The sequence below is a fragment of the Mytilus edulis genome, chromosome 1, assembly GCF_963676685.1.
Source record: "Mytilus edulis chromosome 1, xbMytEdul2.2, whole genome shotgun sequence".
NCBI lineage: Eukaryota > Metazoa > Mollusca > Bivalvia > Mytilida > Mytilidae > Mytilus > Mytilus edulis.
The window spans coordinates 88906903-89051081 of NC_092344.1; the positions used below are offsets into that span (position 1 = coordinate 88906903).

Genomic DNA, 144179 nt, shown 5'->3' on the forward strand with positions numbered 1-144179 from the left:
CTACATTTTATCACTCATAGAAAATGTTTTGTCAGATGCCCTGAAAATATTGTCAGTTATTATTTCTAATTTAGAATGAGGTTACTGTGGATTCATAATTATTTGTTGCATACAAATTTTTCGAAGTTTTTGTGGATAAAGGGAAACCATGAATTGTAATGTCTACCCAAGAACATGTTTTCTAAAAGCTTGTTGGAAAACTTTGGTAAACCATGAAATCAAATATGCACAAAGTTGGTCATCAGGTACAAAAAAACATCAATTTTGAAGATTTTCCATCCTTTATTTTGACCTTAATAAGACTAAGGTATACGTATCCAGCATGTAGAGAAGACCCCAGTTAACACATTTACCCCAGCAGTTGTTAGGTGGGAGTGAATCTGATCTTGGTTCAGCAGTCTAAAGAAGGTCATTTGAACACAAAATACGAAATTTCAAAGTTTTATCTGTTTTTGACTTCAAATGGACCTGAAACAGGAAGTAGTCGTTTCTTATGCGTATTTCAATAATAATTACGATAGGTAGTTATGAGCCTGCGCGTTAGCACTATTTTTGCAAGTTTTAGCCTCTGAACTTCCTGTGTAAGAGACAGAAGGGAAGCCCATCCCTCCAGAAAACCGAGTTTCATCCGATTTCAATATTCCAAGTCAGTATTTGTGCTCAAAATTTATACAGGAGAAACATGACAATAGATAGCCTCAGGTTGACGAAACATGCATAACTTTCGAAATAAGTATCATAAAGCTGACTTCTAAAAGTATGGAACACCAATAGAGCCAAATAACAGTGGTTTGGGTATGCCCATCATATGACGGGCACAGCATTGTAAGGGTTAAAGCAATTTGAAATGCATGTAAAACGTTATTCATAAACAGACTAATGTCAAAATGATTTGCAATAGTTTATATAGTTTCCACTTAGAGTATAGATAGCTACATCAAGTAAGTAGCTGCTACAACCTACTTAAGAGAGCATAAGAAGTGAGATTCAGGGTAAAAACTTAAATTTTATAATATTTTCCCAAGCTAAAGAGACTTTCTTCAGTACTAGGCTTAGGTAAAAATACAACAGAGATAAATGAACAAACTTTGAGGCTTTGAGTCATTAACTTTATTCATTTCAAGAACACAGAGAAATTGACAATATCTGCTATTCACAAATTCTATTTTTGTTTCATTTTTTCCCATTTTCGTATTTAGAATCATATTCAAAACAGTGTAGCTGTGGCCATTGATTGACGACCTTAAATTATCCCATTGACTGGGACAGATTAGGTGAACGTGTGTCTGTAACAACAACTGCTCACTACTTACTTATTATAGAATTTAAACTGTGGGGTCACCAAAGGTTCTTAACTCCTTTGATATTAAAATATTCGAAAAGTTAATTAGGAATAACTCTATGTTTTGATTTATATTATTGATATAAATCAAAACATCATGTTATTCCTGATTAGTTTTTCTAATTTCTTCATTTAGGTATTGAGAACCTTTTGTGACCCAACAGTTTAAGTGTCTTTAACAAGTACATAGTGAGCAGCGGTCGTTACAGACAAACGTTCACATAATCTGCCCCAGTCAATGGGATAATTTAAGGTCGTCAATCAATGGCCACAGCTACACTGTTTTGAATATGATTCTATTTATATGCACGAAATATTCAACTTTTACCAACTAGAAATCAAACATGTACAATGATTTTCCAAATTAGTTGTAAATTATACTATTATGAAGCCATCAGATTTCAAGAACCATCTCTTTTTATTTTTGCTCAGAGACTAGAATACAACTTAGTTAGATAACAAGGTCTGTAAAACTAAGCTACATTGTTTAACTGTGTAGCTCAAATTGAGGACAAATAAATTTGTTATCTAATTTGTAATAATTATTTTAACCAAAATAATTCATGAGTTAGTAAAACTTTAAAACTGAGGCAAAGATAAAACTGAAATTATGTCTAGTTTGCTACATAAGATCTGAGAAGTAAGAGTCTATAAACATAACATTTAAAATGTCTATTCAAAAACATAACAAAATATTTCATTGCAACAATAGCACCCATATAAGTCCCAAGCTTAGGTAATAATTTCAAATCATCAAATTCAATCATGACTGTATCCTTGTCCTGCTTTGATTTGTTTTATATTCTTCTGGTTATTTGTCACTGATCCCTCTTTTTCATCACTGCTGATTGGTTGGTTTTCTGTTTTGTGTGTCCTTTGACACCGAGTTTCACGGAGAGTCTTGTCAAAGGGCTTTACTCAGCGTTTTCTGAAAGAAAACATTCAATATGATATTGATCAGTTCCAAGAACATCAAACTGGGCCTTTATGGCACCCTTTATGGCACTAAATTATCTAAAATAAAAAATAAAAACATGTTTTGACAGATTATTAGAAATTTATAACACAATATTAATTTAATTCATATGCTCAAAACTTATAATATTATTTTTGTTTACAATTTTAGGCAATTAATATCCTTTAAAACCCTAACCTGTTTAGCAACTTTAAAAACTTACTTAAATAAAAATTACATATTTAGAAAGCCATTCCCATTGTTTTTTGAGGCAACTTCACAAAAGTCCAAAGTCAAATACATACACCTAATTAATGAATACTAGCTAATTGCATGCAAAGAGTGCAAAGATAGAATAGAAATATGTAAATTTCATGCAACTGGCAGTAATCAGGTCAAAATAAAAATTTAACAAATACCATACATAAAATATAACTCAATATACAATCATAGGGTAAAATAATATGAGCAGATGGTTGAAACATTATATTTTTTGGAGACTAACTTCAGAATAACTTGTAACAATGGTGTAAACCACAGCAAGACTTGTGTAACTTCTAACAATACATTGTTCATGCAACAGTCCATTACTATAACTAAAGTAGGTAATCAATCATAAATCCAACATTTTGTTTGATACAAATCATTATACAATCATAAATCAAACTGCATGTGTAAAAGCGACATGAATGGCCCTGTCTCAAAAAATTGAAAAATTTGCAATTTCAATAACACATGTGGAAACATGATGGTAGTCTCCCATATCAAAAATCAGCTCAAAATCTGGAGGCTTATAGAAAAGAAGTCACTGTAACTGTGATTTTCAACAATTTTCAAAGGTGTATACCCTTAATTTTGGCAAAATTAGGGTAGCGGAAAGAAAATTAAACTTGATCTGTAACTAATCATGGTTAACTCACATGCCAAAAATCATTCCAATATCTGAAAGCGTTTAGAAAAAAGTCTATATAACTGTGATTTTCAACAAGAGTGCACACGCTGAAATGTCTCGCCTTCTATACTAATCATTGATGTTGATAGTTCTAAGTATAAAGCTAAGCTTTAATACAACTGTCACATAAACTTAACATTAACCAAGATAACTAAACAAAGACCAATGAACCTTGAAAATGAGGTCAAGGTCAGATGAACCATGCCAGGCAGACATGTACAGCTAACAATGCTTCTATACAACATATATAGTTGACCTATTACTTATATTTTAAGAAAAATAGACCAAAACACAAAAACTCAACACTGTGCAATGAACCGTGAAAATGAGGTCACGGTCAAATAAAACCTGCGCGACTGACATAAAGATCATAAAATATTTCCATACACCAAATATAGATGACCTATGGCATATAGTATTAGATAAAAAGACCAAAGCTCAAAAATTGAACTTTGACCACTGAACCATGAAAATGAGGTCAAGGTCAGATGACACCTGCCAGTTGGACATGTACACCTTACAGTCCTTCCATACACTGAATATACTATCCCTATTGCTTGTAGTATCTGAGATATGGACTTGACCACCAAAACTTAACCTTGTTCACTGATCCATGAAATGAGGTCGAGGTCAAGTGAAAACTGTCTGACAGACATGAGGACCTTTCAAGGTACGCACATATCAAATATAGTTATCCTATTACTTATAATAAGAGAGAATTCAACATTACAAAAAATCTGAACTTTTTTCCAAGTGGTCACTGAACCATGAAAATGAGGTCAAGGACATTGGACATGTGACTGACGGAAACTTCGTAACATGAGGCATCTATATACAAAGTATGCAGCATCCAGGTCTTCCACCTTCTAAAATATAAAGCTTTTAAGAAGTTAGCTAACACCGCCGCCGACGCCGTAGCCGACGCTGCTGGATCACTATCCCTATGTCGAGCTTTCTACAACAAAAGTTGTAGGCTCGACAAAAATTATTAAAGTCCAAAGCCTGAAATTACAGCCAAAATTAGCCTAACGGTACGAAACTTAAACTTGATCTATAACTCATCATGGTTAACTCACTAAAAATCAGCCCAATATCTGAAAGCGTTTAGAAAAAAAACTCTGTATAATGGTTTGTTGCGTAATGACAGAATGAAGGGTAAAACTATATGGCACCAACAACTTCGTTGCTGGGCCATAATAAAAAATAAAGATCTGCAAAGAGATCAAAAAAAGGGAGAAGAAAGTTTATTTCAATGAAATTTTGTAATTGCAAGGATTGTAATGAGAACAGAATTGGCCAACTAGAACAATATTTAAAGCTTATCAGTATCTTATAGCCAAGGATATGTTTCATTTTTAGTAACAGCCACTGTATTGGTTGATTTTCAGATATCCCAAAAGCTTAAATTAAACAGACAACAGACAAAAACTGTTAGCAATATTAAAGCCCCCACTAGCCCCAAGGTTTAGGTGACCTAACAAATATAGTTATTAGTCATGTAAAGTCACTCATGAACTACTAAAATTCAACAACAGTGGATATACAGAAATTTTTCCATTAAATTACTCTTGGAGATCAAAAACAACCAACATGTATACATATAAAACATTAAAAACATAAAAACATTTAATTCATACATGAGACATAATAGATCTAAGGACTGTTCCATAAAAACATACAAGGTCCCCAGGGAAGGCAACTTGAATTTGCAAATATGTGTGGGTGTGAAATATTGAGGTGTGCAAGGTTAAATAGTATACAGGACTCTAAGGGTTTCTGTCTGTTTTCAAAGTGCCTTCCCTGGGTACCATGTATGTTTTAATGAAACAGCTCTACCATAAATAGTAATGAGTTAACTGACATATCAAAACCTTAATGTTAATCACTGAACCTTATTCTTAAACTTATAAGGATTTTGCATGTAATACTCACTTCATCCCAAACATAACTTCACTACAGGGCTTCTTTATGTTTGTCCTTTTGAGTATAATACTTCAGTTTTTTTATTCACAAATCAGGTCAACATCAGGTAATTACTTTATGCAAAAAAATCTCTAACATAGTTATAAGGATGAGGACTGAAACCAACAGCGCATAAGTTTTACGATTACAATCAGGGATTTCAATACAATATGTCAGTGACTCAATTCACTAGCGACATGATTAGTCAGTCTTAGATATATAGATTTCAGAATATTTGTCCAATCTGTAATTTTACCAATATTATCCTATTCCAGATTGTGAAATTTGAATTGAGAGTGGATTTGCATGGTGAAAGATGCATGCATAGCAGGTGACGCTGTCAATTCACATGGGTTTGCTTCTTTTGGAATTAATGCAATTTCCTCAAATTTTGTTACAGTGACTTGACTGTTAGTGTTGCTATTCACCAATTGCAACTCATTCAAAATTTTGACCCAATTGCAATTTGTTTTATTAAATCAAATTGTTCAACTGGTCAAAAATTTGAACAAACTGTTCAGCCAAAATGTGAAAGTGCAAAGTGATAAAATAAATCATACTTACAATCCTATAAGTCTGTAACTCCACTGTATTGATGTAATTCCTAAATCAGTCTATCAATCTGTATAGTTATATTACAGCCATTACCATACTAAAGGTGAACTGTTTTATTTTGAATTGCTATAAAAATGTCAAAACTAAGCTTTTATAGAGTTTTTCTTTCGAAAAGTATTCTATATTTATAAGTATCACACATTATGTGAATAAAAACATTTCATATTCAGTAAAATATGTATGAAATAACAATATGCTTCCTTGGGGAGATAAGCTAAAATACTATTCTTTTGAATAAAGACTTTTTGAAACCAAAAAGCGATTATCTCCCCTTTCTACAAACATATTGCAATTTCAAATATTTTACTGAATAATGAAATGTTTTTATTCACATAGTGTGTGATTCTTATAAATATAAAATACTTTTCGAAAGAAAAACTCTATAAAAGCTTAGTTTTGACATTTTTATAGCAATTCAAAATAAAACAGTTCACCTTTAGTATGGTAATGGCAAAAATATAACTATACAGATTGATAAACTGATTTAGGAAATACATTAATACAGTGGAGTTACAGACTTATAGGATTGTAAGTATGATTTATTTTATCACTTTGCACTTTCACATTTTGGCTGAACAGTTTGTTCAAATTTTTGACCAGTTGAACAATTTGATTTAATAAAACAAATTGCAATTGGGTCAAAATTTTGAATGAGTTGCAAGTGGTGAATAGCAACACTAACAGTCAAGTCACTGTAGTTACTTTTATTTGTCTCCTTAATCAATTTATGTGATTTGAACAACGGTAAATAACTGTTGCATACATTATAAAGGTGTTAGTATCAAATACATACTTATTAACTTTCATAAAAAATACAAAGTCAGATTCCAGGGTTCACTTCATCAAGTTTCACAGTCACTATCAGGAATTGGTTGACTGATACAATATGTCAGTGACTCAATTCACTAGCGACATGATTAGTCAGTCTTAGATATATAGATTTCAGAATATTTGTCCAATCTGGAATTTTACCAATATTATCCTATTTATGATTGTTAAATTTCAACTAAGTGTGGATTCACATGGCGGGTGATGCATGCATAGCAGGGAGACTGTGGCAATTGCCTCAGTTTTTTTGTGTTACTTTGTTTTATCTTCTTAACCGATTTATGAGATTTGAACATCAATAAACTACTGTTGCATATATTAAGGTGTTAGTATCAAATATAAACTTATTTACTTTCATAAAAAAATCAAAGCAGTATACTTACTTTGATCCAAAGATCAGGTCAGCATCAGGGCTCCCTTGGGGTGTTGTATAGAATACTTACTTTGATCCAAAGATCAGGTCAGCATCAAGGGCTCCCTTGGGGTGTTGTATAGGATACTTACTTTGATCCAAAGATCAGGTCAGCATCAGGGCTCCCTTAGGGTGTTGTATAGAATACTTACTTTGATCCAAAGATCAGGTCAGCATCAGGGCTCCCTTGGGGTGTTGTATAGAATACTTACTTTGATCCAAAGATCAGGTCAGCATCAAGGGCTCCCTTGGGGTGTTGTATAGGATACTTACTTTGATCCAAAGATCAGGTCAGCATCAGGGGCTCCCTTAGGGTGTTGTATAGAATACTTACTTTGATCCAAAGATCAGGTCAGCATCAGGGCTCCCTTGGGGTGTTGTATAAAATACTTACTTTGATCCAAAGATCAGGTCAGCATCAAGGGCTCCCTTGGGGTGTTGTATAGGATACTTACTTTGATCCAAAGATCAGGTCAGCATCAGGGGCTCCCTTAGGGTGTTGTATAGAATACTTACTTTGATCCAAAGATCAGGTCAGCATCAAGGGCTCCCTTGGGGTGTTGTATAGGATACTTACTTTGATCCAAAGATCAGGTCAGCATCAGGGGCTCCCTTATGGTGTTGTATAGAATACTTACTTTGATCCAAAGATCAGGTCAGCATCAGGGGCTCCCTTATGGTGTTGTATAGAATACTTACTTTGATCCAAAGATCAGGTCAGCATCAGGGGCTCCCTTAGGGTGTTGTATAGAATACTTACTTTGATCCAAAGATCAGGTCAGCATCAGGGGCTCCCTTAGGGTGTTGGTACCTTACTCTCCTCTCTCTATTGGCATTCACAGTAGGTAACTGTCTATTCATTGAAGCAATCATCTCTGTAAAATACAAATATCAATTAAAAAATCTGTCATTTAATATTAAGTTATTCTATTACCGTAAAATTATTGCAACTTTTTTTAATGATTGAAAAATGTGGTTGTATCAGATGCTCAATAACAAAACCGTTTATAATTTTAGAAGCGATTTTCCTTTTGAAAATTTTGCAATCACATAAATTAGATCTAACAAGACCAAATTGAGGATGCTCATAAAGTGTTATGAAGAAAAACCATGTATTAGTATGAATAGTAATTGGTGAGAAATATATGAGGAAAACTAAACATATATGTGCATAATACTTTCAAAATATTAGTTTTAACAAACAGGATATAGAATATTGAAGGACTTTAATAAAATATTTGCTGCATGGTATGGCATAACAAGATAAAATTTGGAGCCATATATCATGAAGTTATGAATGTAATTGCTTAAAAAAATGCAACAGAACTGTTTTATTTACAAACTTCCTGGAGCAGGGCTATAAACGGAACATTTCCTACTATCATAACTTTGAAATGACTTTGACTGTTGATCTTTGAAGTTTCTTTGAAGTTCAAACATTCCTTACACAAATAGACTGTGTCAAATTAAATAGATGTAATTACATACAGACGGTTAACATGTGTGTTACTTCTATAATTTAGTTGCATAAAGATATTTTTTTTGAAAATGACCTTGATAATCCTCTTCTTCCTGTCGTTCATGGATACCAAGTACAACCTGCTTCATCTTTTCTTTTTCTGCCTTCTCAGCCTGCATAAAGAAATCAACAAAAATAAAACATCTTGTTGTAGGTAAGAAAAAATAGACAAATAAATGAAGTTTCCTAAATAGAAATAGTATTTATTGGTGTACTAATAAATGCCTACCAGAACATGCAGCTTTAGTACAGACTGCACATGATATTTTTCTCTCCTTAACAATCCCTGGCATATCAAGGCATGTATGAAGTTAAACACAGAAAATCTATTCAATTTGCATGAAACATCTCATCTTTATAAATCTCTCATCACTTTTTTATTTGTTTTTTGGCTAGTGAAGTAGGTGCATACATCCTTCCAAACCTAATTCAAAATAATCTTTTTAGGGATTTTGATAAACTTTACCTGTGTCCTTTCTTTGAACTTTGTTGCAAATTCTGCTGAGATTGGTACATTAATATTGGTAAACTGAAATATTTAAAACAAAAATATTATTAAATGTTGATTATTTGTAATAAACAATATATACAATATATATGTTGTTTAGTTTTAAGGTATAATAAAAGTTTTGGTACCACAAGTGTTGAAATATTACACCATGTATTTTCAGTGGAGAAAATGAATTAAAAAAAAGTCCAATCAGAATTAAAGATTCTGTACCAGCGATATTTTTATACAGTATGAACCAAGTACAGATCACCTTTAGAAAACCTTATATATATATCATTCCTTCAAACTTTGTTTAAAACTGGATAAGTGGTGTTAGAGCTGGTATGAAAATATCAAAGTTTACACAAGGAACTCTCTTTCATAATAAAACGAAAATATTTTGTGTGTAAATTTTATATTAAAAATTATCTTCCCTTGATTGGTTATCTTAATTCTTATAAATACCTTTCATGATACTAAACTTATATACACAGACTCAAATAAACCTAACCTGTTGTTTGTTTCCTCTACGAGTCATCAACATAAACTCAATGGAGGCTTTTTCCTCTTTTGGTTCATCATCTGTTATAAAGAGTATGAATCATTACATTCATCAAAAACATGATGTCTAAGAGAAAATAATCCCTAGGAAAAAAATCCATTTTGATCCCATTTCTTGACCTCCAGACAAAGAAATCATTTCAAATGGAACCTACACTGCTAAAGGCCAATAGCTGTGTTTAAAATCTGTCAATAAAATTTCATTTAATCTAGTTCTAATATTTTTCAAGAAATTGACAAATAAAAAATTAAAGCACTGCAACAGGTTTGTGAATAGTCATCAGAGTTTAAATATAAATACGATATATATTGTTAGACTGGCTTATAAAACTGATTTAACAATGTTTATATTCTGTCTCTACATTTTTCAATAGCTTTATGGCTCTCCTACAAAAAAGAGAAGAATATGTGCTTGTATTGATGTCAGGGTTCATTTAGTTAGCAAGATAAACAAACATCCTGTTTTCTAACACACAAGTCTATGCCATGAAATAGTTATTTTACTTTTTGGCTTGTGTTGGAACAGCGATGTCCATCTGTGGTACTTTTAATGATTTCTGACTTACAATTAAATTTATTTTTATTTTTGGCTTGTGTAGGAACAGCGATGTCCATCTGTGGTACTTTTAATGATTTCTGACTTACAATTATATTTATTTTTATTTTTGGCTTGTGTAGGAACAGCGATGTCCATCTGTGGTACTTTTAAGGATTCCTGAGATCTAGCCTGAAAGTAAAAGAAGCAGAAACATATTAATTTTATCAAATAGTATGTTCGATTTTAAAACTGTTTGAAACATTATGTACTGAACTGAAATCCTCTCCCACTTAATGTGTTAGCATTCATAAGTCACCATTGGTTTATAAATGGCTAGTTTGTGCTGTAATGATAACTTATATAATTGGACATCAAGTAATGAAAGGAAAACAGTGACTTAAAATTCCTAAAATTATTTAAAAATTTATCTGATACATTATTTCTGTTCATTATTTCATACAATGTATTTCATCTATTTTTTTTTTTATATCATAAATGAAGTAAAATATCAAAAGAAAATTTAATTATTTGCAGTTATGCATAATATTAATGCTTTTTTGAAAACAATGGCAATACAAAGCACTATCTCTTTTTTCATTAAATTAATATATCACAATTTATTGTCAATCTGTGATTAGATATCTAAAATAAACCAATGATCAATTAAGGAATTCTTTTTTTTCCTCTTTTTTTTTTAATTGTTTTTTTTTCTTTATAAAATTTCTTTATTTCCATCAGTTGCTTGTTACATTGTCTTCAACAAGTCCAAGCTCCTTGTGAAGAATAAATATAAGTTTCAATTCTATTATATATAAATAAAACATCAATCTGATAAATGTCTCTTAACATTATTACTAAAAATTTATCTTCTTTTAACTTCTTTGAATAATACATTCGTTTTGTAAATTCTCTAATGAATAGACAAAAAACATCTAGTATTTTCATTTTCTGATTAGATAAATAGTAGGATTTTAAATTGAAAACCCACTAATATTAATAAGATAGTTCTTAATATTCCCATCACTAACAGTGTTCCAGCTAGGTTTTCAAAAGGGCAGGGTGCCAATCCTGAAAAAGGGCATTTAACGCGCGATATGATAATATGAAAAGGGCATATTTTAATAAAAGATGTTAATCAAACATTTGTATTTATTCGTTGAATCACAGGTTATACAAGAACAACATCTTTAGCCCATATAGAACTCTATCTTTCTACTTTTAAGGCTGAAAAACTTGTCAAGCAGCTTGTCACACAAGTTTTTTTATCATTGCTTGGCACAGTTGAACTTTATATGCAGTATGTTTTGAAAGGAGATCTGTTTCATACTGTTTCTATGGTCTACCACATTTTACTAGTTTCACCTTTCTACCCCTGCTGTGCTTGATGGCAATACAGCACAAAACAGCTGTGCTCAGTAAATTCACAATTTTAGGATATAAAGCAACAGTGAAAAATAGTATCAAAAATAAAGAATACAGAAAAAGATGACCAAGGCACCCTACCAACACTGCTACTAAGACCCTCTTTAACTTTTCCCATAACTCAAAATAAATACCTAAACATAAATATTCTTAAGCAAGAAGTATGGAGACACATTTTAGAATATGTAAATGGGTTACTCAATGCTAGGAAAAAAATCAGATTGAGTTATCTTTCTTTATTCGGGTGTGCTCCTTCTTTGGAGGATTATAAACAGTACGTAAATATGATGTAAATATGATCACAATATGGCGACCGATTTTGTTATTTTTGTATCAAAAATGAAGGCAGTCAATGACAAATACATCTGAATTTTCTGATTTTACAAAAAACAAGTAAAACAATGTCTTCAACGAGTTTATAATGGTTTTCCAACTTTCTGTCATTACGTTTCTTCCATGAAACTACGGTAAACATCGCAAATTGTGCCCAAGTTGTTGTATGCACATTTCTTCAAAGATAATTGCCGACTGACCGATTCTATTTGAACGAATTAATGTTGATGATCATTAATGACCCATCCGATAAACGGATTACCTATAACAACAGATTATGACACCAGTTGTAACCATTGATTAGCTTGGGGTGGTAAACAAAGTCATAATCTTTTCCCCAGGTAAAATTTAGTAATTAGCGTATCATATCAATACGCAAATTAATATGCAATCAATCTTCAAAAAAGGCAGGGCGCCCTGGAAACTGTAAAAAGGGCACAGGGCGCCACTCGGAAAAGGGCGGGCGCCGCGCCCTCTGAAAACGGCCTAGCTGGAACACTGACTAAATTTTACTAAATATACAATTTCTAGCAGACAAGGGAGTTGTATAACGCAATGAACTTTTCTCATCTGTGTCACTCCTCGCAATAAAATATTTAAACAAGATTGTTTAATATAATATTTTTGAATTTTGTCACCGATCTTGTTGATTATATGTTGCTGTTTTTCAAATTTACCTGAATATTGTCAGCCATCATTTTGTCAAAAGCAGACAGGAAGTCATCATCTTCTTGACATTTGATATTCTTTGATGCACCAGTTATAACATTCACCTGAAATGAGACAATGGCAAATAAAAAAAAGTTTCAAGTTTTCTTAAACATTATAAAAAAAAATCTAATTTTTTTGGGGGGATAAATAATTCCCATTGACAAGTCCAAAGCAACATATATTTGTATATCAATGTAGCAATTGCATTTAAAAATTTAAATGTAATTAATCATTTTTTTATTTCTTATTAGCGTACAAACAAGGAAAGTCACAAGAGAAGTCACATTTTGATATTTAAAACTAGAGACTCCAAGAGCCTGTATTGCTAATCTAGATCATTAGGTGATAGCATTAAAACTGAATACATGGTGATCACAAAATCTACCTCTGGATCAAAATCTTCTCCAGCACTCTCTGACATGTAATCTTCGTTACTTTCATCTGCATACTGGGCCTGAAATAGTTAACATATTAACAAATACAGGTTTGGAATAGTTTACCAGAAATTAATGAAACAATTTACCATTAATAATTTCTTAACAGTATTATAATTTTCTTGCATAATTTGTTTCAGACTTACTTGTCTACCCCATTTTTATTTAAATAGTATTTATATTGTGTCAGATTTATTCATTCAGTGTTATTAGTCTATATATTTGTTAATGTTTATTTTATAGTGTGTCTTTCTATGCGGTAATGTTGATCAACTTCTACCTACAGGACCCAAACATTTATTGCAGGACTATTCCTTTTTTGACAGAATTTTAGGACTATCATTTGTCACCTACAAACCAGTAGGTTTTTCATGAACTACAGATTTTTAAACTTCTAGGTGAATAGAACCACAGAGAGGTAAATACAAAATCAATCTGCTGAATTTATCTCTTCATAAAAGCAAGGAAAGTAACAGTAATTGTATATCTGGATAGCTTTCTTTAACTATAGGCAAGTAATTTTATACAGGTTTTATTTTTCAGTGAGGGAAGAGCAAAGCTTCAGCAAATTATTTATTCAACAAGCTGTTCTAGCAAAATAGATGATGACGGTGATAGAGTCCACTAGAAGGCATGTCACACTAACAAGATAATTTATTCTGTTTTCAAGAAAACCAGTATTTGCTCATACTCCTTAAAACCATGTGTTTAGCAGAAAGGCAAATAAGCATTGTCAAGTTTTTTTTGGATTGACACTGCCTGGGATCAAACCCATAACCTCCAATACTCAAGGCAAGCAAATTATAAACCACTGAGGTTGTTCAACAAAGCATAAATACGTTTTAACCTCTTATATCAGCCTGACCCTGTAATGTACTTAAGAAATCTCATGTTGTCTGATGTGATCTTCCAATATCATCAGTACCTACCTGAGCCGTATAATCAAGATAATTTTATAAGCATATCTCTGAAACTTACTTCAATATCCTGACTGTACTGTCTCAAGCCGTCTTCCTGGCTTGTTCCACTATCATCCATCTCTAACTGTGATAAAGACTGACTTAATTCATCTACAATCAAAACAAATTTATCTTTAAAATAAAGACCTTAATTCAATCATACACTATCTATAAATTTCAAGTCGATTAAAACTCATATGCATTTTTATAATCTATTATTGATAGTTAATCAAATTTTATCAAAACATGCTGTAAACAAGTTTTCAAATCTAACTGTTGTTTATTTATTTATTTTCTAAACCTTCACTGATCAGAATGTTAATCACATGTTAAACTTGGTCTCTTGGCTTGTCATCATTGAAGAGGGTGCTATCTTCTATTCCTATGAGAACTTCTACCTCTGTGTTAGGGCTATTCCAGTAAAATGTATGTGGGAGGGTATGAAGGGAAGTTTAATTATTGAATGTGGGTCATGGATATTTTTCCAGTATTTGCCTATTACCATTATGAAAAATTATCTAAAAATTAGCTCTTGATTGTAAGGTATTTTGAAAGTCCCTTCCTACACTCCCACATACATTCTAATGGAATAGCCCTTACTTGTAGGTCTAAAACTTACCATTTTCTTCTGATTCCTGGATTGTACATAATCCATCATCAGGCTCACTGTTATTTCCTTCATCTGTCATGTCTGTATCCAATAGTGTTAATACAGAAGCTACAAAAAATTAAAATTTCATAATAAAATAAGTATATTCATACTGCTCAATATGCCATATTTTGAATGGTTAATACGAGGGAGACCATTTACTCTAGCCCAATGGCAAATACTCTATTACCCTTCACAGAGATACTTGATCAAGTGCACGGTTTATCAAATATGATTAATTGTTATGAACAAGACCTCATAGTTTATACTTTAAATTCAAAAGTTAATACATGGTAATAATAGAACATTCAGTATAATAAATTAAATATCACATATATATCTGAGTAGGTGATAGAGCAGATTGTTACCTATCAAAAAGACTTCACCTCAATTGACAATGTATTCTTGGGTAGCAATCTGCTCTATCAATCTCTCAGCTATTTGTTATTTATATAGAGTCCATTAAACACTGCCAAACTCACACTATCATACTTCCATATTCAGTGAACCATGAGTTTTAACAGACCATACTTTTTTTGGGTTAAATCTAATTTACCAAATATTTAATAACTTTCAGTGTCAGATATTTATCACACTATACCTATCTTCAGCTTAAAATAATTTACTTATTCCAACTCTCCATCAAATTTTTTCACAGGTGACCATACCCAGTTTTTCCTTGTTGTCCTAAAATACCTTTCAACATGAATAATTATTTTCACTAGAACTTGTTTTTCAAATTTCCAGAAGCATTTAATACTGATTTAAGATAAAACATACCTAATTTTGGTTTAACCTCCTTTTCTAAGTCTTCAATAGCTTTCAATGCCTCTTCATGATCCTTTATGAGTTTTGTTTTTGGTCTGATTGTTTCCATGGTATCCTGAAATAAGTTCTTAACATCTATTGGGAAAGGCCTGTCATCATTGTATATAGGGTTCATCTTCTTGTACAAATAGTATTTCTGTAGAAAAAAATATCACAGAAAAATAAAGAAATATGTTTCAGAACTATGTGAAAATTTATGGGTCAATGATTCTTATATCATTTGCATATCTATAAATATTTTCTCTAGGTTTACACTTCGATAAACCATTTTTCCGAAACTACTTTCGTAATCTATTCATGCGCGATACACATTCTTAACAGTTGTTTCTATTCTAATGCATATACATGTATAACCAAAAAAAAAAGAATTAAAATAAATGCATTAAAGCTTCGAAAATGTATAAAAATAAAATTTAAATAAAATTCCGGGAAATTTCATGGAGGATTTGGCAAATTTAAATCATGGCAAAACACGACGTCATACGAATAAAAATTTTCAAGGGAAAGATTATTTCGTTACGTGTATGCTTCAAATTTGGATAATATTCAATTAAAATGAAGTTTTTGAGGTAGGTGCTATTTCATTTTAGATTCTGTTGCATTTATTGAACATTTCAGTTATGGTTTTTAGAAAGTCAAGATGGCGGCGTACTCCTTAGTTACGACATGCCATTGTGCTTTTGATGGTAAATATAGCAGCCATCAAAACAAATAATGTAAATAAATAATAGCGTATGTTTGGCTGAAGAATTATAAGGATTAAACACATTTTTTCTAGAGGTTATTGATGTGTAAACCGGGTCTCTTACTCACAAACTTGACATAAAAGTCCTTCAGACTTTTATTCAGTTTGTGAGTTAATCGCCCCGATTTACACATCAATAACCTCTAGAAAAAATGTGTTTAATCCTATAATGTACCATACCAAAAGTATCAGGAAATTACCATAAGTGTTTTATCACTAACTGATATATTCACAAACTTCATATGCAAACTAAGAAAAATTTTCAAAGTCAATGGACCATAACTGACTTGGCATTACCAAATTATCTCATTAACCAAAAAATCCACATCCACATGAAGTGCTTTCCCTTAATTTGACCTAAACACCAACTAAAACATGTAACATGTGAAAAAAGTCCAAAGTCAATGAACCATGATATACCATAAACTGTTAGACAATATTTCTTGAAAAACACTATTCTTTATCTCATTGATTGTATTCATGTCATCGGTCTTACCTGGAAATAAAGTAAGAAACAATCCAGCTTCTTTTTACTGGATCCTTTGTCAAAGTATTGCCCACAGGTCTCCAGTATAACACAGGTCAATCTGACTCTAAACAGATGTTCTGGGGGGTCTAATGGTGAAGGAGTATTGTCTGGAATTATACAAAACAAAGTAGCATTAATTAATTCTGATCAGGAAAGTACTCTGAGAGTTAGGATATTTACCGTCAAATGTACTTGCTCTAACATCTTCTTAGTTTGCATGAATATTTATTCACATGAGGTTGAATTAATGACTTGCAAGGTAAATATACATTCAGTGCTTTCTTGTTCAAAACTGAACCAAACATTGCAGATAGCCAAAAAAACGTTTCACAATTCTGCTTTTATAGATGTTTGTAAAAAACTGTTATCTAATATCCCTTTAAAGCAAAGTTAAAGTCCATTAAATCAGTATTTTCTGCTATCTCTTGTACAAAGATCACAAAAAGAACCTTTAGGTTATCCCACATACCATCATATGATACTCCAAATGTAATGAATGAGTAGAGAGTTTTGAAAATGACTGATGATTCCACTAGTCTATAGTTGTACAACTCTCCCAGGTATTTAGCACAGCTCACTCTTCTCTGATTAAATTTAGGATGGTTCACCTACAACGTAACAAAAGTAAAAAATACTGGTTATATATGATGTATACTGCTTTTCTTTAATTTCGAACAAGTTTTCGTTTGTCAAGCTTTACAGTTAAAATTAAACTGTCAATTGTTCTTAAACAATTGAGAGGTCTTTCCTTTTTTAATGTAAAATACATGTTCCAACAGACGTAGAATGTATTGAAAAGGTCAAGGTCAACCTTAAAAAGCTTGAAAACACACTAAAAATCCTTTAAATAAGGTTAAAAACACTAAATTCGCTATCTGGGACATGACCTTGACCTTTGACCTTTTGACCTTTGTCAAGGTCATTGGTCCCCAATGCCATTACTGAAGACCCCAAGGGTCTAGGACCTTTGGTTATACAGTAAAAGCTGATTTTGTCTTTTCAAAAACCTAAAACAGGGGTTATGCCCCTTATAGAAAGGTCAAATCTCTTTGGTCAAAATGTAACAAAGTTGCGCCATAATGACCCAAACATTTTCCACCATTTAAAACTTCTGTAAGTATAATGGTTTCTGAGATTATCCCATAACAAGGTGTTAGGTCAAAGGTCAAGGTCAACATACAAATTTGACCTTGAGGTATTTTTTAAAGATACATGAAATGATGATGATTGGTGAAGATCCTATGTGTCTACGACTTACGGTTTTTGAGTTTTGGTGGCCAACCGACACCGGTTAATTTTCATAGGGGCATAACCCTACCAATGAGTCGTTGAATCTTTTCGATCCAAATGTAACGAAGAACCGGGGTCTGGTCCTGAACAAATTTCACCCTTCATTTTTTTTCTACCTATTACGGTTACGGTGTTGGAACGATAACAAGGTTTTTGGGTTTCGGAGGGATTACTCCGAACCGACAAAATATTTCGACTCACAGGGTGAGTTCCGGATAGGTATTCATGACACCGATACAAAGTGTGAACATGAAAGCGACACGTCTTACGGTTACGGAGGGAAATTTTGTCAAAGTTTGGCGGAACAAGAAGAATAATAATAATAATAATAATAATCAGAAGAAATACAGTAAGGTCTTTCCCTTTAGTAAAAGGAAAGACCTTAATAATCAGAAGAAATACAGTAAGGTCTTTCCCTTTAGTAAAAGGAAAGACCTTAATAATAATAATAATAATAATTAAACTGTCAATTGTTCTTGAACAATTGAGAGGTCTTTCCTTTTGTAATGTAAAATAAATGTTCAAATAGACATAGAATGTATTGAAAAGCTTTAAAACACACTGAAAATCCTTTAAATAAGGTTAAAAACACTAAATTCGCTATATGGGATATGACCTTGACCTTTGACCTTTTGACCTTTGTCAAGGTCATTAGTCCCCAATGTCATATCCGAAGAGCCCATGGGTCTAGGACCTTTGGTTATATAGTAAAAGCTGATTTTGTCTTTCCAAAAACCTAAAACAGGTATAATGCCCCTTAAAAAAAGGTCAAATCTCTTCGGTCAAAATGTAACAAAGTTGCGCCGTAATGACCCAAACATTTTCCACTATTCAAAACTTCTGTAAGTATTATGGTTTCTGAGATTATCCCATAACAAGGTGATAGGTCAAAGGTCAAGGTCAACATACAAATTTGACCTTGAGATATTTTTCAAAGATACATGAATTGATGATGAATGGTGAAGATCCTAGGTGTCTACGACTTATGGTTTCTGAGTTTTGGTGGTCAACCGACACCGGTTAATTTTCATAGGGGCATAACCCTACCAATGAGTCGTTGAATCTTTTCGATCCAAATGTAACGAAGAACCGGGGTCTGGTCCTGAACAAATTTCATCCTTTGTTTTTTCTCTACCTTTTACGGTTACGGTGTTGGAACGATAACAAGGTTTTTGGGTTTCGGAGGGATTACTCCGAACCGACAAAATATTTCGACTCACAGGGTGAGTTCCGGATAGGTATTCATGACATCAATACAAAGTGTGAACATGAAAGCGACACGTCTTACGGTTACGGAGGGAAATTTTGTCAAAGTTTGGCGGAACAAGAAGAATAATAATAATAATCAGAAGAAATACAGTAAGGTCTTTCCCTTTAGTAAAAGGAAAGACCTTAATAAACAGAAGAAATACAGTAAGGTCTTTCCTTATAGAAAAAGGAAAGACCTTAATAATAAAGCATGCAAACCAAGAGTTTAAATGCCTTGCTTGCCAACTTTGTTTTTTGTTGTTTGCTCAGACATTGTAATTAAGATTGACACCTAAATTCAATGGGTAGGTGGAGTATAACAGTCTGTTTACTATACACAAGGATTTGATTAGTCAATGAATATCAAAATTGATTCCAATATAATATCCATTGACCAATCAACTCTTTTTTATATAGTAAACAGTTACTCTGCCTCTCCTTTGAATTAAGATGTCAATCTTAATTGCAAATAAAATTGAGAATGGAAATGGGGAATGTGTCAAAGAGACAACAACCCGACCAAATAAAAAACAACAGCAGAGGGTCACCAACAGGTCTTCAATGTAGCGAGAAATTCCCGCACCCGGAGGCGTCCTTCAGCTGGCCCCTAAACAAATATATACTAGTCCAGTGATAATGAACGCCATACTAATTTCCAAATTGTACACAAGAAACTAAAATTAAAATAATACAAGACTAACAAAGGCCAGAGGCTCCTGACTTGGGACAGGCGCAAAAATGCGGCGGGGTTAAACATGTTTGTGAGATCTCAACCCTCCCCCTATACCTCTAACCAATGTAGTAAAGTAAACGCATAACAATACGCACATTAAAATTCAGTTCAAGAGAAATCCGAGTCTGATGTCAGAAGATGTAACCAAAGAAAATAAACAAAATGACAAAAATACATAAATAACAACAGACTACTAGCAGTTAACTGACATGCCTGGGCAAACAACCAAACAAAGTTTGCAAGCAAGTCATTTAAACTCTTGGTTTACATGTTTTATTATTTTAACTGTAAAACCCATTTTGTGTTGCATATTATGAAAGATCATTAAATCAACTCTGAATATGCAAAATTTAGCTAAAACCATTATATCCCCATCATAACAGATTTGAGTTAAATAATAATAGAAGATTGTTTATACAACTTTCTCTAATTCTTAGCCGATTTATCGTTTTTATAACCTGTTGATTATTTTTATTTAATCAACATGTGGTTCGTTTGATCTCAGCTATTCATTGGTTGAAATTCGATAATGACGTCAAATTTTCTTGCTTTTCTTCTGAATTTCCTATTGTGACGTCATGAAAAAAGGCGACCATGCCTGATGACGTCACATAAAAAGAACATATCTTTTCAAAGAAGGAATAAGTTTGCCTGTATACTGCATAAAAATCATTAGAGAAACCTATTCTACCACCAAATCTCGTGTAATACGATATTTATTCAATCTCGACATTTAAATTTTAAATATTTAAAACCCTCAGGCAAGCCTCACATTTTAAATTTGAAAATTTATCTGTCTCGAGTGGATAAATATCGTATCACACTTGATGCAGTGGTAGAATCTATATTTTTTTGCAAATTAAAATCTGCAACAACCCAAATCATCAAACCATATTTATATGCCCATATCATCAAGTATCAAACTTACCTCCATCCCTAACCTGATGTCCTCCAACACACCATCTACAACCTGAATAGCGACATGCTCCTGTAAAAAAATAATTAAAAGATAATCCTCCAGTTAATTCAGTAAGAAGATGTTTTTAAACAATAAGATCTACTTGAACATATTATCAATAAACCACAAGAGTGCACACGCTGAAATGTCTCGCCTTCTATACTAATCATTGATATTATATTGATAGTCCTAAGTATAAAGCTAAGCTTTATTACAACTGTCACATAAACTTAACATTAACCAAGATAACGAAACAAAGACCAATGAACCTTGAAAATGAGGTCAAGGTCAGATGAACCATGCCAGGCAGACAAGTACAGCTAACAATGCTTCTATACAACATATATAGTTGACCCATTACTGATAGTTTAAGAACAAGAGTGCACACTCTGAAATGTTTCGCCTTCTTTACTAATCATTGATATTATGTTGATAGTCCTAAGTATAAAGCTTTATTAAAAACTGTCACATAAACTTAACATTAACCAAGATAACTAAACAAAGACCAATGAACCATGAAAATGAGGTCAAGGTCAGATGAACCATGCCAGGCAGACATGTACAGCTAACAATGCTTCCATACAACAAATATAGTTGACCTATTACTTATAGTTTAAGAAAAATAGACCAAAACACAAAAACTTAACACTGAGCAATGAACCGTGAAAATGAGGTCGAGGTCAAATAAAACCTGCGCGACTGACATATAGATCATAAAATATTTCCATACACCAAATATAGACTTCTTACCTGCCAACTGTCACTATTTGCGGGGGATTTCCCCCATGGAGGCTCCCAAGTCGAAATTTTGTAAGAGCAATTTTGTCCACTATTTAAAAAAAACCAATTAATTTAACAATGGCTATGAGCTTGTTAAAGCACGAAGAAACCAAAAAGCCACATTACAATATATTTGAAGGCCCCCTTGAAGGTTTTGTAGGACTATAAAAACCATCTTTCACGTAAAACCCCCATGGGCATTTTGAAAAGTTGGCAGGTATGTATAGTTGACCTATGGCATATAGTATTAGATAAAAAGACCAAAACTCAAAAACTGAACTTTGACCACTGAACCATGAAATGAGGTCAAGGTCAGATGACACCTGCCAGTTGGACATATACATCTTACAGTCCTTCCACACACCGAATATACTAGACCTATTGCTTACAGTATCTGAGATATGGACTTGACCACCAAAACTTAACCTTATTCACTGATCCATGAAATGAGGTCGAGGTCAAGTGAAAACTGTCTGACAGACATGAGGACCTTGCAAGGTACGCACATAGCAAATATAGTTATCCTATTACTTATAATAAGAGAGAATTCAACATTACAAAAATTTTGAACTTTTTTTTTCAGGTAGTCACTGAACCATGAAAATGAGGTCAAGATTATTGGACAGGTGACTGACGGAAACTTCATAACATGAAGCATCTATATACAAAGTATGAAGCATCCAGGTCTTCCACCTTCTAAAATATAAAGCTTTTAAGAAGTGAGCTAACACCGCCGCCGCCGGATCACTATCCCTATGTCGAGCTTTCTGCAACAAAAGTTGCAGGCTCGACAAAAATTACAAAATATCAACAAGTCTCATGTTTTAGTCAGCAGGCATATTCTAATTCAATCTTTATGTGAAGAAAACCCTATTTTTCATGTACTTTTTTCAAATCAAATACAAATCTTTATCCACAGAGTTTATCATGCGGCTAATTCAAATTGTTCTTAGAAAAATAAATAATCATCTACATCAAAATAAAAGGTTAAAAAGATATTCATTGCTTCAAAAACTTAAATTAAATATTCAAGTTATGAGTTTACCTTAAATATGACCCAATAATTTAATAGTCTACCTACTTGATAAAAGTTCATAGAAATTATAAATAATAATAGAATTATTCCATAAATCTTACATAATATGGGGCCAAACCAGCCAAAAGGTTAGATGAACAGTGTATAGAGTTGTATCTTAAATTCCAAACTGCTATCAAACATTTAGTAGCATAGAAAGCAATCTGAAAGAAAAAAATTATTATATAAGTTTTGGTAATAATAATATCATGTAATATTATACTTTGGAAAAAGTAGTTCAGTAATCTACCACTATTTCTAAATTGGAATTAAATAAATTAAACTTGTACAAATTCTGTACCCAAAAATTTAGAACATTTATTTGCCAAAATTCTATATAAGAAACAGAGTACAGAAAGATCACATTGTTCCAGAGCTTGAAAAACTTATGTGTTTAGTTCTGAGTTTATTTCTTTATTTTCTCAATATAACCATGTTTCTGACAGAGATGTCACTCACTCATGTTCAATTCTTGACTTGTTTAAATGAAGTTATATCATTCAGTAATCAACTATATTTATATCTAATCATTAAAATATATTTACATTTATATGGGTTAATATCCCTAATGTGCCTCAAAAATGAAGAACTCAAAAGTTGTGTGTAAACAAAAAATCTCTGTGTAGTGATATTGGACATGTTCCTATTTTTAACAAGTGACTGAGCTGAACCATTTGTGTTGACTTGGAAAGTAGAGGAACATAGAATAAATGTGTAAAAACTATGGAGCTATAAAATGTGTTCAAAGTATTAAATTGTAAAAGAACTTATTGTGTTAAAAAAAAGATTTTTTACCACGAGGAGCCGCATAACAAAAGGATTTGTGTGGTATGCTATTTTACAGAATATGAATCTCACTTCATACCCAGAAAATTTAACCACATATGTGAAATGTCTTAGCTTGGAAACGAACCATCATACAAATATATAAGTTTGGATTGAGCTAAAGGAAAAAACCATTATTGCCTGCAGGAAATCGATTAATGCTATTGACCGATATGAAGAAAAAAATACAGTATAAGGAGGTAAAGAAGGGGAAATAACTCCTACAATAAGACATTACCTCTGGATCATCCCATTTCAACTTTCTCAACTGTCTCAATACCTGCAAATAAAATGATTGTATACATTATATACCTTACAATGTAATACAATGTTTAGAAAAATTCAACTGATGATAAATGTTCTATAACAAAAATACAATTGCAATCCTAAATTCATTATGTTTAAAGCCCTGGTCACAACGAAACCCACGACACATCTATGCAGCGCCACAACAGTATTTTTGTCAAATCCTGGGTCATCTGCTATCGTCGTACGACAGTCGCACGATATTTTGAGCATCGTGGCACTGACATGTGTCGTGGGACTAAAATTGGACATGCGCCTTTTTTGCTCTACCATTTTTTGTCATGTCACTGTCTTGTGGCTGTCGTGAGAGTCTTACCACAGCCATGCAACTGTCGCGCGATAAACACATTGTCGTGGGTACCAAATAAACCTTTTTAATATTCAACATTCGTATGACTGTCGCAAGACACTCGAGATACAGTCGCACGATTGTCTCACGAATAGCAAATTTTGTACGATGCTCGCACAACATTGATTGACAGTTGTACGTTTGTTGTGCAACATATTTATGTAAACATAAATGCTTCGGCTTTTATTAGGGGTCCTCCGTCTGGTCAACATCATTCACGTTTACTGCTACCACCTTTCTTTTGTTAATTATTCATTTCGGGGGCATCCTGGTTTAAATTCGCTGAACATTTATAATATTAACTAATACGAAAAACGTTGTTTACTTGGACCGAACTTATAATAACACTGAACAATATTGAAAGCAAATGGCAAATTGCACGCAATAAATCGTGCCTTTTTTATATACCAGTAGGTTGGAGTCAAACGCGCGAGTGACCCACGACTGTTGTGTGACAGGCGTATGACAGTGACAAGACAGTAAAACTCACATTCCATGACATGAAAACCTGAGAAATAGCCCCAAACAACTCACGATTGTCGTAGGACTGTCTTAAGACCAACTTGCGACAGTACTAAAACAATTATTTTTTTTCATCGTAGTTGATGTGACCACTTGAAATATTTTTTTGACATTTTGCAATACAGTGCCACAACAACTATTTTATAGATCTTCCACGACAAAAAATCAAACCATCTGTTGTGACCAGGGTTTAAAATGCAACTGTGGTATTCTATTAAATAAAATGTTATATGTTCTAAGCACTCAAAAGGAATCTTAAACAAAATAAATCGCCAATGAAAGAAAAAAGACAATTGATAAAACCTCCCAAGCCACTGAAAAATCCTAGAATATGGTGTGTTCATTCCTAGATAATCAAACTTTACCTTCTCTGTGGTAGTTTTAGATAAGTCTTTGTATAGAAGTTTTCTAATGTATTCATGCATTGGAGGTCTAACTTTTCTGGCCATCTGTTGAACCTCTGGTGGATTACTATAGTAAAATGCATTCTCTATCATAGTAGTGTACCGATTCTCTAAATGTAAGGCTGACTTTTTACGCATCATCACATCCTGAATTAAATAATAAATCAGTAAAGAGTTATCATACTAAGTTTAACATCTCATCAAATTTATAGCCAAAGTGTAGTGACTATATAAATATCATATAGTGAAATAAAGGGACATAACTAGAGATACTGAAGTGAAGCCAATAAAATCTTAACACTACCATCTTGACAAAGGAATTTCAAATAATTAGCTGAAGAAAATATTCTCCCTTGATGAAGTGGTAGAATGTTGGTTAGAGCCTATATTTCAATATTTAAACATCATTGATTCACTATTATATTTTATTTGTACAATGTTCATTTCAAAAACTTTTAAAATATCTGTAAGCAATAAATAGATCCAAAGAATTATCTGAAGACATATTTTATAGGATGCTGTCTTATATTTTTTAATTCTTACCAAATATATTTTGGTTCTATGATGAGAATCTTGTGATCTGTATAAAAATCTTCCACAATTATCCAACAAAGCACAAGCCATTTCTATATTGTGATGGAAAAAGTCAAACATCAACATCTACAAAATAAACATTATATTTTATATATTATCTTCATTATAAACTATGATGATATATGAGCAACAGAAAATTCAGACAAGAATGCATGTACATGTATTGTAAGTTTGGCTTCTATAAATTTGTAAACAAAAATTTGTGAAAAGAAGTTGGATTTTGTTTTGAAGCATTGGTTATTTGAAACAAATGTTGAACTTTAGAAGGCAGTTAGTACATATGGAATCAATGTAATCTAATGTATTACTTTTTTTGACCTACCACATTCAGTGCCTAGTTTTCAATCTATAAAGCATTGGCTTAACATTTATCAATATTGCAATGAAACTGTTGGCAGCTGCCCACCAAACTTCACCATTTTAATACTTGATACTTCATTCTGAAAACCCATTACAAACCCTTACATTAAGTATATTTACCTTTATGCAATGTAAAGCTTCAGATTTTGGAAACAGGTTAAACTTTACTAGCTCTCCTGTGAATGAAAACATATACTTCCATATTATTTCAAAAATCACAACAGGTTCCTCTGAACTATTGTCAATAACAGAAAATCTTTTAAATATGAAGTTGTACTATTTTAAGTTTCAGATTGACAGAGTGTTCAAACACATGTATTATGCTGTATTCAAAATTAATCAGGGCTTCCAAAAAATATTTGAGCCAGTCGGACATTTAATCCCTAAAAATAAGTCACAAAAGGCAATTATGGTAATCAGATGGCCATCCAAATGATTGACATTAGATTAAATAAAAAACGATATTAAACTTTACTTTGATATGAATTTGATGTTCTGACGTAAACTGTTAAAATGGCAGTGCATCATTCAAAGTGTGCACATCAGCATGTTCATATTTGCCTTAGATTCTTTATTCAAATCTCTTTACTGGATTACTTGATTAGAAAAACTAAGAGCAAACTTCTGAAAAGTCAATGATGTATAAATATAAGGTGAGAGATATTTTCAAGAGTTGTCCTACTTTTGAAGGAAAGCACTAGAATAAGTTGTTACAAGACTATAGCCAATAATTTCAAAGAACTGAAATTGAATCGAAGTGGAACATTCAGTTACAGTCGACTCTAGTTATCTTGAGATCAGCCAGGCCAGATATATATTTCGGGTTACCCGTACCCCTAGTTCAATTCAAAACGAATACTGGATGTTTGAAAGACAATATTTTGATTTAAGATCAATGTTTCTGTGTGTAATGGTCTTTTATCATTATAATACAATCATTTTTGTCTCTTATTTCTTTGTAAAGTTACAATTTTCCCAATGTTGTTCAACCCAGATTTAATTTCCAATGAATTTTAGTGAGATTTTAAAGCTGACAAAGTTGTCAATTTTCATAAACAAGAGATTTCTTTTCATTTTCTTTTGTGTCAATCTTTTTTCACAAGAGAGAATGCAAAAGATTAAAGATGCTGATTGAGTATTTTTGATCACTTACCGGTATTCATCACTTTATGCACAACCAAGCTTGTAATGTACGATTACAGTCAATTGATTATTAAACATTATAACAATGTAAATGTATGGTTAATTTTTCAATTTGGTGATCAAAGATAATCTTAGGTAAACACTTGTTGGAAAAGATGTCATAAATCAATACAGTGGTCAGTGATTGAAAATTTAATTTCAGTATTGTCAAACAAACTTGTCAATCTTTAATAGTTATCCCACAAGGACGCGGTGTGTCAGTGTAAGATCACCCCGATCTAACACTGACACACCAAGTCCGACTGGGATACTTATTTTACATCCCAGCTGTTTTAGATAGACGAAAAACCATTTACAATTCATAAAATCTAGTTTAGAACGCCACACAACCATAACAATATACTTTATAGATTACTATATGATGTATACCCTTTTGACCCCCAAACACGATGAGTAGATATCAGACAATGTCAACTCGCCCCACTTGCCAATGGGCCCAAACTACATCGCCACTTTATAAAAATATCGTCCCACTCTTGTTTACCGACTTGCCCCACTTTTAAAGAGTGTAAAATCAAATTGAACAATCAGTCTGAAAACTCACTATTTAACGAAAAAGGTTAAAACCCCACTGAATAAAGGTCTGACAACTTGCCCCACTTATAAAAGGATCTTGCTTCCTTTAAGTATGTCAAATTACTATTATTTCGTATCCAGTCGACCTGGTGTAGTGGTATGTGTCGTGGCTTGATATGCTAAAGATCTTGAGTTCGAATCCCAGCATATACACAGGATTTTTTCTAAGTGAATTTTGATAGATAATAGTCTTTTCCGTATAATTAATTGTAAGTTTTATAGTGGATTTGACATTCCCGCCAAAATGTTACAGAACAAAGGAAAGCATGCATAACAAAGAAACTCAAACTGGGGTGATCTGGTAGGGGTGATCCGGCTCAGATCACCCCTGTTAGAACAAAGGAGCTGGGATGTAAACTTAAAAAATCAGTCACCAAGGTCATGTTTTGACATATGTGTTATGGTTCCAGATAGAAAATGTAATTTAAATGCATTTGATAACCATGGAACCATAAATTTGGTTAGAGTAGAAATACATATATTTATTTGGAACAAAGTTCAGTACCACATGGAAATTTAAACTCATTTGAAATCTGAAGACAACAAAAATTAACTGTATGTCAATATTGCATTATGGGGAGGTAGTCCAGTTTCTCAAAAGAAAAGTTCAATGTGATATTAAATGATTTTTCCTTAATCTAAGTTATTAGCATAACTCACATTGACCGCCATCCCTGATTAAGTAAATGTTAGTATCTAGTGATTCAATCTTAATTTCGGCACCTTTTGGTAAGAAAATATTTAGGACTTAGATTTTCCTAAAGCTTTATAGTCTGAAAAGTGCACAACATCACAAAATATTTTCACAACATCTTAACTAGAGGCTCTCAAGAGCCTGTGTCGCTCACCTTGGTCTATGTGCATATCAAACAATGGACACAGATAAATTTATGACAAAATTGTGTTTTGGTGATTATGTTGTGTTTGTAGATCTTACTTTACTGGACATTCTTCTTGCTACAATTGTCTCTATCTATAATGAACTTGGCCCAGTAATTACAGTGGAAAATATATTCTAAAAATTTACAACAATTTACAAAAATTTATGAAAACTGTTAAAAAATGACTATAAAGGGCAATAACTCCTTAATGGGTCAACTGACAATTTTGGTCATGTTGATTATTTGTAGATCTTACTTTGCTGAACATTATTGCTGTTTACAGTTTATCTCTATCTATAATAATATTCAAGATAATAAGCAAAAACTGCAAAATTTCCTTAAAATTACTAATTCAGGGGCAGCAACCCAACAACGAGTTGTCCGATTTCTCAGAAAATTTCAGGGCAGATAGATCTGCACCTAACAGATTATTTGACCCCATGTCAGATTTGCTCTAAATGCTTTGGTTTTAGAGTTATAAGCCAAAATCTACATTTTACCCCTATGTTCTATTTTTAGCCATGGCGGCCATCTTGGTTGGTTGGCTGGGTCACTGGACACATTTTTTAAACTAGATACCCCAATGATGATTGTGGCCAAGTTTGGATTAATTTGGCTCAGTAGTTTCAGAGGAGAAGATTTTTGTAAAAGATAACTAAGATCTACAAAAAATGGTTAAAAATTGACTATAAAGGGCCTCCTAAAGGGGTCAACTGACCATTTCAGTCATGTTGACTTATTTGTAAATCTTACTTTGCTGAACATTATTGCTGTTTACAGTTGATCTCTGTCTATAATAATATTGAAGATAATAACCAAAAACTGCAAAATTTCCTTAAAATTACCAATTCAGGGGCAGCAACCTAACAACAGGTTGTAGGATTCGTCTGAAAATTTCAGGTCAGATAGATGTTGACCTAATACACAATTTTACCTCTTGTCAGATTTGCTCTAAATGCTTTGGTTTTTGAGTTATAAGCCAAAAACTGCATTTTACCCCTATGTTCTATTTTTAGCCATGGTGGCCATCTTGGTTGGTTGGCCGGGTCACCGGACACATTTTTTAAACAAGATACCCCAATAATGATTGTGGCCAAGTTCGGTTTAATTTGGCCCAGTAGTTTCAGAGGAGAAGATTTTTGTAAAAGTTAACAGACGATGCCGGACGACGACGATGACGACGACGACAGGTGCAAAGTGATGAGAAAAGCTCACTTGGCCCTTGGGGCCAGGTAAGCTAAAAATTTGCTGACTTTGGAGTCTATGATGTACTATTAAGAAGAAATTTCGTTTACCTAATTTAAAGCTTTTAAAATAGATCCATTTCGAAATTGAACCAAATTGTGGTGTATTTGATATTTTATGATTTAAATTGAAATTCCAAGGCAATATTTTGCCAAAAAAAAACCTTGCCCTTTGTTTTTTTAAACTGCATTTGAAATGTTAAGATGACTTTGTCTGAGGTCTGGTTTGATTGGGAAAGGTTGAAAGAAGACACAAAGCATGATAGTAATAACAGTTACCAGCAAAATATATCTTTACCAATAAAACAAAGCTTTTGGAAATGAAATTTTTCTTATTTTTTTTTTAAATATACATCATAAAGGCATGTCATAAAAAAAAAATATCTGAAAGAAATTTTAAAGTAAAAATAGGTTATTTAATTTTCTGAATAATGTTTTCCATGAACAAGTAAGACATGAACAGGATCAAAGCTAATGAAAGCTTTTAAGAATCTACTAATGTATTGTCAACACAGATGCTAATTAATATTGGCTTTATAAATCCATTATGTCAGTTTTATATTAATCAATAACATTATTATATCTTTATCTTATATTAAATGTCATCCTGTAAAAGTTTGCATGTTAAGATTTCATCGTTAAAATGACAGGACAGAGCTATGTATTAATGACTATATAAAGAAATGTTATATTAAGAAGACGAGGGGAAAATGTTTTATGGGTGCAATGAATAAAAAATTACACCAGATGATATTCTAGTTAACATCATTATCAATGCTGACATTATGTCTTTACATACGACAAATTGGCCATTAAATGCGAAATTGTCAGAAGTCTTTTGGTTTCTTCAAAATCATTCATTTCAAAGCCATTTAAAGCTATATTGGTTTAATCACGAGATTATAACTGCTTTGAGAAAATCCATACAATTATTAATTAAGCATACTTATATGTATTTAACAGTTGCAGGGAATATACCAAACAGAGTTTTTCCAATATATATCTCTACTGAATACTAGAATATATATGGTGTTGTCAAAAAAGAGAACATCATCTTTAACGAACATAAGAATATGCCTGCAATTGATGACATAAGCAGGATTTAAAAAATAACAACCGTCATCAACATGAATTCTTCGGACACTGAACTGGATACCAATGTTGGAGCAGGATATACAATCATACTAGTATTAACATCATTCATTATTCTTACACTGAATGTACCAATTGTTGTACTACTTGTAGCAGGGAAATTTCTTGGAAAGTCTATTCGAAACATACATATACTAAGCTTGAGCATATCAGACATGCTGGTTGGAATCAATGTAATTCCTATATCTATTATTCTCAAGTCTATCGTACAAGGAAACCCACCATCTTACCAAGAATGTTGGTCAAGGATGTGCCTATACCTTACATGTTTAATTGCATCATTTCTTCATGTACTATTCATTTGCTTAGACAGATGTGGAACTATATTACGTAAAAGTTTATCGTCTAAACGAAACACCCGACTCAGATTCTGTGCAATGGTTTTACTTTCATGGATCTGTGCAATCACAATTATTGTTGTTCCGTTCTTGGTCCTTAAAAATGACAGGGAGATTCCATACTGCTCCATATCTACCGTTTTTAATCCCGAACAAGGTGCCATAGTTTTACAAGTATGGTCTCTACTTTTTCTTCATGGTTTTATTTTAGCATTTGCAGCCTGTGTATGGATGGCAACCAAAATAATATCTATAGGAGTTGAAGTGGTTCAGCCACCGGACAACACTACAGAATTTACACAGACAACTTCAAACATTCATATCATTCAAGTAGCACCAATGAATGACATCCATGGAGAAAGAAGGGGGTCAAGTCCAACTCAGAAAAGTACTAGCACCACTAGTAATCCAAGACAGATCAAAATATCACGATCGCAAAAAAGCGCCATAAAAACAATTTCATTACTGGCATTAAGTATGATGGTATGTTTGGTACCAATGAATATCATGATCTTAGTAGAGGGATTTTATGGATTCTCCATTTTTTCTTCAAATCAAAGACATATAATTATCTATATTGCAAGTGTGAATTCTGCAATCAATCCTATAATCTACGCATTTAGAATTCATGAAGTTAGACAAACCATACGATTACTCAAACAGAAGATCAGCTGTTGTCATATTTATTGTGTTTATGAGGATTAACAATAATAATTCACTAGAGAAAATTCAGAAAGAGATATTGACATTCACACTTATTCTTCATGGGAAAAATTCTGTAGATATGATTTCTCACATATTCTTCATGGAAAAAATACTGTGGGAGTGATTTCTTATCATTAATTCTGAGGAATTATTGTTTACTTAAATGGTTTAACTACCAAGTGTCAAAAATACAATGAATGAACACACAAACCATTGTGAAAAATTATCTTATAGTTATAACTTAACAATACTAAGTGAGAACTCCTACTTAGGTCCTAACTCAATCAAATGCTGAAAACAGTTTTGAAGTCTATCCATTGGAGTCATTTTGTTTGAAATTTTGTGTGGTAGATTATATTTTTCTTATTCAACAATGTATCATAGCATGTCTGCATAATACAAAATATTGTTTTTGTTGTGGAACATTTCAGTATCATACTTAAATGTGTATTGAACAACAATATTAAAGGAGCACTAGCTGTCAAATTCAGGTTCACCGATTTTAATAAAATTCTCACATTTGCTTTATAATAAAGTAAAACATTTATCCAAACTATAAAAATCCAGAACAACGATTAACAGGGTGCAGACATAAAAATATGTAGCTTCATTTCGTAAGTATTTTAGTCTAGACGCCATCTAATTAATGCCTCATTATAATAAAGAAATAATAAATAAGCTTTATTTAGAGTCGGCAAGGTATACAAACATAGACAAACATAAGCTCTAATGAGCTTTTAACCGACATGATATTCATTCACACGTACATTTAGTTCGAATTGAATTCAAATCGAATGCGAATCGAATTCGCTAATCGCATTCACACACTCTTCTTTTTTAATTTGAATTGATTTGAATTAACCAATTCATATTAGAAATACGTTTTTGTAAATACAAATTAAAAGTTAACGTCGTTAGGACAGTAAAGCTAATTTGATGCACATTGCAATTCGAAATTAGAGTTGACGTTAGGATGTAAATGTTTGGAATGCGAGTTAAACTTATTCGAATTAGTTGATGCGAATCAAATTCTCATTACATGTGAACTCAGCATAACTATCAAGTTGACCTCTAAAGTCATCGGCTGACCATATAAGCGATGTAAACATAAATATAGACATAAATAGATTAAGCAAACTCGCGCTGTTGGATTTTTCTAGGTCTATTTAATTTCATATTATAAATGAAAAATAAATGTTTATCATCGTTTTTCCCTGTATAAGAATGATTTTTTTGTGGATCGAATCAGTCATTCAAATGATTTACCTTTGTTTCACTTTCAAAGTACCCCCCCCCCCCCCCAAAAAAAAAAAATCAAAGAGCTGAAAGCTCTGAAGAAAAATGACGCCACTGTCTCTAATATTGGGATAGTTTTTATGCAAGTCTTGATTTTCACATACCGTAATTAGTTTAACAATGCAACATGTCTCGTAAGCATATAATTGATATTCGTATATGTGTGTGTGTGTGTGAAGTGAAGGTGACAACTGGCTGTTTTTTTAAGACAAATGAATAGGTCAAGACTACCTGAATTGTACAAATAAATACCGTAGAAAGGCTTGTATATTTCTCACTGGTACATAGTCTGAATCCGGGTCCGTTCGCGCCCACTCATGTTCGCCCCTTTCCCTTTCACACCCTACATGTTCGCACCCAATCTTAATTGGTTTTGTGTTTAATAACTCTGTAAGCAAGTGTTTTCTTATAAGTATAATTGTTGTCATTGTCTCAAAATAAAGTGAGACAGCATTTTTTTTTGTGTTGAATAAATCTTAATCATGTTTTAGATAGCGTATTGTTAAAAATTATAATAATCCTTTCTAAATAAAGTGGTATTTTGTCAACGTTTTATTTTGTGTTGAATAACTCTTAATCATGTTTTGTTAGTGTATTGCTATAACTTTGTTTCATTGACTTCTTTCAAAATGAAGTGAGATTCTGACTATGTTTTTTTCTGTGTGTTGAATAGATTTTATCATGTTTTGGTTATAATAGTGGATTGCTATATTTTGGTTCCTATATTTTATTGTTTTGTTGTTTCAGATCAAAGGGACCAAGCTGTTAAAAACAATTATCTTTTGTGTTTTTCCTTAAAAATCTTCAATGTTTTACTCATACCAAGCTATAAATACATTCAGTATTTACACCAAAGCAATTTAAAACCAGGTGCTCCGCAGGGCGCAGCTTTATACGACCGCAGAGGTCGAACCCTGAACAGTTGGGGCAAGTATGGACAAAACATTCTAGCGTGATACAGCTCTGAATTTGGATTGTGATCAAATTTTTGACATTACATGGTTTTTTTTTACACAAAACAAATGTCAAGATTTTACAAATTTTACAATTAAAGTTTTCTTCTTCAAACTTTTTAAATCTAAAATTAAATAGTTGACACAGCATAGGTTTCTGACACAGAATGAATGTGGTCTAATGAACTTAAAAGTTTGTTTTTGCCTTTTAGCAATTCACTATGCTGTTGAATATTAATCCTCTCAAAAAAATGTTTTAAGAAATTTTCTTTTTATTTATGAAATCTGAAATGAGAAAAATTTAACCCCCCCCCTTTTTTCACATCCCCGTTTCCCTTTCTCCAAAACTGATATCAATTCAAATTTCTAATGGAGTTTGCAACAATAACTACTCTTTTAAATACATCATAAAATATTAAAATGTAAAATAAAGTGCTTGTTATCACTGAATGGTAAAGATTGGTTGGTAGTAAAAGTGAATATACATTGTGTATTGTATAAAACAATAAAAAAAACTTCATCAGCAACATTTTATATTGGCAAATTTCCAATGAAGTTATTTACATAAAGTTATTGGCAAATAAAAATAGAAAATGACATCATAGTCATGTCTGGCAAATGTCCAACATACATTATCTAAAAACATTTTAGAAAAGATAAGGAAATAAGATGTAAAAAAACTGCTTGTTATCACTGAATGGTAAAGATTATTTTAATTTATCAGTTGGTAGTAAAAAGTGAATATACATTGTATATTGTATATAACAAAGATTTAAGTTGATTCTGGACCAAGAAAGATAACTCCAATTAAAAAAAAATCTTGCTATTGCACAATATTTTGCAATTAGATATTTCTTGCTTACTATTCTGGACAAAGAAAGATAACTCTAATTAAAAAAAAAATTGCTATTTCACAATATTGTGCAATTAGATATTTCTTGCCATTGCGCAATACTGTGCAATTGAAAAGACTTGCTATTGCACAATACTTAATATAATAATTTTAGATCCTGATTTGGACCAACTTGAAAACTGGGCCCATAATAAAAAATCTAAGTACATTTTTGGATTCAGCATATCAAAGAACCCCAAGATTTCAATTTTTGTTAAAATCAGACTAAGTTTAATTTTGGACCCTTTGGACTTTAGTGTAGACCAATTTGAAAACAGGACCAAAAATGAAGAATCTACATACACGGTTAGATTTGGTATATCAAAGAACCCCATTTATTCAATTTTTGATGAAATCAAACAAAGTTTAATTTTGGACCCCGATTTGGACCAACTTGAAAACTGGGCCAATAATCAAGAATCTAAGTACATTTTTAGATTCAGCATATCAAAGAACCTAACTGATTCATTTTTTGTCAAAATCAAACTAAGTTTAATTTTGGACCCTTTGGACCCCTTATTCTGTTGGGACCAAAACTCCCAAAATCAATACCAACCTTCCTTTTATGGTCATAAACCTTGTGTTTAAATTTCATAGATTTCTATTAACTTATACTAACGTTATGGTGCGAAAACCAAGAAAAATGCTTATTTGGGTCCCTTTTTGGCCCCTAATTCCTAAACTGTTGGGACCTAAACTCCCAAAATCAATACCAACCTTCCTTTTGTAGTCATTAACATTGTGTTTAAATTTCATTGATTTCTATTTACTTAAACTAAAGTTATTGTGCGAAAACCAAGAATAATGCTTATTTGGGCCCTTTTTTGGCCCCTAATTCCTAAACTGTTGAAACCAAAACTCCCAAAATCAATCCCAACCGTTCTTTTGTGGTCATAAACCTTGTGTCAAAATTTCATAGATTTCTATTAACTTAAACTAAAGTTATAGTGCGAAAACCAAGAAAATGCTTATTTGAGCCCTTTTTGGCCCCTAATTCCTAAAATGTTGGGACCAAAACTCCCAAAATCAATACCAACCTTCCTTTTGTGGTCATAAACCTTGTGTTAAAATTTCATAGATTTCCATTCACTTTTACTAAAGTTAGAGTGCGAAAACTAAAAGTATTCGGACGAAGACGACGACGCCAACGTGATAGCAATATACGACGAAAATTTTTTCAAATTTTGCGGTCGTATAACAACAATCATGATTTTCCAATTATTCAACTTGATATGAATTAAAATTGGGCGCGAATGAGTAGAGTGCAAACGGACCTTGGGTGCGAACGTGTAGGGTGCGAAAGTGTATTGGGCGCCAACAGACCTGATACCACATAGTCTGAACCCCCTTCTCCCACAAAATATTAAGTAAATAATCTTTTTGTTACTGTTATCAAAGGTCTAATGAAACTCAGGTAATTTCAAACATTTGTCAAAGAATTCTAGTCAAACCGGCACCTGGTTAAATTGGAACCTGGACAAATCAGCACCTGGTTAAATCGACACCTGATTTAGTCAATTCGTCACCCATGTTAAATATAAATTTTAACAGTATTTTAAGCAAAAAGAGTAAAAAATAAGTAAGGGGTTGCCAGAATTTTTTTCAGTATTTAAGCAAAAAGAGTTAAATACTAACTTTCACATTTTTGGGTGTTCAGGTACATTTTGTATATATTTATTTTTCTCAACTTAATGACTTTTTTGGTGTCTTTTTAATGATATATATATGAGTAGTCAAAATAATTATTACGTCTGGCAAGGCTTATTTAATTTTATTCTGGGACACCTTTCTATGACCGCAAGGCTATGTTAATTTTTTTTCTGGGACGCCTTCCTACGAACTTCATAGGAAGACATCAAAGAAAAATAATAAAATAGCCTTGCCAGACGTCATAATTATTTGGACTAATACATGAGATATTGGATATGTTTATGCATTATTTTAACCAGTTGAGCATTTTACAGGATTGTTTGTTTAATGCTTTTTAAACTTTACTGAAAAAAAACACCTTAAATTTGCTTATTATTTGGCATGAAAGTTTGATTTATTGAAAGGGACTCATAGTTTTCCATTTTATTTTAATAATTGTCTAATTGTTAAAACAACAGCTTGGGTAAGGGCTTCGTTGTTTACCTTTATACACAACAACATATTCACTATGTACTTGGTAACAGTTATTAATTAATTGAATAGAAAATATTATAACAAATATTATTGGATGCCGAATTGACGTCAAATAGGTGCCGATTTGACTAGATGCCAATTTCACCAGGTGTCGACTTGACTTGTACGTTTCAATTCCTCTGCGATCGTTTGCGGTATTTTCTTGAGAAAAACCTATTTTCCATCATCAAAGAGAAGAAGAAACTGCTTGAAAATGATTCTGGAACGCTTCATGATTGTTAAAATAAGTTAAATTCACTCAAAAAACAATTTTAAAACTTGCGATGTTTAAACAGGAAGTTTCAAAAGCACGTGTAAAAGAAGAAATTAACCGGTGAAAGTGGAAATCCGTACATAACAGATATCACTATAGTACGACCTTGAAAGCAAAACAGTTCCATCCTTTTGTAAAACAGTCTTTAATATACCTATCACATTAATGTTTGAAGGGTCTTAAGCTTATTCAAACCATAAAAGTCGGTATGAAACACCAAAACGGAATGAACAATAACCGATTACGTTTTGTAGTTTACAAATTCTAAACTGGTTCCCGTCAAACTACAACACTTTGTTCGAGTGTAGTGGAATACAAGCAGAAACCAGTTAGTTTGTAAACTGGTTCCTGGCTGATTACTACACAATGACCTCTCATGCATAATGATAACACAAGCAAATTCCAGTTTGTATAGAAAATAGTAAATACGAAACCAAGCGCGGTAGGCAGAGAAATGTAATGAAGTTCAGGTCGCCAGTAATGGAACAATGACTGCGTCATTTTCCAAAAAATTATTTAATTAATTAATGATTTACCCTGTTTTTTTTGCATTTGCGCACTTCACTATGCTGTTGAATATTAACCCCCCAAATCAACATTTGCTGAAATCCGAAATTAAAAAAATTGTCCCCCTCCAATTTTTTCACCTCCCCATTTCCCTCATTCCAAATAAAAATTCTTTCCCTCAAAGATATGGTCAGTATCTCAATTCAAATTTCTAATGGAGTTTGCAACCTTAATTACTCATTTAATGGCTAAAATTAATATCAATTAATAGTAACTGCTAAAAATTAATTGACAGCTAATCACCTCAAGACAATCCTCATTTCTTAATGCAAAAATTACAAGCAGTGTAAGGGAGGTAATCAAACATTGATTTTTAAATTGATTTGGATTACCTCCCTCACACTGCTTTTAAATTGTCTTAATTATCCTGTAACCAGAAAAACTGTTTTCCCCTTTTTTTGGCCCTAATTCCTTAATGGTATGAGCCATAACCCCTCAAAGTCAATCCAAACCATCTCTTTGTAGTATGGAAAAATGTGGTATAATTTCAGAGAGATTCATAAATTTTAACACAAGTTATTGTCTGGAAACTACAAAAGTGCTTATTTGGGCTGCTTGTTTTGGCCCTTTATTCCTTAACAGTAGGGACCATATCCCCCAAAATCAATCCAAACCTTACTTTAGTGGTTATAAACCTTGTGTTAAAATTTTATTGATTTCTATTTAATTTCTATTAACTAAAGTTATGTTTCCGAAACCATTTGAAAGCTCTCAATACCAAATTGCCCTTATGTCAAAACCATTGTTCTTGACAAAGTTTGGCGTTTTATTCAAATAAGCTTTTACAATGTGTAGTTCATTAACCATTCAAGAAAGACAATATTTAAGTCTAACTTTTTGGATTCAAATATATTTGCATTTTGAACTTGCAAACATTGGTCATTAATTCTTTGTTTAATAGACTTTAAATTACCTTTAACATAATTAAAGTTGTTGATGATATAAGACATTCCAAGTTCATTCAAAAGACTCTTGACCTTTATGACCCAAGGGTTTGAATCTACAGATTTAGTGAATATATCATATGCCAAAGAATTTTCCGAAGAAACTATATGGTTCAGGTAGTTGAATATTGAATATAATATTTTATTTTTCAAGGGAATTCTATTAAGTTCAGCTCGACATCCATCATTAGATGCCTTACAGTGAACCCCTAATATGTCTGCCAATTTTTTTGTGGTCGTATAAAAATCTTTTTAAAAATCAACATGCTAATAAATTGCTTCGCTGAGCACAGCTGGATACGACCGCAGAGGTCCAACCCTGAACAGTTGTGGCAAAAATGGACACAATATTCGCGCTTGGTACAGGTCTGAATTTGGATTGTAATAAAATATTTGACACATAATAGGTTTCTGTACAGAGTAACTGTAGTCAAAGAACTAAGAAATGGTTATATGATTTGAATTTATATTCAATTTTTTGTTTTTGTGCAATTTCTTTTTATACTGCCATTGCAACATTTTCATTGGCTATACATATGGTCAATGATGTCTTTCAAAGATAAAACAGACTACATTTTCCTCTTGGCAATGGAGATTTACAATTGTTTCAATAATATACAAAATATTCAAACACATTTCACCTGAAGAAAACTTTAGGACAACTTCAGTGATGAATTGATTTTCTGTTTGCATAATCTCGTATTAGTTTGAGTCCCAGCTGATAACTTGACAACAAAATAGGCTAAAAGTCTACACAAAGAAAATTTCTATCATGGAAGAATAATTTTGATAACTTGTTAGAATAGGATATTTCTTAATATCAACTTTCATTACTGGAATTTATTAATGATAATATATATAAAAGTTACTATTCTGTTATGTTCCCAGAAAAAAGTGTTCTTGGTACACTTTCAGCACTACACGTTCATAAGGGATTACCTTGATATTGAGTATATTTAAGTCACACATAGTGGTTCCAAAAATTTAAGACATTGAAAAATAACAAGTAAAAGCAGAAAATTCTGATATAAATAAGTTTGTAATCATATTCTACAGTAAAAACAGTTTTCAAATCAGAAACTTCTCTTTTGATGATCAATAGAAAGAATAGCCTTGCTAGTTTAAGCTTGAATACTACAGATATTTGAAATACAAGAATTCACTTTTTTTGTTAAGTTTACTACATCAACAGACCTTTTCTACATAAATCATCTTGATCTTACCATAGTCAATGCTAGCACCAAAAGTGTCTCATATGAAGCACTATACAGTTCATTAAATAAATAATTTATAAAGAAATTGTACATGTTGTCATGATTTTCATACCCTTACTCTTATCTAAGGTATCAGAAACCAGTACTAAGTTACTGACAGATCCAAAAAGTACGTAATAGTTACAAAACATCACTATCAAACTGTTGATTGATTAGGAAGTGGTATAATGTAATACACACCAATAACTCTGACAGTTTTAAAGCTGAGCTGGTCATTAAACTTTTAAATATACTTACCAATAAATCTGACTGTTTTCAGTTTGGATTCTATATTGATTTGATCTTTCTTCCTGACCTAAAATTTTAAATGGGTAAACAATAGTTCTGTGGCTCCAATTGATTTGATCTTACACTTTAGACATGCTCCTTTAGAATGAAGAAAGCATGATTTCTGTATTAGATTTTCAGTACTTTTTACTTGATTTAATCAGTATTGTATTGTATTATATTAATAGAACCCCTTTTTGTCATCAGTGATTAAGAGACGAAGCAGACCAGTGTATCCGTGCTCCTACGAATTTTAGCTACTCATAAAACCAACAGTTGGATAATAATTTGTGAACAAATCCATGTCATACTATAATTTCATGAAATCGCCTTTAAAAATCATTTCACCCCTAAGACTTTGTGAAACGTGTGAAAAAATCGGAATCTACAAAAAATGAAATAAAGCCAAATACACAATTATACTATAATTTCATGAAATCTCCTTTTAAAATCATTTCACCCCTAAGACTTTGTGAAATGTGTGAAAAAATCGAAATCCACAAAAAATGAAATAAAGCCAAAAAAATACACAATTATACTATAATTTCATGAAATCTCCTTTAAAAATCATTTCACCCCTAAGACTTTGTGAAACGTGTGAAAAAATCGGAATCTACAAAAAATGAAATAAAGCCAAATACACAATTATACTATAATTTCATGAAATCTCCTTTTAAAATCATTTCACCCCTAAGACTTTGTGAAATGTGTGAAAAAATCGAAATCCACAAAAAATGAAATAAAGCCAAAAAAATACACAATTATACTATAATTTCATGAAATCTCCTTTAAAAATCATTTCACCTTTAAGACTTTGTGAAACGTGTGAAAAAATCAGAATCTACAAAAAATGAAATAAAGCCAAATACACAATTATACTATAATTTCATGAAATCTCCTTTTAAAATCATTTCACCCCTAAGACTTTGTGAAATGTGTGAAAAAATCGAAATCCACAAAAAATGAAATAAAGCCAAAAAAATACACAATTATACTATAATTTCATGAAATCTCCTTTAAAAATCATTTCACCCCTAAGACTTGGTGAAATGTGTGAAAAAATCAGAATCTACAAAAAATGAAATAAAGCCAAATACACAATTATACATACATGCCATCTAAAATCTCCTTTAAGTAGCTGTACCAGATCATTGGCAACATCTGGCATACAGGGAAACAGAGTGGCAACCATTCTGGCATAAAAGGACAGTAGGTCATACCTGAAACAAGTATCATATAATGTATTACTCAAAGATGAAAGACTTTATTTAATCATAAATACTTAGGGTTACCAGAATGAGATACAAGGGAAAGACTTACACATAAAAGTATCGATAGACAAATGCACATGATCTCTTACTGTGTTAATTCATCTTTTCACAGTACAAATTGGCCAAATCTTTTTCAAGCTGAAATTGATTGCATCTCTTTAAATTTTAATAACATCTAGAACATGAAAATAATGTCAAGGTCAAATAGTACATGTCAGTTGAACATCAAATTCATATAAAAATGCACATGCCAAATATTGTTGACTGAGAACTTAACCTCACTACTCCAGCGAGAAAAAAGGTTAAGACCATTGTGCCAGTTTTATACAACTTATCGCTAATCCCGTCTGACCCGGCCGCTTGAACTTTTGACGCATACAACAATCACTTTTCCATTGTGGCATCAGATATTTTGTTTTGTGACGTCAAATTTTTACGGGAACCTGTGTAATATCCAGTAATGGGGTACAAATAGCGATAAGGTGTATTGTTTGTATTGTGTCAAAATTGATTGGTTTTAAGAAAAATTAGACACAATTTCCAAACAAGATTAATTGATTGATTGTTGTTAGCTTTATGTCCAGTGACAAATATTTTATGCATGGTCATGATGAGAACAAAGTAACAATAATTACAATAGGCAGATCCTGCCATGTTAACCTGAATGATGGGCAATAAATTTGGAAAATGAGGATATATCAAAAGAGGCAGAAATTAAGCCATGCAACAGGCCACCTATGAACTACACCAAGAGTTGTTGCACTGGTTCTTATAATGCAGATTTATTGCATTTTAGAGAGCCACGTGATTGTCCTATCTATATACTGCAGTCAACCCTTGAGGTTTATACCTAACAAGATAACCTAAGGATGCTATTATTGGTTATCATTTTAACACCAAGGGATTAAAAGGAAAACAGAAATAAAGACGATTGCAATCTAAATCAAAATTACAGCAGTAGCTCAAACTGTAAGACAGGTAGAATAAAATATGAAATAATCAACCAGTGTTAATCAATGAAATATCACTTATCTTACCTGGTTCTATGTACTGTAAATAGAGCTTTAACTAATTTCTTTCTATTCATCTTTGTGTTGAAATTCATACAAAATTCTATTGCAGCCTAGAAAAAAATATGCAAATGAAAAAAATATGTTAATGAAATTATTTCCAAACATGCTATTACAGATCCCTACTGTGGATTCATTATTAATAGTTGGGTAGCAATTTTCATGGACTTCGTAGGGTGAAGCAAACCACCATCTAGAATAATCAACAAAGTATAAATTAACTATAGATAGGCATGTAAATAAACTTTTGCAAACAATGAAAACATGTATCTAAAAATATACAATTTTTTTTCAATATCATGAAAGTAAATAAATCCAAAGTATTTGATTCCTTCAAAATTCTTAAAAAGATGAGATTTTTTTAAAAATTTTATACCTCCCTGTAAACAGGTATATGAGATACTATTTCCTAGACTGATGTCCTGTTAACAAATTTGCGAAGGGACTGATTCCCTGTTTACAGGCTTTTGAGGAACTGGAATTTCAAATTATCTGTTAACTCAAATAGGGCAAGACTGTATCCCAAACTTACTTTATCTATTAGCTCCCTGTTGACACAGTTGGGAAGGGATTGTACATAAGCATCAAACTGCATTTTCATCAAACTTCCTGTATCAGTGTCTTCCTCTGTAAAGAAAATTCAAAATTGACTTAGTGTCAAAGTGGTTACCCATATAGTGCTAATTCTAAAACTCGAAAGTACATGCAATAAAAGACTTATGATTTTAAAGTTTAATTATACTATTTCTAGGCCTATTTCAATTAAGACTAAGTTTACAATTATCATTATTTTACAGACACAAGGTAAAAAACAAATCATACTTTTTCAACCCCTAATTTGTTCACTTACCTTCTCCCTCCTGTAAAAGAAGATCTACATCTGTAGATTCTTCCTCCTTTCCTTCTTGTTCTTCCTTACTCTCTACTTCTGCAATCTGTTGTTCTGTCTCCATTTCTCTCTCTACATCTTCAATTTTTAGGTCAAACTCATCTGAGAAACAGAAAAAAAACTCATTAAATGCTTCATTTTATTATGAAGAACTAAATATTACAGATGTCAAGGAGTACTGGAGTATAGCACGTTAGTACAGAGTATTGAATACCAAATTGATAATCGACTAATCCTTTTCCTGTTTAAATATTGGTGCCTTCTTAAAGATAAAATTACTTTTATTAAAAGTGCCTCACTGGAAATGAAATATTAATCCAAATCAAAATACAGAGGTAGGCTATTGTTTAAGGCATCAGTAAGTACTAATCACATCACCCATTTGTTGATCATTTAATGTGTTTCTTTACAATTCCCAAATACTGTTGTTTAAGTAATCATTTTCTATCAATATTTTTTAATCAACTGATTACATTATCGCCAGTTTACGTAATCAGTAACATGTAGTAAATAAGCTATTAGTTATGGTATTAAATTCAGGGACTATTATCTAGTCTTATGTAATAATTTTGAGAGTTTTTACGTTAATTTTGTAGATGATTTTTCCGAGTGAGTACTCAAGTATTGCTTGGTATTATAACATGAGAACAAATCCAATTTATAAGTGTTCCTGCAGTATATTAAAGATTATTTACCAATGTTTTCTTCTTCTCCTGGTTCTTTAGTGGTCCCTTGTTCACTGTCTTTGAAACAAATCTGAAGAGTAAAATGACAATATTTATAACATGATGATTAGCATCACTCACTATAGATCCTACCAATAATATGAGAAGGACAAGTTTTATTAGTGGATAAAACCTAGGTTCCTGTAATAAACCACAGAACTTCAGTGAGTTGTTGCCAATCTCTATCACAAATTTAAACCAATATAAATGCATTTTATTTTTTTTTGCAAATGATTACAGCGAGACTCAAGACCTTTATCTTGGACGAAGTGATCATATATGGCCACATGTAAAGGCCCTCATCAATCACATCATCAGTAAGAGTTCTCACTTAATTTATCAATTGATATGCATAAGAAATGTAAAGACGCTTTAAACAGGTAATTTTAACATTTTGTAAGTGTCTATATGTTTCAAGTGTGTAAATGAAAAAGCTTTGAATGTGATTGCCACATATTCGTATATTCGTAAAGATTCATGTTTTTCAGAAGAAATATTAAACCTTTAGTTTTCTGACTTTCTAACTGTAAAATCAAACCAAATCAAGATAGTGTCCACCTGGAAATAAAGTACTTGATCATATTTTACATATGTATATATGGTATCAAAACTCACACCAGGAATAAATGCTTTCAAATCCGGTAGATTTTCATAGAATACTCTAGAGTCTTCATCTTCAAATAAAGTGGTATCACCAACATACTGAAACTAAAGTCAATGTCAAGATTATAAACTTCTGAACACAATTCATATTATATGTGAAATCAACTGCCTTGAAGTTTTAAAGTCTTTTTAGTGAAGGAAAAATTCTAACTTTTCGTAATCATTCATAGTAAAATCATAGAAATTGATGCAAATGGTCCTAGTCATTGGTTGAGAAACAATCGTATTAAACAGCTCTCTTCATCAAATGTGAAAAAAAACTTACAATAAAAGTGTGTGCAAGAGAACTGATAACTAATTCAACAATAACTCAATTGACTCAATAAGAACATTGTTTTGGTTTAAGTTGTTCAAAACACTAAACACTCCAATTCATAAATCTTGGAGTTAATTCCCTTTATAATTCCATATTTGTTTTCATTTTCTATTCAAATTACAGCTCATAAAAGTAGTGTTAAAAGATTAGCAGTAACATTTATGAACACATACACAATGACAAAACTTAACTTTAAACAAAAGAATACTAAGCCAACCTACAGTACCTCAGCATCTTTCTCTGGGTGAAAGATATCAAATCCACTTTCATCATCTCTCTTCATATCTGTACAGAAAAAAATACAGTTTTACATCTAAGACAAAGTATCCCACACACATGTCATATGCAAAGCTTGATTTTCATGTTTATATTTTTCAATTATCTTTTAAAGACATGATGCATTTGTAGTAATTACTTTCAACTTTTTAATGAAAACAATTAGCTATAAATATATAATATGTGATATAAACTATCTTCATAAAACAATATAGATAACACAGAAAAAAATATAAATTTAAGCAAATAATTGACTTATCTTTCAATAAAAAAAACAAATTTGACTAAATAGTTACCTTCTTCAGGTAAATCTGGCAAATCTTCATCCAACAAATCCTAAATAGAAAATAACATTTGTTATCACTCAATTAAAACTAAGCCCCTCCCCTCCATTCAAGACCTTAAAACTGCAGAAAAACTTGTATAATATCTATATTTTCTTGCAAATAGTCAGTTCAGTTTTAATATTTACCAATCATAGTTCATAATATCATTTGTAAATCAGGTATTTTAATGTGAGTTAATAGTTTCATGGGAGAAAACCATTAACATGACAAAGATCTTCCATTCTCCTGTTATTTAGTTTTGTTTATTACCAAAAAGGTTGAGGTCAGGCAAATCTCATTTGAGGAACATGTGACCTTGCAAGGATCCCATATTCCAATTAGTATTATCATATAACTCATAATACCGTATTTGGGCATGTATAGTCCGCACTTTTTTTCCTTAAATATGTAGTTTGTACAAGGGGTGCGGACTATACACACCTATAGACGGTTTTCGAAATTTATAAAAAAAAAAAAATTTTTTTTTTTTTTTTTTTTAATTTCGTTTTTTTCTGCACTAATAATGTATATTGGAGACGTTAATTATATTTATTTCAATTAATTCTTATTCTTTTTAAACTTTTCTCTTCAAAATTGATTAGTCAAAGTAAAGGTGTGACATCCTGTATAGGTAATCAAGAGGGGTAATTAAGGATTAAGTATGGGTGTGTAGCAATTAAATAATGATGTCAAGTTTTGACAGATGTTAAATATTATAATCCCCAGGCAATATAACAACATGATCAATGAAAAGATTATATAAGATTAAATAGTTTAAAAATTTTGATTACTGCTAATTAATTTTGATAAATGTTTGATCTCTTTTTTCTTTTGTTCCATAATATTCAAATTATTTCTGTTATATTATTCATCAGCTTGGACATACTTAGACAAATGTTGATTTTAAAAGGGATATTTTGATTAATAATTACTTTAATAAAATTATGAAATATTAATTACCTGATGAAAAGCTCTACCATTTCATTATTTTTCATGAAATAAATAAAACAAAATTTATTATTTTTATAAAAAACATGGAGAATAGATCACTTTCAGTGGATTTTAACAGTGAACTAGACTTTTAATTTTTTTTTTTTTTTTTTTTTTACAAAACTTTTTTTCTCGATTTTAAGGGGATGAAAAGGGGGTGCGGACTATACATAACTGCGTACTATACACGGCCGAATACGGTAAGTGAAAAATTCCCATAACAACAAAAAAATGCAGAATGTGAAAAAATAATTGAATAAAATGCACTGAATTTGGAAAACCTGTTTGAACTGAAGCAACAAAAAAACATTCTTCCTAAAGCTCTATCAAATACTTACAGCAAATACTGAAGTATTGGTAAACAGTTTCTGGTAACCAGTCAGTAATGCATCATAATGTTCCTTTCTATCCTGACTTATCTCCCCTTTTGTGTGAAGGATTTTCCTGTTTTGTCTTTCCACTGATTTAAGTTCTTTATGATCTTTAATCAGATGCTTACAGAGAGACTGGTAATAATCTCCAAACAAATTTCTACATGCTTTTTGTCTTTCTGGTGTCAGCATCTGAAATAAGAAGATTGTATAAAGTTATGCTAAACAACTTAATCCTTCTTGCTGGCTAAAGAAGAAATGTGATTTATAGGACTTAAAAATTAGAACCTGTCAATTCTAAACAAAGTAAAACTAATATGTTGTCTTCAAGATTTCAACACATACACAAGCATTCATTACAAACTTGACTGAAAATATTGAACCTTTAACTAGTTACTACACAAATCTTAAGTTACAAACTTTGATATATATATATATTCAGTACTTACAGATCTTTTGGGAATGTTTCCTCCATATTTCTCTGACAGAAGTCTGCAAGTATAAATTCCAAAGTTATAAATGATGTATGTGTGTCCATTCCTCTAGTATCCATATTTTAACTTATGTGTATCAAATTTACACTGTCTCAATAAACATGGTGTAATCTCTTGCTTACTATCTTCTCTGATAATAAATATAATTAAGTTATTTATTTCTCTAATAAAAGAGTTGATTTGGTAAGATTCGGATATTCTGTATAAAAAGAACTGTAACTTGCTCAAGTTTTTTTACTTCAGAGAACAAGAAGATGCAGAAATTTTGTGCAAGAGGTGAAACAATCTGTGGCAAATACTTAGAAATCATGTCCAAAGTTTCTGACTTAATTTTACCATTTTTATTGTCCATAGTTTAGTCTATTTAGAAGCATTTCTGTATCAACTTTGTATCAGATGTTTTTTTTATCATCTCAACAACTAAGATGAATAGGGATATTTACCTGAACTTCCTTGGTATCAGACCAGCATAATCTTCCCCACAATGTTTACAGAAGCTGGTCACTATAGACAGGTTATTATGCCCCTCTTTATCATTATTCATCAGAAGTCCTAGTTGATTTGCCAACAGTCCCAAACCTTCTCTGTGTTTGATTACACCAACAGAAACCAGCTCAGCGAAGAACCTCAGATCAACCCTGTATTTACTAGGATTACTGATCTGTAATGCAACATAAACATAAAATAAACCAACAGAAACCAGCTCAGCAAAGAACCTCAGATCAACCCTGTATTTACTAGGATTGCTGATCTGTAATGCAACATAAACATAAAATAAAGCCAAGAATATCATTTCAACTCTAATGACGTTGTACTAATCTGGTTTGCAAATTGTATGATACAAAAAACCTATTGATCCTTGTAAATTATGTTGGGCATTTTTTTCGGTTTCCTAAATGATATTTTGACCATTCAGAAAAAATAATAAAATCCATAAAGAATACAATTTGTGAATTGGTCTTATTAAAAACAAGACAAAGGCATATAATATATGGAATACTTTATCTATTTGTTTGTTTGCTTCATTCACTATTACAATATATCACAAGGCAATCCCATCATAATTGTTGTTCTTTGTGCAAGTCTTATATTTCATTTCTCAATCCATCACCAATTGGTAAATAATCCAACTCTAAACAACAAAGAACAAAGACTTTAAACTTTCAAAACTACAAAGAAATAGTTAAGGTGGTACCCAACACTTTCACTAAAATTAATTTGGCTCGTTTAATTTTCAAAAAATTTTGTCAAGTATTTACTTTGACCCTAAAACAAAAATTTAAAAATTTCACAAATTTTGAACCAACCGTTTTGTCAGAAAAAATACACTGGTTATATAGCAGTTTGACAAACACCAGTTTTGATCATTGAGAAGCTTAATATTCCATTTACAACACAACGTAATTAAAACGTTTAGCTGACTTTACAGAGTTATCTCCCTGTAGTGTTAGGTACCACCTTAAATTAAAAACTCGTAAGGGTTCCGCGGAACCCAGTGTCTCACCTACTTTTGCTGTAAATCGCAGGCTCAACAAAAATAAGGAAAAAAATCAATAAAAATATTCCTCTTGATACTATCTTTTGATTGGAAGAAGCTTCTGTCCAAGTTTGGTAAAAATCCAAAATAGTTTATGAATCTAATAAATGTTTTAAAAACTTAACTGCAGACTGTATGTAATGTTAACTGGAAGATTAATAAGTAAAATACAGATACACAGGTACAAAATATTAACAAAATTTCCTTCAAGATACTAACTTTTGATCATAAACAAGCTTCTGTCTAAGTTTGGTACAAATTAAAAATAGTATAAGAAAGTCATTAAAATTTTTAAAAATTTAACCACAGAGTGAATGTGTTGTTTCCTGGCAGATAATCTAAGTCCATTTAAAAGTAAAATACAGAAAAAAATGGTTTTTTTTTACAAAATTTACTTTTGGATACTATCTTATCATCATAAACAAGCTTAGGTCCAAGTTTGGTACAAACCAGGTTAGTTTAAGAAAGTTATTAAATTTTAAAAACTTTAACCCTGTTCAAAATTTACTTCTGGATACTATATTATGATCATAAACAAGCTTCTGTCCAAGTTTGGTACAAACTCAGGATAGTTTAAGAAAGTTATTAAAATTTTATAAAGTTTATCAACAGAGTGAATGTAATGTTTGCCCGCAGAAAAACTAAGTCCATTTATAAGTAAAATATGGAAAAAATGGAATTTTATTTTTACAAAATTTACTTCTGGAAACTAGCTTCTGATCATAAACAAGCTTCTGTCCACGTTTAGTAGAAATCCAGTATAGTTTAAGAAAGTTATTAAAATTTCAAAAACTTTACCCACAGAGTGAACATTTGTGGATGCCGCCGACGTAATTTAGGATCACTTAGTCTCGCTTTTTCTACTAAAGTCGAAGGCTCGACAAAAACTAAAGAGCCTGTGATTGCTCAACGATCTTTACTACAGACTTTCTTAATCAAACCACCATACTTTAGAATTGTGGAGAAATATAAACGGATTGTAACTACTGTAGTTCAAAATTCAATGAAACATGAAATTTTCAGTTGCTTGCAATATAAACTTATATTTTAGAATATTTCAACTTTAAATTATATTAAAAAATTCAAGAACCATTATTTGATAAAGCTAACTGCAAAAAAAATTAACATTCAAGGATGACGGTTATGAATATGACGCACACAAAGTTGTATAATAAAACAAAATGAATAAAATGAAAAAAATGATCAACATGCATGCTATATACTTACTTTACCATGTTTACGTTCAATAAGTACTATACCAAAAAGTATCTATTAAATTAAGGGCTTGAAATGTTAATATAGTAGCATAAAACACAAATAAAAAGATTGTAGCAAATTTTCTTACATTTTTATTTAAATACAAAGGAAAGAAATTATTATCAAGATTAACTTGAATTTACTAGGGATCTAAATACTATACTTATAGCTTTCATGTCAAAAAATCTTTGGATATATTAGAAATAAACCAAGCAGGAAGTAAATCTGGCAAATAATTATAGATCAGGATAATATGCTAGCATGCTCACATGGGGTTAAAGATACAAAATTGCAACATTTTCCTTTATCGAAGAGAATATTAAGAACTTTAAAGATTTTGTTATGAATGAATGCACCACTTTTTCACCATATGCAGTAAATGTAGTTCATCAAAAAAAGTTTCTAACTCCAATATGGCTTGCAGCGTTCTTTGTAAATAGCTTCATTAAGTTTCAGATATTATCAAAATGAACCACAATAAAAAGGGAAAGTTGAGTTTCAGCTAAGGACATAGGATACAGAAAAGATCACTTTGATTTCTCCATAAAATGTTGACACAAAGTCAATTTGAATATGCACTGGAAATATGCAAGGAAAGATATACCCTCATGACTTACTTTTCAAGATATTTCAGTAGTAAATTTGCATGTTTTGGAATTAACAAACCTTTTCGTCTTTTTTATGTAGTAAATATTTCTGCCAGTTTTCCATGAGAGCAATAGGAAAGTCTGCATATCTCTGATACATCAAACTACAGATCAAAACAGCACATGGAATGTCAGACATCTTTAATTTAGCTTCTGTAATAGCCGCTGCCTGTCAAACATCATCAGTATTATACCAAACATTTCATTGAACTTTATTATGACAAGAGATATAAGAACTGTACAAATTTTGAATTCTGTGGCACTAAAACTAGGGTTTTTTTTCAGTAAAAAATGAGATATTTTGAGCTTCATTTTAAGTTTTTTATTCAAAAACCAATTCTGCAAAATACTGTTTTTTGTAGGATAGGTTATTATTTTTTTTCAGTTAAATTTCAAAACATCAAAAATATATAATTTTTTCTTTGATCACTTTATTCAGGTATGCATTGTTTAAGCTTTTTAAAATCCATTCTTCTGTTTAAAAGTTTGTGTTTGTATTGTATGTTACCACATACACTCTGTATTGAAACTTACAACTTCACCAACATATTTACTCAAGTTCAATGCTTCAAAGTCTTTCACTAGACTGTCTTTCTGACCTTCAGTAAGATTTCTCTGTAAATATAAAGATCATATTATAACTTTTGATGGAAGAAATATGTAAATTGGTAAAATGGACAAGTCAAAAATTATCAGGTTTCTATTTTATATACTGTAATCCAAACAAAACTTCACCAGTGATTTATTTTTACTACTTTTACGAGTAGCAAAAAGCAAGTATAAATGGTTATTGGAAAGTACAAACACTTCAATCTTCCCTTATTTAAATACATGAGAAAATATATGATGCAAAAATAAATCAACAAAAAAGTTTATCAGCATAACAACACATGCACAGCTATGCTTGCCGTTCTCATCACAAAAACTGACTAAAATATTTGAGAATCTCCAATCAGCAACACTCATATATGAATAAATATTTTTAACCTCTACTTTAAGTATTTCTTATATCAAAGTACTTTTCAACCCTATTGAGATCTTTATAATTAATATAAACTATACAAACCAGTTTCTTGACAAATGCTGTATTCTTCTTTAAATTTGAATCAAGTTTCCTGAAGAAAGCTTCATCTGGTCGGTTTTCTATAATCATGATAATATGTCAAGAAATTTTTGATAATTTTTTTTTATAACTTTCTGAATGAGAATTTAAAAATAAGACATAATTATGTATCTTATGACTAAATTCTTTCTGTGATAGCTTTAAACATCAAAATTGAACTATTTTTATTTATTTCTTATATCAGCCATTCAGTACAAAGCATTTATCAATAATCACAATGGTCAACTATATGCTGCTATATTGTTTAGTAATCCTTGGTGAAGTGGTTGGTGCATCAGACTACTAACACAAAGGTTCCTGATTCGATCCCCGTTCCAGAGTGAAAATTTCCTTTTCAACTCTCCCTTGACACCATTTGTGATATTGTCTTCAGAAATGATGATAGTCAGTGAGAAGGGGGCAATAAATGGCTGACCCTTGTTAAGAGAAAGCCATATCTCTTGCACGTAAAAGACACCCTTGTAGAATTCGAAAAGGGCAGGCTATTACTGATACAAGGCAGCACTTACACCAGCAAAGTGGAAAGGGATTAATATAAGTTGCAATATCTTGTTTCCCAATCCACTATAAAAGAATATTTTCAAACTAAACAAACAATATATAATTTTTCATAACTAAAATATGATGTTCTTATCATTACAATATGGGACCAGGTGCTCCGCAGGGCGCAGCTTTATACGACCGCAGAGGTTGAACCCTGAACAGTTGGGGCAAGTATGGACAAAACATTAAAGCTTGATACAGCTCTGAATTTGGATTGTGATAAAATTTTTGACATCATATGGGTTTCTTACACAAAACAAATGTCAAGATCTTACAAATCAATTAAAGATTTCTTCTTCAAACTTTTCAAAAATTTGAAATTTGAGAAATTTAAAAAAAAAGACGGAAAACTACTAACACCCCACTTTTTTCAATTAGTCCATAACCTGACATTTCTCTAAACATAATTAACAAGTAATATAAGGGAGGTAAATCTGAACATACCAAACAGTGTATGTTAAATGTTTATGAATTACCTCCCTTACACTGCTTTTAAATTGTCTTAATTGTCCATTGACCAGAAAAACCTAGTTTTCCCCTTTTTTTGCCCCTAATTCCAAAATATTTTGAGCCATAACCCCCCAAAGTGAATGCTAACTATCCTTTCATGGTATGGAAACTTGTGGCATAATTTCAGAGAGATTCATACACTTAAACACAAGTAATTGCTTGAAAACTACAAAAATGCTTATTTTGGGCCCTCTTTTTGACCCCTAATTCCTAAACTATTGAGACCATAACCCCCAAAATCAATACTTATATCCCTCTATGGTATGGAAACTTGTGGTATAATTTCAGAGAGATTCCTACACTTATACTAAACCTGATGCTCTGCAGGGCGCAGCTTTATACGACCGCAGAGGTCGAACCCTGAACAGTTGGGGCTAGTATGGACACAGCATTCAAGCTGGATACAGATCTGAATTTGGATTGTGATTAAATAGTTGACACAGCTTTATAAGTATTATTTTTTTTTTTTGCTTTTGAGCAATTCACTATGCTGTTAAATATTAATTCCTCTCAAAAAAAAATAATTTAAAGAAATTTTCTTTTTATTTTCTGAAATCTGAAATGAGAAAAATTGACCCCCTCCCATTTTTTTTTTCACCTCCCCCTTTCCCTTATCCCAAAATGATCTCAATTCAAATTTCTAATTGAGTTTGCAACAATAACTTCTCATTTAAATATATCATAAAATATTAAAACATAAAATGTCTTACAGTCATGGTTAAAATTAATATTAATTAATAGTAACTTCTAAAAAAATAAATGAGGAATGTGTCCAAAGGGACACAGAGGATGCTAGCATATAACGTTATAAAGGGACATAACTTAAGAACTGTAAAAGTGAAGCTGTCAAAAATTGAACTTGAACTAAGTTTAGGTAATAAGCATTATATACACATTTCATTAAATTTAGTTGAGAGAAGAGAAACTAAAAATTCTTCAATTTTTCCATTTGTAAAGGGGCATAACTCTAGAATAGTAATCAAAGTGATTGTAATCACTGAATGGTAATACTGCTTTAATTTATCAGTTATTAGTGAAGTGAATATTGCATTGTATATTGCATTGATTTAAGTTTATTCAACCACTATTCTGGACTAAGAAAGATAACTCCAATTTTCAAAGAAATTAGATAAAGCATTGGTTTTTGGTGATTCAACAACCATTCTGAACAAAGAAAGATAACTCCAATTTATTGTCTTGAAACTACAAAAATGCCTCTTTTTGGCCCTTGATTCCTAGACTGTTTGCCCAATAACCCACAAAATATATCCAAACCTTCTACTTATGGTATTAAACATTGTGGTACAATTTCAGAACAATTGAAATACTTATACACAACTTTTTATACTGACACTAGATAAGTATTTGTATTGGGCCCCTTTGGGACCCTAATTCCTAAACCTTAGGGACCACAACCCCCAAAATCAATCCCAAGCTTCCTTTTGTGGTTATAAACATTGTGTTAAAATTTTAATGATTTCTATTTACTTATACTAAAGTTATTATCTGGAAACCATCCGTCTTCGGACAAAGACGACGACGTGATACCAATATACGACCGCAAAATTTTTTGCTGTCGTATAATAATTTATAATAGTGTTTCAGTCTATGAGTATTGCCTTACAATGACTAATAAGTGGTGTTGTTTAGGTTGGAATATATTAGAACACTTTTTACAGTCAAAACAAGACAAAATAAATACCTCCTATTGATGCATTTTTCTCTCTTAATTTGTCCTTCACATCTTGTTTCTCTTTGTTTTCTTTTATGAAGTCATTTAGAGATTTCTGAAAGAGAGAGCACAAACTTTGTATTATTTTTTCATGGTCAACCTTCAAATAACTTATAATTGACCTTGCAGTAAGATATCAAGGAAATTTATTTTCTCAAATAATCACTTTTCCAAGTCTATTTAAACCTCAAAATATGAACCATTGGAACAATCCGGAACAGTTGAAAATCATTGGAAATTTCTTATAATTGTTTGTTAGGTTCTAATATTTTCTGAACAGTAAAAAGCTCATCTATTTCATTTTATGACAGATAGACACCTTTTCATCTTCCAATAATTTCCTTGCATCTTCCTCTTCCTTTCTCTACAATAGATTCAAGATTCATACATGACATATGATATAAACATAGTTTGTAACTAAAGATGTATGCTGAACTTAAGATCACTTTTTTGCTTGCTTGAATAGTTAGAGTGTTGTGTCATTCAAATTTACCCCATACCTTCTTTTTCATACTTACTGCTCTTAAGTAAATATGAAGGTAATTGTGGTTGAGTTTGTTTCAACTATTAACTGTCTCAGGTACTGGTACTTTTATTCGAATAGTCATTAAGGAGTAGTAGACAGTGTGCAGTGTTCAGTACTTTTCTTTAAAAAGATAATAAACATGAACATTATAAAAAAAAACCACTTAGTTACCAAATTGTTTTTGGTTTGTTTTAACTTGTTTTGCAGCGTGAGATTGTCAGAATTAGAATATTCTGCCTGAATCAGTACAACACTACATATTTCCCCATGATTTTAGGGCATAGCATATGTTTTAAATGGAAACACAGAAAAGAACATCATATATAGCTTTTTCCACGAGCATTTGATGTATTTACTCAGTATATGTTATGTGAACTTACTGATGAAATACCATCATTCACACTTACTCTGAACTGTTGGTTTCTTTAGAGTAATTTTATGTTTTATAAAATAAAATCAAACCTTCTTTTCTTCTTCTTTCTGCTTCAATTCTTCCTCTTCCTTTCTTTTTTCTTCTTCCTTTTTCTTTTCTTCCTCTTCTTTCTGTCTTTTCTGGTCTTCTTCTTTCTGCCACTGTGCCTCCAGATCTGATGCAGACTTCACATGCTTAGACTTCAGGTCTGGTAAAGGTGCAGACTTCTTTCCACTGAAAAAATAATATTTTATCTGCTATAAAATATCAACATTTCAAAACCTCATGTCAAGTTATCACTCATTTATTTTTTTATGCAGACATTTTTCAATGATGTATAATAAGTCAAATCTCCATGAAATAATAAACCTTAAGCACTGAAGACTGTTTGTCGTGTATTAGAGATTATTTAGTATTGTGTCAGTTGTAAGGTTGTTGACATTGATCATTATTTACCAAAAAAAAGTATTTCATTCATAAGTAAAACAGATAGTTAATTTGTCAACAAGAAACATGGCTGAGCCGTGTTTAGAGAGAGACATATCTCTTGCATGTAAAAGACACCCTTATAGATTTCTAAAAAGAGTAGCTAAATGCTGCTACAAGGCAGCACTCCCACCCACAAAGTGGAAAGGGATTAATATAAGTTGCAATAACATGTTTCCCAATCCACTATAAATAAGAATGTTTAAACTAATCTAACAAGAAACATGATGATATTACAATATGAAATGGAACAATTCATTGAAACTTATGTCAGATGATGAAAAGGTCAAAAGCTACCTTTCACTATCTTTCAATGGCTTAGAACTGTTTTCTTTTGTACTCTTCCCATCACTGGACCTACATTAGAAATAAAAATACATGCAAATTAAATAATGAAAAGTTACAATTAAATAAAACACAATCAAATCTTAATTTACTCATTTCATCTTTTTCACAAAATGTTAAACGCCTATTTATCTTTTTATTTTTATTGTATATAAAGCATTAAGTAAATGTTCAGTTTAACAAGTTACTTTTAAAGAAAGATTTGCAATCTAAATGTAAAACCTTTAATACTGTATTTTAGAAAATGACAAAAATTCCTACCATTTTATTAATAAACAGCTGCATCAAGAGCCTATGCATATCAAATAAAATGGAAGAAAGAAATCTGCAAAATGTTCATGCAGATAAAAACTTGCAGAAGAATATTCTTAATAGGAATGTCAAGCTAATAAACTCCTTTTTATCATTTTGTTTATCAAATCACTTTCAAGTAATTGTTTAAGGTGTGGATAAACAGATGGACAACTGTACTATATCCAGAATGTAACCCGTCTATAAAATTGCCTTTTTTTACCATTGGAGTACTAGTCTTATAACCCTATAAACCTTGATGTTTGCAGGTATATGTAAATTTCCTATTTGTACATATAAAAAACATGTACATTTGTAATTTTCTAATATTTCACAACATTACAATAGAAGTAATTACTTTTATGCAATATAAATTATGCATTTGTATACACATACTTTGTCTTTGAATCACCACTTCCTCTTTTCCCATTTCTGTCATCTTTCCTTCTTTCATCTTCAAATCTCTTAGCTTTATCATCCCTGTTGTTTCTTTCCCTCTCTCGTCTGTCTGAATATCTTTTGGAATCTTTTTCTTCAGAACGTTTTCCTCTATCATCACTAATTTTTTTCCTTTGGTCATATTTTTCTTCCTCCTTTTTGTATCCTCTACCATCCCCCCTTCCACCAGTACTACTACGGCTGTCTGTCTTACTCCGTAGACTGTCCGGTTTACTTGGCTGACTTCGTGATGGTGATTCTCTAGTGTACGAATATTCATCAGGTTTCTTAGATACACTTTTGTTATCTTTCTTTTCAGATTTTTTACTTAAAGAATCATCAGAAGATGACTTTTTTGATGATTCATTTTTCTTTGCTGCTTTGTCATCGTTAGCCTTTTCTATAATTATCTCTTTCTTTTCATCTGTTTCAGTTGTATTGGGAGTGACATCTTGACCTGGCTTTCTACTACTTGTTATAATTGGCACTTCCTCACTTTCTTTTGTATTACTTGTTTCAGAGGGCACTTCAGCATTTTGGTTTGTATTACTTGTTTCAGAGGGCACATCCTCACTTTGTTTTGCATTACTTGTTTCTGAGGGCACTTCCTCACTTTGTTTTGTATTACTTGTTTCAGAGGGAACTTCCTCACTTTGTTTGGTATTACTTGTTTTCGAGGGCACCTCTTTCTCAACCTTTCCTTCTGATTCAACACTATCATCACATGTGTTACTTGTAATTTCTACACTAACAGCTGAATCAACCAGACTCAATGTGTCAGTTTCTTCAGAAAGGCTTTCAGTATCACACTTATATTGATCTACTGTATTTCCTGTAGCTGTTTCAGGTTTATCTTTTTCTATTTTCTTTTGAACATTTTCTCCTTCAGCATCATCTGTCAAGTCATTTGGTAAAGTCTCAGTACTTTCAACATTAACATCATCTGACTTACCTCCCCTTGTCAAAACCTCAACACTTACCCCATCACCCTCTTTAGTGTTATCTGAAACCTGAGATGTGTCAGTTTTATCATGAATCCCCTCATCATTTTTTATACAAACGGCCTCTGCTTCTGAAATGTTTTGACTTAATGAAATGTCGTCTGATTTCTCTTGTAAATTTGTAGAATGATTTGGATCTTCTGAATGATCTCCCCTGGCATTGTTTGTCTGATCTTCCGGTACACCGTCCACTGAACTTCCTATATTTTCATTATCACTCATCTTCTGCTACATCTGAAAAACAATGGATAATATAGTAGGATAACATGACCCCTAGAATGTGAGTTAAAGAACTGCAATACAACCAAATGTTGTCACAGAGATATGTATCACCTGTAAATAATTTGAGAATAATTTGATAGTAAAATGCAAATTTTCAGTCATTGAACCTTGACAAAAGGTACAGGAACATAGTATTCTGTGGAAACATTAGCTGCCAATGCTTGTACAGTTGCCATCGGTAATCCCATACCAGTTAATTGTATATTTTGGTTAATAGCATAATTTTCTCCTGCACAATACTATTTCTTAATCCTATATATTGTAATGTTAAAATATCTAGTTATCTGCATAGCCTAACAAGTGGCCTTTATGTTGATTGCATAGAAAACAATTGTCAGCTAGATATCCAAAGTTAAAACCATGAATTCTGACAATTTTTTTTTTTTTTTTTAAAGGTAACAGAAAATTGGAAAGTAAACTTTTCTTGAATCAATGAATACATTCTTTATTTGTTATTATGTATATCATATTCACATTGGGTATTGTCTAAATAAATTTTAAATCAGTTTCTTTGGAGTTCATATGGTGCCATATTGATTTATTTCACTTGTTTTATCAGGCGTATGACATTTGCGCTGATTTTTTAAATTTACATTCTTTCATTTGCACCGATTTCATTTTTTCATTTGCGACGATTTTATATTTGTTCCTAATTAGATGTATAGGTAAGTTAATACTTGTACATGTACTTTGTCTATACCATTGGTAAAATCTGGTTATAAATGTCATTCACTTATGTTTAAGTTAATTTTGATTCATATTGTTCTGGAACTTTATTGTAACATGATGGACATATTGTACACTGAAACAAGCCGATGGCCATACATATCGGAAGGTCAGTGTTCTGAAACATAACAACGTATCTTACAAAGTACCATAAAATCGTGAAAGCCAGAGTCACCACAGATTCTGATGGTCTGACTATTGTCAGAACACAGAGTGAGCATAATCATGTGGCAGTTGACCAAAAGACAGAGGCTAAAGAACTACGGGTACAGTCAAGGAAAAAGTCTGGAGATGTATCTTGTAGGCATTCTTCCACCTCCTCATGGTGAACAGGGAACAACAGTTATATAAAATTAAAATAGAGAATGGAAATAGGGGATGTGTCAAAGAGACAACAACCCGACAATAGAAAAAACAACAGCAGAAGGTCACCAACAGGTCTTCAATGTAGCGAGAAATTCCCGCACCCAGAGGCGTCCTTCAGCTGGCCCCTCAACAAATATATACTAGTTCAGTGATAATGAAGGCCATACTCATTTCCAAATTGTACACAAGAAACTAAAATTAAAATAATACAAGACTAACAAAGGCCAGAGGCTCCTGACTTGGGACAGGCGCAAAAATGCGGCGGGGTTAAACATGTTATGGCGGGGTTAAACATGTTATGATATACATGTTATGATTGACAATTCATTACATTTGTACAAGTGGTTAACCGAAGAATGGAGAGTTGTCTCATTGGCACTAATACCCCATCTTCTTATATCTATTCACCTGTATTTTACCTGTAATTTACCTGTAAAAAAATCGGCGCAAATGAAATGCAGATCGGCGCAAATGCAAAACGCCGGTTTTATTTTAAGCCTAAAGGTCATGAAAATGTCAAAGGGGTAATTGTTGTAAAACATGATCATTCTCTCTCAAAGGTGTTAATTAATTATTGAATAGATTTCAAATATTGTCCACAGATAAAGTCAGATCACACTCAGTGTGATTTTTAAAAACGATGACTCTTGCTAATTAATTTCAATGACCACACAATTTGTACTCTTGTAAATTGCTTTCAGGTTTAACATTACAGTGCATTAATTTATAATTTATGATTTATATATACATTGTACATGTATGTCAAATATTTATTTTTTGAAGTTGTTGAAAAATGCATTTACTTTAATTCCTTGTATTTTGTCACATTCAATATTTGCGTCAAAATTTTAACCTGCAACAAACCATTGACTACTTTGCATTTATGGAAATTATCACGGTTTAAAAATCAGTGATTAACCCCATCACATACTTTATGTGTCATGCCCAAATTAGGAGCCTGTAGTTCAGTGGTTGGCATTGGTTCATGATTGTCATCATGGTCATATTTTGTTATGAATTAGGCTGGGTTTCTTTTCATTTGAAGTATTTCAGATTTTGCATTAACATGATTTATAAGGGGCCTTTCATAGCTGACTAAATTGTATAGGTTTTATCTCATTGTTGAAGGCCTTATGGTGTCCCCTTGCACATGTTTTGCCTTCCTATACAGCACTTTGTCCATGTTATATTTCACATCCTACTATGCCAAGACAAATCAGATAAGGGTCAGGATGCAGAGCAGGTGTATTACATTGCATGGCTATATCTTGATTCTGTCCCTTCTGTTTTCAACATGGGACAGAAAGATATTCAGCAAGCCGAAAGATGGCATTCTCATCAATATTGAATATTTGAATAAAGGAAAGATTTCAATCTGAAGTAATAACGGAATAAAGTGCATTTACATATTATTACATGAGTTTTATTCCGTAAAAAAGATATTGCTTATATCAATTGAATTTGAATAAGTCCCTTGTTTATATAGTAAGATCAGTATATAATAGCAATCACGAATAAAATACCATGCCATGTCATCATAATACAAGTTGAAAACAAATCACAACATGAACAGATTTAGTATTAGTCAGGTAAACAAGATTTGATTACCAATCAAAGCCAACAGGTAATATTTTAAACCTAATGAAACTAATCAGTTATGTTTATTCCGTAATAAATATTGACCATCATTTTGCATTTCAACATAGAATTACGGGATAGAATAAATTAAATCCATAATACAGCACATTACGTTTTTTTTTATTGTGCTTTTTTCCAATTCTTTCCCCCCAAAAAAAATCTATACGGTTACCCCTTTTTACTATATATTTTCCCCAAAGAAAACCCTTTCATATTGCATTGTAATGCTACTGTCATTCAGAAAGACACTATTCTATTTGGGTTTGCTGTTATTTACTGATCTTGAATGTAGCCTGTCTATCATTCAGAAAGGCACTATTTTATTTGGAATCGGTGTTATATACTGATCTTGAATCTAGCTTGTCTAACATTCAGAAAGACACTATTTTATTTGGGATCGCTGTTATATACTGATCTTGAATCTAGCCTGTCTATCATACAGAAAGACACTATTTTATTTGGGATCACTATTACATGTATATACTGATCTTGAATCTAGCCCATCTATCATTCAGAAAGACACTATTTTATTTGAGATCGCTGTTATATAAGTGATCTTGAATCTAGCCCGTCTATCATACCGCCCATTGCATCTCCTGTTTATTTCCCATAGCATCAAGTGTGGACTCAATTTACCATTTAAAATCCTTGTTCAGATCAATCAATGGTAACCAGGGGTCGAATTTAAGCTTTTTTGTGTACTGGCCAGCCAGACCAGTGGACTAAAAATCTACTGGTCCCGCTCCAAACCTACTGGTCCTAAAAATGTCGTTCATTCGACAAACACTAATATAAATAATAACCCAACCCCCACCCCCAATACGGGTAATTTATTTCGCAGATATTTTTTTTTGTACGTTTTTGGTAAATAAATTGAAATTGCCAAGCAGTCAGTGATTTTTATCGACAATTCTCTACTGGTCCACCGGACCACCAGCTGTCAAAGTCTACTGGTCTCGGACCACCTGACCAGCGCTAATTTCGACCCCTGATGTAGTCCGAGATTACTCTGACGTCCAACGGCTGTTTTGCCAGACAAGCTGGGGCTGTGGGATGTAAAATGAACAAATTGATGCCCGATATATATAATTCCAAGGCCGTCAGTCGGCACCAGAAGCGACGAAGCAGCGCATCTATTTTGGGTGGGCAAATATCCACTTTTTGATATGGGACGAGCTCTGACGTCCCACGGCCCCAGCTTGTCTGGCAAAACAGCCGTTGGACGTCAGAGTAATCTCGGACTACCCTAGTCCAAATAATTATGACGTCTGGCAAGGCTATTTTAATTTTTTTCTGGGACGCTTTTAATTTTTTTCTGGGACAGCGTCCCAGAAAAAAATTTAAAATAGCCTTGCCAGACGTCATAATTATTTGGACTAGGACTACCCCTGATGGTAACCCACATGCAACACATGTACTGTACTCTGTAGTCTTTACCCACATTCATTGAACCCTATATAAAAAGATTGTGTTATAGCCTTGTCGAATTGTATGGCATTATGATGTAGAAAATTATTCTATTTTCTCTTATGATCTCTTATGGCTTAAAATGAAAGTGAAACTTGATCTTTATTTTGATTTTTGTTGCCTACCTACCTCATATCTTTTACTGAAGAATTGTCGAATCATTTAATGAACCACATGTTCCACACTACCATGGCTAACTTATCTACAATGTTTTTTTAACATTTACAGTGTGTCATCTCAATGTGATCGTAAAATTTACATTTATTTTCTGACTCTTCATTTGGCAAAATTATTGCAGCTGGCAGTTAAAAAATATGGCGTCTGCAAATGATATTTTCGTACTTCGTAAATCCGGTTTTTTTATAAAAATAATTGTCAATTTCATAATAGTTAATTGAAACAGATATATGTATATAGAAACACCGCTTTCTCCCTTGAAACTTATATACGAAAATTACAAGATTTTGGATTTACCTTCTCATAACTTTGGCGGCAAAAATTGTAAACAAACCGAAATAATTTATCCAAAAAGTTTGGTCTGAAAGTGATACGTGATCGCAAATCAGGTTTTTGTAAGATCAATTTATAAAACATACTTTATAAACAACAGGATTGGGTCTTTTATAAAAATGAGTCAGGTGCCACTTGAGAAAACCTAAATATTTGCCTATAAAAATGAAATATCAAACAGGGGTGTATCCCAAACCTTGATGCTGGGGGTGGGTGGGGAAGCACCATAAGACCAAAATTAAAAATTTATTTAGAGATGTACATTTGTATATATGCGAGTGTGGACGGTCAGGGATCTCCATGGCCTGTTTAATACACCTTATCGCTAATCCCGGCTGACCGGGCAGCTTGAACTTTTGACGCATACAACAATCACTTTTCCATTGTGGCGTCAGATATTTTGTTTTGTAACGTCAAAAATTTAGGGTAATCTGTGTGATATTCAGTAATGGCGGACAAATAGCGATAAGGTGTATGATGGCGCCCCGCCATCGTCAAATGACTCATGCAATCGTTAAATTGTCTCTACAGTTCTAACTCCTGAGGGATATCTGATCGCTAATCACTTGTACCTGAGCTTGTACAGGTAGATCAACAAACCAGACAGGAGAATACTATCTTAAGATAAACGATTCATTTATCGAATTATACAACTAAGTTTTAGCAAAAACTTATGATAATTTAGATTAAATAAATAAATTGATAATCCAGTTAACAAAGAAAACAGTTTAACAAGTCGAACATGTGCTTTTATTTTGACTGGCGCAATCAGCATCCCCCTTTTTTAAGAGGTACAAAATAAGATGTAAAACATTTATATGAGGCAGGCATTAGGGGACGACCATTTGATATTCTGGGAAGTGGGTGGGGGGGCAGGAGGATTTTGAAAATAAATAACTCGGCCTTGATAATCACAAAAATAAATGGTTTGTTTTGTGGTAGTTTGAAAATGAATTACCTGACTTGCAATGTATTGAAAATAAATAACTCAGCAGCTAGGTCTAATTGAAAGTATGAGATGGCACCAGATTCTTCATAAATTCATCTTTTTTCCCCAAAAAAATCAAAAACACTTCCCAATGTTTTTAACAATAAAAATATAAATATCTTTTAAATATATTTTCAAATAATGAAAGGGTTTGGAACACCCAGAAAGCATGATTTCGCATCATTTGTTCTATAGCTTCTTGCAAGGGCCTGCAATGGCTCCAAAACCCTTTAAAAAAAAATTTTGCCTCGCACTGCTCGGCGAAATATCTTGGCCAATACTTTTAAAAAAAGCTAGTTACAACAAAACTTTAATACTATGTATGCATGCAATACATGTATATGCAGTTGGGAATATAATAGATTAATTTCTGCAGAGGATGATGATTAACTCTGATTAAATGGTACATAATGACTCGACTATACATGTATTATTTATAATAAACAAATCATTTAAAAATTGGATGTTTTCGAATATCATAAATATAGTTGTGAAAATGAATAATCAGTCCCTTGCTTTTAATGAAAATGAAAAATCTTGCTTCAATAGTGCAGAAAATGAATAATCTGTCCTCTTAGTTTACAAAAATAAATAACCAATCAAAAACAAATCCTCCTGCCCCCGTTTTTTTTTTTAAATTTTAAAATTTTATTGATTTTTCTACTGTTATTGGGGACTTTGTCCCCATAATATTCTTTCATCGCAAATAACTCAAGTACTGCTGTGACGATAATACAGAATTACATATGCATGTACAATGTACTTTAAAAGTTAAAAAGTAAAAACTTAAATATTTACTGTGAAGAAATATCTTTTGGTAATTCCGTCCGAGTTCATTTCATAGTTTACAATCAAATTGATACATCCGCGTTTCGGGTTTATATTCAGACTCATAACAATAAAAATATAAATATCTTTTAAATATATTTTCAAATAATGAAAGGGTTTGGAACACCCAGAAAGCATGATTTCGCATCATTTGTTCTATAGCTTCTTGCAAGGGCCTGCAATGGCTCCAAAACCCTTTAAAAAAAAATTTTGCCTCGCACTGCTCGGCGAAATATCTTGGCCAATACTTTTAAAAAAAGCTAGTTACAACAAAACTTTAATACTATGTATGCATGCAATACATGTATATGCAGTTGGGAATATAATAGATTAATTTCTGCAGAGGATGATGATTAACTCTGATTAAATGGTACATAATGACTCGACTATACATGTATTATTTATAATAAACAAATCATTTAAAAATTGGATGTTTTCGAATATCATAAATATAGTTGTGAAAATGAATAATCAGTCCCTTGCTTTTAATGAAAATGAAAAATCTTGCTTCAATAGTGCAGAAAATGAATAATCTGTCCTCTTAGTTTACAAAAATAAATAACCAATCAAAAACAAATCCTCCTGCCCCCGTTTTTTTTTTTAAATTTTAAAATTTTATTGATTTTTCTACTGTTATTGGGGACTTTGTCCCCATAATATTCTTTCATCGCAAATAACTCAAGTACTGCTGTGACGATAATACAGAATTACATATGCATGTACAATGTACTTTAAAAGTTAAAAAGTAAAAACTTAAATATTTACTGTGAAGAAATATCTTTTGGTAATTCCGTCCGAGTTCATTTCATAGTTTACAATCAAATTGATACATCCGCGTTTCGGGTTTATATTCAGACTCAAAATTAACCCGAATAATTCAGTCGTTATATTCAGACTCACTATCTATCGCTACATCGAGAGGACACTGACCGATAGAGGACCTGAATCATTCGAGTTAACTTGAAATATGCATGTTGCACAGCATCAATTTGCTAGATAAAGCAGAGCTCCAGATAAGCTGCGTATTTGCGTAATCACGCAATAAAAATAATTAAAAACCCAATGCAATTGCCCATTGCAGGGTTCAATAACCCAATTAATTCAAAGGAAAACCCAATTATATTCCAAAACTATGAGTTCTTAACGCTTTTACTCGCTTTCATATGCGTTATTTACCCTTATCTGATTACAGTCGTAGCGTAAATCTATTTTATGATATTTATAATTGGAAATGTCCTATCGTTCTAAAAATAGAGCCCTGCATCAAGTAGCTGAAATGGGTCCCTGTTAGAATTTTCCGTTGCTCAACAGGTGCACGTGAATATGAAAACATTTCGATCTTCTCGGCGTTTATCCAATTAGCGTGTGTCATGTTGTCATATTTTTTCGAATTGCTCGGGTTTTATCATAACATACAATGATTTAAAACGAAAGTAAATGTCCGCATGTTTTCATCTTCTTTTTGATAGCTTAGGGAAAGTTATGATAATAACAAAACTCAGCTAGTGTTGTTAAGAAACATCCATCAAACGCACGTGCATGTTTGCATACCTTAACGAGAAAATTGCTAGAAAGATAAACACTGGGTTACGTCAAAAACAAAATCAGTTGGGAAAAGTGAAAGGTATATATCTGAAATCTGGGAACTACTTATTATTTTTTTTTTAAAGTAGGTCTGGCAAATAGGTGAAAGTACTGGCAAAACTTGCTTACAGCACCTAAATTTGACATAAAAATCTAAACACTTAGCCGGCCCATGCATACCCCAACTAAACTGTAGGGTGATCATATGGGATCTAGAAATGTAATAAGTTACTGTCCAACTAGTGACACCAGCTGCAGTTTATATAAGTTGTGAGAAAATAAAAAACTGGAAGAATGTTTAAAACGGGACATAAATAAAATGTACAATTGCTCGTCAGTGAATAAACTAAATAAAACAGCTAGCACATATTTAAAAACATCTGAGGTTGATATAATGTGATTATAACATGCCTGAATATTCAATATTGTGTTGATGAAAACACCCAATACATAAAGGAGCTTAGTGGTTAAAAACCCAATTTGATATTTGCTTGAGGGGTGAACTGTAATTGATAATGCAATAAAAAATCTTTATCACCCAATTACGTAAAAAAATGGTGTGTAAAAACCCCAATTTGTGAATTCTTATTTGGAGCTCTGTAAAGTCATTAAAAACCTTTTCATTTGTCAACTTTTGCTTTACAAGTCTCTTCAACCTTTTACATAACCTGTATGAATCGTTTTGTTGTTGCTGCAAATCAGCCATACCAGTGATGGGTTCATGACTTCTGAATTTGACAGTGTCCCTGAAAAATTAGCTCCACATGATTTTTAACCCCCATAGCAATTACCAAAAATAACAAGAAAACTAAATAGGGACCTTCATGACAGTTTTTGGTTATTCTCAACTAAGGGGGGAGCATGAAGGCTTGGCATTTGAATGGTTACAAACAGCAATTAATGAAAATATTGATACTTCTATAATGAAAATTACAAAAAATAGGATTTAAATAAGCAATGAATTAGCATGTTCACCATTCCTTACATGGAGGAATGAAATACTTTAGATCTTGCTACACTGTACGGCGTAAACACAGTTTGTGATGGTGAAAATTCCTCCATCGTTCAATTTTCATCCATGGAGATCCCTGGACGGTAATGGGGTGGGGGGTGGAGTCGTGCAGATCATTGTTTCTGAAGTGGACTTAAATATAATATTCAAGTTATTAATTCAACAAATCAGAAGATTGAACTCTGCAGACCCCCATGGACACCTCAAATATATTTTTTTTTCTTTTTTTTTCTTCTATCTCTTCTATAAAATAGTTGTACCAATAATAAGAAAAGAGACAAATATCAAAATCTGACCGAGAACAGAGGTCGAGAATACTTGAACTGATTACTAATTATGAATATATTTAAATTTTATTATTTTAATAACACACAGAAAGTGATGAATCCGGAGACGTTTTTCCTTATATTGATTATCCATTTTAACATAAAAATGATGCCCATAAAAATCTAAAAATTGATTAAATTATACATAAATTGTTTTATCGTTTTATTGTATAATATCGCATTTTTTCTCAGTGGTTGGTGGTTTTTTGGGTGTGCTGTGGTGTTTGGTAGTGAAAAGACCCACCCCTTGGGGAGCATGTGCCTCCCCTGGTAAATAAGGCTCTGTCATATATTTTGATTAAAAATTAAAGACCATGCAGTTGCAGAAAGAAAGGAATATTAGATATGTTAAATATTAGAAGAATTGAAATTGGAATTTCCGTAAAAACTGGTTAATTCAGCACTCTCAACACTGTGTTCACTTTTGTTTTGTTTGATGTGAACACTGAAATGTTTGAATTTATTTGTATTGGGTTTATTATAGAAGGTTGTAATGGGGGTACCTTCATGACAAATATTTCATATCAAATGACAATAACAGTAATTTTTGGTGCATGCTATGTATGTGGAAATGTAAACTTTATTTTACACCATGTTTTAACAGTGTTTGGAGTATGAGAATCAGTACTCTCTGTGTGTATTGTAGGTATTTGTCTTGCCATTTATGTTTAAAGACCAAGTTTTTATATTTTGCAATTTCATCTATCTAAAATTTGAATTCATCCATATATATTTTTAATAGATTCAATTATATTAGGACAGTGTTATTTGTCCATGTAAAATTCAGCTGGGTAGGAATTCTCTGCTTGCCATCTTGCAAAATGGGAGTTAGAACTGTGTTCGGCAAGAATTGTTGATCTAGATTAAGACAGGAAGGTCTGAAATCTTAATAAAGACTTGTATAATTCTATAACATATTCACATGCTTACAATGTATCCCTAGTATTGAAACTTTTTAAAGGTCATTTATTGTTCATATAATTTTCCTTTAAAGTTATTAATCTTTTGTTTTGTTTGATAAAAATGGCAAATCTGTCCATCAAGTTTGTTCACATCATTTGTTGACTCAGTGGACTTGGACCATGATATTGAAATAAAATCAAATAATTTTTTATATTTTTCAGATTCAGAAGTTATATTAGGAAAAGAAAATCTGTCAAATGGATGGTATGATGCATTTACCTATATTTGTAATTATATAAAATGGTATAAAAGTCTGAAAAGAAGATTTTAGAAGATCTACAATGTACTACTGGTCTACTTGGAGTAAAGGAAAAGTTGCAATACTCTACTTTTACTTCCTGTTTAACATTTATACCCTGATAGCCAATTTCAATCCTAAATTGTCTAGTCATGGCCTGGCATGACAACAAGAACAATGAAAAACAATTAAAAATACTTCAATAAAAATGAATGTATAAACATGATCTCAGAAGAATGACTACAAAGTTACTTTGAAACTAATAAGTATCCATTAATCATCACAGCTTTTTTGTTCAGTACATATTGCACGTTGATTATGTTAATTCATCATGGGTTTTTTTGTTGCCTTTCCTAAAACACTAGTCTTTTTAGCAATGTTTAAAAGTAGAGTATGATAAAGGAAAAAATTAGCTGTTACCATAATGTCATAAAACCATAATTCCTCATTCAGTAGATAACATACATTGTGGATGTATCAAGAAATATAAAAACTCTTGATACAAAAGTTGTTAAAACTATGAATAGAAAGGTACAAATGTAGGAGATGACGGTTTATGTACAAAGCCTAATATTTTTATAAGGGCTTTTCCAAAACTTTCGTTTATTTACAAGATGTCTCAATTGCAATCATACCACATCTTTTTTTTTATAAAGCTGATTGTAAACTATTCTACATTTTACTTTCCAGAAGAATGTGACCTAGATGCTTTAACAGCACTTTTAGAGGATTCTGACTTAGAAGAAGAACCAGTTGATGCTAAAAACAGCAACTCTCAAGGTATATACAGACAATATAAAACAGTACAAAAACAGATTAAAAAGTTGTCAAATCACTACATACCTCAAAGAAAAGTACATAGAAGATGAAAAATTATAGACATGTATGGAGATGTATGAATTTCATTTTATGATTGAAAATATTATGTGCCAAGATTTTCGAGATTACTCTTAAGAAGGTGATGATGATTAAAAAAAATGGAGAAGGGAAATAGGGAATGTGTTGGACAACAACCCACTATAAGAGGAAAAACAGCAAGAATAATGATTAATATTAAGAATTCATTTTAGATAAATAGGTATTCAAAGAGAAAAAAGTGCTAATTTTTACAATATGAAAAATTAATAGTGAAAAATAGAGGTTTTTAAAAGCATTTGCTTTTGTTGTCATCGTGGTTGTCCAATTTGTTAATCGTCCAAATAGAGTGTACATGTTTTTCATTCTACAAAAGTTTATCAAGATCAAGTAAAATTATGTGTTTGCATGATTTTGCATTGAAAATTAATCAATTTGATGAAGCATTCCTCAAATGCAATATTTTAATGGAAGTTTAAAAGTTAACCGTTTTACTTAGAAATGCTGTTCTGCTAAAGATTGCATAACAGGCTACATACAGGTATTATAAATTTATAATTCTATATTGGTCACTTAAGGTGGTTGTACAGGACCTTTCCATCATTTACTTTCAGATAATATTGATGATGGTTGTGATATAGATGAGATTACTGCATTCCTTGAACAGTCGGATAGTGAAGATGAAACTGAAGTAAAGACAGACATAGGAACCAAAGTTACACAACAGTCTAATAAAGAAATTACTTCATTTCTAGAACAATGTGATAGCCAGGAGAAATCTGTTGTTAACTCAGAAAAACATACTGGAACTGAAACTGAGCAATCTGATAATGAAAAAAATGATCCACGGTCAAAAGAATGTAATGAATCCAAACAGAAAACACAAGACAAATCGGAAAGTAAGTTATCAAACTTCGATTTGCAATGAATTTCATAGCACAAGCATCTGAAAATTTGGTTTGAAACTATCTTTCCTCCATTTGTATAGTCCCCTTTTATAAGCTCACCTGGCCCTGTAAACTATGATATTTAGAGAGAAACTTTTTTCTGTTATGTCTCATTATGACAGATAAATAAACTTTAACTCCCAAAAATGATCAGCAAGGCAAGATCTATCAATAAGTCAAAGAAACTAAACAAACTAAAAGATCAGTTATACAAGATCCACAAAATAGTGATTTTTGTCATCAATGGTCTATTCTCTTCTACAATGTTGGAGAGTGTCCTTTGTTTGATATGCCCATATACCAAGGTGAGTGACACAGTCTCTTAAGAGCCCCTAGTCCCTATTGTGAAATTTTGTACAATTTTACCATATGAAATATTTGAATATTGTTATACTGCAAGCTGTGTGATAAATCACACTTGGCCTGGAAATTGTGCCTGGATTTGTATGTTATTGCAGAAATCCACAAATGTATGAATGAAACTGACGATCTTTCTTGTGAGTACAGATATTTTGAATTAAATTAATAATGGTTGAGACTATGTGACTAGACTTTTTTACTTAGATGATATTGTATAGATCTTTGTTGATTTTTTTCTTTATTTGTCTTGTCCATAAAATTTTTGGTTCATAACTATGTTTAACCCATCCAAATATTTTATGTTTCTTTTTGATCTATCTTTGTAATTTGTAGTTGGAAATGGTTCTGAGGATCAAGGTCATGAGAGTGATGATGGAGGTCAAGATTGTGGGAATGATGAGGATCAAGATTGTGAGACTGACGATGGAGATCAAGATGTACTGGAGAAATCTGTTGAAGTTGACAACATTCAAGGTTTTTATAAGTCTTACTATAAATCAAAATTTTAAATGATCAATAATTTTACATAAATATATAAAATATGCCAAATTTTAAAGGTTTAGACCAGACTTTTAAGGTGCAATGAACATAGTAATATGATAAATTAAATTTAAGTTTGTGGTCACATCGACTTTAAAATTGGTACACATATATAAAAGATAAAAGATGTTGTATGATTGACAATTAGACCACTATATCCACCAGAGAATAAATGACAAAGATGTTAATAACTATACAACGAAATGCCGTACCAGATAGTAAGCTATAAAATGCCATGACATGACAAAATGCTCATTATTAAGTGAATTGTATAATATGTATGCCAAATTAGAGTTTTGAGGAAAAAATCATTGTTCACATCTAAATATTGAAATGTGATAATCATGATAGTGCATGCAAGGCTTGGTACCAGTCCTATGCACACATACTCTAATTTAATTTTACCTGATGAAAAATATGTTTTAAATAATTATAATTTCAGCTGAATTACTTGAAATGCAAAGAAAGATGCAAGAATTACAGAACAGACTGGCAAAAACAAAATCAACAACTCCTAAAGATTCACAGAAAAACAGAACTTCAAAACACAAGTCACCCAGTTCTAAGCAAGATACAAGACTGTCAGAATGTGGCAAAGAGACCATCAGTTTTAAACACAAATCACCTAGTGCTAGACAAGATACAAAACTCTCTGAATGTGGCAAAAAAACTACCAGTTCAAAACACAAGTCACCTAGTGCTAAGCAAGATACAAGACTGTCTGAATGTGGCAAAGAAATAATTAGTTCTAAGCAAAATTCACCTAGTACTAAACAAGTTGCAAAAAAGCTGGATGATTCAAAACATAAAACCATTCACAGTCTAAAGGATGGAGGAAGTAATGGAAAAAAGATGAAAATTGAGAAAGATGATAGTATGGATCTAAAATCTCTTAGAGAAAAGGAAAGTTTGAGCAGGGATCATAGTCTAAAACCAGCAAGAAAACTCTCAAGTGGTGAAATTCTAGATAGAGCAGATAAAATGAATATGAAGAAAAAGCTAAAAAGCGCTGCTTCAGATTTTAACCATTTGAAATCAGCAGTTACATCAAATAAACCTGAACTTAAGGATAGAGAATTAAATGATTCTGAATCAAAGGGTGCTAACTCAAAAAATACTGGATCAGATAAACAGATGGAGGAATCTATGATGGCCAGTGGAAAATTAACCAGTCCAAATATGAGCTCACAAAAATCATCAGCAAAACCTAGTGAGTTTATCAGTTGAAAAATAATTCTTCATGAAGGTCGTATACTTTACTTTTAAGACTGTCTTTCAAACAAGATGAACATGTAGCTTTTTTTACTTCATGTAAACAAATTTTCCTGATAGAAGCAACAAATATTGCACCTTGTATAATTGCTGATAAAGGATAGCAAAATTAATTTTCTCTGTTTCTAGAGTAGTCAAATCGGAAAATAAAGCTAATAAAGCTAAAGAGCATTGGTAAGGAGTTTGAAAATGTCCGCATTTCTTTTTTAATTTAAGATTTTTATTTTGTGATAGGACTGACTTTGTCAGAAGATAATGAGAACCCTTTTTTTGGGCCATCTGAATCTACATCTGAGGAATGTTTAGAGGATAGAACACATGGATCTAAATCTGAGGAATGTTTGATGGACAGAAAGACATTAGAGAAAAGTTTGTTTGGTGATGATGACAGTGATTGGGAGCCTATGGAAGAAGGTTTGTTTCCATTAATATTTGTCTGAGAAATTCCTTCATGTATGAAATCTACCAATTTGCCGGGATATGAACATAGAATTTGATTTGTCGCATAAAAAATGCAGTTTTCAAAGATTTTCAGAAAATAAAAATACTGATGAATTTATATATGAATAGACAAAATACTGTTAAATCTTATAGTATTGTCCTTAAATTCAACTTTTAATTGAATTGCAGATGACAAGGTTAACCTTACTGATGAAGGTCAAGAACTTAGAAAAATGATCAAGGATCATGGGAAGGTTAGACAGTCAAATGTCACATCAGAGGAGGTAGAAGCAATGAGAAAGAAAGCACAAAAATCTACTTGTAAGTTATCTCATGAAAACAACAATAAAGATCTTGTGATTTTAAAAATGTGCAAGATAATCGTCTTCATATGAAAGTTTATAAAAAATCTCCTATGATAACAGTCAAATAAACTAGATGTTTTTAACCGAATTTTTGTGACAAAAATGTCGGTTATTGATTTGGGGATGTACGTCGTGCGGGTGGCCGGCAATCAAATGTTGTCCGTGCATTAACTCATGAACCGTTCAACCAAAGCTTTTAAAATTTTAATATGTTGTTACTGACAACTAAATGAAGGTCGAGTTCAATAATGGCGATTTTGACTTTTACCGTTCAGGAGTTATGGATCTTGAAAGATTGAAAAATGGAGTTTCAAGTCGTGTCCGTGCATTTACGCATGAGCTGTTCTACCAAAGCTTCCCAAATTTTAATATGTTGTTACTGATGACAAAATGGAGGTCAAGTTCAATAATGACGATTTTGACTTTTACTGTTAAGGAGTTATGGTTCTTGAAAGATTGAAAAATGGAGTTTCCAGTCGTGTCCATGCATTTACGCATGAACCGTTCTACCAAATCTTCCCAAATTCTAATATGTTGTTACTGATGACAAAATAGAGGTCAAGTTCAATAATGACGATTTTGACTTTTACTGTTCAGGAGTTATGGTTCTTGAAAGATTGAAAAATGGTGTTTCCAGTCGTGTCCGTGCATTTTCTCATAAACCATTCAACCAAAGCTTTTGAAATTTTTATGTGTTGTTACTGATGGCAAAATAGAGGTCAAGTTCAATAATGACGATTTTGAATTTTACCGTTCAGAAGTTATGGTTCTTGAAAGATTGTAAAATGGTGTTTCCATTCACGTTGTTGCATTTACTCATGAACCATTCGATCTAAGCTTTTCAAATTTTAATATGTTGTTACTGATGACAAAATGGAGGTCAAATTTGATATTGACGATTTTCACTTTCACCATTCATTAGTAATGGTTCTTGTGATATTGCCAGGACACAAATAAATATTAATAAATCCGGTTTGCTGTCGTTGTGACAGCCTCTTGTTTAAGAATTCCATCAGAAAATAACATATTCAGCATATTGCATTCTTTAGAATTCAGTGATAACATCAATATTGCTAGAATCCCTCACATATATATTTTATAGTTTAAGTTTTGTTTTACACAGATTTATTTATTCAATAAAAGAAGGTCTCCCATAAATGGATTTTTAGTATAAGGACCAATAACTGTCATTTATAATTCAACTTGTATGTTAGATTTTGCTATTGTGTAGCAAAAACAAAGCAAAAAAACTCATAGCAATCCTTTTTGTAAGTTTCAGTGATATTTATATTTACTAAGACTAAAAAGTGGGGTAACCCCTTGTTTGTTATAGAAGTCTGTATGATAAACTTAAGAGGTGTTTTTCTAGTAGCTGGTTTTGGTATGATGCCATCTCATTAGAATTACAGTTCAATGCCCCTCCCCGAACAAAAAAATAATTTCAATGTAGAACAAAATAGCTTGGAGTTTTTTTTCATATATCACAACAAATTAAATAAAAATTATCTTAAGAAATATTTTGTCATTTGAAGGGAAACCAAAAGGACTGCCTACAAATTCATCAACTTCACCTACTGGTAATCAGAAATCAACAAAAGAAAATGATGATCCCTCTTTATTAGATCCTTTTTCTGGTATTAGGATTGTGTAAGTTTAATTTATAGAATGTAATGTCTACTGATGGAATTATTTATTTAATAATTTTAGGAAAAACTTCATTTATTAAGAGTGATTGTCTGGTGTTTGATTTAAAATGTAATTTTTTTTTCACTGCAACTAATTATAATGTGACAGAAACTGAGACAAAGGGAATGCTTATCTGGCAGCTGCATTTAGCTCAATATATAAATTTTACATTTCAAAAGATAGAACAGACTGATTCATATCTAGTATACAGATGCCTTATGTTCAGAATTTTCGGTCAGTCATATGTCACTAGTACTTGACCTAATTGTCATTGTTCAGAGGTTATAGAATCAATGCAAATCAATCATTTCTGTCAGACAGAGTTCATTTAAGAAATAATGCATGGCAGTCGTAGATTTGTTTTCATTTAACCCATGGTTAAAGGAAAACAAATCTATGGCTGCCATGAATTATTTCGATTCTAATAGGACAAATTTCAATAATTTTGTTAACCGTGAAAGCCCTATACATACGATACTGTTTTGGAATTTCCGTTTTACCCAATTTTGATAATATTAGTAATATTATATAATTAAGTGACTATTTTTTTTCAATCACATTTTTCACTTAAATATTTTTCTCCAATGTAATTTTATTCGTTCTGAGGCGTATAAGAAGCTTTACAACACCCAGTATTAAACATTTGATTTTTTGTTTACAGAACCATACTTGTGATGTCACCTTGTTTCCTTGCCATGCCAAGACTTTAACATCATTTCGCAGAATTTTTGTTTTATGAAAATTTTACCAAGAAAAATAAATTGAAATGGACTCATTTGTTTATTTTGCTGTAGAATAGAGATAAAAATATTGTATCTGAATTTTAGCCTACGTAAACTGGGGGTTTTGATGTCACAAATTTAGAATATGTGGCAGTACAAATAAGTTGGTTGTAACGCGGTACAGCCGTATTGAGTATTACTGCGTTTGCGCGAAAGGCAGATATATTGGTATATATACTGGTTGACGATAATAGGCCATCATATTAGAATTAACCTTAATAACATTTCATGGTTCATTGATCAATGGTAAGTTTTCATTGTTAATAGGTCTGTTTCTCAAATACTATAATCTTTTGATTTTGACCTCATGTTCAAAAAGATAAAGAGTGATACTGGTGTGTATGCAGGGATGATTCCAGGTGTTTTAAAATGGGTACCTTGAACATCAAATTGGGAATTTGTATTCTAATTTGGAATTTTTTAAACATAAAATCTAAGACAAAACAACATTATTTTCCTGTAAAAACGGAAAATGTATATTATTAAGTTTAACCTGTACACTGTTGTTCATGTAAGTTGTAACATTTTGAATAGTTCTTGATGGGCTACTGTTATTACATGAATATCATTGAACATGATGCACTAGTCTATCATCTTAGCTATAGTTACCCAGGCCTATTACAAAAACATATATTTCAGCTAACATAAACCATTGAAAAAATCATTCATCCAGTATGTTTTCAACAGCAGGTCATCTTTATAAATTTACCTTGATTCAAATGGATTTCAAATTGAACTGGTCAATTGTCGAATCAGAAAAGCAATTACAAAAGTTCATATACTTAATTGATAAGATATTTAAAGCATTGAACCGGTGTTCTTTAAAATTATTTGGATCATCTTTAAAACTTTTGAAATAGTTCCATAATGATGACATCGTATTTCATGATTGGTCTATCATCAACATTATTTTCAAAAAACGCTCAAACTTTTATCTTTTGAGGAAATAATTTCTTTTACAAAACAAGTTTTCATCATATTATATCACCGGCTCGGCTGGGAGATCTGCTTTTACGAGATTGGCGACCATTAAACTGAATGCATCAATGTTATATCAAATTTGAATTTGCCCTCTGCCGAGGTCTGCTTTGACACCCATTTTTATCAACCTGATGGGCGATCTTCTTTTACAAGTTCGAATACTCCCATAACATATTAATCAATTGAATGCGGCTGCTAAAATCGTTTGTCACATGTTGTCATAGTTAAATCATTGTTAATAAAATGCGATCGTAAACAGCATTCTTATCAAGATTTCAAAACGTTTTGACAACAAACTATGAAAAATTATAGTTGCCTTAATCGGTGACAGAAACTTTTCTAGAAATATCAATTTTTATTTTATTTTCCTGAATTAGGAATTCATTTTCATGTACATTTTTGGGGGGCCGCTGAGCGGCCCTAAACTATATACTGGAATCATCCCTGGTATGTGAAACATGTAGTAAGACTTTATGGTAAACACTTTCAATACAACATTCTGAGATCAACAATTTCACCTTTTGACTAGGATAATGGGTATTTGATGGTTAGGCTAGTTAATTTATGTTGTGAAACTTCACTTTTCATAAAGTTGAGATCTACCAGAGTTGACATTTAGTTGATTGCAGAATGAAATGTTTTATTTGCAGAAATCCAAAAATTTCTAGTTTAGAAATGAAATCCAGAATGAGAGATAGAAAGTTAGTGAAGATTTCAAAGATTGATAGAAGGGTTTCTGAGCATGACAATTGGGTAACAATAGGAGTGATTGTTAGTAAGACTGATCCACGACAGTCAGCCACAGTAAGTTACCTTAAACACCATACCTTATTGTCGAGCCTGCAACTTTTTTTGCAGAAAGCTCGACATAGGGATAGTGATCCGGCGGCGGCGGCGGTGTTAGCTAACTTCTTAAAAGCTTTATATTTTAGAAGGTGGAAGACCTGAATGCTTCATACTTTGTATATAGATACTTCATGTTAGGAAGTTTCCGTCAGTCACATGGCCAATATCCTTGACATCATTTTCATGGTTCAGTGACCACTTGAAAAAAAAGTTAAGATTTTTTGTAATGTTGAATTCTCTCTTATTATAAGTAATAGGATAACTATATTTGATATGTGCGTACCTTGAAAGGTCCTCATGTCTGTCAGACAGTTTTCACTTGACCTCGACCTCATTTCATGGATCAGTGAACAAGGTTAAGTTTTGGTGGTCAAGTCCATATCTCAGATACTACAAGCAATAGGGCTAGTATATTCGGTGTATGGAAGGACTGTAAGGTGTAAATGTCCAACTGGCAGGTGTCATCTGACCTTGACCTCATTTTTATGGTTCAGTGGTTATAGTAAAATTTTTGTGTTTTGGTCTGTTTTTCTCATACTATATGCAATAGGTCTACTATATTTGTTGTATGGAATGATTGTAAGGTGTACCTATCTAGCGGGCAGATGTCATGTGACCTTGACCTCATTTTCATGGTTCAGTGGTCAAAGTTAAGTTTTTGAGTTTTGGTCTTTTTATCTAATACTATATGCCATAGGTCATCTATATTTGGTGTATGGAAATATTTTATGATCTTTATGTCAGTCGCGCAGGTTTTATTTGACCGTGACCTCATTTTCACGGTTCATTGCACAGTGTTAAGTTTCTGTGTTTTGGTCTATTTTTCTTAAACTATAAGTAATAGGTCAACTATATATGTTGTATAGAAGCATTGTTAGCTGTACATGTCTGCCTGGCATGGTTCATCTGACCTTGACCTCATTTTCCAGGTTCATTGGTCTTTGTTTAGTTATCTTGGTTAATGTTAAGTTTATGTGACAGTTGTATTAAAGCTTAGCTTTATACTTAGGACTATCAACATAATATCAATGATTAGTATAGAAGGCGAGACATTTCAGCGTGTGCACTCTTGTAAATACAATAGGAGTGATTGTTAGTAAGACTGACCGACGACAGTCAGCCACAGTTAGTTGCCTTATACAAGTATGTCATGATCATACCATTCATGGTTGCAGGGATAAATTTTGATATTGTGCTTTTGCCAAAGTCGTCACTCTAGCCAATCGAAAATTTGCACTTCATTAAAAAATTGAAATTCATGGTTCACCTATACCCACAAAAATTGGTATTCCAGGAATAATAATGATTCTTTATTACTTGATAAAACATTTTGTACTCGTTAAAATTAATGTCATCACCATCCAACAAAGGATAAATGTATATAACTATTTACCATTGGATGACATTTTGTTATCAATTCATCTATGTATATCAAACTTTCTTACCTGCAAAATTTAAAAACAAATCTATTCAAACCAGGATGTTTAATGTTTATACTTCTAAACTCAAGAATCAAAATATATATTGACTATTTCAGGGTAAAACTTACTGTATCTGGAAACTGAGTGACCTTCAAGATTGTGATAAAAGTATTTCCTTTTTCCTATTTGGTGAAGTTTACAAACAACATTGGAAGAATGAAGTTACTGCTGTTGTAGGAATACTGAACCCTAATCTTATGGACAAGGCCGAAAAGGTAGGTACTCAACCCTAATCTTATGGACAAGGCAGAAAAGGTAGAAATACTCAACCCTAATATAATGGACAAGGCAGAAAAGTTAGGAATACTGAACCCTAATCTAATGGACAAGGCAGAAAAGTTAGGAATACTGAACCCTTATCTCATGGACCAGGCTGAAAAGGTAGGAATACTCCACCCTAATCTTATGGACAAGGTGGAAAAGGTAGGAATTCCCAACCCCAATCTTATAGGTTGCATTTCTGTATATATTGACAATGCATTTTCCCATAGGAACTCCCTTTACGGCTAAAATTGTACCTCTTTTACTATGAAGTTTGAAAAAAATCATATCCTAGAATGGAAAGTTCATATGCACCACTATTTTTTTCTAAGGTCAAAATATAGGGCTGTGCATCATATTTTCAAAGTTTATATGCCTGAACTTCTAAGAGTTTAAACTAACACTAAATTTCTTAACTACCCATACCTCGACTGTAGGGTTACCACAGATTTCAATATAAACAATATTCACATGTATATTTTCTGGTAACATTCCCAAGTCATGTCTCTATGAGATGCAACCTACTGATCAGAACTGAGAACCAGTATGTAAACAAAATTAATTATCTATGAATATTCTAACTCTCCCCAAAAGAGGCGTGGCTTGAGAAACAGCTGTATTCACAAAGTGCAACCTATACAAACATTTATTCAAATCCATTCTGAGTTTTGTTTTTGTTTTTCAGGCTCAGAATGACATGGCCTTCACTGTAAATCATCATGCACAGATAATGTTAATGGGTTACTCTAAAGACTTTGGTAGATGTGCTGCTATGAGTGGTAAAGGGAAGAGCACAGGGAAACACTGTTCTAACTTCATAAATAAGTAAGTTATGTATGAATGGCAAAGTTTTCTTAGACTTTTTTTTATAGCAGATTTTGTTATCAAATTGAACTGTTAGAATATCTTCATGCTTTACTGGCATTAGTTTAGATTGACACAAAATTTAGGGGTTTGTTTTCATTTTTGTTGAGCCTTCGACTTTAGTTGAAAAAGCGAGACATACCAATCCTACATTCCGTCAGGGTGGCAGAGTCCACAAATATTCACTCTGTGGTTACTTTCTTAAACTATCCTGGATTTGTACCGAACTTTGATAGAAGCTTGTTTATGATCACAAGATAGTATCCAGAAGTAAATTTTGTAAAACAAAATAATCTTTTGTTCCGTATTTTACTTATAAATGGACTTAGTTTTTTCAGCCAGGAAACAATACACTCACTGTGAGGATTAAAGTTTTAGAAATTTTAATACCTTCCTTAAACTATTCTGGATTTGTACCAAACTTGGACAGAAGCTTGTTTATGATCAAAAGTTAGTATCTGGAAGGAAATTTTGTTAAAATTTTGTACCTGTTGAAATATTCACTCTGTGGTTACTTTCTTAAACTATCCTGGATTTGTACCAAACTTTGATAGAAGCTTGTTTATGATCACAAGATAGTATCCAGAAGTAAATTTTGTAAAAAAAAAATAATCTTTTGTTCCATATTTTACTTATAAATGGACTTAGTTTTTTCAGCCAGGAAACAATACATTCACTGTGAGGTTTAAAGTTTTAGAAATTTTAATACCTTCCTTAAACTATCCTGGATTTGTACCAAACTTGGACAGAAGCTTGTTTATGATCAAAAGTTAGTATCTGGAAGGAAATTTTGTTAAAATTTTGTACCTGTTGAAATATTCACTCTGTGGTTACTTTCTTAAACTATCCTGGATTTGTACCGAACTTTGATAGAAGCTTGTTTATGATCACAAGATAGTATCCAGAAGTAAATTTGTAAAAAAAAATAAATCTTTTTTTCCGTATTTTACTTATAAATGGACTTAGTTTTTCTTCCAGCTAACATTACATACAGTCTGAAGTTTAAAGAATTTAAAACTTTTTTTAGATTCATAAACTATCCTGGATTTTTACCAAACTTGGAAAGAAGCTTCTTACAATCAAAAGATAGTATCAAGAGGAATGTTTTTATTGATTTTTTCCTCATTTTTGTTGATCCTGCAATTAACAGCAAAAGTAGGCGAGACACTGGGTTCCGCAGAACCCTTATAAATTTTGAATTGTGTCCCATTTAGAAAATTTTAAGAAAAACAGTAGACCCAGTGATCATTGTTTTACTGAGTAATATTCTGTGATAACTTTTTTTAGAGACTAAATATTCTTGATCATTCGATTTATATATCAAAACCTTTCTCTCTATATATAATTGGGCTTAGTTTTATTATTTTGTTGATTTTTTAAATCCCAAAATGTGGTGGCCACACCTGACATTGTTCCAAATATTGAGTACCCTTTAGATTTATTAGGGCCCCGCCTTTAGGCGGGTCGCCCTATAGTGATCAGTCTGTCCGTCCGTCCGTCCGAATCTAGAGAACCATTATGATTTCATACTTTATACTTTACATGTTTATTAACCACCACCAGAGGGCGTGTCATGATGTATGTACAACTTCCTAGGTCAAAGGCAGGCCTTTAGGCGGGTCGCCCTATAGTGATCAGTCTGTCTGTCTGTCCGTCCGTCCGAATCTAGAGAACCATTATGATTTCATACTTTATACTTTACATGTTTATTAACCACCACCAGAGGGCGTGTCATGATGTATGTACAACTTCCTAGGTCAAAGGTCAAGGTAAAAAAACTTTGGTTTCAGTTGACAACCCTGTGTCCTGTGGTGAAGATCGTGTCCGCTCTATATCTTGAGAACCGTTATGATTTCAAAGTTTATACTTGACATGTATATGAACCAACACCAGAGGGTGTGTCATAATTTATGAACGACTGCCTAGGGCAAAGTTAAAGGTCAAAAACTTTGGTTTCAGTTGACAATTCCATGTCCTATGGTAAAGATCGTGTCCGCTCTATATCTTGAGAACCGTTATCATTTCAAAGTTTATACTTGACATGTATATAAACCAACACCAAAGGGTGTGTCATAATTTATTTACAACTTCCTAGGTCAAAGGTCAAGGTCAAAAACTTTGATTTCAGTTGACAAACCCATGTCCTATGTTAAAGATACAATTTTTTAATGCACATTATTCACAGCGGGGCCCACAGAGATGGCTCCCATCTCAATGATATCTAGTGTATCATGATAATATATATCTTCTTATAATGATAATATATATCTGCTCTATTTTATTATAGACAACAAGGAGAATTTTGTACGTTTCATATTCAGAGAGCATATAGCCATACTTGTTCACAGAGAACAGAGCTACAGGGAAGGTAAAGAACAATTAATCTTAAGATCGAAGTTCAGCTGAGGTAAAATAGAGTTCGAAAAATGTTTAGTTCATAAACTCATTTTTTCAGTTACATGAATTATATTACTTGCTAAATATACTCAAGTATAACTGTACTGTTTAAACAAGATAGTTTAGTTATATTAATCCTATGAATAAAAATCAAATTTTGTAAGTCTAAAGTTTATTCAGACCTAAAAAAATTAAATAAAACTACCAGTACTGTTTTCTGAAACATATGGAGAATAGAAATGCATATGTGATATTTTACTTTTAGCCATGTCATAACTGTATAACATCACTATCTTAAATTCTTTTTCAGGCAGCATAATTTTCAGAACAGTGTTATTAAGGCTATTCCTATAACATTTTTATACAGAATTTAGTATCTATACTTTGATGTTCATGAGTTATCAAAATTTAACACAACTTTTTAATTGACAGTTACTCAGGAATGACACCTACTAACCACAAATATAAACCTCACGATAAGAAAGATGGATTCTTCTTCTATCAAGGACAGACATTCACAACTGGAAAGTAAGTAATTTAGAAGTACTTCTCTTATATATCTCAGACTTTAACATATACCTCCAGCTTGCTTTTCTATGAACAATAGATATACACAGCGGTTAATATAAAGAGAAAGAAATGGACAATTACAACCATTTAAACATCCTTAACAAATTTGAAAACTGAAAGTCACAGAGTTATTTGATTTCAGAGTAGCTGACCCTGAGTGTCAGCTTTTCTTATCACTATTTGTCTTTTTTTGTCCGTAAACAAATTTTGCCAAATTTTTATTCATTTTTAACCTGATTTCCAAAGGAATATAAATTTGGTGATGTATGGCAGGCAGGCTGCTGCCAAAAAAGATTTTTTTTATTTAGATATGTTTTTTCCTGAGACTACATGAAGGTCAAGTTCGATCTTATTCCAGTATATGTACTTTGTCAGAATGTAGAACAATAGGGTTTAAATTAACAGTAGACAAATTTAAGCACCAACAAGCCACAGTAGAAAATGTCTTTGTGTACACACTATATTATACATATATTTCAGCAATTTGTTTGTGTACACACTATATTATACATATATTTCAGAAATCAAAGCAACAAGAACAATAAACACAAGATAACAGTGGATAAGTTAAAGCACCAGCAGGCTGTGAAGGGACAGGGTAAAGTGACAACAATGTCATTACATGCCATAGATCCTGAAGACATCAAGAAGTTAAAGAAACTGGACAATGTCAAGGAAGAAGAGAATCCATTGTAAGTATATACTCCTGAAAATGTGATCATTCCTAGAATTTTACTATAATGTGCATTAATGAAAAGTGTTGTTATATTTTAGAGATTTTCATAGCTACATTGTAGGACTTTTGAGGATTCAACTTCATAGTAATTGAAGTGGGTTGAACTCCAAAGTTCTAGGAAAGACTTCAACTCCATAGTACCAAGAGTAGATTGAACTCCATACAACCAGTACAGGTAAAACTTCATAGAACAAGGAGAAGCATGAACTTTGTACCAGAAGAAACGATAACTCCCTAGTACCAGGAGTAGCTTTGACTCTATGGTACCACTAGTGGCTTGTGGCTTTAACTCCATAGTACCAAGAGTAGCATGAACTACAAAGTAGTAGGACAGGTTTTAACTTCATAGAACAAGGAAAGGCATGAACTTTATAGTACCAGGAGTAGCTTTGACTCCATAGAACCACAAGGGGTTTGTAGCTTGAACTCCATAGTACCAGGCCAAGTTAAATATTCATAGAACAAGGGGAGTATGAATTCCCTAGTTCCAGGACTGGACAGTATAGCCTCAACTCCATCCTACCACTAGTGAATTGTGACTTGGAACTCCATAGTACCAGGCCAAGTTAAATATTCATAGAACAAGGGGAGTATGAATTCCCTAGTTCCAGGACTGGACAGGAGTAGCCTCAACTCCATCCTACCACTAGTGAATTGTGACTTAAACTCCATTGTACCAGGAGAAGCTTAAACTCAATAGTATTGGCTGTGGCTTTCACTGATTAATTAGAGAAGAGGCTTGAACCTCATAGTACTGAGAGTGGCCTCATCTTCATACTGCAAGAAGTAGCTTTAACTCCAGAGCACCACTCCTGGGCTGTGGCTTTAACTATCTGAATTTTATGTTGCTGTTTCTGATTTATCCCGTTTATTTATAGAATCATGGTTAAAGTCATAAGAAACCTCAAATTAAAAAAAAATCATGCATATGATTTTTATAACTTAATGGATAGTTTTCATTATACAACTTATGTACATATACTTTTTTCTGAGGAAAATTCGTTAATTTGTCCACATTTAGAAGAAGATTACTTATTTTTAATTGCTTGCTGCCAGGAAGCAATTCGCCGACATATTTTCCGTATGCATAGTGACCTGAGCGTAACCCTACTCGTAAAAATCCGGTGATCGCAATACGCATGGGTCTGTCATTAAAATAAACAAAAGTCTGATTGTACATGTTAAACACGTGCTCAATATCCATGCTTTTTGTTATGTGTTTACTATAAGGTGACCATCGGTAAACTTCGGCTTTAAAACACGGCATTTAATGAGCAGCCATATTTTTTAAATCATAACAGACAGAGAGAGAAAAAAATTGACGATTATACGATATATTTGTGTAAAAAATGACAAAATCGTGCACAGAGTTCTAAGTTTATGATATATACATGTATTGGTTCAAGAATTGGATAAACATTATTTTTCACCACTCACTGGTTTCATATGACTTTAAAGAAAATATTTTTTATTTTGTGAAAAATTTACTGAACTTTGCTTATTTTTTGCCAATGCATAAAGTCTGAACTTATTTGTATTGATGAAAGGTGCACAGTATAAGAAAAAAACAGATATTCTAATGTTGTTTTTAATTCTTGCAGATTGGATATGCTAAGCGTTCCTTCACCAGGCTCTATGAACTTTGTGAAACATCTCATGACAAAGGATAAAAAACCACAAGGTGAGTCTGTTACTAATGGAGGTTGTCATTTTTAATTCAGGAATTTATTGGTATGGGATTTATGCAATAATAAACAAAATAATAAGTCTCACTTGAAAATCTTCAAATTTATTACATACTGAAGCATTCATTTGGCCTTCAAATGTCAGTTGTTTATGTTTTGCACCAAAAACATTTGTATGAGATCATACTGTGTAACTTTCTTAGACAAGATTAAAATTTGGCAGAAATTTTAGCTAAATGAGATTTTTAACCAAAGTTATGGTTTAAATTGAACATGTATCTAGGTAAACAATGGGTTACCAGGTAAATTCAAGTTGGGACAGTAAAACCTATGTAATACAATACAGTTTTCATTCTAATGCAAAATTAACAAACAATTATTTTTGACATTACTGTTGACTGATACATGCTCTGTAATTGTATTTTCAAGTGAATCCAGAATTTGGCAAGCCAGTAATCGAGTCAATAACAGCAAAAGATTTGTTAAAACAACATAAACAGATGATAAAACAGAGAAGACAAGGGGGGATAACTTCTGACCCACTGAAGTGTACTCCAACATTGGGAAAAGGATTTACCCCTGGAAAAGATGTATGTTTAGAATTCTCTTCACAAAAGTCAGATTTCGCAAGGGTAAGTACTGAGTTGTGCCCCTTTAAGACTTAGCTTAAAATGTTTTTATTTCTGATTTTGTTGTCCTGAGTTATTTCTCTTTACATAGTTGTATTTGATGTATGTGTGAGTGTTATTTTAATAGATTTTAATTTTTAACTCCTTGATATATATATATATATATATATAATGACTGAAAAAATAGTCAACGATTAATCTTTCAGGGCGAAGGATCATGTAATATTATTCAGTACACTACAAAATATAATATATAACAAGTCAAAAAGGGTACAACATCGCCATAAAATAACTATAAAATGAACAAATATTAGATATTTTGGATAATAGATATCCTTCTGCAGTAATAGCATGATGTCAAATGAATCATGTCAATTAATTCATTCAATGAGAAAAATTATTGTGTTCATAATATTAATTCATTCTCATTGAAGAGTGTAAAAATTTAATAAATAAATGTATGTAACTATCACATTCAGTCTCTGGTGAAGAGTTGCCTGATTGCCAATGTTTTTCAGTCTGTGTGTCTGTTCGTTTGTTCATCCATCAATCCGGCCTTTCATTCATCTGTCCCTTCAGGTTAAAGTTTTTGGTAAAAGTAATTTTTGATGAAGTTGATGTCCAATCAACTTGAAACTTATTACACATGGTCCCTTTTTTATGATCTTCCTAACATAAATGCCAAATTAGAGTTTCTACTTCAATTCCAGGGTCCACTGAACATAGAAAATGCTAGTTCGAGTGGGGCATTCATGTACTATGGACACATTCTTGTTTTTATATCAATTCAAACAATGCATTTGCAATGATATTTCTATACTTTAACTGTGCAAATTTAATAAACTGAATGAGTGTGTGTTGAATGCATATTTTTCCATTTTTATGCACCCCACTGTAGGAGAGGGTGTATTAAGTTTAATATAAAATATTAAGTAAATAATATGTCTTTATGTACGTATATTGGTGTGTCTCAAATTTGATTTCCATTTTCTAAATTAGTTTGACTAAACCTATTGTTATGAAACTTATCCACATTGCTTATTACCACAAAACACAGATCATGTATGAATTTTGTTGGTGTCACTTTTACTGTTCTAGAGTTATGCCCTTTACAAATAGAAAATTTAATGAAGTAAATCATTTATTTAACTTAGAATCAGAATCATTTGACACTTTACAAATTGTATTGCCTGAATGGAAGTTTGGATAAAAGTTGCTACTATGAATTAATACACAATCAAATTAAGTCAATATTTTCACAATTTTGCATCAACTTGATCAAAACAGAAAATTTTCATTGCAAGAGCAACTGTTTAAACACCCAGGGGAATAGATATATCTGTTTGGGGGAAAAGCATAACTAGATTGTAAAGCAGCTTCTTTGCCATAGTCCTCATTAGCTTAAGCTTGTGTTCTCAACCATACAATATAGCAATTAGTTTTTTACAATTTTAGCAAGAGTTTGACCATTTTTTTTAACCCTTTGTATTTTAATGACATTAAAGGTCAAGTTAGGTAATATATATAGTTTTGTTGTTCAGGAGTTCTGGTACTGGATTAGAAAATGACACCTTATGGCATTCATATGGATAACTTGAGAACTTTGAAACTCATTCATTACAAGTTTTGATTTTTTATAGGCCCTTTTACAGGAAGTATTATGGTATACTGTTGTCTGTCCGTCAGTTCATCAATCTTGTCCTCAACATGTCAGACATTAAATCAAAAACACTTTAACAAAAGTGCATAAAACGTTGGTGAAATGTTTATATCTATTGATGTGAGCTCCCTTTTGTTTTTTATAAATTTTAGATTTTATGTTTCAGAGTTATGTGGTTTTATTCATCAAAAAAAGGGGTGATTTTCCAGTTTTCAGACAATAACTTAAGAATGCTTTCACCAACTTGCAAGACATTTTGGTGAATTGTTTATATCAATTGACATGAGCTTCCTTTTTGATTTTTATAAATTTTAGATTTTACATTTCCTAATTACAGGGTTTTATTCTTAAAAAAAAAGGGTGATTTTCCAGTTATCAGACAATAACTCAAAAACGCTTTCAGCAGTTCTCTTGAAACTTTGGTGAATTGTTTATATTTATTGATGTAAGCTCTCTTTAGAATTTAATAAATTTACATTGTACATTTCTGAGTTATGGGGTTGTATTCATTAAAAAAAGGGGGGATTTTCCAGTTTTCCAACAATAACTCAAAAATACTTTCAACAATCCTCATGAAACTTTGGTGATTTGTTTATATATATTGATGTAATCTCCCTTTTGATTTACATAAATTTCAAGTATGACATTGAGAAGTAATTGAACTTTATTCTTTGAAAATGTAAGGTGTGTATCATGCGCTCATGGAGCAGCTGTTTATTTTTAGCTCACCTGGCCTGTCACTCATCACTTGGCGTCCGGCATCAGCGTAAACTTTTTACATTTTGAACTTCTTCTAGAGAACCACTGAATAGAATGAAACCAAACATGACATGAATGTTCCTTATGAGGTGCTGACCAATTGTTGTTACTTTGTAGCTGATCCATCATCCAAGATGGCCGCCAGCCGGGGACTTAGTTTAACATAGGACCCTATGGGAAATGCATACAAATGACTTCTTTTAGAGAACCACTAAATGGAATGAAACCAAACATGGCATGAATGTTCCTTATGAGGTGTTGACCAATTGTTGTTACGTTGTAGCCGATCCATCGTCCAAGATGGCCGCCACTGGGGGACTTAGTTTAACATAGGACCCAAATGGAAATACATACAAATGTCTTCTTTTAGAGAACCACTGAATGGAATGAAGTCAAACATAGCATGAATGTTCCTTATGAGATTCTGACCAAGTGTTGTTACTTTGTTGTCGAACCAACATCCAAGATGGCCACCAGCGGGGACATGTTTTAACATAGGACCCTATGGGAAATACATACAAATGTCCTCTTTTAGATAACCACTGAATGGAATGAAACCAAACATAGCATGAATATTCCTAATGAGACGCTGACCAAGTGTTGTTACTCTGTCGCCAATCCAAAGTCCAAGACGGCCACCAGTGGGTAGACTTAGTTTAACATAGGACCCTATGGGAAAGACATACAAATTTCTTCTTTTAGAGAACCACTGAATGGAATGAAACCAAACATAGCATGAATGTTCCTGATGAGATGCTGACCAAGTGTTGTTGCTTTGTAGCTGATCCATCATCCAAGATGGCTGCCAGCAAGGGGCTTAGTTTAACATAGGACCCTACGGGAAATACATACAAATTTCATCTTTTAGAAAACAACTGAATTGAATGAAACCAAACATAGCATAAATGATCCTTTCATAATGAGATGCTGGCCCAGTGTTGTTACTTTGTAGCCAAATTTTATCTTTTCATACGCCTGTCAAAATTTTGACGGGACTTATTATGGTATACAAATGTCTGGTGTCTGTCTGTCTGTCTGTCCGGCGTAAACATGTCGCACCGCAACTTGAGGACGACTTATCCAAATTTCATGAAACTTAACATAGTTGTTTCTTATGATAGTCAAATGATCTGTATACTTTTTGGTAAAAATAAGATTAAAAATTAAAAAATTTTGAGTTACGGCACTTTGTAACTAAAACAGGAGTGTGTTTTTTTCACATGTTGCACCGTATCTCAAAAACGATTCTTGATTATGGCTTAAAACTTTAAACACTTCTTAGTTATATTAATCTTAATATCTGTATACTTTTTGGTGATGAATCAAAATTTTCTTTTTGAGTTATTGAGTATTTTGTAAAAAAGGGGGAGGGTTTTTTTACATGTCGCACCATATCTCATAAACGATTTATGATTATTGCTTAAAACTTTACGCATGTCTTTGTTTAATTAATCTAAAGATCTGTATACTTTTTGGTGATGATTCAAAATTTCATTTTTGAGTTATTGAGTATTTTGTAAAAAAGGGGGAGGTTTTTTTTTACATGTTGTGCCGTATCTCAAAAACAATTTATGATTATTGCTTAAAACTTTACACACTTCTTTGTTATATTAATCTAAAGATCTGTATACTTTTTGTTGATGATTCAAAACTTTATTTTGGAGTCATGGAGTGTTTTGTTAAACAGGGGAGGTTTTTTTTTTACATGTCGTGCCGTATCTCGAAAATAATTTATGATTATTGCTTAAAACTTTACACACTTCTTTGTTATATTAATCTTAAGATCTGTATACTTTTTGGTTTTGATTCAAAATTTTATTTTAGTGATATTTAGTTTTTCGAAAAAAAAAAAACAGGGTTGGGGGTTTCACATGTCCCGCCGTGTCTCAAAAACAATATATGGTTATTGCTTAAAACTTTCTCAGAAACTATTTATGATTATTGCATAAAACTTCCATACAAAACGTCGGGCGTATCATGCGCTCATGGCGCAGCTGTTTATTGTATTATTATTTTTTTACAAAATAAGGTTGATGTTAGAACTTAAATTTTTACTATTTTCACTCTTGCTATTCAGGAATACTACTCCTTGGTTAATTTGAAAATGGTGTCAGCGGCTCCAAACTTTCCTTTTGTTTTATCAATGAAAGTGTTTGTTGTTGGTTGCTCTCTACCATAATTGTGTTTTAGTATAAATTTGGTTTCCGGTACTCTTTTCAATTGTTTCACATTTTGTAGCATGGCCTTTTAAAGCTTGATATACAGAATATGTTTTGCTTATTGTTGAAGGCTGTATGGTGAACTGTGATTGTTCACATTTTTGTCCCTTTTTCTTGATTAGATAATTGTTTAATTGGCAATCATACCTATTCAGTATAGGTTTTGCTTATTGTTGAAGGCTGTATGGTGACCTGTATTTGTCAACATCTTTGTCCCTTTTCAATAAAAAATAATTGTTTAATTGGAAATCATACCAGATCTCCTTATTTTCATATTGAAAAATGTAAGAGAAACCCAGTTTTCTTTCTGCTATTATTGGAATCAAATGGTACCAGAAGATGTTCAATATAAGTTTCAACTAATATAAGCATATTATTGCCAAAAATTTAAATCTATGTGGGAGACGATTATCTTCAGCTGGTTTTTTTTTGAGAATATACCCAGATGAACTAGGCAAGGTATGGTAGGAAAAAAACCTGCCCTAAATCTGGATGAATTTTTTAAAGGATTTTTGTATTTTGAAGACCTTTTATCCTCTAAACTGTGATGCTGTCAGACAATCTGAGAGGAACATTATTGAGTATCATGGCAGTGTATAAATACTTATAATGATTTTTTAGAGACTGCTTTAAAGTCAAAGTAAGGCCATGTTTATGTTCATTTAATGCTTCACTGAGTAACTTTCTTTGAATTTGACTTCTTTGAATCCTTTTTTTTTTCCCAACGTAACAATATCTTTATTGCATACTTCGAATCCTACTTTATTTGGTCATTAAATTTTAAACTGCTATAATCTGATGGTGTATATTTAGTAATCCATTGTTTGAAATCATAGCCAACTTCCAACCAAATCAGTCATTATGAACAGCTGTAATGATCATATTAGGTTTAAGCAATTGAGGAAACAATACAAACATGTAGTCTAGGATATTTTTATGCCCCACCTACGATAGTAGAGGGGCATTATGTTTTCTGGTCTGTGCGTCCATCCGTCCGTCCGTCCCATTTCAGGTTAAAGTTTTTGGTCAAGGTAGTTTTTGAAGAAGCTAAAGTCCAATCAACTTGAAACTTAGTACACATGTTCCTTATGATATGATCTTTCTTATTTTAAAACAAAATTAATCTTTTGACCCCATTTTCATGGTCCACTGAACATAGAAATTAAAAGTGTGAGTTTCAGGTTAAAGTTTTGGTCAAGGAAGTTTTCAATGAAGTTTAAGTCCAATCAGCTTGAAACTTAGTGCACATGTTCCCTTTTGATTGATCTTTTTAATTTTAAGGCCAAATTAGATTTTTTACCCAATTTCACGGTCCATTGAACATGGAAAATGATAATGCGAGTGGGGCATCTGTGTACTTTGGACACATTCTTGTTTATTAATATCTGATGGTTTTAGTTTTGAAACATTCAAATGGAAGAATTATCTTTTTAGATTGAAGTTGCCCTGTTTCATTTAATGCAAAATTGGGAATATAAAGATTAGCTCAATATTTTATGACTAATACTGGCTCTCTTTAGAAGTATAATCTATCAATATAATATTTATTGATATTAATCCATTGAAATTAGTAAGAATATTATATTACGGATATGCTTGACTCTGCCAATGCATCGATCTCCCATTTAATGCATGAAGTCTACAATCAAATAACTAATGGGTAATGGATATTTATCATTTTCATTATTTGTGATCAGAAACCGATTACTGTAGATTCAATTTTTCGTGGATTAAATTGATAAACTTAAATTAAAATCTTCAATGAAGAACAGATTGCGTATTGCTTGTATGCAGACTTTCGTAATACCATGAAATCATGAATCCACAAACAAAACTATTATCCTTTAAACCACAGAAATAAATGAATTCACAGCATCAGAGTTTGTTTTAATTTCGTTTGCCTTACTTGATATATTTCCCTTATAACCTTTGCAAAAGAGTACGGGTAAATTATATCAATAATTGAGAAATGAAAAAGAACAAGATAAAATTGTTTAGATGCTAAGCCTTTGAAGATATCTTTTTGTTTGATTTAAACAAAAAATTATATATATATTTTAGTACAAACAATCCTACTTAGATAATAGTACTGAAATATTGACCATATCAGTAAAAGTTAGAGTAACCAGCAGTCGCACTATACATTTACGTCTTTCTCGGTTACTAACTTAATTTAAGCTATCTACAGAGATTTGTAACAAACACAAATGATATCACTATTGTTAATCCAATACACACAATAACTGTTAACAAAGCAGAAAATAGATAATTGCTAATGAAAACCAACTAGACCTTTCCTGAAATCTATCAGAACTAATCCCGGGATAGTAATATCTAAACAAATTATAATTAATCAGTAAAATGATCATTGAATTACTTTGAAGTTTATAATCAAGAGACTTCTGTCTTCTCTCTGTGAAAGACAATCCCATGTATTGTCGATGACAGGCAATCAAAGATTTAATTATGTATGTAAACGGTTTAATGAAAAAAAATTCAATGATTGAAATAACCGTGATATCTCTTATGCCATCCTAGTGTATATGACAACATAGAAAGCAAAGATTCCCTTATGAATGGAATATGTCAATATATGGAAATCATTGATAAAATTGACATAACTTTAGTATGAATGAAATGTATAATCTGTCAGTGTGTTGAAATCATTGATAATACTTTCTGGTTTTTAGGTACATATTTTCTATGTATCAGTTTATTTGCATGAGGAACTTTTTATGTTACAATGTACTAAATAAAGTTACATGGCTGCAGCCATTTGTTAAGGGAAAATAACATATGGAAAAAATAGCTGACTATCTGTGATTGGTTGTTATTTCATTTGCATATTTTTCTCCTGGAAAGATTTATGAATTAATTTCAAACAAGCATAAAGTAGTTAGTTTGCTAACTTTTAATTTCCGCCCTTCATATCTTAAACTTTATAATTGCAATAATGTTGCGAAAGTTTGAAAAAAAGATAATTAGATATTCAATTATTTTAGTTTTAGAAAGTTTACACCAATTGCATCATTAGTGGTGGATATTTGACATTATAAATCCATGTGGATTTCTTTTATAAAAAAAACAGGTTTTTTTTCTCGCCTGTGATAAAAGTTGTAGAATGCAAGACATAGGGATAATGATCTGACCTCAACCTCTTTTCAGGGATGTTTTCCTGGGCAAGTCTGTATCTCAAAATAAGCAATAAGTAAAATATAGAGGGTGTGAGGAATGTTTGCAAGGTGTACATGTCTGACTGACAGGGTTTTCATCTGACCATGACCACGTTTTCATGGTTCAATGAGCACCTGTCTTAAGTCAGGAATCTAATGTAGCACCTGTCTTAAGTCAGGAATCTAATGTATAGTAGTTGTTGTCTGTTTATGTAGTTCATACATGTTTCTCGTTTCTCGTTTTTAGCTCACCTGGCCCAAAGGGCCAAGTGAGGTTTTCTCATCACTTGGTGTCCACCATTGTCGTCTGTCGTCCGCGGCCGTCGTCGTTAACTTTTTACATTTTTAACTTCTAGAGAACCACTGAATGGAATGAAACCAAACATGGCATGAATGTTCCTTATTAGGTGATGACCAAGTGTTGTTACTTTGTAGCCGATCCATCATCCAAGATGGCCACCAGCAGGGGACTTAGTTTAACAAAGGACCCTATGGGAAATGCATACAAATGTCTTCTTTTAGAGAACCACTGAATGGAATGAAACCAAACATAGTATGAATGTTCCTTATGAGGTGATGACAATGTGTTGTGACTTTGTAGCCGACCCATCATCTAAAACGGCCTCCAGCGGGGGACTTAGTTAACGTTTAACAAAGGACCAAATGGGAAATACAAACAAACGTCTTCTTTTAGAGAACCACTGAATTGAATGAAACCAGACATAGCATGAATGCTCCTTATGAGGTGCTGACCAAGTGTTGTTACTTTGTAGCCGATCCATCATACACGATGGCCGCCAGTTGGGGACTTAGTTTAACATAGGACCTAATGGGAAATGCATACAAATGACTTCTTTTAGAGAACCACTGAATGGAATGAAACCAAATATAGTATGAATGTTCCTAATGAGGTGATGACCAAGTGTTGTTACTTTGTAGCCGATCCATCATCCAAGATGGCCACCAGCGGGGGACTTAGTTTAACATAGGACCCTATGGGAAATGCATACAAAAGTCTTCTTTTAGAAAACCACTGAATGGAATGAGACCAAACATAGCATGAATGTTCCTTATGAGGTGCTGACCAAGTGTTGTTACTTTGTAGCCGACCAAACATCCAAGATGGCCGCCAGTGGGGTGACTTAGTTTAACAAAAGTCTTCTTCTAGAGAACCACTGAATTGAATGAAACCAAACATAGCATAAATGTTCCTTTCCTAATGAGGTGCTGGCCAAGTGTTGTTACTTTGTAGCCAAATTTTACCCTTTTTTATATGATTTCAAAAACCCAAGTAGAGTCAGGTGAGCGATGCAGGCTCTTGAGAGCCTCTAGTTATATAGATTAGACTGTTGGTTTTCCTGTTTGAATGGTTTTACACTAGTTATTTTTGAGGGCTCTTTATAGCTTGCTGTTCGATGTAAGCCAAGGCTCCGTGTTGAAGGCCATAAATTGACCTATAATGGTTTACTTTTATAAATTGTTACCTTGTACTTGGATTGAGAGTTGTCTCATTGGCACTCATACCACATCTTCCTATATCTATATATGGTTAAGTTTTTGTTGGTTGGTCTTTTGGTCAGATACTGTAAACAATAGATCAGCTGTGTTTGGTGTAAGGAATGATTATCAGGTGTACATATCTGTTTTAGAGGTTTCATCTGACCTTGACCTTTTTTCATGGTTTATTGGTCAATGTTAAGTTTTCATGTTTTTGTCTGTTGTCTTGGATACTATAAGCAATAGGCAAACAATATTCAATGTATGGTATGAAATTCAATCATGATAAGTAAAGCAGGTGATATATTTCTGCATGTGCACTCTTGTTGTATGTAAATTATAAGAGGTAGATACAGTTCAATGGAAGATGACTATTAGTGCCATAATAAAATTAGACTTTCAATGACCCATTATTGTTAGTTGTTTCTGATGTTGTAAAAGCAGAATCTAATTTTTAGGAGTACAACTGTAAAAAATCGAATAAATACAATCTGTTTTCCTAGTGCAAAAATGACTGAAAATTTGAAAAGTATATTGACTGTATTTTTAATTTATTGGTCAAAATAAAATTTTCATAAAATGATGATATGGAGTACATGTCAGTCTAACAAGGTTCATATGACTTTGACCTCATTTTCATGATTTACTGGTTAAAGATGAGTTTTCAGGATTAGGTCTGTTTCTCAGATAAAAATAGGTAAACGGTCAATTATATTTGGATATAAAATAATTGCAAGGTGTATGTAACAATCTGATATGGTTTATCTGACCTTGACCTCATTATTTTGTTTCATTGGTCAATGTTTAGTTTTGTGATTAGGTCTGTTTCTAATGTGCTATTACATATGTTTGATAAATGAATTGAATGTCTAGTGTTCTAATAGGCTTCATTTTACTAACCTCATTTTCATGGTTCATTGGTCAACATCAAGTGTCGTTATAAGGACCATCTCAGATACTGTAGATAAGGGGTCATCTATATTTGGTGTATTGAATGATTGTAAGGAATATGTTACATGGTAAAAAAATCTGTTTAAAAGGAGATTATTTGGCCCTGTCTCCTTAGTTATAGTTCATTGACCTTGAATATTTTGCATAGTTTACATGTTTTCAGTATTGTTATTTTAATTTCAGCATTTGCGTTATACTATCAATACAGGCGAGACATATCTCTGCGTCAACAGTTTATTGAGGATAAAATAAGGACTGAATCAGGAATGCAAAATTAAGATTGAATTTCTTCATTTACTTTTCCTAAATGATTTCTTCCTTCTGTATATATTGATCAGTGTCTTAGGCTTATATGGTAAAAGGTGGTACTTCCTGTTTTTGTGGTCAAAATATCTTGTCTTAATTAATATGTAACACAGAAACACTTAAATACTAGACACTTTCTTGGAAACATACTATCCCATACAAACATATCAATATAGCACCCGGAAAAAATAGATCTATCAATCATTGGCAATGGTGAACTCTTCTTTAACCAATCAAATGTTATTTAACAAATTGACATTGATTTATAATGTTATTACGTTTTTCCAGACCTGGCAATCATTTCATTTATAGCTATAAATCCTGTATGTCTGTATTTTATTCATCATAAACTTGTAATTGAACTAAAGTGGGGGATACATTTTATATTGTTTTCTTTAATTGCATGTGATGGGAAAGATTCTCCCACGCTGTCATTTGTAGATTTTACGACTTTAATAATGTGTCACCTTTAATATTTTTCATGACAACCTTCAGTTTCCTGGGTTGTAATAAGTAGATGAAATTGTTTTCATGCTTTTCTAAGAAATTATCTGCTGTTATGAGTATTATTCCTTACATTTTTTTAAATATTCTAATGTCATGTAGACCATACATTTTAATACATGATGACTTTTATAATTATCAATGCAATTACTCGTAATATGTAAAACGTGTGTAGTAGTATTTGAGATAATTAAAATTGATTTATACTCATTTTTTATTGAATATAAATCATAAAGTGAATATTTTAATCAAATATTAATATAGGATTTAGTATACAGAAAGTGTATAGTACAACTCTACAAATAATGGTGGGAGCCTTCCAATTTATTTTTTATTTATTTTGTAAAATTGAAAATATAAGATCAGTCATTTTGATAATATAGAAAAAAAAAATTATGTTGTTAGTTTTGACATACAAGATTCTGAATTTAAGTTGATACATATATTGTAAAACTAAAAAAAAAAGAGATACATGAAAAAGAATGATAAAAAAAGTGGACATGTATTGATTATGAACATGTCAACTTTTACAACATTATTGTGAAAATTTTATGAAAACTGAACCAGAAATAAGTCAAATAGATGACTTTTGTTAGATAAGACACATATAGTGTTTGTGTGGAAAAATAGTCATGTAGTCTTCATTTTGGTTGGACATGGTTTTCATGGTTAGGGAGCTACCATTTGATTTTTATGGGGGGGCTAGGATGAAATTTGAAAAAATTAGGCAGGACAGGAATTTTGAGTAAAAAAAAAAGGCAGGATGAGACACTTGCAAAAAAAAAAAGTCAGGATGACAATTTAGGTAAAAAAAAGTCAGGACAAACTTTTAAAAAAAAAGGCAGGACGGAATAGAGTGAAAAATAAAAAGGCAGGACAGAGATTACAACTAAAAAAAAATGCAGGACAAAATTTTTCATCCTAGCCCCCCCATACAAATCAAATGGTAGCTCCCTTAAGAAATCTTTCATGTAAAACTGTTCATTTGTTGTCAACAGAAGGTTTTTACACTTGAAAGGACTAGAAATTACCTTTTCTTTGTGACTTTGAATTGCTTGTTATAAATAAAACTCCTCTAGTGTTAATGTTGTGATAAACACAAGTTTTCTTGTACTAGTTTTGTAAAAAATAAAAGTCCTTTTGTATAGACGGTCTTGGTGGCTAAGTTTTCTAAGTAGTTCATCTACAGTTATCACTATAAGGTTAAAAGGAAGTAAATATAGATCGCTGGCGCCACCTAGATTTTACATCCAAGATAATAGGTAGAAGTAAATTTATTTTCTGCTGCCTTGGTAATTAGAAATTAAAATTGAAATAGTGAGAAATGAGTGTTGGCCATTGGTGTAGAAATAGCGAGAAATTTAGAGAAAACTCTCTAAGACTAGCAAGATTTTCTGTGCCAAATTAAGCAAGGGGTGTTCTTCATTCATACTATTTCTAAAAATCCGGAACCGTTGAGTACCCTTAAAAAATGCCATTTTTCTATCAAAAAAGCTGCGGCACCATATGTGTTTGACCATTGCAATTACACCCAAAGGTGTTGATAATTCAGAATTCGAAATTTTTTTTAATGGATCTTTGATAGTGAAAAGGCAGGACCAAATAAGGCTACCATTGTCGCCTATATGAATAATTACTTCCTTGTAACCTAAAGCAAAATGACGATTTCTGGCGCATCACTGTATTTTTCGAGATATTTTAGAAATTGGATCGGTAAATTAATAAGGTACTAAGTGATTAACTATATCAGAAGAAAATTGCTGATCGCCGTGAAACTATAGTCTATATCAAATTTTTACTGTTTTTCTGTTCTTGTGTCTCAGGGGTAGGGTTCATCGATCTACTGTAAAAACGAGAATTCTGTCAAGGACTCTGTCTTTAATAATTTCTCCTCATCCTCGATAACACTGAATGTATTTATGCATATGTAAAAAAAGGGGGGCTTATTTTTGCTCATATTAGCGATTTTTTTGTATTTTTAATGGCTAAAATGTGCCAAAATGACCGTAAAATATTAAAAATTAGGTAAAAAATCAAAGGCTATACATGTTTCTCCTTAGTATCGTCGAATTGAATATTCTGAACACAATTCATATAAAACACATAACAGCAATGATGAATTCTTAGTTTCAGCATTTTTATAGTCTATTTCATAAAATATTTTGACTCTAATGCAACGGTGTCCATATATTCGCGATAAAGACATATAATTTGGACATAGTTATTAAATCATCAGCATAAAGTCTTTAATAGACCCCAAACGAACTTCATTAATCAAAAACCGCGTTTTAAATATAACCAAACAGTCAAAATAAGCTGGTCAATGGCCCCAAGTCTGTAAAAAGTAACGTTTTCTGTAAAGGGGGGTACCTGTAAAGAAAGTCATTTTAAATGGTGAATAATTGTCTCTTTAATCCAAAATTTTGAACTTAAACAGCAGTAGTATATAGTAATTGACTAATGTAAAGGTTGTCCGATTTTATTTCAATATGTGTCAGTATAGGTTAAAAGGAAGTAAATATAGATCGCTGGCGCCACCTAGATTTTACATCCAAGATAATAGGTAGAAGTAAATTTATTTTCTGCTGCCTTGGTAATTAGAAATTAAAATTGAAATAGTGAGAAATGAGTGTTGGCCATTGGTGTAGAAATAGCGAGAAATTTAGAGAAAACTCTCTAAGACTAGCAAGATTTTCTGTGCCAAATTAAGCAAGGGGTGTTCTTCATTCATACTATTTCGAAAATTCCGGAACCGTTGAGTAGCATTAAAAAATGCCATTTTTCTATCAAAAAAGCTGCGACACCATATGTGTTTGACCATTGCAATTACACCCAAAGGTGTTGATAATTCAGAATTCGAAAAAAAATTTAAAGGATCTTTGATAGTGAAAAGGCAGGACCAAATAAGGCTACCATTGTGGCCTATATAAATAATTACTTCCTTGTAACCATAAACACCCAAGTTCCTCTTCTGTCTCTTTTGACGTGATATGGCCAAGAACATTTAGAGTGCTGTTAATTAAATCATTTTGTCTATGAACAAGTGTTGAAATAAATACAATTTCTCTGGTACAAGTGTTGAAATAAATACAATTTCTCTGGTACAAGTGTTATAATAAATACATGTTCTTTGATACAAGTATTGTAATAAAAACAAGTCCTCTAGTAAAATTGTTGTAATAAAAACAAGTCCTCTAGTAAAATTGTTGTAATAAAAACAAGTCCTCTAGTAGAATTGTTGTAATAAATACAAGTTTTCTGGTACAAGTGTTGTAATAAATAAAAGTTCTCTTATAAATACTATTCCTCATGTACAAGTGTTGTAATAGATACAATATTTAAGTCTTCTTGTGTTGTAATAAATCTATGTCCTTGTACAAATATTATAATAAATACAAGTTTTCTTGTTCAAGTGTTGTAATGAATACAACAACTGGTGTACAAGTGATGTAATAAATACAATATACAAGTTCTGTTGTACAGTTTTGCTATAAATACAAGTCCACTAGTAGAAGTGTTGTAATAAATATAAATTTTCTTGTGTAAGTGTTGTAATAAATGCAAGTCCTCTTGTCCAAGTGTTGTAATAAATACTATTCCTTGTGTACAAATGTTGTCATAGAATCGATATACAAGTCTTCTTTTACAAATATTGTAATAAATAATAGTTCTCTGGTACAAGTGTTGTAATAAAAACTAGTCCTCTAGTAGAAGTAGTGTAGTAAATACAAGTTTTCTTGTATGAGTGGTGTAATAAATAAAAGTCCTCTTGTACAAGTGTTGTAATAAATCTAAGTCCTTGTACAAATATTATAATAGATACTAGTTCTCTGGTACAAGTGTTCTAATAAATACTTATTCTCTGGAACTAGTGTTTTGATAAATACTTATTCTCTGGTACAAGTGCTGTTATAAATACGTGTTCTCTTGTACAAGTGTTGTAATAAATACAATTCCTGGTGTACTAGTGATGTAATAAATACAATATACAAGTTCTGTTGTATGAGTGTTGCAAAAACTACAAGTCCTTGTACAAATATTGTAATAGATAAAAGTTCTCTTGAACAAGTCTTGTAATAAAAACAAGTCCTCTAGTAAAATTGTTGTAATAAAAACAAGTCCTCTAGTAGAATTGTTGTAATAAATACAAGTTTTCTGGTACAAGTGTTGTAATAAATAAAAGTTCTCTTATAAATACTATTCCTCATGTACAAGTGTTGTAATAGATACAATATTTAAGTCTTCTTGTGTTGTAATAAATCTATGTCCTTGTACAAATATTATAATAAATACAAGTTTTCTTGTTCAAGTGTTGTAATGAATACAACAACTGGTGTACAAGTGATGTAATAAATACAATATACAAGTTCTGTTGTACAGTTTTGCTATAAATACAAGTCCACTAGTAGAAGTGTTGTAATAAATATAAATTTTCTTGTGTAAGTGTTGTAATAAATGCAAGTCCTCTTGTCCAAGTGTTGTAATAAATACTATTCCTTGTGTACAAATGTTGTCATAGAATCGATATACAAGTCTTCTTTTACAAATATTGTAATAAATAATAGTTCTCTGGTACAAGTGTTGTAATAAAAACTAGTCCTCTAGTAGAAGTAGTGTAGTAAATACAAGTTTTCTTGTATGAGTGGTGTAATAAATAAAAGTCCTCTTGTACAAGTGTTGTAATAAATCTAAGTCCTTGTACAAATATTATAATAGATACTAGTTCTCTGGTACAAGTGTTCTAATAAATACTTATTCTCTGGAACTAGTGTTTTGATAAATACTTATTCTCTGGTACAAGTGCTGTTATAAATACGTGTTCTCTTGTACAAGTGTTGTAATAAATACAATTCCTGGTGTACTAGTGATGTAATAAATACAATATACAAGTTCTGTTGTATGAGTGTTGCAAAAACTACAAGTCCTTGTACAAATATTGTAATAGATAAAAGTTCTCTTGAACAAGTCTTGTAATAAAAACAAGTCCTCTAGTAAAATTGTTGTAATAAAAACAAGTCCTCTAGTAGAATTGTTGTAATAAATACAAGTTTTCTGGTACAAGTGTTGTAATAAATAAAAGTTCTCTTATAAATACTATTCCTCATGTACAAGTGTTGTAATAGATACAATATTTAAGTCTTCTTGTGTTGTAATAAATCTATGTCCTTGTACAAATATTATAATAAATACAAGTTTTCTTGTTCAAGTGTTGTAATGAATACAACAACTGGTGTACAAGTGATGTAATAAATACAATATACAAGTTCTGTTGTACAGTTTTGCTATAAATACAAGTCCACTAGTAGAAGTGTTGTAATAAATATAAATTTTCTTGTGTAAGTGTTGTAATAAATGCAAGTCCTCTTGTCCAAGTGTTGTAATAAATACTATTCCTTGTGTACAAATGTTGTCATAGAATCGATATACAAGTCTTCTTTTACAAATATTGTAATAAATAATAGTTCTCTGGTACAAGTGTTGTAATAAAAACTAGTCCTCTAGTAGAAGTAGTGTAGTAAATACAAGTTTTCTTGTATGAGTGGTGTAATAAATAAAAGTCCTCTTGTACAAGTGTTGTAATAAATCTAAGTCCTTGTACAAATATTATAATAGATACTAGTTCTCTGGTACAAGTGTTCTAATAAATACTTATTCTCTGGTACAAGTGCTGTTATAAATACGTGTTCTCTTGTACAAGTGTTGTAATAAATACAATTCCTGGTGTACTAGTGATGTAATAAATACAATATACAAGTTCTGTTGTATGAGTGTTGCAAAAACTACAAGTCCTTGTACAAATATTGTAATAGATAAAAGTTCTCTTGAACAAGTCTTGTAATAAAAACAAGTCCTCTAGTAGTAGTGTTGTAATAAATACAAGTCATCTTGTACAAGTGTTGGTATGAATACAATGCCACATGTACAAGTTGTGTGAAAGATACAATATACATGTGTTGTAAATAATACAAGTCTTTAAATCATTCATTTTACCCTTATAAATTTTCAGAGGAAAGCTATAGCTAAAGTTCAAGCCAAAGGTGGTATTACGAAAGAAAATCCAAATGCAGTCAAGAAGAAAAAGTCTCCAGATGCTCATAAAAAAATCAAGAAAAGAATACATGATAGTGAGAAACTTCATAATAAAAATAATAAGTCAATTAATGCAGGTTTTCCTGTTTGAATGGTTTTACACTAGTAATTTTGGGGCCCTTTATAGCTAGTGGTTCCGTGTGAGCCAAGGCTCTGTGTTGAAGGCCGTACATTGACCTTTAATGGTTTACTTTTATAAATTGTCATTTGGATGGAGAGTTGTCTCATTGTCACTCATACCACATCTTCCTATATCTATGTTAATACAGATTTTTATGCCCCACCTACGATAGTAGAGGGGCATTATGTTTTCTGGTCTGTGCCTCTGTCCGTCTGTTTGTCCTGCTTCAGGTTAAAAATTTTGGTCAAGGTAGTTTTTGATGAAGTTGAAGTCAAATCAACTTGAAACTTAGTAAACATGTTCCCCATGATATGATCTTTCCAATATTATTCTAAATTAAAGTTTTGATCCCAATTTCACGGTCCACTAAACATAGAAAATGATAAAGCGATGTTTAGGTTAAAGTTTTAGTTCAAGTTTTTTGGTCAAGGTAGTTTTTGATGAAGTTGAAGTCACATCAATTTGAAACTTAGTACACATGTTCCCTATGATATGATCTTTCTACTTTTAATTCCAAATTAAAGTTAAGACCCCAATTTCATTGTCCACTGAACATGGAAAATGATAGTGTGAGTGGGGCATCATCTGTGTACTATGGACATATTCTTGTTTTTAATGTATATAATTATATTTACTGTTGTCATGTTGAGTATATAAAAAAAAAAAATGAGATTAATTACTCTAGTATCTTATATGTTTTTATGAAACATATTGATGAGACAATTTAATTTGAGTTGATTAACTACAAACACAAATGTAAAGTTTTAACTTTAATGTTGTAGTACACCACTATAACAGTACATTGAATTATAGTGTAATGTCAACACAACTATAGACAGAAAGTCAAATTTGAAAATCTAGAATTACATACAAAGTTCTTAATTATGATTTGATACATACTAGTAGTGGAATAACTGTTGAGTTAAGAACGATAGAAGAGTCACTCTTTCAAACTTCAGGTAACAGTTATAGGCATAACAATCTTTACAATAATCTGTTCACTAAAATTTATTTTAGGTCATGACATGGAGAATAATGAGCCAACAGAGGAACGTCCTCGGAAGAGATCCAAGCTGCTGGGAAATATTGATGAGAATTCTTCAGAGTTTAAAGAACTGATGAAAGCTAGATCTAAACACACTGGTGCTATTGCTGAAGTAAGATTACACATTATATACCTTTTATTATAACATTGATTTCTTTTCATTGATCAGTTATCAATATGAAGTATTCATGATTGAGACTGTTTCTCATGATAAAAAGCAATATGAATGTTCCCAGGATCCGGAAATTTTTTCACCTAATTTCGGTCATTTTCATATAACTTAAAAGTTGGTGCCCCTTTTCAAAGAAATGATTGTCAAAATTTTGTAACTGCATGAGTATGCTCATACTCCTAGCATCAATGAACTTGTTTCACTGTTGCATCGCATTTACTTCATGATTTATCCTACCATTTTTCAAAATCGATAAGAGCAATTTAGGGAAGGCAACAGTTCAAAAATAAAATGATGTTAATGACTCAATGGTAACTTTCTCAGTCATCGCTTACGATTTTCGATTCTGAAGCAAAATTCAAAACGGGATGTAATGCGACAATACTAAAACAAACAATTCTCGACTCATTTCCGGGATAAGTTTTGTTTATCAAATTCACAGGAAAACATCAGCTTTTTAATATTTTACCTTTAAAAGTGTAAGAATATTAATGAAAATAGTTGCACTTGCTTTATTTAGCATGAAATTCATTTAAATTAAAGATTTAGTGTCAAATCTGCAGAAGAGAATTTCAGGCATGCATATATATAGTAAACAAAGCATGTGTGTTAGTAGTGAAACACATCTTTTTTTCTATGTAAATTAAATCATAATTGACAATTGTCTTAAGTGAAAAGTAATTAAATAATGAAGACAGTCGGAATTTTAATTTCTTTATAATATGAGTTCGGGGCTTGTGATTAATAGCCAGGTGTGAATTAAAAACACAGGTAAAGAAAGAGATTAACAATCATTAGCCAATAGTTCCCCGAAGCATTAATATAGTTATCAGGAGGGCTCTCACTAACACTTTACTGGAGTGGCATTTTGATTACATAAAATCGATAACAAAAATATGTTCAAAATGGCAATACTCGATCTCAACGAAATGACCGAAATTATTTCTGTTGAAAAATAAAATGATTTAGGACTTTTGAGTTTCCGAATCGGTCATGTCTGGCATATATAACCGTTTCCGGACCCTTGGAATGTTCCTTTAGCAAGTTTATCTGACCTTCACCAAACGTTTGTGCTTCATTGGGAAATTTTTAGTATTCTTGCTTTAAGTCATTTTTTCAGTAATAAGTAATAAGTGAACTGAATTTGGTTGATTGAATGATTGAAAGATAAAAAGTGTGTGGCAGGGTTCATCTGACCTTGACCTTATTTCATGGAACGTTTTGTTAATTTGATATGATACCAGTTGTAACACCTGTACCTAAAAGATAGCAAATATTTGTATTATAATCAGTAAAGCAGGCATGACATTTCAGTATGTGCACTTGTGTTTATCTTAGCTAGACAAAAATATTAACTTGCAAGTTATATTTTGTTTTTTGGTTATTAGGTTAAGTGCATTCTTTTTTTCTTGCAGGTGGAGGCAGAAATGGAGGATAGATATTTTATGGTACAAGAAAAGAAAGAAAAAATGGAGGACAAGATGGCCTCCACCATGGAGATTAAAACGGTTGTTTTTACTTGTAAACAGGTAATATTTTATTATGTTGTAAATATTGTTTCAACCTTTTGTTTTCTAGGTATAACATTATTAGCCTTGAGCTTTGTAGTTTTCAATCTGTTAACTTTTAGATTCATTATATTTTAAAATCTCTTAACCTTTAGCTTTCAGTTATTTTATTTAGTTTCATGTGATTATATTTGTAGTATTTCACTTTATTCCAACAGTTTTCTTGTTATTTTATATTTTTCCTTGGAATACTTTCTTTTTAGTGTAAATACACAGCTCATAGTGCTAAAGATGAATGTAAAAAGCAGAACCATAATATTGTGAAAATACAGACGATGAAACGTTTCTTCAAGTGTAAGAAATGTAATCATAGAACATCCAGTATAGAAAAAATACCAACACAGTCCTGCAGGTCAGTTTAACTACAAAATTATATTATTTGATACAACCATGCCATTTAAGGTGGTATATGAGTCTAATTTTAAAATGATAGAAATTGTTCATACTGTGCCGAAACCTAGTATATATTGATATATGTTCAAAAATATATTAAAAATGATAGGTCACAGCGCATTTTCTCAAGCTACAGGTTGTGACAAAAAGACACATTTTGGATGGATTATATAGGAAAAAACATCATTATGTGATAAGAAGCTAAAATAAATGATGAAATGTAAAATAAAATACGAGGAGATATCTTTTAGAATATCAAAAGAAAAGATAGGGTCACCCTGCGTTTTTTTGGGCTAAAATACAAAATAGCAAAATCCCATTTATATTTTTCAGAAAATGCACTATTTCAGAGCTACCTCCCCTTAAAATGCCAAATTAAGAACAATAAAAATCAAGCAAAAATTATCTATACTTTTGTAAAAATATTAATATTTATAAGTTATAGTCTTATATTACATCAGTTATCTGCATTCCTTCATCAAATTTTGCTAACTTGATTCAAAATCTGGACCTTAGATTCTCTGTTTTTTACAATCCAAGATGGTGAAAGACACACATTCCATCTTAATGACTAAAATATACCTATTATTATCAACCTTTGATGTACATCACTTTTAAACAATTTCAATAATGCTCATTTCTACTCTGAAAATGTTTTGAGTATTCAAGTTTTTTTAAATGCTCTTGTCATGAATGGAGACTGCTTGCTCATAAATTGTTATCTTTACAACTTGTATTACTGTAGAGAATTATCCATTGCCAGATCTAATTGAAAATTTGCTCTGGATCAGTAGAGTGATTTAATAAATCGTTTTATAGTTACAGCATTAAAGCTGTTATTGATTGTGCAGTTTCATTCAGAAAAATATATTGGTAAATTACAGTTTCCATTTGATGCATTCATTCATAAAAATTTGTCAATGAATGTTGCATCTAAAATGAAATGTATACTTTATGGTACATCTGTGGTGAATTTGATGATATCTTCTCATACATGATTGAACTCAAATATTTATTTTGGTCATAAAAGCATAAAATATAGTTATTTTTTATATTGCTTAGTATTTGATTTTGGGCTTCACTTGTTTACTTCATATAAATTTAACACTTATTTAAACTTGGACCATGCAGTGTATTTATTCTTATATTGTCTCTATATGGCTCAGTATGGAAGGTATGATTTTTTGCATGGTACATCTTCCTACCTCAAGTCCAACAAAAATACCAAGTGTATTCCTCGTGATTTTTATTTAGAAAACAAAACAAGATTTGGTTAATTGAATTCACAGATTTTATTTCGTAGTAGGTATCTGAAGCTTTTGGTGTATTGCTAAATCTTGCTTAAAATTAGAATTAGTCCTCAAGTTTACGACTTATGTTACTTTGATAATATAATTATTTTCTTTAATTTAAATGAATGTGTGATTTTATTGAGTTTTTATCAGCTACAATGTTCAAATCTTGCTCTAATTGGTTAAATTTGGCTAAAGTGATATAAGATATAACCATTTTTGGGGTTTAGAAATTTCAATAATCTCTGGAACTACCATTGGCATACATGTTGATTAATTGCCATACAACAATTGATAAAATTCTTACTTTTGATCATTTTTTTGGCCAACTATGGCAGAGAGGGCATTATTTAAAGTATTATCTAGGTCTTCCCATACTTCCCAAAACGTATTTCTGTTCTCAAACTTTAGTTTGCCTCAACCAAATATTATGACTCTTACACAATGCATATGCTTATAACCATAAAACATACAGTAGATCAAGTTTCAATTTAGTTGGCATCACTTTTACAGTTCTTTAGTTATTTCCCTTTATAAAGTTATATGCAGGGGGGCATCATCTGTTTCCCATGGAAACATTCTCCTTGTAATTAATCTTTATAGCACTGAAGACTGTTCTTTAAAACAGCACCATGTGACACAGGTCCATAGACAGTTTTGGCCTTTATAGCATTTTATTGTATGTCAGATTCTTATTACAATCGTAAATTTGATTATCATTATATTTTTATAGGAATTGTGGGGATGATAACTTTGAGAGAGTTTCAATGCTACAAGTAAGTAAACTTCTAGTCAATGTCTAATATTGAGATTAATTCAATTGAAGCAATAATATTTTTGCAAAACTTGCCACTAGAAGTGCTTTTTTTTTTTTGACAATCGCTAAGATTTTGTTATCAGAATTATGTCCTAGAAACTTTGACCATTCACTCTAGTGTGCAATAAGAACACCTTATAAATGCAACTCCTTATAGACTGCATTTAAACATAGATTGGATTTTTTTGTCACTGTATGTTGTTGACCATACTGTAACTATAAATTTTAAGTTATTATCATTTCATAATCCTTGATAGATAACTACAAAATGTTGTAAATGATTTAATTTAAAGTATTTTTCCAACCATTTCTACTGTATTTTATAATTGACAATTAGGTATAATGCCCACCCGCTCAATTCACAGATGGATCAAATTTACCACACTAAAGCATCCAAGTGATAATAATGTAATCTGTGCATCTGTTGTACTGAGTAGTCTACTATTCAGACAATTAAACAGTTGTGGTAGACTTCCCTATGGCATATATATCTTGTTAACCTTTGTACTAGTCTTTAAATCAGAAAACCTTTTTCCTTGAACAAAAAATATATCAATTTTTTCTTAGTCATTAAAACATAAATACAATGATCTTTCAGATGTCTTCCAAATTGATTCATGACATGTCTGGAGGTCCTATGGGGGCCGAGAGTTAATTGTTATATTAGTAAAATTAAATGTCAGCAATATCATGACTTAATTGGATGTTTATTGAACACAATATTTCATTTTTGATTTCAGGAAAGAAAAGGTCCCAAATTGCCACATGAGGAGTTATGTATACGTGGAGATGAGATTAAATTTCTTGGATCTATGGATGAAAAAGTTTATCTGTAACATTGGTATGTCATTTAATCATTTATTCTAATAGGCCACAAATATTTGACTTTTACTTTTCTAGGTCATTCTCAATGTTTTATAATCTTGAATGAATGTGGCAGAAAATGAGGGATGCTAATCTGTAGGCAGCTATTTGTATAATCCTTCACATTTCAGAAGTTAGAAAAGCTAGAAAATTATACTTTTTACAGATGAGTTATGGTCTTAACTTTCTTTCTGGCAAACATCTAATTGTGCAGAAACTGTTTTTTGTGGTTCAATTGTAGCATAATGTCAAGAAGTTTTTTTTTATGAGGTCAACTATATTTGACATACAGAATCAATGGACAGTATACATTTTCATACAACATAGTGATGTGACCTTGACCTCATTTCTTTGTTCAGTGATCCTAAATTTTGCATCATTAGGTAGTGTTTTTTCAATAATCATTTGTAAAAGGTTAAATATCTTTACATGGCACTTCCAATTCAATTCTTACTAAAATTATTGGAATTTTTTTATGAGATTCTCTTAATTGTTTATTCATTTTGGCTGATACATTAGTTCTTATTGAAGTCCCCAGTGAACAATTTAATTTATATCCTTCCTTCAGAATCTTTTAGGTCAATTTTGAATAAGTATAACCATAGCTGATCAATGTTTAAAAGTTCTTTTCAATATTTGTGTGTCTGTATGAGAAACATTGCAGCAAAAGGAAATTTTTGAAATCTTTTTGTGGGTTTTATATCTTTAGGTTACTAACTCTTTAACATACACTTTTCTCCTTATATTCATATAATTTAATATTGGATGTAACGCGTCTTCTGATTGGCTGACGTTATTATGTTATCAGCCCATAGACATAATTTAGTCATGTGACCGTGACGTCATCAACGTTTTTTCATGGTTTTCTACGGTTTAAAATGGTATTTAGAATTAAATTATAAGAAATGACTGAAATATTTTTTCTGTCTATTCGAAATAACATAAAAAATGTGGTGCATACTGTTAAATAACCCACTACGCGCGTTATTCAGTGTGAACCACATTTTTTGTGTTATTTCTTTCATAATCAGAAAAAATATTACAGTCATTCCGTAAATGTTTTATGGAATAATTTACCCAAATAAATAAAGACAACAGTAGTATACCAGTGTCAATTCATAAATCAACCAAGAGAAAACAAATCTGGGTTACAAACTAAAACCTAGAGAAACGCATCAACTATAAGAGGAAAACAACTATAAGAGGAAAACGTAAAAATAACATAGTGATTTGGTTTTAGTGTATTATGTCAGTGCAGTCAGATGATTCATACAGGTTTCTTACAATCCCTTGGTAAAATGTGATATTGTGACTCATGTTGAACCTTGCTTTTGACATTTTCTTCCCACTAATGATTGGTATGGGGACAAATTGATAACATTTCAAGTCAAAGTCAAAGATTTTAAAAATAATTGCAAAGCCAAACAGCATTTAATACTGGGAGAAAAATAGTTGTTAAGATTAAATGTCCTTCTTTCCACAGTTGTAAACATTTTAATTGTAGTGTAATTGAATGTTATTTGAATAAGAATATTTATTAAATCCAATCAAAGTGCTATTTGTGATAGCTTGACAGGTTCTTGAAGGATTTAATTTTTTGTAACACAAATTTCAATCGGTCTGTTTATGATTCTGCAAATGAATTTGTTTTCTACTTTCTAATTATTCCCTTCAAATACCATTAATAAGTTTGAGTGACTTTTTTGTGGGTGTTAGCTGTTTTTGAACTCTCAAGAAAAAGTACTATTAATATTAGGGCTGTTCCACAATTGTTTGTGGTGGGAGGGATTGGAGGTATTTGAATCAATAAATTGTTGACGGTTGCATTTTCCAAATAATTTTGTAATATTTTTTAATAAATTATAAATGATATTTTATAGGTGATTGAGGTCTTAAAAAGTGCATTTAATTCTAGAACTACCCTTAGAAGAGTTAATTATATAACTAACAATCAGTTCTCCCCCCTTTTATTCTAATTAGTTGAAAAACAAAAGGCACATAGAAAACAATACAAAATAGTTCTGTATTAAGGAAACTGTACAGTTGCTAGAAGCACGCTCAAAACACTGAACTTACTGATCATAAGGATCAGTTCATAATGAATTTAACAAGATTTGTTTTTCTTTTTCAGAATGGAAGATCTCCTGAAAATTCAATAGATACTGTTGAGAATTTTTATAAACTTTACAACTAATGCAATCTATTTAGAATTTTTAACAACAAACTTTGCGTTTATATTTTCCTATAATTGTACATTTAATAAATCTTATGTTTTAATGAGTTTGACAAATTTTTTACATGTTTTACATACATTTTTTATAAGTTAAAAGTAAACCAACAATAGCATGGTCTAAACAGAAAAAGACAAAAAGACAAGCATTAGTACTCAAAACACAATGTAAAAAAATGATAGACAAGAACTCCACCAAAAACCTGGGATTATCTTATGTGCCCATGTTGGGTTAGCAAATCCTGCTCCACATGAGATGCTACACAGACTTATGTTCTGTGATACATTGAAAAAGATTGCAAACATAAAGTTAACAAGAACTAGTACACCTATTGTATTTAGATACGTATCCAGGGTCATAATATGAAATATTTGTCAAAAGCTTTTATTTCAGATGGGAGAAGACCATAATATAGTAAAGCTAATAATCTGAAGTTACCTTCTGGCATATATCCATTGCCTTTCGTGGTTCAGTGATTCCTTAAAAAACTTAATTTCTACAGTATAGATTTTTTATCATGTGAATTGAATAAACTTATTTGGTATATTAAATTATTGCATAGCCACTTGACCTTGACCTCATTCCATGGATCAGTAATCGAAGTGCTTGTCTATGTAAGTCTATTGCTTTGATAGCATAAGCAATAGTAATCTATATTTTGTGAATGGATTGCAATGGTTTATTTGATTTTGAACATATATTCTTTCATCTTTCATTTGTGTACATTAAATTATTGGTATGATCTGTTCCTGGAACACTGTTAGCAATAAGTCTGGTGTAAGGAAAACATCAGTCGGGCAGTGTTCACATAAACTTGAATGACCTTATTTTGATGATTCATTGGTCAACATGTTAAGGTCTTTCTTTCAGACACTATTATTGTTAGGTAAACTTTAATGATGACTTAAATAATTGTTGTAAGGAGTATGTGATGATCTTCCAGGGTTCATGTTACAATTAATTGGTGCATAGAAAGATTTGAATGTATACATGTCTTTGGTTAGCTCTGTTTCTCAGATAATGAAATTAATTCAATTATGTTTTGTGTGTTAGGAATGATTGTCTGTCTGGAAGGGTTCATTTGACCCTCAAAATCATTTTCAATGGATCTGTAATAATGTTTTGTTTACGTTATACAGCGTATATATACTTGTTTTTCAAAATATTATTGAAAAACACTCATTGCACAATTTAATCAGGAATAAGCGAGACCTGTTTAGGTTTTATTTATCATCTATATCATTTATCTTATACAAATTCTTTACACTTTCATGTTTCTGTTGAAAGGTGACATTCCCTGTTTAAGGAAAGATTGGAACTATTGTTCTAAGTCTTTCCTATGGCACCAGCCTTCCAAACATTAAGTTCCACAGGTTATCTACTAAATCTACAGAATCTATAAACACAGATACATAGTTCCCTGTAGTTTTCACGCTTATGTACATATATGCACATATAAACTGAAAATATTGGGTTATATCTTTGGAGAAGTTCATTCAGTCTTAAGTTATGTCAATTTACAGACTAATTTGGTCATTTTAATTAGGTAAGAGTAATGATATATTGCCTGCATGATTGACAACTGCCATGATCACCAAACAATCAAAAACAAAGTGGGGGCATTAATTAGAATGTCCCACCTGAAATGTCAATCATATTGACCAAATTACTAATCAACTTCAGTCTTCCAAAATAAAGCAGAGTCTTCATTATACATCTCAATACACTAATACTTAACCTTATGATTGGATACACAAATGCATATATTAGACGTTTGATATATAGAAATGATAGATTTATTCATTGCCTTTCACTAGTACTTTTGATCTACACTTGAAGTAAATATATATAAGAAGATGTAGTTTGAGTGCCAATGAGACAACTTTCCATCCAAGTCACAATGTATAAAAGTAAACCATTATAAGTCAAAGACTTTAAGTATGGTCTTCAACACGGAATCTTGGCTTACACCGAACAGCAAGCTGTAAAGGGCCCAGATTGACTAGTGTAAAACCATTTCAATAGGAAAACCGACGTTCTAATCTATTCATGTATGAAAAACGAGAAACACTTATGAACCACATCCCTAAAGTCTATATTTTACTTATATTTCTGCAATAATCCTCTGTTATGAATAAATGATTGAGGATACACTTATCAATGATTGGTTTAAAACAGTAGGTAAAAGTTTTAAAACTATTAACTGATCAAACCAGTTATTGTTTTAGCTAAGTCCCTATCAAACTTCTTTGAACAATAATAGTCCTTTGAATACAGGATGTGTATTTTTGCAATGAAGAATGAAACCCAATTTTAAAAAAAATGTTTATTTTGAACAAATACATTTTCAGTTTCCTTTTCTGAAAAGTATTAAATAAAAAATTGAATTAAACTACCCCCTTCAACTTTTAATACCTAGTGTCATATAATCATGAAAATTGTTTTCAAAATCAAAACAATTCTTAGAGGATAAAATTAGTATACCTATGTTTCAACCTACCAAATGTCCCCAAAGCAACCAGTATTAGATTACTATTATGAGATGATAAAGATCTAAGTTTCAAATTTATCTGCTGGTGCCATGTCCTTCACGGATAATTATTTGTCTCTCCGAAGAATCTTCATTTAGTTATTAAATTCTTATGTTTATAAAGATAAAATGTTAAAGGTGAAACATATAACAGGGAATATTATTTTGTTAAGATATTAATTGACCGTCTCTCATTTATCATGTTTAGCTCATTATTTCCTGATCACGTTTGTTTTTGTTGCACTTCAAGTTCAGTGTTCCTGCTGTTCCTTTGTTTTTCTCTCATAGTTGATGTGTTTTGCTCGGTTTTAGTTTGTAAGCAGGATTTGTTTTCTCTCAATCGATTTATGACTTTTGAACACCGGTATACTACTGTTGCCTTTATCTGCTATAAGGTATAAGCCACATACATTTGATGAATAGATGTTCTATGAAGTTTAGATATCAGTCTGACGGGTTTCACTTCACTTGAACCTTATTTTCATTGCTACAAACAGAATGTTCTCTTTTTGTCATTTAACTATTCATTTCTGATAATTAATCAGGGGATATATTTCAGCATGTATATTCTTGTTTGTCTGTTGTAGCACTAATGATATGTTGGGAACACAACTCTCCTGAGACCATGTGTCTGTATCCTTTCCTACTTTCGAAAAATTGGTTGTTGGCCAGTGTTGCAGTTGACCATACTATTTTGCCAGTTTAATTTGATAGTTATTATTATTGGACTGAAATTTTTCGTTACTATATGTAGTTGACTGACAATTTTTAAAAGAATTATAGACATCAATCATTTGTTTGCCTATTATAACATAGTAACATATTGTGAATGATACTGTTCTATGGCAGATATCAAAAAGTTTTACCCAGTGGGAAAATTACATTGTTTAAGAATTACTGACAAGATAAGAATACTGGTAAGAAATAAATGATTAAAAAATTATAACTATTGAAAGTGCAAAGTTTTACATTTTTTTATATAATATTACAGACCCTTTATACTTAGAACAGAAGTTGTTCGCTTTAAGCCTCAAATGGAAAATTTTGGTTCCAGAGAGGTAGCTTTTCAACTTTTAATATTTGAAGTTTTATTAGAATTTCCACCTCTCAGTTGTCAATCTTAATTAAAGAATAAGTAAGTAAATGATTCATTACACAACTTCAAACCTTTACTCTTGCCCTTATAGGTTATCTCACAGTTGTTGTATGATATGTAGAAATGATAGATGCATATACGTACTTGTTACGTTAATTATGTCTCATTTCTTCACTTGCATATACAAATTGACAATGAGAGATGATTTCAGTTTCCCGATTGTGAACTTTGCAATTCTATCCTGCAATGTAATTGGTTACCTAATTTACATAAACAAGGATATGCACCCGTTTCACCTGTGACGGAAAACAAAGATAATAATCGCATTATGTGTTGAATCAAGACACTCCATTATAATATAATTGTTATTCGGAATTCACAGTGGATATTGGTTCATTCATAGTTACCATAGGCACCAGGATTATAATTTAATACGCCAGACGCGCCTTTCATCTACATAAGCCTCATCAGTGATGCTAAGATCAAAATAGTTATAAAAGTCAAACAAGTACAAAGTTGAACTACCTGTCAGCGCCTATATTGCTCTGCGCCCGGTCCATGTTTTCTGTGAAGATCCCGAATAATATGATATTTGCTAGTTAAAATGATTTACCAGAGCTTCAGGATTTTATTGATAAAGGGTTGCTGCCTACCATGTACAAGGTAGCTATCAAACCAAGAGTTAAGTGGTGAAGTTGGAACCACCCTTCCTTGTTACCGACACCACTACCCACAAGTCGATTGACCGCTATTGAGTATATGTTTCACAGATGTATTCCAATTTTTCTTGGATGAGACCTACTGAATTAGACCTATCACCAAGTTTTTATTTACATGAGCAACACAACAAATGCCACATGTGGAGCAGGCTCTTTTTACCATTCCGGATCACCTCATACCCCCTCCCTCGGTTTTTGGTGGAAGTCGTGTTGCTCGGTCTTTAGTTTCTACGCTATGTTTTGTATTTTTTTCTTTTGCTCGTTTTTTGCCATGGTATTGTCAGAACGTATTCAAGTTATGAGTAAAGATTTGGGATCTTTCGCACCTCTTACTTTTGAACACTCAATTGAAATATTCTATAAATTATGAGACTTGGTAAAAAAAAAAATCTTTCAAAAATTCAAATCTGAATTTTATTGTAAAATCAGAGCCATAATCATCTGTAAGTTATTCATAATTTAGTTTTATAATTATCAGTGAAAAGTAAAATCACAAAAATTCAAAACGGAAAGTCCCTAATAAAATGGCAAAATCATAAAGCTCGCGTCGCTAGGTAAACTCAATTTGCAATAGTAAAATCTACGTTTTACGAAGGCCAATTGATACGTTATGGTAGAGCATGTTCACTTTACGGATTTCATATACATGAGTGTGCTCCTTTCACAGAAACTGCTCCAACAGAGCTATGGAGAGGAAAGGTTGAAAATGACGCTCTGTAAGTTTTATAGACACCATCATCATTTTTAACATTGTCATAAAGCAAGAGTTTTGGCATGCCATTTAACCAGGTTACACCCACTATTTTTGGTCTAAAAATGTCATGTACCAATCCGGGAATATCGTAGTTGTTATCAATAGTTTGTTTCTATATGTGTTGGCGTTTGTTTTTTGTTGCACTTCGGTGTTCCTTATCTTCCTATGTTTTCCTCTTATAGTTGATGTGTTTTCCTCGGCTTTGGTTTGTAGCATGCATTTGTTTTTTTCTCAGGATTTATGACTTTTTCATCACCGGTATACTACTATTAACTTTATTTAACTACAGTGATATAAAGAAATTGTTAACCTTGTAGCTGTAAATTTGATTTGATAAACATGAAATTGCAACTTGAAAAGAAATTTATCCTTGTGTAAAGTAGGTGACCAACTGATGTTAAACACATTTACTGAAACAATTGCTATTTTTTCTAAATAATTTTAAGTAATGCAATTATATGCTATGCTGCTATATTATTATTTTTTTTAACTATCAACATAACTCAGTAGGAAAACTAAACAATGATTGAAATTTTGCACACACTTTTTCCAAATTTTCTACCAGTGACAGGTTTTCTTCTTAACAATATTGCAATGAATGTTCAAAAAGTTTCAGTTTCTGGAGATTTCTAGTGCTTGAAAATGTGAAACTATGCACAATGTTTGTGCTTTATAGTAAATGAATCTATCTCATCGAACTTCAAATATAGGATACAGCATATACAACCAAGTACGACTCATATCTTCACTTACATCAAGAAATGACAATAATAGATGGATAGATAGATACTTTATTCTCTAAAAACTAAAAACAAGTTTACAGAGAAACATACAATATAAATACAGATACAATAGTTGAGGTAAACAAATACAGTAAGATATTTTAAAAGTACAAAATTATGATGGCATACATGTTAAGTAACATCTATAATTAAAGGTTGGACTCTATAGAAATGAAAAAGACCAGTAAGATGCTTGTGCGATTACATTTACATGGAGGGACAGACTTTTTTTAATTAATACACTTAATATAAAAAACACAGCTTTCTTAAGACAGATTGTTTTTACTATTAAATAGTGAGCAAAACGAGTGTCCGTTGAGAACAAATTTCAGCTTCCCAATTGTGAATTTTTCATTTCTGTGTAGCAACATTCCAGCTGCTTCTGTATATGGAGTATATATCTCTCCATGTTTAATCCACCATTTTCTACATAACAAATGTCTGTACCAAGTCAGGAATATGACAGTTGTTATCAATTCGTCTGATGTGTTTGAACTTTAGATTTTGCCATTTGATTAGAGACTTTACGTTTTGATTTTTCAGTATTTGAATGATTTTTCTTTATACCTTACCAAAATGCAGGGGTCATCTCAGATTGCATCTGTCGGGTTGCTGATGTAAGTTCAAAATCGGTGATAAGTCTTATTCGCAGATGTCACATTTGAGGAAATTCTGAAAAACGAAAATAAGGGTAAATCTGAGTTTCAATAAAGGCAACAGTAGTATAACGCTGTTCAAAAGTCATAGAATCAATTTAGAGAAAGTAAATAAGGATAACAAAATAAAACTGAAGGAAACCCATTAACTATAAGAGGAATACAATGGAATAACAGAAACAACGAAGTGCAACAAAATCAAACGCCAATGCAACTTGCATAGAAACGAACAATTTGATAACAACTGCCATATTCCTAACTGTGTACAGGACATTTTTAGAAAAAAAAATGGAGGGATGAAGCTGGTTTTATGGCTAGCCAAGTCTCTCTTTTATTCCCAAGATGATACTGATTAACTTCAATGCTATACACTAACTAAGAAGCATACTTTGTTTAATTATTGTGAATGTGATAGTTGTTATCCATTATTTTAATGTGTTTGGGCGTTTGATTTTACCACTTGATAAGGACTTTCGATTTTGAATTTTCCCCTGAGTTCGGAATTTTTGTGATTTTACTTTATTTTTGTAATTTCTCAGGTTGTAAGACCTGTAGCTGTAAATTTGATTTGATAAAAAATATTAATTTACAACTTAAAAGAAATTTGTTCTTGTGCAAAGTAGGTGACCCACTGATGTTAATAGGTATAGGAAGATGTTGAATGAGTGCCAATGAGACAACTCTCCATCCAAATAACAATTTATAAAAGTAAACAATTATAGGTCAAGGAACGGCCTTCAACACGGAACCTTGGCTCACACCGAACAACAAGATATAAAGGGCCCCAAAATTACAAGTGTAAAACCATTCAAACGGGGAAAAAACGGTCTAAACGAGAAACGAGAAACATGTATAAATTACATAAACGAACGACCACTACTGTACATCAGATTCTTGACTTAGGACAGGTGCAAACATTTGCAGCGGGGATTAAACGTTTTAATTGTACCAAATCTCCCCCCCCCCCCCTTTACTGAGACAATAGTATAACATCACAACATAGAAATACACACGATAAATATCAATTGGAAGGCTTAACTCAATCAAAAAACGTAGATTAACACACTATGAACGAATAAATTTGAGATGCGATACCTAAATGCATATACATAGTTAATAAAGTTATTAGGGATAAATATTTAAGGTCAAAAGTAAATAAACAAGTTTAAACAACACATTTACTGAAACAAATTGATTATCTTTCTTAATAATTTTAAATAAAGCAATTATATGCAATGCTGCTATATTTTTTTTCACATATCACCATAACTCAGTAGGAAAACTAAACAATGATTGAAATTTGGCACACAATTCTTCCAATTATCCACTCGTGATTTTGTTTATTAAAGACATTTTTTCTTCTTGACAATATTAAAGAAAATAACGTTAATATGGTATAAAGGAAGTCGATAAATCTCATATTGCATTTCATTCAATGTTCAAATATATTCAGTTTCTGGATATATAATGCTTGAAAATGTGAAATTATACACAATGTTTGTGTTTCATAGTAAAAGTGTCTATCCCATCGAACTTAAAATAAATAACATAACAAGTCAAATAAATAAAGGCAACAGTATACTGCTGTTCGAAACTCATACATCGGTATAAAAAACCCAAAACCGGGTTACAAACTAAAATCTGAGGGAAACGCATTAAATATAAGAGGAGAACAACGACAAACAGAACCACAACATTAAAATGTAACACACACAGAAAGTAACTAAGTAAGACTTATATCTTCACTTACATCAATAGATTGACAATACGTGTCCGTTGAGAGTAAACTTGAGCTTTCCACTTTTTCATTTCTGTGTAGCAACATTCAATCAGCTTCTGCATATGGAGTATATATCTCTCCCGGTTCAATCCACCATTTTCTACATAAAGAAATGCCTGTACCAAGATAGGAATATGAGAGTCGTTATCCATTCGTCTGATGTGTTTGAGCTTTTGATTTTGCCATTTGATTAGGGACTTTCCGTGGTGAATTTTCCTCGGAGTTCAGTATTGAAATGTTCAAAAGTTATAAGATCAATTTAGAGAAAACAAATCTAGGTAACAAAATAAAACCGAGGAAAACACATCAACTGTGAAAGGAATACAATGGAATAACAGAAACAATGAAGCGCAACAACAAAAAAAACGCAATTATATGCTATGCTGCTATATTATTTTTTTCAACAATCACCATAACACAGTAGAAAAACTAAACAATGATTGAAATTTGCACACAATCCTTTTAATTTTTCCACCAGGGATTTTGTTAATTGATTTGTTTTCTTGTTAACAATAATGAGAAAATATCTTAATATGGTATATATGTAGTCGATAAATCTGATACTGTATTTCATTGAATGTCAAAAAAAAATCTGTTACTTGAGATTTTTTGCTTGAAAATGTGAAACTATACGAAATGTTTGTGGTTTATAGTAAAAGTATCTTTCCCATCGAATTGAAATAAACAATACAGTAGATACAGTCAAGTATAACTCATATCTTCACTTACATCAAGAAATTGACAATGAGTGTCCGTTGAGAACAAACTTTAGCTGCCCAATTGTGAATTTTCATTTCTATGTTGCAACATTCCAGCAGCTTCTGCATATGTTTGTCCTGGTTCAATCCACCATTTTCTACATAAGAAAATACCTGTATAAAGTCAGGAGTGTGAGAGCCGTTCGTCTGATGTGTTTGCGCTTTCGGATTCTGCCATTTGATTTGGGACTTTCTCTTTTGATGTTTCCTCCGAGTATTTTTGTGATTATATTTTTGATTACATATTCAAAAGCTTGCATTCTTTTTTTTATCGAGAATGTCTCAATAAAGAGTTTCTGCTTACAATGAATATTTTAACAAGGTATTGAAATATCCTTTCAAAACTTTTTACAGATGAATTGGCTGAACTATGGAATACATACTTTTCTTTTCGATCATCCTATTTTTCCATCAGTTATATCCATCACTTTGATTTTTTTATTTTTTTTGAGTGTTTATATTTGTTATGTAAAAACTCTATTCAAAGACAACAAGAATAATAAATATAACAAGATATGGTATGAGTTTCAATGAGACAACTCTCCATCCAAATCACAATTTGTAAGGTTAAACCATTTTAGGTCAAAGTACGGTCTTCAACACGGAACATGGATATGAGCTCTCTCACATACTTAATAAATTAAAATAAACTTTAAATTTGAAAATATGTATTGGATTTTTACAAAAAGTATATTGCTGGTGCACAATATATTAATGTTCTTTCCGTCGAAGGAAGTTGCTGACGTTTTTTAAATAAAACTTCTCCCTGTTAAGAAGTTTAAAAAACTGATTATAACAACATTCTTCCCATCTCAGTAAATTTGAGAGATTTGTTATTTTAAAACTACCTGAATTTCATATCAAAGTGAACGGGGACGAATGACTGAAACAGACAATACATACATTTTACGATAACCATTATAAATTGGTAGACCTATATGGTGTCTTAGCTTACTAGCTACATGTTTAACGATTCTAGGTATTCTGGTACCAATACAGTCGTCTGATTTATAATTTTACCGAGTGACATTATTCCCACTTGTGACATTTTGACTTCATGTGAATTCTCATGGTGGGGGATGCATACATTGCGGGAGATACTTAAACTTGTCCTTCATGGTTGTCCCCCCGGATTGATTTGTTACCTTAATTTGTCTCGATATCGATTTACGATATTTGAACATCGTTAAATTCCCTTTTTTTATATAATGTTCTTAATGTCATTCGTGAATTCATTTCCCTCTAGCTGTTGTCTATTGCAGTTTATTTAAAGCAGTATTTGTTTTGAAGTTTTTCTGTTTAATAAAATATTTTATTCATTTTTTTTTTTTCATTTAAATTAGCAGTTTGATATTTTTCGTTTTATTACAGAAATATAGCCTCTACAAGTTCTAATGTCTTCGAGCAATAATATGTACCAATCATTGTTTTACGTCATGGAATTATTAGTCATATGTCATGACGTATTAAGATATCATACAAATGAACTATACTGTAAAAGAATTCAAATGTAACATTTACAAAAAACAGTGTTTGTTATGTAGATCTATGTAGGCGTAACTAGGGACCAATAGTTTTATGCGACGGAATATAATTAAATATGATTCATTTGTTTCTATGTCAATGTCGTATATTTACCTCGTAACACTATTCATTCACATGTTAATCAAAAAGAATATACGTCTCAGATATTTTCTTCAGATTTCAAAAATACCAAGATGTCAGATTTGTAGTGAACATTCATCAAGATGTGCAAATCGTCAACACAATCATTAAAATGGGACACCCTGCTGTAACTATTTATTGTATAAGAAAGTCACAAGGCACATTATCATACGCAAACCTGTCGTACAACGTGTTACAATAAGTAATAACGTAAACATATCCAGGGAGCAAACTACTTATGACAAAGCCTCAGCAGAAGGGAAAATACCGATGAAATCTCCAATCTTGTCATGTTCAAACATCAGGACATGGAATCTTAAGCCACTGCTGGTGGAGATTCATTTCCAAGAGGGTATCGCCAGCCCAAACGTCAGCACTTTTTCTGTGCTCACATGAATTATCATTGATATGGTTATATTTATAAAGTAACTGTTTACAAAATTTGGAATTTTTGAAATATTAAGGCTTTTCTACCTCAGGCATAGATTACCTTAGCTGTATTTGGCAAGACTTTTAGGAAATTTGTTCCTCAATGCTCCTCAACTTTGTACTTAATTTGACGTTTTTACTATTTTGGATTCGAGCGTCACTGATGAGTCTTTTGTAGACGAAACGCGCGTCTGGCGTATATACAAAATTTAGTCCTGGTATCTATGACGAGTTTATTTACTTAACAACAGAATTTTCAGTGTTATAGAAACAACAAATGGAAGTTTTTAACGACCTTGACTGGCTATACAGCCCTTGCACGGTCGGATAAAAGAATTATAGAAACTCGTCAAATATATCAGTCGCAGGTTTCGCCTCAATAACGTCAAAATCCCCCAAAGTGATATAACCTTTCATTATAAAGCATTGGCACAGGGAACTCAACAATCCTCAGTAATATAAACCTGCCATTCAAAAGTATAAAAAGAGGGGAACTTGACAAATGGTTAATAAAGCCAACAGTAGTATACAGGTGTTAAAAAGTCTTAGAAGAATTAGGAGAAAACAAATCCGGTTTACAAACCAAAACCGAAGGAAGCACATCAACTATAAATATTAATCGTTTTTTAAACTACAATCCATGATGGAACTGATAAAAAGATGATAAGATTATAGAAATTTTAAATAAATAGAAATTGACTGAGAAGTTCAAAAGGTTGTTAAATATAAGTTGAAGGTGTAGAATAAGTTTGAAAATAACACAAAAATGTAAATCTGTCAAAAAATCAAAACACCCATTTCAAGAATAGATTCGAAGTTACCAGTACAAATCAAACAATACAAATGCTTCATGAAAGAATTAGCAAACAATAGAAAATCGTCAAAAGCGGTAATGTCAAATCTTGCCAGCACCGACACACTAATTAAAGGGCATGTAGTAAACACAACTGAAATAACAATCGAGAACTTCAAGGCAAAGGAATCGCTCTGTATCAGGAATCATACGGAATAAAATTGAGAATGGAAATGGGGAGTGTGTCAAAGAAACAACAACCCGACCAAATACCAGACAACAGCCGAAGGCCACCAATGGATCTTCAATGTAGCAAGAAACTCCCGCACCCGGAGGAGTCCTTCAGCTGGCCCCTAATCAAATATGTATACTAGTTCAGTGATAATGAACGTCAAACTAAACTCCGAATTATACACAAGAAACTAAAATTTAAAATCATACAAGATTAAAAAGGGCCAGAGGCTCCTGACTTGGGACCGGCGCAAAATTGCGGCGGGGTTAAACATGTTTTTTTTTAATATCTCAACCATCCCCCTATACCTCTAGCCAATGTAGAAAAACCAAACGTACAACATTACGGAAGACTTTGAATATCACGTAGTCACACTAAACCTCCCAACATATTATTCGAAACAACAGTTTTAAGATAGGAATATGTTTTTGTTTACTCTAAGCGATCATGAAAAAAGTAAAATAACAAACTTACCAAACTCCGAGGGAAATTCAAAACGGAAAGTAATTCGTAAAATAGAAAAATCAAAAGCTCAAACGAATTAAACGGATGGAAAAGGGAATTTGTATTTTAAGAGGACACTTAATCATATCCTATCGAACCCGAAATAATTCCGACCGTTCGAAATCAGAAATTAGATGCAGCAGTAGTTTACCGTTTTGATAACTTATGAATGTATAAAGAAGATACAAAGTAATGCAAAGTACAAAACCTAAGGGAATCGGATAGACTAAAAAATAAAGGAGACCGATGCGTCCAACTAGGTAAGAGTATCCTGCTGTGCATGGATCACCTGCCATGCAAATCAACGTTCAGTCCAAATGTCACAATCGGGGAAAAGGACAAATCACAAAAAAAAAGGATAGATGAAGATCTCTCTCTGTTGGTAATATAGCTCCTCGTGTGTACATTTACTTTTTAATTATTGGAATATGAATACTCGGATGTAAGCATTGCAGATGGAGAGTAATCCATAAATTGTTTTTGACGCATACAAATGTATAAAGTGTATTTTCATTTTAAAATGTAGTATTCCCAATACTGTAGTAAGGAAAAGCATAGCAGCATTCGGTGTGAAAGATCGCCGAAAAGATAAAGTAAATCCACACAAGAACCTGATGATGGATAATATATCTATTCATGCTAACGCCAGAGTAGACACAGAAATTATATTCAATAGCTTACAGAAGATACAGTAAAATGTGCCTCAAATCTTAACTTAAATCTAAAAATTAACAATGAGGGTTGGTTAAGAACAATACTTTACAACAAAAGTGATGATTTCTATTTATTTTTATCATGATTTTCTCGATAGAAAATTGCTGCTTACAATGAATATTTTTTATCCAAGAGTTCCAAGTGTTGAATTTGAAATATCGTTTGGACAATTTTACTGCCTTCAACACCGAGCCTTGGCTTACACTTAAAAATAAGTTATAAATGGCCCCGAAATGACTAGTGTAAACAAATTCCAACAGGAAAATTAACGGTCTAATATATTTAAAAAAAAAAGAGATACGAAAAGAAATTATGAACCACACCGACAACGAAAAACACATTACAACATATCAGTCTAGTTTTTTAAGTTGCGTTTTGTGTACTGTTGTTTGTATTTTCGTTGTTTTTTTCGTTTTATGACATGGCATTGTCAGCTTGTTTTGGATTGATGTTTTTGAATATTTCTTTTGTATCTTTCGCTTCTATCACATATTTTGTTATTATGAACGCACATGTAAAAACTCCAAAGAGGTAATAGCATAGATAGCTCAATCCTACTGTATACTATCAACATGCTACTGTCTGAACAGTGTTATGCTTAAATGCACAAAAAGCCCAAAAAATAATCGGTAAACCGTATGACAGATTATAACTACAAAAGGATATACTCAGTTAGTAAAAGAAGTCAATTAAAAATTAGCAGTTGTTATCTTATAGTTCGGTTCTGTGTGTGTTGCATTGTCGTTTGTTTTCGTAGCACTTCTGTGTTTCTGTTGTGTCATTGTTTTCCTCTTAAAATTTGATGTGTTACTTCGGTTTAAGCGGTATACTACTGCTGCCTTTTTTTTTTCTATAGCATTTGATTAATTGATGAGAGCTGTCTCATTGTAATTCATACCACATTGTCTTATGTGACTGGGACTTGACTGTTGCTCTAAACTTGTTGCAGTTTATTCAAAATTTTTATCAAATGCTAGGTGTCATCATAAAAAACTGTTCGACTGGTTAGAAATTCTAACAAATTGCTGTAGAAAACTACGTTCAAGTCTTGATAGTGCAAGGTGGTGAAATAAAGCATACTTGCAGTTGTCGTTTATTGGTGTGGTTCATTAGTGTTTCTGGATTTTTATATAGATTAATAGACTGTTGGGTTTTTTGTTTGAATGGTTTTACACTCGTCATTTTGGGCGCTTTATAGCTTGCTGTTCGGTGTAAGCCAAGTATCCGTTTACAAATTGTGACTCGGACGGAGAATTGTATCATTTGCACTCGTATCACATCTATTCATAGCTAACTACAATCATATTAGAGTTTAGGTCCACTTTATTGATATTAAAAACTAACTAACTGGTGGTTTTTAACGACATTGACTGACTGGTCAGTCCTCTCAGTTTTGTTTGATAAAACAAATTGCAATTTGGTCCGAATTTTGATTGAACTGATAGTTGGGAGCAACACTTACAGTCAAGTCAGAGTAATATCATACTGGCATATTGTACTACCTAAAATACTTTATCAGTGTTTTGAATCTAGTACCCGATTTTTCATTGAAAGCATAGCTGTTTTGTTTATTCCGATAACTCGTTAACATGTGTAGGCTCATCGAATAAATTGCGTCAGCCAAATGTTATCAACAGGAAATTCATTCGGATTCGGATTATAACATATAACAAACTGCATTTGGTGGACAACGGGTGATATCACATGTGCCAATATTTACAGAAGTTTGATAAAGAACAATATAGACTCTTCGGACAAAAACGTGTTTATTTATATGATTGCGATGTATTGCCTCTTTTTTAAATAGAAGTTGATAGCAGTAAAGTTAGTAAAATAAAGGATGAGCATTTTTGTTCGCAATACACATGTTTTGCTTTTATTTGATTAATTGATTATAGGTAATACCTTTGTGTGTTTAAAGAAACTTAAATCAAACAATCCCTTTTACTCGCTTTAAAATATAAAGTTTTTATTGAAAGAAACATACAAACTTGAACAAACACATTTAAACAGATCAGTGGATAATTTATTCTTGCCTTCCATTACCCAACATTACACTTACAGGTGAACGGTTAGGATCAGCACGTTTATTAGGCTGGTCCTCTCCCTTGCAACATACGGTTATCACAAAGCCAAACAGATAAAGGACAGAGAACCAGTCTACACGGATACTATATAAAACTTGCATTGAGAATCCCTGAATAAAACCAAATTGTTATGTTCATCCATATAACGGAAGTCTAGTGTATACTGGATCTTTATCATTTGTCTGTGGGGTACAAACGCCATGGTTTTCTCCTTCCGGTGAAATAATTGAGCAAATTTCATTGAGTTTGTTTGCTGTCAAGAGTGAAGTCAGAGTCACCTGTGAACTAACATTATTGCCTGCAGTTTTAGAAGAACTAGACAAAACACCAATAAGTCTCCTATGATTTGTTCTCCTGTCTTCTAAATATACCGAAGCACCCGAATTACCTACAACGGTATCACAATGACTGACTAAGATATTACCATGATACCACACTCTACTCCCCCAACCAGAACATTCAGATTTCCACAACTGAAGATAAGTATACCATGAATATCCAAGAAAATATATTTCATCAGAAATTACTGGTCCAGGAACATACAGTGGAGTAAAAGAGGTTCGCCCTGTGACAGGCTTTTGTAATTTTATAACTGCATAATCGTAGGCGGATTGAAACGTAGGTGGATCATTTCTAGCATCAAGCCAAGTATTAGGAACAATTATTTCATTCACATAATGAATTCTATAATTGATTCGATGTAAGATTTCAACTTTTAAAAGATTAATGTGTTCCTTGAATTTCTTTCCATCGTGTACACAGTGTGCAGCAGTTAAAACGAATGAGGGAGTAATAAGCGTCCCTGTACATCCTACTGAAAGACGAACAATATTATAATAAGGATATTCTCTCAGGTCTGTCGTCGGAACCGGCTGTCGATCGTCTCGACCATGTATAAATATTCTATGAAAATATCTCGGGTGTCTTTTCTCTAAAGTATAAGATGGTTGAACAAGAGATGAAGTCTCTGATCTGTCTGGAAACGTATTTTTATACCGTACAACAGTACTAAATGACGCTTCTTTATGATTTGGATGAACATGAATTGAATCATACGTTGAAAGCAAAAGTCGTAAAGATATCTGTTGGGAAAATTCGTACTGAAGCCTTTTAAATAGTTTGTACGTTGATTTGCTGTTGATTTCGTGTATATGCATAGGGGATGCTACACTTAAAAGGAAGATTAATTTCAAGAATACAATTGTGATGTCAAGCAATGTCAACATCCTTTTGTCCACGGCATGAGAGTTATCTGTGGTTGTTCATCTCCCTGCAATAGAAAAGATACAATACGTTACACGTGATTAGAACTATCCTTGCATTTCGTCTTGTTTTGGTCAATTTGAACCTAAGACCTCTGTATGGTCGTTATCACAATTGATTTTGATAACAAGTTGGTAATGTTCTAAATGACGACATAAACTAATTGTATAATTATTCCACTGTATGGAAATATGGATAGCTAAATAAATATTTGACCTTTTTTAGACTATTCAAAGTGACATTGAACAGAACATCATATTTTAATAAAACCTTTGACTTGAGTGTCTTCCACTCGAAACGTAAAACACGGTTTATACAGCATTTAAGCTTCCTTTAAGGCGGTACACAACGCTTTCGCATCATTTTGGCTCGTTTAATTTTCATAAAATCTTACAAAATATTAACTTTTGACCTGTTGGCAAAGGTTTAAAGATTACAAGAAAATTGAACCACACAATTTACAGAAATAATTTCATTGGCTATATAGCAGTGTAGTTGACAGACACTAATTTTGGTCATCGAGACACTTGAAATTTCTTTAAAAGGTGTTCCATGCATCCATTTCTTAAAAATTGAATTTAAGTTATCTACAAATTGTTTTGAATAATTGCCATTCAGTGGCGGATCTAGAAATTGTCATAAGTGGGGCATACTGGCTGCCTAAGAGTGGGGGCCCGCTCCCGTCACGCTTCATTCATTCCCTATATAATCAATACATTTTTGGTCAAAAGGGGGCCCGGGCCTCCTGCCCCCCCCCCCAAATCTGCCTCTGCCATTTGTTACGTGACTTAGGACTCAATTCAAATTGTATGCTTAGGTCAATTTGTATGTTCTTGGATTATGCCAACTATTAATATATTACAAAATGTAAAGTGCACATGTCTGTCTCACATATCCCCGACTTGATTTCTATAAGGTACAACGGTTAGTTTCCGTACTGAAAACAGTTTCTCGGAATTATATCTTTAAGAATTATACACAGGCACGTGTCTCACATATTATACCTTATATACCTTAATATATATGAAATTTCTTTTCTGAGACAACAGCCTGTGGAATTATATCAGTGATATGTGTGATTTATAAAATCAGTGGAAGTCTGTATGGTTGTGGTCATCTGTACAATGACCTCAATTTCATTGTTCATTGATCAAAGGGAAGTTTTACTCGGTATATGTTGCACTTTTACATGTTGCGATTAATTGCGACGATGTTCTTATTCAGTTGTAAGTATTTAAGCCGGCGAGACTTTTCAGTATAACTTAATATAGATGCAGGATTTTCATTTTTGTTTTAAACTATTTTCCAATGGAGAGAAAAAGTTTCTCATTAAAATGTTGTTGTTTTTTTTATTAATTTTCATAAAATTGTCTGATATATTTGGATTCGATACCTAGTTTTTGTCATCGGACTCCTACATGCTCTTTAAAAATAGTGAATTCTGTATGAAAGATCAAGCTTCTTACTGGTTTTATTGACGATTTATATTTCCTGATATAAAACTATGTCAATAATTAATAGTATAACCGGATAAGCATATTGATGCGATACTTGTTTGACGTCAAAGTATGAAAATCTCAAGCCATATCCTCTATTGAAGATCGTCAAGCCATAGTAAATCAGAAATACATGTAAACAAAATGAAACGATTTTGTAAATAATGTATAATTTTACAAGCAAAAGTTATGCTTTGTTTCAATTATTTTTGCGAAAAAAACGAGGTAAAAACCCTGCATAAAAGAATAAAAATTTTCCAATTTAGCCCGACACGTGGTGAATGTGTGTGTTTTTTTTTACTGGGTTGATTTTGATTTTTTTAAATGATTTATTTCAAGCAATTGAGATTTTATGCGACGATTTTCCTCGAAACTATTGGGAAAACAAATAACTAGTACATTCAACGAAATGTTTAGAACTTGAGGATGAGAATCCGAGTAATTCCTTGGTTGCATTTAAAGTGGACCTTGCGTGGATTTCCTACAGTTGTAAGAATTTGAGAGATAAAAAAAAATGTGTAGTAATTTTTTTTTGCATTTGTTTTTGTAAAGTTTCTCGTAAATTGATTTAAAGAGGTCATTCAACTCCCGGTGAATTTATACTACTGATTAACGCCGGACTGCCAAGGTCTTTGTTAAACTAAATATTGCATTAGTTTGCTGAACGAAAACGAACAGCATTAAGGCAAACCAATACGTATTATCTTCAGTATTTGTTGTCATTTTCCAGGGTGATAAGGTCATAGAAATAAGCATCCGTGATAGGTTTCTTCAAAATTCGTTCACTCTTATTGTTGAAATTATTTTCAGACGCAGTGTTTATGACATATTGTTTAGTAACTGTTTTCTCGGTAAAAAAAAAATGTTCGGTGTACGTGTTCCTAACTATCAAGGGTCTTTATAAAATAAAACTATTTTTTACTAAAGAAACATTATAAGTACCTTTGTGTGCTACTTAACTTGTAGTTTTTCATTGAAATAGATCTTTTCACATGTTTTCAATGAGCATTAATTAGTATTTAAAAAAATCTAAACGCCATCTTGCTGACAATTATAAGGTACCACTAATAGACTTGTGCAACTTAGGAAAATATATATTTAGAGCACTGAAGCTAAAAAATGACTGCTTGCAGCAACTTAATCTGTAATTCATTTGTTATACATGTACCTATATATTGTAAAACATTTGGTTAATAAAGAATTGAATTGAGAATTGATTGGAATCGCCGTAAAATTGTCTCAATGACAAGAATATCAATGAGATAGCATCCAAAAGGACTTAAGTTGTCCAACAATAAATCTACATAGACCAGCATACGGTTTTGAATGAATAACAGGCGCCCACACCATATATTGTACGCTCTGAATTACAATATTTTAAAAATCAATTACAAAGTTATCGTTCAAATGTCTTTGGTTTATAAAGACATAGATTACAAACTTACTTAACAAAAATAATTTGTTATTTTTTTCCATTAAAAAGAGTCTATTCCACTGTTTAAAATATTTTAACTGAATTTTGAAATCACGGGGCTTAAAATGTAGGGTAAGTTTTAAATCTGTTTTAAATGTACACCCCCGCTCTATAGTGTACCTGAAATCCATCAAGACTCATTTACTGGTTATTAGGTTCATATTATAGTATTGCTTTTAGGTGCATTAAAGAATACTATATTTAATGAATGATCGTAAACAAATATGAATCCAAACTATAAAATAAAATAATTATTGCAAAGATTGCTTTTTTTCAAAACATATAAAAGGAAAAAAAACGCGAAAAAGATGATTTGTTAAAGCACACTTATTTAATTTCCAATAGAAAATAATTCCGTTTTAAATGACAATGTGATTAACCCCTACTTTTCTTTTCATAACTTTTATTACAAATAGTTTTAAAAGTCATAGGTCATTGAACATCTAATAAACTTCTTGTTATGTTTTCATAGTGTTTATAAGAAAAAAAAATAGTGGCTTATATTTCGAAAACAAGCACACGGACCATTTATATTTTTCTACCTTTTTGGTTCCTTTGTTATTTTGAAAAAGAGTAGAGAACATTCCCAAATGTGTATACCAGTTGGTATTTTTATATAAAAAAAAACCGTTCTCACGATGTAATGACCCAATGTCTTGAAATCTTGTATTGATACCAAACATCTTTGGTAAACATTGTATTAAACCATGGAGCCGGTTAACCCTCGGGATTATTAATTTAATCACTACATTGTATGCATTCTTTGACTTTTTGGTAAAGTCAGCCACTTTTTTTATGCTGGACTGGACAATATGACACTGATAGACTGGTTTTAATACGAGAATTGGAAGGTCTACAAATGACATGTTTCTAGCTTTTTTTTTTTATCTGGTGAGACTGAATACTCAGTTCGGTACTCGGATTTTGCCTAATAAAGTTATCTTTTCAAGGTTAATATGAGTTGTATCAACTTCTATAAACATGAACATGATGTTGTTTTGCGTTTTCAAATCATAAATACCGTTATCCATTGTAAACATTATTTAGAAGAAGTTTACATGTAATTGCACAATATTATGCCTCGTTCACACGGACATTTAATTCGAATTGAATTCGAATCGAATGCGAATCGAATTCGCCTATCGCGTTCACACACTCTTCATTTTTAATCCGAATTGATTCGAATTGGCTAATTCGAATTATCCAATTCGCATTTGAAATACTCTTTTGTAAATACGAATTACCGACGGAATTATAATGATACATTATGATTTTATTTTGTATCTTTATGTTCTTAATAATTATCAGTATCAGAAGTTATCCTTATTTAAAGTCGGATTTTCAGATAAACAATGAAATTATGTGAATTCATTGAAACTAAGTTTGCAATAACCCTGATTTCAAACGGTTTTTTTTCGTGTCCTTTTTGTGTCTCATTGTAGCTCATGAAATATCATTTACGGAACCAATAACCGTCTCTGCAGTGACGATCGATGCCAAATTATTTGCAAATCCAAAAATAATATAAAAAATGAAGAGCTTATAAATCTAAAAGGACAAAAAGTATAGTGAAAGTTTTTCCACAAACAAGTATCGTGATAACGAATTAGATACGGCTCATTTATATTAAATTGTTAGTACTTTTGAATATAGATGTTTTTGCATCATTTAGTTTTTTTCTGAAACAATATTAGATAACGGAAAACAATTTTGTCACCAGCTTCAACACTAATTAATACTACAAGCAGGTGCGTTAATACACACAATGTATTCTTATAAAACATTTTACGAATGTATCGAATTTTAAGATTACGAAAAATTTGAGATAGAAAATATAGAAAAAACTGTTTTTTATTTTTCAAATACAAAAAATACATTTCTTACTTACCAATTAATAATTTCAGATAATCAGCATTGAGGAATTTTTATTTACTAAAGAACTTTATCTGTATGGTGATCATTGGTGAAAAATATGATTATTAAAATGCTAAAATAATATTCTCTGCGTGTATAGTTATTCTTATTAAACGTAAATGATAAATAACTTACCAAATAAGTTTTGCTGTAATTTTTCCAGAAATGATATCCAAATATGATTGTTAATTTCTTTGTATAGGTACAATTACACCCCCACAAGAATACGTCAGGTTCTCGCAATGGTCAGATGCCATCGCCAATTACTAATTATTGAAATTTTCTCCATATCTAATTAAATAGAAGATTATCCATTTGTCAAATTCTGATGAATTGTGAACAATGTATAAGTAAATCTGTCTCTTTATATCCAGAGATAATTATCTCTTTAATTATAAGGTACGTCCAGTTAACAAATTTGACCGAAAGAACTATTATGCACGCACATTGCGTTGGAGAAATATATTGGAAATTTCAAGATATTTTTTTTCTTTGACGTCTTGATGAATCCTTTTTTCTTATGATAAGTCGAGACTATAGCCTTCCAGTAAATCGTATCTTGAGTAACAACGAAAATCGTAGGATAAAGCGAGGGAGTATAAAAATTTAAGGTAATATTCGTTCATCAAGTTCAGTATTTATCTATATGTTTGTAAATATCTAGGAAACACGTATATTAATTGTGAATATTTTTCATGAATTAACCTCGGTAACATAATTAGTCGGGTTTTCAAATGCGGCTCATCTCTAACAGAAGTTTTATCTGTATTAATTTTGCGCGGGGAAAATCTACAATGTATAGAAAAGTTGCGATACCATAATTTTACCTTGCTTTAACCAAACAAATATATAATGAAATAGCTTCGGGCTTCAATATACATTTGATAAGAACAATGGTTCAAGAACAACTAGGTGGACATTGAACATTGATGAAACAAAACAGTACGGTATTTAAAATTCACTATCTACACCATATAGATATCTAAATTTTATTATGACAAGAAGAGACAAATTGAGATTATGTGTCAGAATCTATTGAGCTTATTAATATACCTTTTTTTTAAATATAGGACATTATAAGTATCATCATTCATACATCTATCAATTAGAGTATACACATTACAATCGTGGGTGTCTGATGCTGTTTGGTTTGAGGCAAATTAACCTTACACCCAGGATTTGTATAGCGATATACTAAACAAATCCTGGCTTAAGCTTTTAAGCTTTAAAATGTAGATATTTGATAAAAAAAAATTACGTGCACATTTGGCGCTTTGCTTTTGTGCAATTTAGAAAAAAACAGATGCTTCGCAGGGCGCAGCTTTATACGACCGCAGAGGTTGAACCCTGAACGGTTGGGGCAAGTATGGACACAACATTCAAGCTGGATTCAGCTCTAAATTTGGATTGTGATTAAATAGTTGACACAGCAAAGGTTTCTGACACAGAATGAATGTGGTCCAACGAACTTAAAATACTTTTTTTCCTTTGAGCAATTCACTATGCTGTTGAATATTAATCCTCTCAAAAAAATGTTTGCAGAAATTTTCTTTTTATTTATGAAATCTGAAATGAGAAAAATTTACCCCCCCCCCCCCCCATTTTTTTTCACATCCCCCTTTCCCTTTTTCCAAAACTGATCTCAATTCAAATTTCTAATGGAGTTTGCAACAATAACTACTCATTTAAATACATCATAAAATATTAAAATGTAACAAAAGGTGCTTGTTATCACTGAATGGTAAAGATTGTTTTAATTTATCAGTTGGTAGTAAAAGTGAATATACATTGTATATTGTATAAAAAAATGATTTAAGTTGATTCAACTACTATTCTGGACAAAGAAAGATAACTCCAATCAATTGAAAATTGCTTGCTATTGCACAATATTGTGCAATTAGATATTTCTTGCTATTGCGCAATACTGTGCAATTGAAAATATTTGCTATTGCACAAAACTGTGCAATTGCAGATTTCTTGCTATTGCGCAATACTGTGCAATTGAAAATTTCTTGCTATTGCACAATACTGTGCAATTGAAGATTTCTTGCTATTGCTGAATACTGTGCAATTGAAAATTTCTTGCTATTGCACAATACTTAATGATATAATAATTTTGGATCCTGATTTGAACCAACTTGAAAACTGGGCCCATAATCAAAAATCTAAGTACATGTTTAGATTCAGCATATCAAAAAAGCTCAAGAATTCAATTTTTGTTAAAATCAAACTTAGTTTAATTTTGGACCCTTTGGAGTTTAATGTAGACCAATTTGAAAACGGGACTAAAAATTAAGAATCTACATACACAGTAAGATTTGGCATATCAAAGAACCCCAATTATTCAATTTTTGATGAAATCAAACAAAGTTTAATTTGGACCCGATTTGGACCAACTTGAAAACTGGGCCAATAATCAAAAATCTAAGTACATTTTTAGATTCAGCATATCAAAGAACCCCAAGGATTCAATTTTTGTCAAAATCAAACTAAGTTTAATTTTGGACCCTTTGGACCTTAATGTAGACCAATTTGAAAACGGGACCAAAAATTAAGAATCTACTTACACAGTTAGATTCGGCATATCAAAGAACCCCAATTATTCAATTTTTTGATGATATCAAACTAAGTTCAATTTTGGACCCTTTGGGCCCCTTTTTCCTAAACTGTTGGGACCAAAACTTTATTTGGGCCCTTTTTGGCCCCTAATTCCTAAAATGTTGGGATCAAAACTCCCAAAATCAATCCCAACCTTCCTTTTGTGGTCATAAACCTTGTGTTAAAATTTCATAGATTTCTATTCACTTTTACCAAAGTTAGAGTGCGAAAACTAAAAGTATTCGGACGAGGACGACGACGACGACGCAGACGACGACGCCAACGTGATAGCAATATACGACGAAAAATTAAAATTTTTGCGGTCGTATAAATATAGTACAAAATGTATTCATTTAAGCCACATGGTTATATTTCGTTTGCGCATAAAAAACACACTTCTGTGCGATTTGAGAGGTGGCATAAAACGGAAAAGTTTACATATACATGTTTTTTTTAAACGAACTACTCCCACTAGTATGTAATTTTTATGACCACGTGCATATAGGTTACCTAATGTATTGAAAACTTGCAAAACCAGAGTAACAACCTATGTGGAAAACAAATCATTATAAAGACATTTAAATTGAGAATGGGAATGGGGAACGTGTAAAAAGGACATAATCCGACCAAAGAGCAGAAAACAGCCTAAACCAACCAATGGGTCTTGAACAATGCTAAGAAATCTCACACACGGAAGCGGGCTTCGGTTGTTCCCTAAACTCAAATGTGTACTAGTTCAGTGAAAATAGAATAAATAAACACAACCACGGCGTAGACCATCCGACAATAAAAGATCAGTAATTAAGAATCGGAATTTATAAAACGCATTTTATCGAAATATATAGAGTGGGTGCTGTGATTTAAGATGAATATATTTCATTTATTTGAACAAGTGTGGACACATATGAGTGTGGATAGTATGTTTGGATGTTTGACAGTCTTATGACAAAAGGAGTTCTATGTTTTTCCTATATGGTGTTATCGGTTGTGTTGCACGATGACAAACAATCTGAGCATTAAGTGTTGTTTACTTATTATTTAGTTTTTATGTTCAAGACGGGCATGGAAGAGACATTAATTGCATTAGGGAGCTACCATTTGATTTTTATGGGGGGCTAGGATGAAATTTGAAAAAAATAGGCAGGACAGGAGTTTTGAGTAAAAAAAAGTCAGGATGAGACACTTGCAAAAAAAAAAAAGTCAGGACGACAATTTAGGTAAAAAAAAAAGTCAGGATAAACTAAAAAAAAAAGGCAGGACCGAACAGACTGAAAAATAAAAAGGCAGGACAGAGATTACAGCTAAAAAAAATGCAGGACAAAAAATTTCATCCTAGCCCCACCATAAAAATCAAATGGTAGCTCCCTTAGTTACCAAATGATTATGATAGAATATGTTCCACATCTTTGATTTTGGATACATTGTGTAGCTAGGAGAGCAACACATAATACATTTTTCTAGGTTCATTTTTTCATGTTTTTTTTTTCTAATCTAGATTTAAGAACATGATAGAAGGAGCCTGTAATTCAGTGGTTGTCGTTTGTTTATGTGTTACTTATTCGTTTTCATTTATTTTTTGTACATAAATAAGGCTGTTAGTCTTCCCTTTTAAATTGTTTTACATTGTCATTTCAGGGCCTTTTATAGATGATTATGTGGAATTGGCTTTGCTCATTGATGATGGCCTTAAGGTGACCTGTAGTTGTTAATTTCTGTGTCATTTTGGTCTCTTGTGGAGAATTATCTCATTGGCAATCATACCACATCTTTTTTTATATGTATTTGCTTACTATTTGTATGGTTCTATTTATATTACTTTGTGGAGGATCGTCAGTATCATTAGTAAAAAAAAATTGTTTAAAGGTTGAATTTTTCCTCAGATTAGAATACATTTATTGGTTTTTAGTAATGACAATGCCTGACAAGATGCTAGGGGCTAGATGAGCTAGGAAGTAAATTTCTGTGCTGATTTTTATCAATTCTTTGATACTATTTCCTCCAAAGCTGGTCGAAGCAAAAAAAAATTGACAAATATGAAAATGATTTCACCAAAAGAACTTTTTTGAGCATGCTTCAAAGACTCAAAACTGCTCCAAAAGTAATCTAATAGAATTTCAAGCATGTCAAGTGGATATTATCAACATCTACTTAATTAGTCTTAATATGTCTAAATATCTAAAAAGTTATAGTATTCAAAAGGTATTGCAAAATTATTCTCTTTTCATTTTTGTTTGTTATATAGATACAAATATAAGTGATACATGTACCACAAATACAGTATTTGTTGTGGTATGAAAGTGTAGTAATTAACATTTACTGTTACAATGTTAATTCACACAAATTTATTAGAAATAAACAATTGAATGAAAAATGTTGAACATGTACAATGAAACATAGTTTTAGAAATCAATTAGGCCAGATAGGCCTTATAATATTTTTTAAACATAATCGAATGACCATTTACACTCAGGACCAAGTCATCAGTAGGCAGTACAGATGTATTAAAACAACCTAGCATCATATTGCTAGTAGCGGGAGTAGCATTGTCGGGTAAAGTTCTTTTTATAAAATTTGGTCAAAGGACATATAATGTTTGGTTCAAATCGATATATGCTTTTTATCTCCCTATTACTTACATTGAAGAAAGAGGTGATACTACTTTGACAAATCCTTGTACATGAGAGTTGTCTGTCAAATCTTTATTTCACAAAGAATGAATTGCATAACAATGAACTGAGCTCAAAGCAAAGTACTTTAATAATACACTTAGACAAAGAGCTAAATCCAGTGATATACTTTGTACTGCAGGTTCTTCATGAACATCCATTGACCAAAACCATATCTCAATAAAATGCCATACTACATGGTTGGATCAGAAGTCCTGAAAAAGACATGTTTTTTTTTATCGTATTTTAAGTATTCACAGGTTAAAACTTTCTTGTGGTATAATCATTCAGTATCTATCAACTATCAATTTGCTTCATGCACAAATTGATATAGGTTGAGCGCTCCTCTGTTGGAAATAAGAACACACCTCCTGCAATGTCCTGGCTCCACCTAATTTAAGTCAACTGATGAAGAAACATTCAAAACTATAAAATGTTATCCAAGACTTTTCAGTGTCTATTTACCATTGCCACTGAAACAGTGATATATTTGTACACATATATACATGTAAGACTAAAATTTTAAAGTACTACAACTACATATATAAGACCAAAACTGATATTCGGTCTTTACTACATCTTCATTCCCCAAGTCATTTTCAAATTTTCCAAATTTAGCTATATTTAAGCTAACTACTCCTCACGCACATGTATAGATTATCAGTTTTTCTACACATGAGTATCGTAAGATATTTGCCAGTGAGCCACAATGAATATTTTTAGCGAGTGAGCCCAGCTAATGAGCTAAAATGAATCAAATTGTGTACTCAGTCAGAGTTGTTGATATTTTAAGGTATCTTTACAAAATAAATAAAGAAAACCTGCAAATCTCAGTGGCAATTCAGCACTTTTCATAAAGGGGTGGCCTCTGACTTTCCAAAGGGCTGCCCACTCCTGTCAAGCTTTGATGATTTCCTATATAATCAACTAAATTTTTTCACCAATAGGAGGATCTAGGGGGCAGATACCTTCCCCCCTTTTCGTTGGAAAAATTTTGTTGATTATATAGGGAATCACTGAAGCATGACTGGAGCGGGCCCCACCTTATGAAAAGTTCTGGATCCGCCACTGCCACCCCCTGGGTCTGTCTATGCATCTGTTTATGGTTCTGCGTAATAGTACATGTACCAATACTGTTTTTTTTCACCTTCCTTACTTGGCCCTTGACAGTTGCTTATCTGGTTCTATCACTAGCTTTTTTTAGACTAGAGATTTCATGCGTACAAATTAAACCGGACCTCAAACGCATGTACTACAGACGATAAGAGACAAATAATTTTATATAATAACCTTGAGTTTACTTCGACTACGTATACTGATATGCAAACCAAAAAACAGACACAAAAATATCATAAAATAGCGATTGAAAGATTGATTGCACTTTGAATGTATAGTTCAGACTGAGACACGTGTTACATGAGGAGCTGGTTTGTTTACAAATAATAATGTCACGTGATCACTCACTGACGTCACAATTTGCATCGATCTTGCAGTACACTAGACAGTTCGCTCAAACAGTACCCATTATCATGCAACGCAAATGTGATTGGTTATCAAATAATACAGAAATAATGCATGTACAATTTAAGAAGAAATTAGTTCATCAAATAGATTAGATTTTCACTTTTGACATGAATAGGTCGGGTTGACATTTCTGTCATCTGGGATAATATTAAGATAAATGGGATTAAACTGACCGTCAAAGATGTCTAGAGAAGCACATCTGGAGAACTTTAACATAAATAAGCCATACTTACCAAAATTACTCTATATTAATAAACCCTATGTCAGTGAAATATCACAATGATTACGATAAACAATTTTGATACTGATGATGATGCTGGTCACGGTTAAATTGGTGCAAAAAATATTCTTACTCCTATTGCTTTACGTAATAAAGTTTGTATAGAATTGAATTTGACTGAAGTTCAGCATACAAAAAAACGTGGATATGCAGAAGCATGACAATATATTACTGATAAGTGTGTATATATTTCTGTAAACGAAGTTGCCTGTAAACTTCACTTGAGCGAAAGGATATCTCTATTTGTGAATCGGTTTATTAACCCTTTGAACCCAGGGTCGAAGTTCAAGATGTTAACATATTAACGGAAATTTTTGGGTTGCTTTTACATCCTTGAGGCCATCTATTTTCATTGTGGGGTTTCACATATTTCAAATGGAATTATAGAAAAAATAGAATGTTGTTAGCAGAATCAAAACAGAAAATGATGAACACTTGATTATTTTTAGCACTACATAAATTGGATTGAGGGTCTGTGTATTCACATTATTTGTAAAACTCTCCTTAATTATTCCTGTGAAGCGTGTGCTTTACATCAAGGCTTGCTATGCTTAACATCGACGCCACAGTGCTTCAACCAATCAGGGAATGTTTATTTGGGGAATTCGACCTATTCTAACTCAGATTTTTGCACATTTTAATCCAAATTATAGAAAAATGGAATATTGTTAGTACATATAAAATAGAAAATGATGAATACTTTTAGTTAAAGATGAATTGGATGGGGGTTCTGTGTATTCACATTATTTGTACAACTCTCCTTACTGATGCCATATTTTGGAATTTCCGTGACCTAAATGGTTCGCGAAAATTAATATTTTTATATATAGTATAGTAATTAAACTTCAAAAAGTAAATCGGTTCGATTGAAGTATTATACGGCGGCTTCACTGTTGTGCCTTTAAAATACACCTATACTGCACGTACAAACTATGCTAGAGGAAAAACGATGATTTTTCAGTGTTATTTTCAACCCTTTTCAGATGCATAAAGCATTATATTTAGGACTATTTGGAATGCCCTTAAATTGTATGAAGATCAAGAATAACTGTATTTACCAATTTCATTCACAAATTATTTCTAGAACAGGTTTGTTGTGACGCCTCCGGGTGTGGGAGCTTCTCGCTGCATTGAAGACCCATTGGTGGCCTTCAGCTGTTGTCTCCTCTATGGTCGGGTTGTAATGGATCTTTCCCGCATAAGCAATTTCACACAGCAAAATATAATGAACATGTTTACTTTTATATAAAGTTTCTTTAATAAGGAAGTTTATTAGTAAATTGAGTTGTTTTCGCATCACTTAAGTAATTACATGTAACGAACTAACATAGGTCCAAGAAATGTGCAGTGGCTGATCCAGGGGAGGGTTTTCAGTTGGAACCGCCCCTTTTTTGGGGTGATGATCAATGCATTTGAATGGGCACATGGTTGGACCCCCCCTTTTCACAAAATGGCTGGATCCGCCCCTGATGTGTTTCAGTTTAGATTAGAGTAACTGATACAGATCCAACCATTTTTTTAAAGGGGGACCTCACCCAGGATAAGCAGAGGCGGATTTAGTAATTTTTCAAAAAGGGGGACCTAATGTAAAATGAGTTTTTTCGAATCACGACACTTGAGCACTAAATAACATAGGTCCGAGTAGTGTGCAGTGGCGGATCCAGCAGGAGGGTTCCCGGTTGGAATCGCCCCTGTTGTGGGGTGATCAATGCATTTGAATGGGGACATGGTTGGACCCCCCTTTCAAAATGGCTAGATCTGCCACTGATGTGTTTCGGTTCTGACTTGACTAGCTGAGACAGATCCAGCCATTTTTAAAAGGGGATCCTAACCCAGGATAAAGGGTCAGTTCCAACTGATATCCCTATCCAAATGAATTGATCGTCAACAAAAAAGGGAGGTTCAACCTCCGGAATCCACCCTCCCCTAGATCCGCCACTGACCAGAGACTTAATGTGTACAAACCTGACGTAAAATTATG

The 144179-nt window shown here is 32.0% G+C and overlaps 4 protein-coding genes across 10 annotated transcripts; 2 read left to right on the forward strand and 2 right to left on the reverse strand.

The window, feature by feature from the left end:
• Positions 1 to 1087: 1087 nt before the first annotated feature.
• LOC139515610 (regulator of nonsense transcripts 2-like) lies at positions 1088 to 64006 on the reverse strand. Of its 7 annotated transcripts, none has more exons than XM_071305232.1 (41): positions 63805 to 64006; positions 58154 to 59430; positions 57419 to 57478; positions 56686 to 56869; positions 56017 to 56061; positions 55668 to 55752; positions 52856 to 52932; positions 52324 to 52404; positions 51809 to 51958; positions 51113 to 51154; positions 48792 to 49009; positions 48304 to 48346; positions 47822 to 48046; positions 46464 to 46503; positions 46118 to 46176; positions 45528 to 45620; positions 44883 to 44943; positions 44149 to 44289; positions 43831 to 43925; positions 43266 to 43351; positions 42069 to 42177; positions 40928 to 40985; positions 26349 to 26404; positions 25818 to 25934; positions 25236 to 25421; positions 23932 to 23973; positions 22931 to 23032; positions 20984 to 21043; positions 17254 to 17392; positions 16752 to 16891; positions 15463 to 15646; positions 14653 to 14751; positions 14053 to 14144; positions 13026 to 13094; positions 12607 to 12702; positions 10282 to 10363; positions 9587 to 9657; positions 9052 to 9114; positions 8620 to 8698; positions 7827 to 7941; positions 1088 to 2270 (listed from the first exon to the last, which is right to left on the reverse strand). In XM_071305232.1, the coding sequence occupies exons 2-41, from the start codon at positions 59416 to 59418 to the stop codon at positions 2261 to 2263; spliced, it is 5019 nt and encodes a 1672-aa protein (XP_071161333.1). In that variant the 5' UTR covers positions 59419 to 59430; positions 63805 to 64006; the 3' UTR covers positions 1088 to 2260. The 7 variants fall into 7 exon arrangements, with proteins under 7 accessions (XP_071161333.1, XP_071161349.1, XP_071161341.1 ...); XM_071305248.1 differs by having other exon boundaries at positions 1088 to 2356; XM_071305240.1 differs by having other exon boundaries at positions 63935 to 63998.
• LOC139515663 (5-hydroxytryptamine receptor 1D-like) lies at positions 31124 to 32440 on the forward strand. Its single transcript, XM_071305298.1, has one exon. The coding sequence runs from the start codon at positions 31260 to 31262 to the stop codon at positions 32325 to 32327; it is 1068 nt and encodes a 355-aa protein (XP_071161399.1). The 5' UTR covers positions 31124 to 31259; the 3' UTR covers positions 32328 to 32440.
• A 138-nt stretch (positions 64007 to 64144) lies between the features above and the next one.
• LOC139515656 (protein MCM10 homolog) lies at positions 64145 to 113533 on the forward strand. Its single transcript, XM_071305286.1, has 24 exons — positions 64145 to 64247; positions 70048 to 70090; positions 70815 to 70904; positions 71594 to 71878; positions 72620 to 72760; positions 73269 to 74036; positions 74333 to 74512; positions 74729 to 74860; positions 76437 to 76551; positions 79004 to 79157; positions 80737 to 80895; positions 81627 to 81766; positions 84093 to 84173; positions 84635 to 84730; positions 85294 to 85464; positions 87110 to 87189; positions 87623 to 87825; positions 104899 to 105016; positions 106120 to 106259; positions 107735 to 107848; positions 108091 to 108239; positions 110306 to 110348; positions 111130 to 111230; positions 113385 to 113533. Exons 2-23 carry the CDS (start codon positions 70084 to 70086, stop codon positions 111223 to 111225), a joined length of 3462 nt encoding a protein of 1153 aa, XP_071161387.1. The 5' UTR covers positions 64145 to 64247; positions 70048 to 70083; the 3' UTR covers positions 111226 to 111230; positions 113385 to 113533.
• A 15373-nt stretch (positions 113534 to 128906) lies between these two features.
• On the reverse strand, positions 128907 to 130316 carry LOC139520088 (serine protease 23-like). Its single transcript, XM_071312521.1, has one exon. The coding sequence runs from the start codon at positions 130207 to 130209 to the stop codon at positions 129118 to 129120; it is 1092 nt and encodes a 363-aa protein (XP_071168622.1). The 5' UTR covers positions 130210 to 130316; the 3' UTR covers positions 128907 to 129117.
• Between the last annotated feature and the right edge of the window lie 13863 nt (positions 130317 to 144179).

Bases quoted from the DNA above. Each gene is read 5' to 3' on its own strand.
- LOC139515663 (XM_071305298.1), top strand. From the start codon at position 31,260: ATGAATTCTTCGGACACTGAACTGGATACCAATGTTGGAGCAGGATAT.
- LOC139515610 (XM_071305232.1), bottom strand. From the start codon at position 59,418: ATGAGTGATAATGAAAATATAGGAAGTTCAGTGGACGGTGTACCGGAA. The intron at 26,405-40,927 runs GTAAGTATATTT...TTTCATTCACAG, and splicing joins GAAAACAGTCAGATTTATTG to GAGAGCTAGTAAAGTTTAAC. The intron at 10,364-12,606 runs GTAAATTTGAAA...TTTTACTTTCAG, and splicing joins TGATGGCTGACAATATTCAG to GCTAGATCTCAGGAATCCTT.
- LOC139515656 (XM_071305286.1), top strand. The intron at 80,896-81,626 runs GTAGGTACTCAA...TTTGTTTTTCAG, and splicing joins TTATGGACAAGGCCGAAAAG to GCTCAGAATGACATGGCCTT. The intron at 108,240-110,305 runs GTCAGTTTAACT...ATATTTTTATAG, and splicing joins ATACCAACACAGTCCTGCAG to GAATTGTGGGGATGATAACT.
- LOC139520088 (XM_071312521.1), bottom strand. From the start codon at position 130,209: ATGTTGACATTGCTTGACATCACAATTGTATTCTTGAAATTAATCTTC.